Below are 144,179 nucleotides of genomic sequence, written 5' to 3'. Positions count from 1 at the left end.
ATTTTTGGGAATTTTCCAGAAAACGTCATACATCTTTATGTATTAACGTCATACATCTTTATGTATTAACATTATACATGCAGACTCAAAAACAAGACACTCAGTGTTTAGGTCTGAAATGCAAATCAACATTATGGTCATGAAGATAAAGCAACTAAAGATAATTCGTCAAGTTTCAGATTCGTCTGCTCAGGCAAGGGGTCTGAAACACAACCAGCATTACAAAATGTTCTTATGTACATTGCATGCAATTCCACCAGAGAGGTCACCAAATCCCTGAATCTTGAATAGTGTAGCGTTAAACACGGCTTTCTACCAGTGTTCAATATAAGGATGAGTGATTAGGGTTAGTGGTTAGGGGAACATTTAGAGCTCACAGACTGTCACAGAGAAATCCAAATATGTAGGTTTACAATTAAAGCCTATTTCCTCTGCGCTATGCCTGTATCTAGTTTTCCCAGCCATTAGCATGAGCTTGGTAGGGCAGAGGGCCAGTTGATGAGATTGGAAGTGATGGTGAATTATGGCACTGACAGACAGGCTGACGCTGTGTGAAAGCTCAGTTCCCACCACACAGCTGGTTGCAGTCAGACAGAGAAAACGGGCAGATGGCTCCCAACTGCCAGCGCAGCCATCCGCACAGAGTGGCCCGCAATATGCCAAACAGATCACATTTGAGACCAATTCAGTTTTGTGCCGTTTTCTCAACTTTGACATGGGCTTTGGTTCTGTCTGACAGAAATACAGCAGTGGCCAGTCGGCTGCGATATATGTCAACACAGCTTGAAGATCTAAGATTGTTTTAAAGAAGCCATATCCTACATTTTTTGTATTTTAGTTTTTTCTTGATAGTTCGTTTATGATGTTTGTGTGGGTTTATGTTCCAAAATAATTTTACATGACCATTTTCCAACCTCTCTTAATCCATTAGAACTATACGGGCTGCGTTTGGTGCTCTGCCTATAAGACTCATACATGGGAATGAGTTATGTTCTGAGTAGCTACTCTGTATTGTGACACATTAAGAAAGCCTGGGCTGAAACACTTCTTGTAGCTTCAACCTGAAGGGTGGCATAACTGCTGTGGGCTGAGAAGGGATACATGTAAATGTTATGTGGTGGAATGGACAGTAGAGAAAATGGTACGTTTTGTAACTTTAACAGTATTTACATATTAAATCTAGTTGTTCAGTCTGATGTCGGAATATGTTGTTTGAATAGTAAACTATTTATTTTATTTATTTAAGCAGGGTTCACATAAAAACCAAGCAAGTCTGATGATGTGAGAAGCAAGGTGGCAGATTTTGTTTAGACCCTCGCGTCCATCTGTTTCAGTTTCTCAGAAAAGGATGCCACAATCAGTGCTGTTTGGAAACCTTCACCCTGTTTCTCAGAAACATCTTGTGAAAGTGAAGACTGAATGTGTTTTAATGTTCTTTTAAAAAAATACACACCAACATTAAGATTTTGTACTTATTTTGTTTGTTTCATTTGCAGAATTAATGACCTATAAACTGTTCCACTCCAAACTATTTATTTTCCCATAATCACTTCTAAGCTGTATTTACTGCTTTTGGTCTTGTGAAACACGGAGAGACTACATAAGATTTAAATGATAATACAAAGTGCTCCAGCATGGGCCTGCACTGTAAAACGCCACATTTAGATGATGTTGAAACAGATCAAAATAAGCGAGGGAAGAAGGCAAAAGCACAGCAAGTTCTGAAGTGGATGTGGATGTCCGGCTCTGGATGTGTGCAACCTCGGCAGGGGAGTTCAGCACATGGCGCGTCTCTGGGAGATGTGTGACAGAGGCATTTTGGTAATCGTTTGGAGCAGCAGGGTTAGTATCTCTGCTGCTGCTCTGTCTTTTTGACAGCTGTGCACTTTGCAGTTGGGTAATCTCTTCCAGCACAGACATGAAGCTTGTCACATACAGGGTCACCATCCTCTTCTCTGTGCAAGTCAGAGGTGGGCAGTAATACATCACATGCATTTTAAGCTGGATGTACCCTACACAACCTTTTACCTCTTTCCACAGGCCCCCTAGTGGCCATTCTGCTGGTAGAATGAAAAATCGACTCCATCCATCCATCTTCTAAGCCGCTTCTCCGTCAGGGTTGCGGGGGGGCGGTGGGGGTAAAAATCGACTCGATATTTGTAATTTAAATCAGATAACATATTTTAATTTCTAAACTTCCGTTGGCTCACTGTGTGTGAAATGTGGCTCTGTGTTGAGCTGCTAGCGAGCATTGAGGGGTCAAAGGGGACGGGTGAGAACCCCCTGCTGTGAAAGCAGTTCATACCTCTTCACAAAGACAACAGTGTTGAGAGAAAACGGACCACTGCAGGTTTCTATATATTGAACGGTTATGTAAAACTGCCACAATAAAAATTATATCCAAACACATTAAAAACTAAAACATTTGAAGTGTAGTGTAAAAGTGTAAAAAAGTAAGTGGAAGTGAAATGTAAAAATAAAATAGCTTTGTATTAAGGGTGTGCACACTACACAATAAGGCAACTATAAAAGTTAAACTGGCTAAGCTAAACCAGACCTGTTTCTGCTTTTATGCACACAAGAGTCATAGCACATATACAAACTTTGAGTGACTATCAGATGAGATGCGCAGAAATCACAGTGAGAGCTGGAAAAATATTCTGCTACAAACTGGCAAATTGTGAAATTGCGTACGTGTCTCTTTGCCTCTTTTTCTTTTTCCTAGCTCTCTCATTAGCTGTTGCATAGATCGCTTGTTCAACTACATCACGGACCAGCTCATTTTTGTTCCTAATTGCTTCTAGATCCTAATTGCATTTTTGGGTTTAATTTTGTTCTGTTTTGCTGGTTGAGCACCTGGACTTCATCAATGTTTCTAAAACGTCTCACTTTGGTGCTTTAACATCATATTTTACACCAAAAAGTAAAGTATAGCGCTTATTCAGTTGCTATACTGATAGATGCTGAGACTGAGATGTTTCACTGCAGTTCTAAAAGACCATAATTTTACTCAAATTGTTCTTGAAGATAGTTAGGCTCCTCTTTCTTACATTGCACACCTGTGCTCCAGATGTTCTCATGTTGGACTGAAGATCCTTGTTAAGCAGATTTTGGGTGTTAAATTTGGCTTTGGTTTCTTAGAAATAAGGCTCAACAACGAACAGACCTTTCAATAGAGCACAATGCTGTTTAATTGCAGGTCAAAATCAAAGCTTCTATAAACCCAATTCCAAAATAGCTGTGACAGTGGGTGAAATGCAAATAAAAACAGAAATCCATCATTTGTAAACTTTACATCAATTTTAATTGAAAACAGCACAAAACAGAGACATATTTCACTTCATATTTCAAGTTCATTATTTTTTGTAAATGAAGTTTCCTAATTCCAAATATAATGCCTACAACATGTTGACTCGGAAGTTCATGGAATAATCTGAAACGCCCTATAAATGCACCTCTGTTATGACTCAGCATCATAATAGCCATTCTTTGCCTGTCTGTCTGCCATTATTCCAACTTTGTAGTTGAGCTAAGAAAATAAACCTGCACTTTTCTGGTTTAAATAGGGTCGAGTGTTTGGTCTGGCAGCAGATATGGGGAGCAAGCCCAATCTCATTGTCTGTTACAGCGTGACCCTAGAACAGGTCACGACACAAATTCACCTTCCATTCCCGTGATAAAGTTTTTACAATCAGTTGTGAAACCCCCCACTTTCGTTCCACATCCTACCCCTGCCACTTTCATCATGCATCCTCTCTGCATCTGCAATCCCGCAGCCTTTCTGGTCTCTTTCATCCTGCATTCTCCCCCTCCCCTGTCCTTCCTCATCCTCAATCCTCCATCTTGTCTTTGCTCGATCCCATCTGAGCTCCATCTCAAACCAGCTCCATTTCAACCTGCTCCATCTCAGATCAGCTCCTGCAACTAAGCTCTGCAACTCATTTCTGACTCTGCTAGACTCCATTTAAACTCAGCTCCATCTCAAGTTCAACTATATCTTTGGTCAGCTCTAATGTGTCTCAGCTCTGCAATTCATTTCTAAGTCCACTTGGCTCTATCTTGGGTCAACTCTATCTCCAATGCAACTTAGCTCTGCAACTCATGTCAACTCTGCTCCATCTAAGATCAGCCCCAGTACAAAGAGCTCTGCAACTCATGTCTGACTTAATTCTGATCCATCTCAGATCACCTCCATTTCACCCAGTCCTAGACCTCAAAAGTGTCTGATTTCATCCTGGAGTTCTTTTGGTGGTCTGGCCTTTTAGCTACAGGCAGAAGCTGCCCAAAACTCCAACCCTAGTTCTCAGAGATCTCCCCCTTCCCTCAATCAGTCTGAACTCGAAAGACATGGACGAAATGGTCGTTTTGTTCTCCAGGCCAAGGATGAAAAGGACCATCCAGATTATACAGTTGTAAGCTTGCCCATGTCCAAGTTTTTTTTTGTCCAACATTTTTCAGGCATCAAATTTAAAATAAGTGTCTATATACACAAAAAAATAAAAGTCTTCCATCTGAGCCATTGATATATAAAGCTCTTTTTTTCTGGGCAGTTAACATTTATTTGTTTGAAACAAACGCTAACATTAGAATAAATTAAAAAAAACAAATTTATTTGTCAAATATATGATTTTATGTCCCGCAACCCTGACGGAGAAGTGGCTTAGAAAATGGATGGATGGATGGATGGATGATTTTATGTGGGTGAATCACATAACCATTTCCAATGCTCTCCTGGAGAAAATGCAGTATTTACCATCTAATATCTAGTTTGGCTTATTAATACATAATTCAATGAATTCAGGCCATCTGTATCTACTGTTCTTGTAAATTTGTGTTTATTTATACATATTTTAGTGTTATATAGTGTTTTACAGGCACGCTTACTGCAGAGAAAAATAGGTCATTTACATAACTGCACAGCACTTTGTATAAAAATGTTTGTTTCTCTATTTGCACATTCTCTCAGAAGTGACTTTAAAAGACCATAATTGCAAATAAACATTATGAGTTATGCAGACTGGAAATGAACAGTAGTCAAAATGTTTACTGCAATAAGAACTAAATAAATAAAGGAACATGAGACAGAATGAAGGATTAGTCATTTATTTTAGATGGCAGGAAATACTGTTTGAGGCAGTGAAAGATGTTTTATTCCTGTTTTTAGGTACTAAATCTTCTGCCTACATAAAATATGCATTCAGATCACTGTGGTGTTGAAGACGTGGCCTCCCTTCACATCTCTAAAAAATCATGACAAATATGTTGCCAACAGTTGATACATCTGTCAGCTTTAGCTTTCTCCTGATTGGAGGAAACTCAAGTTAGCTCTTTTGCAGGAGTGACCCCACTGCCTAAATGGCAATGCTTGCATCGTCTTGAAGTCAAGCTGAAAGTTTGAAATTGCAAAAGCCCAACGTGGCAGAGCAGCCTCAGCAAGGGTTGTGCTCACCTGCCTGCGCATGGATCAGTGCGAAGGAAGCTAATCACACCTCCACTAGCCACCATCTGCTCAAATCCCGCTCCTCATCCACTCAGAACCAGCCAATCTCACAGTCTAGCACACAACGCTAGGGCATCGCCACACCACATATGCCTCATTAATCCTGAAGACCCTGGCCTGAAAAATGTAATGTCCTTGGCTGTAAACACAGTTGCAGAAAAGTACTTTTTTGTGGCAGTTGGATTGTTCTGGACTGGGGCTCTGTTTCTGGGGGTAATTCATCATTCATTCACAACTCCCACTCATGAGTTGGTGTTCAAAGGCAGAGAGAGGTCAGAGGGGGGAATGCTTTGTTTCGGAAGGAAATCCCACAGTGATATAATAGACAATATGAACACGAAGGCCCACAGAGAGTCTTTTGATGTCATTGTAGAAAAGCCAGTCCTGTCAACCTGAAATGAACCACAGAAGAAAGCTCTTCACAAGCAGAGATGGAGCACTTTGGGTACAATCACTTTTGTAGAACAGCTGGTTGGTTTCAGGTTTCTCATAGAGCAAGGCCTGTTAAAACACAAATGCTTTTGTGCATACAAGTGCATTGTCTGAAGCTGCTCTGTTATTATGAGGAAAATGTTTTTTCCATCAGACATAGTAAGCGTAATTAACTTGACCTTGTAATTACCCTATTTATGTTGATGGAGGACTTGATGCTGGAAGAACAAGGTCATTATTGATGGATCCTAGAAACATCTATTATATTGTGCGTGTTGTGTGGGTGTGTTTATGTGTGTATTGCATGACCTAGATACTCAACCGTGCTAAATTACGGTCACGTACCATAAACCACACCTACATTAAAGGGTGGAGCCCAATGGGAGCAATTGAACTTGATAAGCATCTTAGCAACCTGGTTAGTAAACCTCATCAATCTTTCACTATAGAGGCCAGGCATTAGGTATTTACGCCCTGTCATGGCACAGCATCTCTCACAACACCTGCCTGTACCTGCCTGCGCTTTTCACTACATCCTGACAGAGTTGATGACTGACATTCTTGTGCATTTGTCACTACTGTTCTTACTTGTGTTATGATTAAGAGGCATGAAGAAGAGCTTACTCATTGAAGGTCAAAGGCGTGAACGATGGGGTAAGGCAGTGGCTGTCCTGCATGTTAAAGGGCAATAGTCACACTATCAAATAGTCTTAATTCACTGTCTAGCACTCCAAACAAAAATAATATTTTGGCAAGTAGTTCCAGAGATATTGAACAGCTTTATTCCAGAAACCTAAAGCTTGATTTCTACTATTTCAGCCTAGTTTGGGGGCTTGGCTATATCAACACTGATCTGCATGGCTACACCTGATCTTCTACTGTCAGTTTCACTATAGCATTGTTAATTTCAAGATTCAAGAGTCTTTATTGTCATTTGGGTAGCAATCATACTGGTGCATAAACAAAAACAAAAAAAGATTAGACTAGGCATGAAGTAGAAATAATATAGGCTAAAGTAAAGTATAAAATGCAAGATATTAAAAAAAAAACACTATATAATTAAAAATTATTTTAAAAAGTGGATATAAAAGAATGTAACACCTTTGGTATCACATATGAGGGTGTTGTACATATGTGAATGGGAGTTTGCCTATTTATACAGTGCAGTTTAATAATAAATATAAAATGCAGATGATTGTAAACATATTTTATCTTTGAGTATGATTTGGTGCTGGTAGACACTCTGTTCCTGAGTGGTTGGTGCCTGGATGGCAGTGTGCAATGTTAACGTTGTACAGTGTTCAATTCTCTTATTGCACTGGGGTGGAAGTTGTTCTCAAGCCAGTTTGTCCATGATCTGATGGACCTGTTTCAACTACCTGATGATAACAGGTCAAACAGATGATGACCAGGATGAGGTGGGCCTTTCAGGAAGTTAGCTGCCCTGCTGAGGCAGCAGGATCTGAAGACCTCCTCTAGGGAATTCAACAAGTACCCTATGATCTGAATGGCTCTCCTGGCCACTGCTGAGCTGCTGGTGTAAAATGTGGAGATACCATATATAAGCCCCTTCAATGGAACAGTGGTTGTAAGACACCAGAAGCTTCAGTAAATAGATGCATTTCTGTAAAATTAATCAGCAGATTTTCTAACTCCAACGAAAACACCATTAGATGTAAGGAGTGTGTTAAAAACAATTTGAGAAGAATTATAATTTTGCACTTTTCTGACCATCAGATCCAAACTGGAGCTTATTCTTAATCTGTAAACATTATTGAGAGATTGCCAAAACGAGAAACCAGAGCTCAGTGTAGGCTATCTGTGACTATTGCTAAAATCTGAGTTAGCATTGCTGCTTTAGCAGCTAAAAACAGTGATAACATTCCAATGTTTTTTTCAGCGCAGCGAAATATATTTCCTCTGAGTCAGTTAATACACCTGAGGTACACTGATTTTTTTTTTTCATTCATAAGATGATCTTCAACACTCTCCATCACCTCCTCAGGTAACTTTGGTTAAATATTATATAGGTTCATGGCTTGTTCTGAATCATATGTTTCATATATCGCTGCCACCAACTCTTACAGTGTAAACATGTTTCTAGACTCATATCAAAAATATATAGTTTCAAAAATCTTTGTGAAATCCCAGCAAAAGTGGGTTTTAAGAAAGGTTGGTGAATGAAGCCCAGTGTTTTGATCCAAATTATATACCCAGGAAATTGTGCCCCAAAACAGTGGTGGTGTGGTAGCTTTATTGTTATTCCACTACTATATAAACCAGTCAATGTCACATTTTGGTATTCAGTTTTTAAATAATCAAAATAATTCTGAATTGTACCAAAATTGTCCAGATGTTGTTTTTGTGGTGAAATTCAATATTTCTTGTATTGAGTTGCTTCCCAAAAATTGAAGTTGAATTGAGTCATAATGAGGCCAAAGATTTAGACTACTAGTTAGTGTCCAACATCTCCTGGAATCCTTAACAAAGGCAGCCATCTCTGTAATTCATAGCATCTGATCATCTGCCTTAATGACTGCAGCAGTGGGAAGCATCCACATCATTAACCCTGTTATCTCCTCAATACAGAGTGTGCAGACATCAGCTGGCCGTCATGGAGCGTTTTATGATTTTTACAGTAATTAAATGGCCAGTGTTGCTCCCCTAATTGCTCTCCATCACGCCTTGTCCACGTTACTTCTCCTTCGTGCTAGTTATATCACCCTGCTTATTCTCAATTTCTCTTTAGTTCAGATCAGTGTCGATCAGCTACTCTTCTTGTAAACTACAGTCTAACCTATGATTAACAGGCTAATACAAAATCAAAGGAGTGGTTTGTCATTATATGGCGACTGGGCCATAAATAATGGGGAGTCTAAGTGAAGTGATTTATTCCAAAATGAAACTCATCTCAAATGGCAAATTGTAACATTGTGAAGAAAGCGAATGCTTCATAGAAAGCACAAAGAGAGTAAAATGTGGCACAACTTAATACCCAAAGTTCTTTAAATGTAGTAAAATATAGTATATATTGCATTTTGGAATGGAGCTGTTCAAGTTTGCTTGACAGCATTTGATGATATTTTGCTCAAAAGTTAAAAGCTAGCTTTACATTTCTTTAATAAACTAGAGTGACAGATATTCTCTGAAATGATTTTAGTTTTCTATATGTGATGTGCCCTGCGATCGACTGGCGACCTGTCCAGGGTGTATCCTGCCTTCCGCCTGATGAGTGCTGGGATAGGCTCCAGCACCACCCCCCACCCCACCCCGCATGACCCTGAGGGAGAAGCGGCCTAGAAAATGTGTGTGTGTGTGTATATATGTGATGTCGTGATGCCTAATTCTTCAGTGGTATGAAGCTGAAGTTAGCTATTCACCAAGTTCTCATTCGTGTTTTCCAGTTCCACCTTAAATGGTGGAAGGGGAAAATGTAGCAAGCTACCAAGACATCAACGTACTACTAACAATTTTTATGCTTGTTATAAAGAAAAGGACCATAATACATTGAAATGATAATAACTAAGATAATAATGATAATAACTAATGATAATAACTAAGATAATAAAATGGTTAATAATAAAATGTGTTTCTTTGTTCGTTTGCACAGCATGTTGTTGGTTTTTCTTTATTCCTCATATCACTGCGTTTGGAGTGTGCCTCTGAAAAACCTCCATTTGGAGGGCCATGTAGCCATAACAATTTGCCCATAGTCTTCTATCTTAACAAATAATCGGGACACCCTACCCCTAGGCATGAACACATGAAATGGAGGGGTAAGAGCTAAGTGGTAGGGAAAGGGTGAAATTGGGTTGGGCCTTAGTCGCACTCTAGAGAGTGATGTGTGAATATTGTATCTTCTCACAGCAGAAGTCTTTTACAGGAGGAGTCTGAACAGAGCTTTTTCATATTTATTTAATATTTTAAACAGCGCCACACTTCTGAAGTCTTAAATGCAGCATTTAAAATGCAAGGAGTGTGAATTCTGTACTTTCTTTTCACCTTTCCTTGGATATTTCTGATTAATTAACGATCCATCTCGGATTAGCTACACAGTACAGCATGTCCTCACTGGGAGTGGATTTGCTGAACTGTGGATGTGACAAGTAACACGTGCAGCCCTCAGTCAAGGATGGAGTGCCCTCTGTAAGTGCGACCCCTCGACACGCCTCTTGATAGATCGTCGGTTCCTCCTCAGTGTGTCTCTGATTTATCCCCTAATCTCCCAGAACAGACACCTGCCTTCCAGCCAGCTGCTCCCAGTGATCACACTGAAGGAGCGGTGACTACCATCAATGGTGAGACAGTACTGGAATTTTAGTGGCATGAGAGCTGAAATTTGAAATAAAAAAAATGCCACAATAAATGTCACATTTACCACAGCACTCATATCTTAGATGTAAGGGTGTTCAAATTCAGACTGCTGGTCCTGGATTTTGCAGTCATGCAGTGGCCAGTCAGTTACATTAGCAGGTCAGGTAACTATCAGTGATTACAAAATACAGGACCAAAAGTCTGTTTTATTCATGAAAAAAGGGAGAGAAAACTATGGTTTAGAGATTATGTAGGTAATAATTACACCAGTAATGGAGCATATTCTAATAGAACGGTTTACATCCTCAAATTCAACTTAAACAGATTTTTTTAATGGAATGAAAAAGAGATGTCAAAAATGTTCTGAGGGTCATATAATTAAAACAGTTTTATTACCATGCGCTATAAGTGCATATAATATAACAGGTGGGGGGAAATTATACTTGATTGATCCACTTACATGAGATTACAAAATAATAATTATGTCCAGTTTGAGAGCAGCAGAGTACCACCACCAGAGCAATGTTTTGCTCAGAGGCAGAACCAGGGGTGTTTCTCACTATGCAGTCTTAAGTGATTATTTCTGCTACTAATTCTATTTTACTGTCTCTTGTTTATTGTTTGTAATTTTGTCTTCTTAGCCCCTTACTTACAATATAAACCTTAACACTAAGATTAAAATGGAAAGAATTAAATGGCTATGTTTATGATTATCAATTAAAGTTACATTTTTTAGGAAGCATTAGCTTGTATCTATCATAACCTCTTTTGCCTCAGCCCAGCTCTCCTCTGCTGGATCAGTGCCTCAGCTCAGCTGCTCTTTGCTTTCTGGGTAAAACAGTCCTACAGTGATAGCTGCAGGCATATTTGCATGTTTTCCATACACACATGTTTTCCTGCTCGATTTACATTTACATTCACTCAGTCCTCTATTGCAGCTATAAAAACTGACTCGCAGAACAGGCCCAGGTTTTCCTCTCTGCTGGCTAGGGAGCATTCAAACACAGTCATAGCTGCCTGATGGCTGTATCAGTGAAATAACAAACTTGGATATAATCTGCCTTTATGATAGAAATAAAGCCAATAGCAAGTAGATATTAACACTTATAGGAGCAGTCTTAGCACTAGGCCACTAGCAGTTGCGTTCTTGTTTTCATTATTATGTGAGTTTTTGTAATAATTTCATTGCACAGGCCTGTAATAAGAGAAACATCGGCATGACAAAACTATATCAAAGAGAATGTAATGTTGGGGCTGGTGCCTAACACTGGAGCAGTCGCGTGCCAACCAGAACAGAGAATCAAACACTGGTCCTCCCCTCAGGACCTGACTTGTAACTCACTCACTCATGTTCAACAGGCTGAAGATTCTCCACAAGGAGCACGATTAGCACTAAAATAGATTTTGGTGCTTTATGTCAGTGACTTTGTGTATCCTTGTCTGTCAAGGAAAATATATTATCTACTGTTATCTACAAACAAAAATTATTTTACTTTAATTGTACAGCAAAAACAACATAAAAAGGCATTATCACATGTTTGATACTATTTCTCACCTTTTTCCCTTAGTGTTTGTTTCACAGAGCACTCTGGTAAGTGATCTGTCTGATACTAGTCAGGATGTTTAATATCAATTTGTGGCTGTGTGTACAGTCACATGCTTCCAGCTACCTTAATTCATCTCAGTCATCTGATGATGAGTGAAGAGAGCGATGTGCTAAAATGCAGTGATAGCAGGGTGTGAGAGCAGAAGAACAGAGCATAGCTCAGATTAGTGCAGTCAGATAAGCTTTTTAAAGGGCTGTCAATCAGCACATCAGCTACTGTGACTAATTTCTATCAAGAACCAAGCTGTTTGATACGGCGCATTACCACTGAACATCTTGGCACTTACAATCTTTCAGTCCTGTCAGCACGTAAGTGCTGTGCTGCATTTGGCTTGAGGGCCTGGAGCCGAGGGAGAGAGAGCAAGAGAGAGAGCAAGAGAGAGAGAGAGAGAGAGTGAGAGCGAGTGAGAGAGAAAGAAAGCAGTCCTGTCTAATCAAGTCTGGAATTACAAAACACTGCGGCTCCCACCTGAAGAAAGAAAAGCATATTTACTGGCATTTGAGGAAGACATTGGAGTTTTATCCTAATCCCTTCAAATAACACACATAGTACTAAATTGTTTTTAATAAATATCATCTCTGACAGGTGACACAGGGATCTACATATGTAGTTCATAGCCCAACTGCATCATAAACTACAAATAGCCACTAATCTTTTTATTTCTGAACTTTTGTGGGCCCTTAGCAGAACCCTACCCTGGAGCCCTTACCAGACGCCCTCTGTCTTGTCTAGTGACATACTAATGCATTTAGCAAGAGCAAATAGCAGAAACATCTGCTACTAGAGACAGAGGAATAGTTAGCATCTTCTTTACATATTACTATGTGTAATGAGTATTAATCCTTGCATCATTTAATATTAAAAAAATATATGAATACCATCATTTATCCTCAGTTTATCTGTGGAGTCCTGCTGATGACATGTCATATGAATAAAAACAATGCATGGCCATGACTTAGTAAGGCATGGGAATGAGATAATTAAGTCATGGCAACAACTTAGTAAGGCATGGGAATGAAATCATTAAGCCTTGATCACAGCTTAATAAGGCATGATCTTGTTCCTATGACTTACTCATGGCCACAACTTAATTATCTCATTCTCACACCTTACTTAGTCGAAGTCATGCATTATTTTTATTTATACAGGATTTCACCAGCAGAGCTCTGTATTTATCACTTAATTAAATAGCTAAATAATTATAGGATCAGAAACAGGTATCCTGTAGCAGTAGTTTTCTGTGCCTGGGTAAGTCTACTGGACAGCCTTAAAAATATATATAATATTATGTATAATATATTATAATATAATATAATAATGATGATAATAAAAAAATCCAGCAACATGAAAGAGTCTGGATCAGATCAAACTCATAACCATAATGGGAGGAGCTGTTTTTTTTTTTTAGACTTTTCGTTCTGTAGAGACAGGGAGTTGGTTGATTGCCAACAGCAGAATTGTACAGTGAATAATGTGTTTGCACGAGAAGGTATAATTCAACTCGCTGATCAGAGGAAATTCAGCAGGATGGGAAAAGTTGGGCACCAGAGCACAGGATTCAGGTAGCGAATTAGTATGCAAGGTCCAATTAGCCAACCTAACTGCAGGATTCAGATAGCCAATAGTCACCTGATTCTGACAGTCATATTGCAGGATCCAACCAGCCAATAGGAGCGCAGGATACTGTTACCTACCAGATTGCAGAATTCAATTAACCGATCAGATTACAGTATTCAGATAGCTAACCCAGTCCATGTACTGATCAGATTACAGTATTCAGATAGCTAACCCAGTCCACGTACCTTTGGTCATTTCATTTTCATTCCAAAGGGCACTACTGAAAAACAGGAAAATTGCTTGGTTTGCTTCTCCTCTAATTTGGCCTTTAGTGAAGCAGACAGGCTTCAAAGACCCAACAAAGCTCCCCATTAGCTATTTCAGCTGCCACCTGTGCTAGTGAAAAACCTGCCCTCAAAAACATCCCACTCCTGACTTCTCTAAACACCTGTAAACTTTTACACAGCTGCTTTTTTTATCACTTAAAGATTTCAGGATTCAACAAGCCAATGAGATTGCAGGAGTCAATTTGCCAGTCAGAGTGCAAGATCCAACTAGCCAAGCAGAGTTCATGATTCAAGTGGCCAATCAAAGGACAGAATTCAAGCAATTGCTTGGTTTGCTTCCCCTCTAATTTGGCCTCTAGTGAAGCAGACAGGCTTCAAAGACCCAACAAAGCTTCCCATTAGCTATTTCAGCTGCCACCTGTGCTAGTGACAATCCTGCCCTCAAAAACATCCCACTCCTGACTTCTCTAAACACTTGCAAGTAAACTTTTACACAGCTGCTTTTTTACCACTTGAAGCTTTCACAATTTCAACCACCAGCAGAATGTTTCTTTGCTTGCCCTCTTTGTGCACCATTCTCACATAAACAGTCATTCACACGAGTTTCACAACAACATGTTTCTGTGCTGCTTTCAGTATTCGATCGTATTACTCATGTATATTTGACACCTGAATATACTGTTTAACAACAACTCAGTTACTGAAATGTGCTAGTTTTTTTTCAAGTATATATTTTTGTCCTGGTTCATTATTACATGAATGTTGTTTAGAAAGCAGTAACTGCTTTGGAAACACAGTGCCACTGTTATAGTTACAGTCTTTGGAAACTTTAATGTTAGGATGTCAGAAACCTTGTGTACTTGCCATAAACAAAACACAGACATAACCACTGACTTCCAAGTAATTTTCCAAGGAAGCTGTTTTACTGGAAATTTCCAGCCCTTCAAGTTCCTTGCTGCCAGATTTATCTACCTTTTACAAGGCTGTCACTGAGAAGCGCATTGTTCTCCAGTTGCTGCTATCTTCCTCTGTGATCATTACAGTGATAACAGTACTGCATGCCCATTGTGTGATGCCTGTGATACGCTGCACCTGTCTAATTGCACAGTGCGGCTCATGCCACCATGCCAACCCGTTCTCTACTCTAGTAACCCTGAAGTTAGTGATATTCTGTCAAGCCTTTAGACAGAATTTGGAGGTGAGCAGTGATATGTTAAATATATATAGTTTAATATAAATAAGTGTTTATACTGAAGTATCCATAAGTAGCTACTATATACTGGAGTATGAGTAAGTCTCTTTACTAGAGCACAAATACGTATCCGTACTGGAGTTTACATTAGTATTTATTCAGGAGTATAGATTAGTATCTGTATTGGAGTACAAGTAAATCTATGTTCTGAAGTATAAAAAAGACTCTAGACTGAAGTATAAATGAGTATCTATTCTGGAGTATAAAGTAGTATCTGTATTGGAGTATAAATGAGTATTTGTACTGGGGCATAAATACGTGTCTAGACTGGAGTATGAATGAGTATCTATACTAGATTTTAAATAAGTATCTTAAATGAAGTATCAATAAGTATTTAGATTGTAGTATCCATACTGTAAGTATCTATATTGGATTATCCCCCTTGCTATGTTCAACTATAAGTAACAGCAATAATGTTCCTGGGTCATACGTGTTTAACCATGCAAAAGTTGTTTAAAATGCATTTTTCTTCATAAACATCTTTAGCTCAATTTATATTAATTTTATCAATAGTTTGTGAAATCAAGGTTTTCACCCATCACAGATCATGATTTACATATAATAATTCACGTTCACTATTTTTTATTTACTTATTTTTATTACTATTATATTTATTTTTTCAAATAGTTTATTACCTTGACAAAAGCTTAACATTTTATTTATTCATATTTAGACTTTTTCTCAATATTTTCTATCATGGGGACATTTGTTGATTAATACAAACAAAACATCTCCTCTGTCCCGGGTCAGTTTGACCCTTTCAGTTCAAATCACACTAAGGTTTTAGGCTTTATTCAACCGGCTGAATAGAAAGCTTAACTAACCAAAATATTAATCCACCCAGAGCAAACGTAAGGCTTGAAAAAGAAGCTCCACTTTTGTGTGAGCTATTTTGGGAATTTTAAGTTTGTTTTTTTTTGGGGTTTTTTTTTTTGGAGCAGTTAGCCTGCTGGCTAGTCATCACTTGCACCCCCATAATGACACCTGGCTACATCCTTGTGCTCCTCTCTACTCCAAGAAGTGTTTAGCTACTGGGCTAATGGCTCTTCACAACATTGGATCCTGCTGAAAAAACAGCACACACCAGCAATCATTTCATGCTCGACTATAGTGGTGTAAGCTGATCCATACTGGTCTGTTCTGTGCTGGTCTAGTGGTGGTCTGGTTCTGGTTTAGCTGGTCAACCCAGCATGATGATGCAGGGTGACCAGCATGCCACCATCTAAAACATATCCTGGTTTTGCTGGTGACCAGCCATGCTGGTCTATGCTGGTTTTTCTAGGATGGAACTGGTTAGATTTCTGACCTTAACATGCAGAGTTAGTAAAGACCAGTTTGCACGCTATAATTTACATGTGCAATATTAGCATTTTGGGTGTACTGTTTCATTTCAAAAGCTTGCAGCGCTTTAATGTTATTTATACTCTTGGATCCTTTAGCTGTTTATCTTTTATTCATTATTCACTTTCCCAGCACGTGCCGTTGCTCCACTTGAGGAATGTGCTGATGGGTCTTGTGCTCTTAATGAGAAACATTTCCAGACAGGTTCAGCACATCGCACTGAAAGCTGGCATGTCCAGGTAAAACCACAGCATTGTTTCCAGCAGTCACTCACTAAGGTTAATTTGAAATGAGACATGACAGCGTTTTGCAGGTGTTGAAAGGAGTAGCATGTGTGTGAGTGCATACGTGCATGCATGCACGTGTCTGAGTGTGTGTATGTGTCTGTGCGGCTGTGGCTGCTTGTTTGAAGCAGGGCTGAAGTGTGAGGCGCCACGCTCTCCCACGTCGCCTTCCAAGCTCAGCCATCTGGCCCAGCAACATCCAGTGCATTTATCTATGAAACAACACTAAGCACCTCATAAACTCTACCAGCAGATAATTAGTGAAGCAAGAGCTCTAAACGAGAGCAGAATGATGTCAGAGAAGTGCCATTAGCTTTACTTACACAACAGGAGCTGTCTAGTTGTTCGGACATTGTCAAGTGGATGGAGGGGGGGTCTGTCCATTGTCCTTCCAGGTCAGGCCTTTGAGGGGATTTGTAACATCGTCATGTCAGATGCTTTAAGCTTGGGTGTATGGCTATATCTTAACCCGCTCATTTTATCTTATCCTCCCCCCATCAAGGTTTGCTTTGGCCTTCTGTCCGGATGGTTTCTGCCATCTATGCCATCTGTCTCATCATTTGGTTAACCAGTCAATCCAACAAGGCACATGAGGATCCATTGTAGCTAATGGAGGGCAAAATGACAAAAACATCAGATTCTTGCTAGGAAAATTCTTTTAAAAATAGTACAGAAAAGTGAGATTAAGAGACCCTTTTTAGTCCCACAATAGGGAAATTTCACCTCCGCAATCTACCCAACGTGAAACACCACATACACACTGGTGAACACACATCCTAGGGTGCAGTGAGCACACTTGCCCGGAGCAGTGGGTAGCCCTATCCACAGCGCCCAGGGAGCAGTTGGGAGTTAGGAGCCTTGCTCAAGGGCACCTCAGTCATGTACCGTCAGCTCAGGGGATCGAATTGATGACTTTTCACAAGGCTAGTTCCCTAACCTCCAGCCCGTGACTGCCCCCTAGTGATTTATTATATAAACTGATGGTTTGTTATTCAGCAACAATGAACTATTTAAAAAAAAGATATGAATGAAAGACAACAGCATAATGGACTGAGATCCAGTTACCTATATTTTGCTATGAATTTTTCTTTTCTTTTTTTTTTTAGTTGCTGCTGTCTTTTTAGCTGAGAAGTACTTCATGGATATGGTTTGTAATTCACTCATGTAACTCACTCACTCATGTTCTGCAAGCTGAGAAGTCTCCACAAGGGGCACCATCATAAGAGTATTCATAATAGTAGTTCGCATCAGTGACACCATGTCCTTGTTTACGATGCATGCAAGTTTTACTGTATTCCAATGTAAACCAACTGAAATGGCAATGTTTGTTTACTTCAATATTTGAACCATTAAAGTTTAAAGCCATTAAACTCAGCAAATAAATAGTACTTTTATATTAAATCAGCAGATAAAAGCCATGATTAAGTTTGTTCTCTATAGAAGATTACTTTCTGTAGATATACTTATTTTCACTTAGAAAATCAACAAAACATGTAATTTTACAGAGGGTGTTGAGTCTTTTGCATACAATTGCCCCCCTGTGTGTGGGATGGTGTTATCCATTATACTGTTAAGGACTCTAAGTCGATTATTACTGGGAACTACATAATAATCACAAATACTTTGCTGTTTTTTGATTCTACAGAAACTTCCACTTTTATATCTCTCCATAGGTGTCACTGGTGTTACCAATCCTCATTGGTGTTACACATAAGAAAGGTAAGACCAGAGACATTTTTTAAAATGGCTGCTGCAGAGCATCAAACCACATGTTGACAATCATGGACTATCCACTAAAATATGTAAATCCATTTGTATTCTATTGTTTCACAATTACCTAAGAATAAAGTAGGTCATACCAATGACTTCAACTAAAAGCTCTGTGAGCTAAATGAGAAAATTTCTGACAACTGAAAAAAGACCATGGACAATGTTCAGAAAATACCTAAAAGGAAGTCAAGTGATGGGATTTTTTGTTACGCAGTAGCACCAGTGACACGACTCCTGGGGACAACAACTTCCATTATATATTATATTTATATTTAGATATTACATATATATATATATTTAATTGGCATTTGTTTTCTTTACATCACATATTTCATAGTCATGTATAGATTATTGCAGTTAAAAATACAAAAAAAATATATATATTTTTTACCTCAAAATATGGCCTCACCCTTTACACCTGACTGTGAGGACAAGCGCATCTGTGGTGCTTGGAATTCTAGATAAGTGACTTAAAAAAATATTACTAAATTGATGGCTCAAAAAGGTGTAATTGGTAAATAACGTATTGTTTTATTTTAAAATATAACTAAATTGTATAACATATTTTTAAATGTTTTTCAAGTGTAATATAGCTGTAGACACTAGGGACACGAAAATGGACGTTTCTGTAGAACGCCCCAATTATTCACTATTGACTCCCCATTGAAATGCAGTAATAATGGCAATATAGTTATTAATATGGCCGCCTCAAGAAAAAAGACATGTGACTGAAGCAGACGAACACTCAGAAAAGCATATCATGGTGCAGTTTATTACAAAAACCATAATATTGCCCACTCCTACTTGCAGCCACTAAAGAAAAAAAGCTCAAGCTATGAACAGCAATACCAACCAATTTTATTCTCTTGTCCCTTTTTGTTTTTTTCCTGAAACAGATGGCATGTAGTCAGGGGATGTTTAGCAGGGTGTAAATGCATTATGAGTTTTCCACCTCCTCTGCTTCCAGACCATGGAGAACTGCCACATCCTACTCAAAAGAGGCTCCACAGTCTGTCAGACGTTTTACCATGCAGCTTTATGAATCATCAATTATCTAATCTGGGCTGAACTGAAAATAGATAATTTCTTTTTTTAGATGTTGTGGATTGTGCAACTCTGCTGCTTTCTGGCTTTGTGAATGTGAAGAGTTGTGTTGTGTAGCATGCTGTGCATAAGGCCAGGGGTTGTGTACATACAGAAAGCGAGCTGCTGTGCGTGTATGTCTGTAACAGCTGGGTTGGATCTTTTCCATGCTTTTATTATTATACAGAGTGATTGCATAACTCTCTGATCTCCTGCCTTGGCTTGCTGCTTGCTCTACATATCTCCTGTCCAGAGACTGCACTTTAAGATGCTATTGTGTCTTCCTCAAACACACAAACAAATGATTTTCTTTTTATAGTCACTGCACATTATCATGTCCTTCTGCATCTGGTTCAGCATCATATCAAGTACTTATTTGATAAACTAAAGGATCAGTTCAGTAAAGTTGATCAGCCAAGACATGTTTGGTGTCCAAGTTTTGTTTCTGTACAACAGGAGGCGAATGGCTCTAACAAACACTGGAAGTAAATAGTCACCAAAACTGCTTCCAGAAGCACATGCTTAAAATGTCATATATGTGCTTCAAACTATGTGGATGAGAAACTTAAACTAATTTTAAAAAATACTAAAATGACATGGCAATGACATATAAGCTAAAATTGGAACTATGTTATCATCTGCATAATGTCCCTCTTTTATAGTACAATTTCACCTTTAAATTCTGGGAGGCTGAGGCACAGAAGCACATGCAGCTACATAGCATTAGCACCTGTAATTCCCAAGGCTCCCTTACTGTAAAAGAATTAGAAGCTGCATATTAAATATATATAAACTACAAAAATTATTATGTCGAATTTTGCAAAAGCAGAACAAAGAAATCTTCAGGTATGGTACATTACACAGGTGCAGGCACCTGAAAACTGTGGCTTTTAGAGAGACATTCAGTACAGCAAAATCTTTGAGTATGTGGTGATTTTTTTCATGATTTCCAGCAGGACATTCTAAAATCAAGTCAGATGTACAGAGATCACCTAAAAATGTACACCCAAGCTAAGCACTAATTAACTAAGAGATGGTCCAGGGAATCACTGGTGGGTCAAATAGATAAATCGCTGTTGTCAGGACAAAACCTTTCCATTTTTGACATAATTTGAAATATTGTCGCCCTTTACATTATGTGTAAATTCTCATGATGTCTGGTTGTCTGGTTGACTTGCATTGAATGTAAAGTATGTTTTTTCCTTCTCTTGTAAAGTTACCATTTCAAAGATACAAGGTTTTTTTCTGACAACAGCAATATGTCTTTGAATGTATGTTCAGGTTCAAACATTTACCAGTGAGGTTCATTTGTGTAGAAAAAGTGGTCCTCAAATTTGTAATTGGATCAAATTTATATTTAAATGGCCTGGGTCCATCAGCTGGTCCAATGTTAATTACACACTTCTATAACTTAAGAATAGTTCAGGCATTTTGCAAAGTCCAATCAAAGTTCCTGTAGTTACTGAACAATAAACCTGGGATTTTAAGGGGTTAATTTTCTTAGCACACTTAGCAACTCCACCTGTGATTCCTTGTGGTTTTTCCCAAACTGTGCTAAGGAAAGAAGTGATTCTGGTTGTCCTAGGTGTGTACCCCTTCTTGTAGCTACACATTTATTTTCATTTTTATAGTTACAGTAAATTGTGATGTGTTATAGTTCATCACTGTATTCTAAACCACACTGACTTTACGCGATCTGAATTAAGGCCAGTTTTAAGAGTTTAAGGTTTTTGTCATGTACTGTGTTTATGGAAATGGTTGGGGTGACTGTTGACTTCCAGTGTTTGTTAGCTGCATTCTCTGGAGTGATGGAGATCGCAGTGCTTTTTGAGACGAGTTGGAGTAAATGGAGCATTTGTGATCCAGCATTAGTACCTGATCTCACTAATGCTCTTGTGGCTGAATGCAATCAAATCCTCACAACAATGTTCCAACTTCTTTTTTGTGAACAATGTTTTTTATTTTTTAATACTGAACAGAAAACAGATGCACAATGATAACATGGATACAAATAAATGCTCTCCTGCTAACCTCCCTCCCACCCATCCACCCTCAGTTGGTATGTCAACACAAGCTTACATGGAAACAAAAGATAAACACCATAAATCAAAGCTATTATAGACATGCACATACATACATTTCATTAATTCATTCAGTCATAACTCTACAAACAGATAAATCAATACACAAATAAACACACTTCTTCATATCTATATAGAAATATCCCAATACATACATGTATATACACTCATAGGCCCATATATACACATACATATATATGTATTTATACATTTAATAAAAAATTGTAATATAAATTTTTACTAGAATAAAGAGAGCAATGACACAGCAAGGTTAACCTGTTATGCTATCCTAACATGCATTATGGTGTTCTATATCTTTTATTTTTAGTGTTCAAACACTACTCATGTTTTAAGCAGTACACTGATGTTACAGGCCATGTTTTCCCATATTTTGATTATTGAACCCACTGTGTAACAATGTTCCAACTTCCAGAGTACATCCTTTCCAGAACAGTAGGACTACAGCAAGTCCCGACTACAGCAAAGGGGAAGAAACTCCTCATTAAAATCCTTCATTTCAGCAGAAACACTGGATAAGGAGGTGTCTTCAAACTTTTGGACATGTAGTGTATGTGATGAGTTTGCAGCAAAGTGCCATAAAAGGAATATGCTGACTGTCTTAGCAACCCTTTGAATTTGCAGCTACAGCGATATGCTGTGTGAATTGACTATGAATTTGAAAGAGATGAGACTTCAGAAGATTTAAAAATAACTTCTCTAAAGTATCCTTTAACCCTTAAAGACCCTAAAGTCACATCTCTTTATACAGCACTTAAATGAGCGCTGAATTAAGTATTGACTGTAATGTATTGTACTGTGCTTATGTATTATATTTTATTGCATTGCACTGTTCTGTGTTCAACTCTGTTCCTTTCTCTCTGGGTATCAACAGTGACTTTTTGTTCTTAGCAGTATCTGAGCTCAGGACTGGCTTTCCCTCCAACCTATTGATACTTTCTCCAAATAGACAAAGCACTTCTTGTAAGGTGCGCTGGATAAGAGCATCTGCTAAATCCTGTAAATGTAAATGTAAATGTAAACCCTTAAACTTCCAGGCCTATTACATCCTAAAGCTTTATTATTCAGTAGCTACAGATTTCAGTGAACAATGGCTAAGATATTGTTTTTGTAATAATGGTTTGGACTTCTGGTGAGTTCTGTAAAGTTCAGTGATGGGAACTTTCTGACTGTTCCCTCTTTTACCCCTTTCTTTGCCACTCTACACCCTTTAACTGCTTCTGCAGGCAGCACTTTAACTTAAGGCACATACTTTGCACAATGTAACGGTTACAGGTATGACTGTGTGTGTCATACCTGTGTGTGTATGTGTGTGTGTGTGTATGAGTGAGTGATGGTAGAAATGCATGTTTTATTTAATTTCATTTTATTTTATTCACTACATGTAAATGTCTGTCTGATACTATGCACTGTGATCTCCTGTGACCAAAACCAAATTCCTTGTATGTGTAAGCATACCTGGTCAATAAAGCTTGATTCTGTTTACTGGACCAGTTTTTAAACTGCGCATTTAAATGAATCAATTCAGCAGTTCACTGTAAATTCAACTTTATTCTCATCTCCTCTATATACAATGACTTTAAGTACGGAGAGTATGATAGACCCCATTTTCACTCACAGATGGAGTCCGGTTTGACTCTCAATGAGGTAGTTTATAAAATTACATTGTGAAAGGCTATAATTGTGATTTTGTAAGGTCGTCAGGCTATAATATTGACTAAATGCCACATAAAAGTTTTGTTGATTTGGGCTAAATTAGATCAATCAAATTATGGAAAATAGTCTGATCATACACTATATTGCCAAAATTATTCACTCACTCATCCAAATCATTGAATTCAGGTGTTCCAATCACTTCCATGGCCACAGATGTATAAAACCAAGCACCTAGGCCTGCAGACTGCTTCTACAAACATTAGTGAAAGAATGAGTCGCTCTCAGGAGCTCAGTGAATTCCAGCATGGTACTGTGATAGGATGCTACCTGTGCAACAAGTCCAGTTGTGAAATTTCCTCGCTACAAAATATTCCACAGTCAACTGTCAGTGGTATTATAAGAAAGTGGACAGAGCGGGGTCATCGTATTAAACCCTATGGATTAAGAATGGGTTGTCACTCAAGTTCATATGTGTGTGAAGGCAAACGAGCGAATACTTTTGGCAACATAGTGTACACAAAAAAATTGGTCACAGGTTGAACATTGCTAGTACAGTACCAAAGAAATATAATTATAGAAGCTAATGTTGCTTTTCTTTCGAAGTCAAAGACACAAGTACTCACAGTACTTGACTGTTCCTGTTTCTACGAAATTTTTTGGAACAGGTTTTCACCGCAACCCCTTCAAATTCCACATTCCACTGTGTGTGGTTCGTGTTTCTGAAACTCAGTGAGTAGGCATTGGTTAATTATGGCTTTGAGTTGCAGAGAGAGATATCATGTTTTCTTACTTGAGACAGCATCAAAGTTTGTTGTTCCGCAGCTAAACTAACCACATTGAGGCTTCAGGCCAAACAGCCTTGTTCTGCTTATCTAAGCTCTGTTATAACAGTTATGACAAAGTCATGGAACCTGGTTCTAGATCAGTGCAAAAAGCCTTGCCCATGAAGCGGTGCTGGGAAGAATGTGCCAGTTGTGGTTAGCTTGTGGTGCATCTTACTAAATGTCAGTTTTACCTGTGGGAAGCTCAGTTCTGCCAGTAATGAGCTGGAACTGTTTTCAGTTTAGGAGGAGACCCGAAAATAAAGACCCCCACACCCCCCAGCCCCCCACTCTTAAACTCACTGACGTGTATGTCAAAGCAAAGGGTGTTCCATGAACTTTAGATTAGTTATGAGCAATTATCCAGTAACACTACAGTCTACACACTCTTTCACCCCTAAATCTATATTTGTTCTGCACTCCAGTAGATAGGACCACTCTTCCTAAAAGCACTATGCCCAAACCAGTATGTGCCGACCGAATAAAGAGCACGTTGCAATATTAATGGTTTCCCATGTTCTTTTTCCTAGTGCACAAGAAATTCAGTCATTCCTTATACTGGAGGAAGGAGGGGAAACAGGTTGCATGCTCTTCTTGGCTCCAGATGGTACGGGGATGGCCTCAGGCTTTAGAGGAACAAAACTTCAACCTTTCTCTTGCTACACTTAGTTCAGCATTTACTCAAAATTGATCTGCACTCTCCCAAACACTCATTAATTTCACTGCTGACTCACACACTGAATTCTTCAGGAGAGTCTTCTGACTCAGCACCTCAGCACACAGCACAGATTGCGTAACATTATCTCTTGCTACATAACAACACTTCTGGAGCCTTCCAGTTAAGCCTTACTTTGTATAGTTAAGTCGTAATGATGTGCTTGGAAGTATTTGTTTTTGGATGGATCTGGCTAGCATTTTCCCCATCTCGCATTATTGCAACCTCCTACTTCTCTGCTTTTATAGAGTTTTAGGTGTTAGTATATTGGCTTATTGTAGTTATAGATGGTAGAAATGTTTCAGTAAAGTAGGTGGTTTGAAAGAGTTTTAACCATAAGACATCAAATCTCAATTTTAACACAAACGTAAGTCAAGCGTAAGTTTTTAAATTTTTGAACCACAATACAATGTGCTGTGTCTTCAACAGAGATGAAGTCTATATTAGAGATCCCTCTCCTGATAGGATATACAAATAAACATTCCTAAATAGTTCCTAGCTTGAAGAGCATATGGCATATTAAAGGAGTGGTGTGGAAATCTGAATGAACACAACTTACTCCAAATGAGTTTAAAACTCAGGTCATAAATGTTAAAACAAAACAAAATGCTTGTACGATAATGGTTCCTTAAGGGTTCTTTAGTATAGCAATCCCCAAAAAGATTTTGGTATTGTTACAATGGCAAGTTTGCAACAATAGAAGAACCCTTTTTGGTGCTATATAGTACAGTTTTGAAAAAGGTTCTATATAGAACCATATACAACACATTGTCCATCAATCTGACTAACCTTTTCACCATGCAAAGAACCATTTAAGCATAAAATGGTCCTAAATAGTACTCATGGTCCTAAATAGAGCCATTCCTCTTACTCAAGAACCATCTTTTTAAGAGTGTACATACCACAGAAAAAACGATTAGACCATTTTCTGTTTATTTTCACAATATTATGTCTTTTGTTTCCAACCAAAACTCATGAAATAAGTGTAGTATCTCAGTACTATAGAGTTCAAAAACAACGAGAAAGACCTAGAAGGCCCTGAGGGCTCTCTATTGGTCAAAATGCGGTTAGACAAGACATGTTTGGTGTCTGGCATTTTCTTTTTTAGGTTTGTCTTATTAAGTTGTTAAGTAAGCTCAAATAGACTTTCTTATGTTGTTTCTGACACTGTATGTTATCTATAAGTGGACAAAAGTACAGACATAGTTCAAGCTTCATGATGTCTGCTGCACATCTTGGTTGACAGATGATTCATGCTTGAGGGTAAACTTCTGCAAAATTGACTTGTTTGCTGGGAAAAGGATAAAAGCTAAAGTAGATGGAAGATGCATGGTCTTCAGAGGGACCACCTCAAGACCTGAGAGAGTGTGATGAGCATTTGCACGTGAACCATGCTCCTATGCTAACATGAAGAGCCGCTCTGTTGCTGCTGCTCTACTTTTCCACCATATCTTCAGAGTGGAGGATGGGGCTCATGCACATCCTTGCCATCCGTGGAAACAGTAATTAGTTTCCTACTGTGGACGGTGGCTTTGAGGGAGCCTTCCCTGCTGCGTGCAGAAGGGTATGAATGTCCTGCCTCCACCATCACCTCTCCACATTGAGATGGAACCGTGTCTCTACTGCTTCAGTCTCCTGCTGTTTGGCCCACATTATATTGTCATTTTTATTGCTAAAAAAATTGACTCTTTGCTGGTTAATAAAACATGTTTGTGTGTAGAAGGGCAGTGCTCTGGCTTCATTTACATTTATCTTTATATGTTTGAATTTTTTAAATCTAAGGCTAATGGATAGTGTTCATTCAACAGCAAAGATGATTCTTTACTACGCTTAAACTCCTTTTGATGTTCCAGAATGAAGAGAGCTTTCAGGCAAACAGTGCTGCGTCTGCTATATGGTGTGTTTTTCTTGTCAAAGTGGACAAGGAACATGTCCCCTCTTGCGGTGAGTTAAACTGCCCACACCTTTGCCTGTGTCTCTTCCACCTGTGACTTTCTGTTTGCCAATGGAAAATTGCTTGCTCTTTGCCAGAGTAACTGGGAACACTATCCCTTCTGATGCAGCAGCTTGACCTGATGAAAGAGCTGTCCTCCAACTGCTGTACCAGGAGTGGCCATAACATGTCATGAGAAAAGCAATTTGTTCCTACAGGCCACACCTATTACGTAGAAAATAACCTACACAGACTGAATCAGCTGAATTCTAATGAAGTGAATCTTGAGATTGTCGTGATGCCTAAGCTAAACTATGCCTTGTTTTTTCACCCAATTACCTGTGACCTGACATGTCAGTGATTCAATGATGGAATGGACATAAACATGCTTTCCATGATCCCTGGCCTATAAGTATTTGTAGTCTTCTTGAATTCCTCCATTGAGTTTGACCAGCATTCATTTGGTTCGCCTTTGAAGTTTTCTGTTGTCGAGCTTTAGGCAAGCAGTGACGCACACAAAGTCTCTAGCAGTGACTCATGGCATGCAGCATCTCAGCTCTGTATTGTTCTCAAAGCAGTAACGTGGATTATGCGGCTCTTCAAACCGGAATAAATCTCCATTGTCTTTGTATTGTGTCTTTTCACAGGCTATGAGCTGTGGATCTCTACCTTAGAGTTATCTAATCACACTGGGGCTTTTTTTTTTGCTTCAATGCTTCCTTGATCCAAAGCATAAAAAACCCTGCAGATTTCACATAATCTCAGGGAAATTAATCCTGAGTCATTCAGTAAGAGGATTACAGCTTGTAAAGGTAATTACTCACTAAACCCCTGTGACTATCCCACAGTACATTGATTTAGTCAAGATGATTTCCTTCTTTTGATTTTCAAAGCAATGGTATGAAAGAAAATGTATTTTTCCTCGTACTCTGAATGTTGTCGATCAGCAGAGACATGATTGGTGTCCAAAGTTTTACTGTTACACTGGAGCTATGAGCCTAATATAGCTAACAAGTAGTGGAAGTTTATAGCCACCCATTAGCATTGTGTAAGCTATGTTTCAATTATCACACACTTGCCCTGAATTAATGCCAGATTGGATAATCGGGAGAGCTGGGGAAGTGGGGTCTTGATGTTTCAATCCAGTTACTGGGGGCTAGCATATATAAAACCCACACTTATAAACACAAACATTCATAGACAAGCTATACATTTTACAACCCAGTCTATATTTGTAATAATTTAGGGGTTAAATCAGCGCTCTCCACAAGCAGTATAACCTCAGTTATCTGTAACTTGTGAGTCTTGTAGAGTGGATAGAGATTAGGCTGTTCAAACTCAGCATGGTTCTATGAATCTTGAGATGGTTGGCCCAACAGGCAGTGTTTTACACAGTGCATTACTTTTTGTATTGCTGGCTAGATTTCCATACGTCATATGAAGGTGGCATGGGTAAAAAATGGAAAAACAATGAAGGACATAGTGAAATGCAGACAGAAACTTAGGTTCCATTAGCATGTAGCATTAACTGTCATGACACATCCATAGCAAAATTTGACATCAACATCTGAGGCTTCCGGATAGCCGTACTAAGTGTATTCCTGCATTTACTGTGATGAAGCTATCAGAATGCGTGTTCAAATGTCTTTTTCATTCTTGTTCTGTAATTGAAATGTGTCATGCAGCACTGTACATAATGAGGGGAATATTTTGTGACTTAAAAGACGTCAGAACCTCCCTCTCAGTTGTGATAAAAGGGGCCTTTGTCTTGTAGTTTTGTTTCCTATCGTTTGCCTTTCATAAAATAACTGTGATTACACAGTGGAAGGCGTTGCATCTCAGGATGATTGGACTGATGCTTCATGACTGAGTCACAATCAGGGAGGTTGAAGGAGGGTCATTTTTTAAATGTCCTTTTTACATGGGGAGAAATCAAAACAAGTAATACTTCACGAGTTGACATTTCATTAGCATAAACTATTTCAGTATCTGCAAGATATTAGAATGAGCCTGCAAAAATATGTCAAAAATCATATGTATGCACCTTATGCAGTAGTTGTGGCTAACTCTATGAGAGCGGCATGCTGCTGTTGGTGCAATTACACCACTGGGCATCTGCTTTCTTCCCCGTGCCACCCATTCCAAGTAGGCTTCCCCATGCCTAGAGATAATGAGTGCACAAAGCTGCCATTATGGCCCACGAAGAAATGGCCCTCCACCCTGGGCGCAAACTTGTCTTTGGACTTGTGTCTCATTCACAAATAGTTTCCGCAGCAGGTCAATGGCAGTTGCTAAGATCCTGCTCTGGCTGCCCATTAGCACCACTACGTCTCAGCCAAGGTCGGGCAGCGAGCTGAAAAGAAAAGGTGCATTCTTTTTATTGCCGCTGCAGAAATCGGCACTCTTGGTGGAAGTTTTTACCTGCGCTCCAGATAATTGCATTGTGAGCAGTTATTGTAGAAGAGTTCATCTGTTGACAGTTCAAGCAGGAAACAGGAGATGCACATGGACCAAGCACTTCAGAGATGCGTGGCATCGTGTCAAACTGGTAATGGTATAGCAGAGTCAAGTGACGAAAGACCATGAAAAGGGCTGTCTTTCAGAGTGCAGTGTTGTCAAAAATAGCTCTGGGCGAGAGAGGTTGGACAAGGAGAAAGACTTTAAAAATTCACTGCTCTCATGAATAGCCAATGAACAGTGAGCTGAATGCGCAGCCAAGAGCAATTTATTTGGATGGCAGCACTTTTTCTTTGGGTTGTATACCTTACACAGGCAATCCCCATGCTGCCCCAGACCTTTTAGGGATATCCTTTTACATGTCATGTTAACTATTTAAGACTTCAGTCACGTTACTCTTGTGTTGTCTCCTGCTGGCTGGAAAAGAAAATATCTTGTTGACCCATATCCTATTCATAGTTAACAGTGCTTTCGTTTCAGTCATATTTGGTACTGAGTTTCAGGAGTAAACACACTTTTTAAGACTAGCAAAGTTTAATAAAAAAAAAACTTAACTGCTTTTGGACAAGAAACCTAGCAAAACAGAGATTTAGAAAAGTACATTGATTGAAACTGTTAAAGCTTATTGACGCAGCTGGTTTGACCAAATAACACGTGGAATTCAGTGACCATATGGGACTTTGCACATTCCACATAAAAATTTTGTACCACTAATTGGACATTCTGTCACAAATGAAGCTCTCACCAAATGAAATAGGTCTTTTGAGCTGGTCTCCAAACAACACAGTTATGTCTATGTGAGACAGAGACCTTGTATAGAAGGCTGAGCCTAGTGGGATTAATCAGGTTTTTTAACTACTGTTTATTTACACTGTAGTGTGATGGCGTTCTGGCCTGCCTCTCTGACAGTTAAAACCTGCAGGGCTTTCTTTTCCCATGAGCCTCTCTAAGCTCATGACACATGCAGGCTGGATTATTGTGGGCCCCTCTCCAATAAAGCACAGGCCTGCAAGATGCACCGTGCCTTCAGACCTCGCTCTCGCCAAGGCGCACTAGAACGGCACTACAGAGCTTTTGACGAGAGCAGAGTGCGAAGTTTGGACCACAGGTTTCGAACACAGATGGCTTTATCACATCACACCAATGGATTAAATCATCCCTAGTTTGCTCAAATAAGCCTCTTTTGGCTCAAACATGTTACAACTGCAAAAAAACACAATGTTCTTCTTCACATGAGTTTTTGTCTTACTATGTGGGCCAAATTTCTTCAAAGCATGCAAAGTTTCCCTTTGGCTCATACCTGCCTCCTCTTATAAAACCTTCACTGTGTAGCGAGGTTACATTAGTGTTGTAATGACGTGAACCTAACATTCCTCTATAGCTGTAGCAGAGTTATCTGCAGTCCCAGAGCACTATGGCCTCCTGTGACTTATTATGGCTCTCTGGGTGACTGTTGACAGAATAGCAGGGATATGATATCACAAGTGAAGATTAGGGGGTAGAATTATCATGGGAAAAATTACCCACTCCAGGTTTCGCATGAAAGCTTCCATTGTTGCCCTCCTACTTCTCTATTACATGATTAATGAAACCTGGTTGTCTTCAGTGATATTGCAAAGTCTGTCGTCAAAGGTACTTTTTTCTGGTATCTTTTCCTTCCCGTTGCAAACATCAACTAATATAAAAGGATCAAATACCTGATTTATCTTCTCATCCCAGATGAGCCTTAAAATTCCCCTACTCTCTGAGTCCATTTTTAGATGAGCTAACTTACGTAACAACAACAGTGAACCTGTGCTGAAAAACATGGAAATACTTTCTGAAAATATCAGATCCTGAGCTGAGGCATGATGATTAGATCCATGGTGGCTAAAGCTGCAGTTGCATAACATTATCAGTGATTAGTACATTCTTCATCACACATTAACCCACTCAACAGCAAAAAAACTCTCAGTGATATGAGAAATACAGAGATAGACAAGACATATGGAAACTTGGCCAGTACTCTGCAGCACAAAGCAGATCAATTCTGCTGCTTTCTGGTATGTGCTAATGCTCCTTCTGTTTATGTGTCAAATGAGTTGTAGGAAGAGTGTGGTTAAGAGCAAAATCAAAATTGTGATCCCTGAAATAAACTGTTATGAAGTCAGAAATATATTGCCAATTGTAATAAAAGCCTGGCAAGTGAAGGTTAGGGTCCCTCTGAGTCTTTGACAAAAGCCAGTCTCCACCTGGCCAGGACACATACACGTACAAAAGGAAAAGGAGCCAAAGGGAGCAGAAACTGGTGTCATGGATTAAGTCTTGCATGTCATGTTGAATGTTATTTCCAGGGTGTTCAGATGCAAAATTCTTCGTTGGCATGTGTTGGCAAACACAAACACGAAAACAGAAAGAATCTCACACCCCATGGGCTACTCCCTCAGCACAGCTAAAACCATTATGTGCAATTAACTCAGATCACCTGCTTGCCACAGGTGCTCTGTACAGACATGTTTAATGGAAATGAACTTCTGTACCACTATGTTGTTTAGACAGAGCTATGCAGTTTGACTGAGAGCAGCGTATTTGTTTTAGCAGGGTGTTGTATTGTGCAATCCCATTTCCAAAATAGTTGGTACACTGCAAAATGTAAGTGAAAACAGAATGCAACAATGTGCAAATCACACACACACACACACACACACACACACACACACACACACACACATACACACACACACATCTCCCTCAGGGTTACGGCGTATGGCGGGTGCTGGAGCCTATCCCAGCGGTCATCAGGCGGAAAGCAGGATACACCCTGGACAGGTATGTGCAAATCATTTAAACCTAATGTTGACTGAAAATAATACAGACAACATATCAAATGTTGAAATTGTTCCTTTTTTAAAAAAAATATGTGCTCATTTTGAATTTGATGCTGGCAACATGTTAAAAATAAAAAAAGACTGTAAATGCTGTTTCAAAGAATCTGAAGAAATCTCTTTATGCAAGGGACAAGGCCAAAAACGAATATTAGCTGGCAGTGATCTTTAGGCCCTCAGGCAGCACCGCATTAAAAACAGGCACGATTCTGTAGTGGGAATCATTGCATGAGCTCAGGAACACTTCTGAAAACCACTGTCTGTAAACTCAGTTTGTCACTGCATCCGCAAGTTAAAACTCTACCTTGTAAAGAAATGTAAAAAGGATCCAAAAACGTCATCGCCTTCTCTGGGCCTAAGCTCATTTAAGATGGACTGTAAGTGTCCTGTAGTCTGATGAATCAAAATATTGCCAGCAGCCATGATGATATACTTCACAGTATATCTGTGAAGGCATCATTAATGCTGAATGATACATACAGGTTTTGGAGAAACATGCTGCAATTCAGACGTCTTTTTCAGGGAAGGCCTTGCTTATTTCAGCAATACAAAGTCAAACCACATTCTGTACGTATTTCAACAATATGGCTACGTAGTAAAAGAGTCTAGGTGCTAAACTGGCCTGCCTGCAGTCCAGACCTGTCATCCACTGAAAACTTACAACCAAGAAATTACAACCAAGGAGAACTCTTGAGTTGCTGAAATCCTATATCCAGCAAGAAAGGGAAAGCATTTCACTTCAAAACAACAGCAACTGATCTCCTCTGTTCCCAAATGTTTCCAGAGTGTTGTTAAAAGAAGAGGTGATGCAACAAAGTGGTAAACATGCCTCTGCGCTGTCTTTTTGAAATGTGTTGCTGGCATCAAATTTGAAAAGGGCATTGTTTTTCAAAAAACAATTATACTTTTCTCTTCGAACACTGGACGTATTGTCTTTGTACTATTGGGGTTGTAGTAGTTTAATGTCTAGACAGGGGTAAACACAGGATTTTTCCATTAGATTAAGCACCAACCTGGACCGGTGTGCCATTATATAAACCCATACAATCAGCCAATGTCAATGTACTAGTCAACTTAAAAGCAGCTGTAAATATAGACCTACATTGTTGCCCTGGTCTGACTAGCCTCGTGATGAATCAGGTGTGTTGGAGCAACAATAACACCACATTGTGCAGGGCTCAGGCTGTTTAACAATTGTGAGAACAGTAAGAATTCTTGTTGACGATCATAATGTCCTTGGCTGTCCAACTGGATCGTATCGTTTATCAGATCAGTAGGTTGTATTAGACATTATAGCAGCTTCCCAACATGGCTGATGAGAACACCACTGTTCCACACGGAGAAAGGCCTAATTAACAGACAGGATGATCTAGCGCTCCCCCTGCCCAGAACAATTAGGAGGCCAAGGGAATGGTTTAACTTTCCTGCCAGTATCAACACTGGTGTGGCTCATGGCCGATTTCACTGATATCTCTGAATACTGGCTTGCAGGACATGCATGCCAAAGCACACTTCAGTATTGTTCAGACAAAGCCCGATTAAAACCGCCTCACTTTGATTACTCAGAGCTTATGGGTAGTTTTACTCTTACCAGCTGAGCTGAAATGATTTGCATCTTGTGGGACAGAGTAGGAGTCTGCGGCATTTCCTCAGTCATTCGCTAGCACAGACAAGGGGTCATACAAAGGCCTCTCAACCAGAGTGAACAGTGGCAGTGATCAATAGTCAGCAAGCGGCTCTGTGGACAGCAGTAGACTGCGCTGGACAGAAACTGAGGATTTGATTCATTAATGCCTACCCTGGACCTGGAAATGTCTCTCTGATATCACCCCTCTTCAGTATCATTTAGCCCAATTCTCCTAGACCAGAGATGTGCACTGTGTATGGATGTAGTAATATGTATGTAGATAATCCAACTTCTGAAGTACTGCATCTGCCAATGCCAAGTCCTCACAGTGACAGTGACCTGACAGTGAGAGCTGTCTTCGAGGTCCTGGTGTATAGTAGCATTGATAAGAACATGCACATTCAAATTACATATTCACAAATGACCACAGAACATCATTTGTCATAAGAGTAGTTTCTTCATCCATGTGAACCAGAGATGGGGACTCCTGCCGTTTATTGACTCGCAACTCAACTCTGACTTGAGACTAAAGGGTTGAAGTTTTGGCCTAAGAAAAATACAAACAAAATTGATTAAATTCGGACCATCAACTTGACACAGTCGTTACTGTAGAATGGATCTCCTGCAGCTCACAATGGCCATATGACTTCAAAAAAGTGCCTTTCAAACATAGAAAAACCTTCAGTCCGATGGACAGAACAAAGCACTACACACAGTAAACATGGCATTTAAAATTCCAGTATTGACTTGGAGTCACACCCCTGTGACACAAGACTAGACTCAAACTTTGAAGAAGCGACTTGTTAGTATCTCTGGTGTGGACTAAAGCCTTGCTAATTGAGGAAGAACTCATCTTAACCAAAGAAGTTTTCAACTGATGATCCATTAAAGTTGGATAAGCTAAAACTTAAGAAACGAAAACCTCACATTCCTGCCTATCAATGCAAACCACACCAGTTGCCCAGTTCATTTATTGTGTTTGTGCATTACCAAGCATTGTCATGACTTCACTTTCTGTTTATTATGGGTACTGTCTTTCTGTTATTTGGGATCATTTTATGGCTGAAACAAAAATTTTACAAGATGTTAATAATTGAATACCACAGCCATTGGCTAATTTATTTCAAGATGGTCATGCTTGCAAAGATACAAGCCTGTAAATACTCGACACAAACACTTGTTTCTTGCTGATTTTCTGCTTGTGAATAGCTAAGACTGTCTCTTCTGTCCGTTTTTTTCTTTGTATTGAGCTGTAATGAGTAATGAGGCAAATATTGCCTCTACAGTAGCATTTATGGTGGAACAGGAAGTCCAAATAAGAAGCCAATACTTCAGTCTTGTAGCTTTATTACCTGCATGGGAGTTTGATCCAGTTGAACAGCATTACATAAAACTCCATGAAAGTGATTCATAGATTTAGAGTGAAAAGATTTAACTACTTGATTTGTTAAGTAAAGTCAGACATTCAAACAGTTCAACTCTTCATATCGTGCTATCTGTTATGAATGAACGTTAATCGAATTAATTGTTAATCCTGCATCCAACTTTGTCCCCGTTGCATGTAATATTTCCATCTTTCTACTTGCATAGTTGATTCTTTTTTTTAGAATGATTCTTGTTGTTACATTTTTTGGCAGCCCAGTCTGTTTTTCTCCCAACAGCACTAAACTGTGTCTGAAACTGGGCTCTACATAGTGGACTACTTTGGGGTTTCACTATTTTGCAGTGGTGCCTGAAAACATTGTACAGAAGATCCAGTGCACTAAAACAATCCCACAGAGGATTCCCATAATGCAGTGCAATTTTTGGTTTGAAGATTCACACTCAACTTTCTAAAGAAGGGTTACCTATTACAGGGGTAAGTAAGCTCTTCTGATGTATGGAGTCAAATTCAGCAGTTATATTGGACTGGTGGCATGACTTTGCAGTGTTTATGTGAAGGAATCTGCTGTGTCACAGTAATGAGCAAATCCATATGATGCAGTGCCTGAAAATGTACCAGCTTCACCAGTTCTGTCCCCTATAGTGTTCTATACTGAGATCTAGATATTTGAATGCAGATTATGGTAGTCTGGGGACCATTTCAAATTCAAGTTGCACAATGATTCTGCTATGTTATCTAAAGGCAATGGAGGTGGAGTAATATGATGAAGGGGAGGGTCTTCTAAAATGACTGACAGGAGGTCTGCGTAAATACAGACAAACCCTCTGCTCTCCCCTGCAGTTTTCCAAATGTGGTTTCTTAGGCATATAATGCACTAAAACACGGTTTCATCATATTCTTCATATTTTACAGGTCACTTACCAGTTATTTACTTATTACCAGTACCAGTAATAAATAAATAAATTGAACAATGAACTTTTTTGTCAATGAGTTGTGTAAGCGTGGAGAAGCCTGTTTAAAAAGCCTGCACACATCATTACCAATTAAATGTTTTTACTAGAAGTGTATATTCAAACAACAAGCTATTTATTTTTAGACTGTATTCCATGTTCAGAATCTAAATATGAATATGAATGTTCTGAATATGAATCCATGTAACCTTGCTCCATTTCCAAAATCTGAAGATGACCTCACCCCTGAGAAACACACAGTAAACTGCCTTGTGCTTTGAACGAACATATAAAACTGACGACTACTGACAGTTCTAGTTGATTGGGTTTTGCAGGAGTAGTGTTGCTGTCTGTTACCATTACATCTCCATAATCCTCCTGCCCAAAAAGGGCACCCGTCTTGAGGGTCAGATGGTGAGTGACAGGGAGCTTCACATTGAATTGTCATGCTTCTGATTTCTCCCTGGGCGAGTGATTGGCCACAGACAGGTGTCTGATGGGCTGTGGCATGGCTGTGGACAGCTGGGCTGAGGGCTTGGCTGCAGACCCAGGCAGGAGAACAGTGTGTCCGTATGATTCACTCTGGTGCCTCCAATCAGAGACAGGAGTGAGGCACTGTTCTTCCCAGGGCTATCTTTTAACAGGGCGAAACTCTGTTAAAGACACACAAGAGGAAAAACACATAATGGCTCCATTTAGGATTAGCATTAGTTGTTTACTTGCTTCAAGAAAGGAAAGTGCCATGAGTGAAAAGAAAGGAATATTACAGGTTCGTGCACCAACTTTTTGTCGCTGTAAAAATAGATTGCTGCGTCATATGGTTCAGTGCTTCAAGAAAATAACCCACCATCTAAGTTTATATCAACAGAGCTTAGAGCTGGCCAGCTCCTCTCATCCAGATTAATGTAAACAGATTAACACACAAATAATAGCGCCAGATCACTTTGCTAATCTGCACTACGTACACTTGGATCAATTTTCCCCCATAATCTTCCCATTCAAATATTTACCCATTCTGATGAACAAACACAGTAATCTCATCTAAAACCTTTAGCCTTTCTCTGGTGCCTGTTTACAGCAGGCCAGTTTTCTTAATCCATTAATTGGTATGAACTCAACTGAAATGACCTGATTTGAACCTATGATAAGTTTATTTATTTATTTATTTATTATATATTTTTTATTTCTGCTTTATTTTCACCACATACTCACACTATTGAAACAAAGGCTAGTTATGAAAGTCCTGCACTGGCTACTGCACCTTCCTCATCATTATAGCAATTCAAACATTCTGTATGACAAATGCCAGTGATGACTCAGTGGAAGGGTGGAAAGAGTACTGTCAACTCTGCACAATAGTCACTAATGTGTAGTCTGACAGTTTTATATTTACAGCAGTCACATGTACAGCACAACAGACGGGGGCCAATCAACTGTGACTACAGGTGCATTTTTTGCAGCTAAAATTGTTGTAGAAACTACACGTCTGTTGGTTACATAAGAGATATTCCAAATGTAATTGCAGTTATGCAAGTATGCTGCTATCATAAGTATCATAATGACGTTTTTTTTCTGTGGAGTATAGCACATAATCCTATACGTTTAGGACTAGAGAAGGTGCCAAGGTACTGATATGCCTAATCCTGATGTTTTTTTTTGGGAATTTATCCTTGCTTTAAACAGTCAGATTTCTTTAACCAGTGTTATGTGTGTGTGTGTGTGTGTGTGTGTGTGTGTGTGTGTGTGTGTGTGTATATGTGTATATATGTATGTATGTGTGTATATATATGTATGTATGTGTGTATATATATATGTGTGTGTGTGTATGTATGTATGTATGTATATGTGTATATATGTATGTGTGTGTGTATATATGTATATATATATCCTATATTATATTTTATATAGAAGTCTTTATATTAGTATTTATGTTATATTACAAGAGACATCTGTTTCAAAGACACTTTGTCCAGACATGTATTGAGTTAAAAATATGAAGCTTTACGCTGTCCATCCCTTGTGTCCAACCGTCAGTAGCCTACATGAACGCCTTCTGTGCCAAACCACCAGCGTAGGTAATCTTATCTGAATTGAGTTGAGTAAAATAAGTCCAGAGCAACAAAAGGCGTAAAATCCTATCTAATTATCTCCCCTAACAACGAACTAACTCTTTCAATGAACTTTTTTAATTCAATTTCACTGCTTTTCTTCCTCCTCTTAGCCTGGACGCTTCTGTGAGAAATATAAGCGCTGAACTCGTCGGCCGGCTCTGCATATTAATGAGGCGCGAGGGAGCTTTTTTAAAAGCCAACCGCTCAGCGGCGTTTCCTCACACTGCACTCACAGCTCAACGGTCCCTCCGACTCGCTGCTAGCACAGCGTCTCCAACCTGCCTGCCGAACTAGCGGGCTTGTGGGAGCACAAAGAGCCCTGAGTGAAGAGAGAAAGTCGACATTTCTTTACTCGGTGAAAGGATATCGACGTTATTAAAGCGTTTTGAACTCCGTTGAAACCAGGCGGCTAACGTTAACGTTAGTTTTGAGGAGGTCCTCCCTCAACATCTACTGGGATGAATCGCTGCACAGCCGCGGTACTTTTGTTGGTCATTGCTATATATTCGCTGAACACAGAAGGTAAATGTGTTCTTTTTTTCTCGTTTCAACCTTTATTTTTGTCCATTTTAACGAAATATGTTTAAGGTTAGGAGTTAAGAGTTTACCAAGTGCACAACAGTTTATTTACTTTATGGGAACGGTTAACGCCTGGAGGAGAAATGGCATCATCTTTTTTCTGTTGTTTGCCTCCTCGTAGTGAAGCTAGGTTAGTTAGCCTGAGAAGTGAGATGTCTAACCGACTCCGTTGCAGCTGTGAACAAAATACAGTTGTGTTGTACAAAAGTTAACGGTGTTTTAGTAACTCTTTGTTTTGGATGACTTGGTTTTGGCCCCTGTCCTGAGGCTGGAAAGGGATGATGCTGAGCAGAACAGGGGGAATATTGATGAAGTAGAAGATGTGGGTCACACGTTAACTCCTTTCAGTGGGAGCAACACAAACAGCCGCTCACCTTTCACTTGGCCTCATGGTGGGATGGTGGAAGGTGCTGGGAAGCGTTAAATGGACATTTCATGGACTCTCTGTGTTGTTGATGCATGTAGCTGGAGGTTCCACGTAGCCTGTGAACACGAAGATTTGGCTTAATTGTGTATTTTTGTCTGTTCTTCCATTGTTGGTAGTTAGATGTTGACCAGCCCTGCGTTTCTGAAGGAATTGTTGAAATGAGACATTTGGTAAAGGTAATTGAGAGTTTCTTTAAATTATATATGATTATGTATTTCTAACAGTCTGTATTTTCTTTTTTTTTCTTTTGTTTTGCAGCGTACAAATGCAGATGCACAAGGAAAGGCCCAAAGATACGGTACAAGGATGTGCAGAAACTTGAAATTAAGCCTAAACATCCATTCTGCCAGGAGAAAATGATATTGTAAGTCTCCCTCTGACTCCCTCTCTCTCCCTCTCCCTATTTCTGGTTCTGGTTCCTTCATCATTTTCCCATACAAAGACTACACTATACACTACGAAATCAGCAAATGCATTTGCTGTAGATTGTAACACAACTGTCCATCCCGGAAACTTCACTGTGTGCTGGAAAGCTCATTTATTATTGATATGACTGTACAATGAAGTTGAGACTGAGACAGGTGTTTGAGATTTATGGTCTTGCTGTAAGAATTAGTTATTGATTCCCATTGTCTTTTTTTTTTTTATTATATGTGGTAATGAAATCATGTTGTGCACTTAAGTGCTTAAAGCTTAGATCATAGTAAAATATTACTGAATTGTTGAAAAACATAACAAATCACCCATTTTTTCCACTGTTGCACAATTTGCCAGTATCTAATTTTTTAGCATTAGATTCACCCTAGTAGTTTGATTTGATGCATACGAATAGTTCAGTGTTCATTTACAGAGCGATATGTGGTTTTGCTTTGTTTACATTTGATTCAAGTTGGATGTAAACAGACGGATCTCCTTTATCCTTATTAAGGATGTGCACACTGCTGCCATCTGCTGTTCTTGGACAGAATCGTGATGAAACAAAAACGTCATATAAAGCAACAATAGGTCTGGCTTATGGTATAATTGTGAATACTTTCAATCTTTGTGTCAGAGTCTGTATCCATAATGGTTGGTGCACTTGAATTAAGTAATGAGTGAAAAACTGATCCATCATGAATTTCCAGCATTTCAAACTGAGTCCAAGATTTCACTGTAACATTCTGTAGTGATATGGATTTTTACATGCTATACAGGATCGTTTCAATACAAACATTTAAGCAAAAAAGACATTGAGGATGTTATAAAGGGTTATAACATGGTGTAGATTTCTCTGCAAGTTTGTAATTATGATGAATGGTAATACAAATAAGGCTAATGTGAATTAAAACAGATATAGCCCAAACAAAATGAGGCCTGTGGTAACAATTATGCTTTACACATTTAATTTAGTCTCTCTTTTATGGTTTGTGCAGCATAGGATATTTGGATTTGGTTTTGTCTGAAATGATAGGCCCAGGTCCGAATGGAAAACAACCCTGCAGACTGCAAAAACAGTGTCTTTCTCTCTCTAGGTCTGGCAGCAGGCGCTGTCCCAAAGTTTAGCATTCTAGAAGCCTCCTCAGCCCCATATTAGTTCTCTTTCTGTTCTCAAAATCTAGGAATGGCTTTGGAGTCAACAGAATGTTCTGTTGGTTTCACAGGTGAATAGTTTAAGAAGAAGATGCAATAAATGGAGAAGAGTTTAAGCCCCTCGTCCTCTGGAAAAGGACCGCATTTCACAGACTTGCATAGATCTTAATGAGTTTGCTGTTTGGATTATTTTGACTGTTGAATAAGTGAAAAATGGAAGATTGTGGTCTTGGCTGCTGTCTTGGATAATAACTGTTAAGCAGCAACTGTTTACTGTACCAATCTGAGGACAGAATTGAGTACCTTTGCACTACTTGGAAAAAAGCCAGCTTTAACTACATTCTCTGCAGCCCCCCTTCGGCCTGTTTAGGACGTGTAAGGATGTAAGCATGTGCTACATCATGTGGCAAACAAAATCCCCTAGCTAGATACTTCATAAATAGACTGGGAACTGAGTGTATCTTGGCTCTCTCCCAACAGAAACATTCTTAGGTGTTTGTTAATGTAACAAAATTTCATTTAAAATCATTTACAACTATTTATTTTGGTTCATTTACAATGAAACATTCACGTAATGTATAGTGCATCTTCCATTTTTGAATGGCACAGAAAAGGAGTTACATATATTTATATGACAGCCACGATATATGAGACTAACAACAAAACTGATCAGTATTGATCACTGCAGTGTTATGTAGCTACATATATTTTTTAATTATATTTTTGAGTTGTGACTCAAATCCCGAGTGACCTTCACTCTCCTTCTCTTCTATCCTTTCTTTTTTTCTCTGCTATTTAGCGTGACCATGGAGAATGTGTCCCGTTTCAAAGGTCAGGAATATTGCCTGCATCCCAGACTGCAGAGCACTAAAAACCTTGTCAAGTGGTTCAGAATTTGGAAGGACAAGCACAGGTAAGCTACACCAAGCAACAGGAGAATGTCAGAGGTACAATGCATTTGGCTAGACTGCATTGCCCAATGTTGCGAGAGAACAAAATCGTGTGTGTGTGTGTGTGTGTGTGTGTATGCTACCATTAAGACTGCTTTGCTTTTTGTACCTTCGTCTTTTGTACGATTACGTTGTCATTTTTGATAGTAACACAGAGTATTATAGCTGTATTCCGAGATTCATCCGTATATCTTCATTTTTATATGTAGCACTGAGTAAACACTAATATACATTATAATAGGAGAGACTTGTCAAAAAACAAAGTTGTTGTATAACAATGATGGTCAGATACACAACGTTAACATACAGTACAGGAGGCAGTTGAACAAATTGGTTTTTTTTGCTAAAAATTTTCTGAGTAGTGTAATGAGGGAAAGACGTGGTCAATATTGATAAACTCTAGCTTTTTGGTTATTTATTTTCTTATTTAGTTTTTTGTAGTTGTTTAGTAATTTATGTTGTAAATTCTGTTGATTTACAAGAAAAAAAATCATCTCTCACTCCAAGAATTGAGAGGTAGCTGTGCTCTAAAAACATAAAACAGAAATAAAACACAGATAAACTAAAGCATCTAAAACATTCTAGAATATACTGTACATTTTATAATAAAAATAGCTTTGTAGTCTCTCATTAGATCTGTTATTTCTTTTGTTTTACAGGGTGTATGAGGCCTAAAATGACAATATGAGGAGCTAGAGGCTGAAACTCTGTGGAATGTACAACACCACCAGTGGAACTGTGGATCAGCAGAGGACCTGTTTTCAGAGAATTACGAGGCAATTGCTCAGATAAGCTTAAGAAGCACAAGAGACCTTTTCTTCAGGAACAATGTCTTTAAAGACATCTGTACAAAATATCATTACTTATATTTCAAACATAATCATGGTCCAAACAAAGCTCTATGTAATTATACCAAGTGTTAGACTTGCAAACAAGACAGCATAAGAAAGTCTGTCAGTCAGATTTAGATGCGAGAGAGATCGCTGAATTTTCAGATGGGGAATGTTATCCTCTGATGTCTCTGTTTGTTCTTGGTCTGACTCATTGTCTTGTGGTATGTAAAAGGATTTTACCACACATTATTTTACTACCAGACAGATGCTGTTGTATAGTAGTGTGCTGTCCACATGGTTCAGACAACATAGAGAAACCAATCATAAGGGATTTTTTTCCCACTTATTTTTCCATACATCAATACGGATCACACCTTTTGACATCTAAGTGAAGCTACTTTTGCTGTGTGGTAATAGAAAACACAAAAGTAATTGAAAGATTCTGAGGTAACTTGTGTAAATAATTCTTCTAAGGGTTTATCATGTGCCAACATACTGCTGGTAAAAGGAGCGAAAAGCTGATTTCTGGTACTTTAATTTTGTTTTGTTAAGAGCATATCCATCAAGACAAATATATTAACCCTCTCAGTTATCCACATTATTTTATTGCATTGATCTGTGATCTTTGATCTTCTCTTGATGAACATAAGTATCAATGTTATTCCATGCAGTTATGCACACTTGAGTGTCACTTAACATCCCAGATGGTTAAATTACACCATCCTGATGCAACATGTGTTGATGCCACTGAAGTTATTCTTAGAAACACTACAGTTTACTCCTGTGTGCACAGGTTCTGAAATAAGAGCACATAAACTTTGAGGCCTACAGTAAGTCAGTTTGTTTACCTTGAAACTTTGTTTTAAATAATAGCCCTTCCATCACCACATCATCATTACTCTTCTGTGGAGTAATGTTTTTTTTTGTTGTTATTTTGTCATATTTGGAATATAAAGGAGTGTAATTTTTTCCATTTTTTTCCATCAGGTAAACTGTATGCACAAGACTCTGGTTCCAAACTCTGGTCCTAGAGGTCCTAATGTTTTTCCTTCTCCCAATGTGATCCAACTAATCAGCTCATTTACATCCCTCCCTGAGCTGAACCGGGGGAGTTAGAACAGGAAAGTGCTCAACTGCAGGGCAGGGGTTCTCCAGGACCAGAGTTGGGAAACTGGCGTGAGCATACAATTAAGCATCTTGTAAATACAGAACATTTTTGCCTTGATGAGTTCATTTAGAATTTCATAGTGGAGCTATGTATTGTATTACAGAGTTGTTGTTTCACTATTTAAATACCCAATAACAGTAATATTTAAATCTTTGTGTTTGGGTTTATCCACCAAGCACTGCTTCAGTTGCATTTCAAGGAGTGTTATCTACAGCAATAAAACTATTTAAATGACTCTGGATATGTGTTCACTTCTTACTGTAGTCATCTCTTTTGTTTAATTTACATACGGCGGTGAATTTAAGCTCTACAGTGGCGTTAAGGTACCCAAGAGTGTTACATAATTGGAGAGCCAGCAGGTGGCAGTACTGCAGCGCTTAGTATGCTGGCTGAGCTCATGTTCTACACTGCCAATGTTCTCCATGCTGTGTAAAAAAACTGCACACCACCGCACTAAACAGTATGTCAAACCATCATTAGTAGTGCATTCAGTGTAGCATAGTATGGCAGAATAGCGTAGGATTGTATAGTATATGTCTTTGGATGCAGCCCCATATTCTAGGCATGACAGCTCTCGCTCCATACACAAATAAAGATGTCTTTTACAACATGAAATGGATTTGTTAGTGCAGCAAACATGCAAAAATATTTAGTGCATCTGTCCTCAGGGCTTCGCGAAAGAGGAAGAGACGGTTTGTTTGCAATATTGAGAAATCGACGCTGGGTGGCGCCCTCGTTCAACACAGGCGGTGGTCAGAGCTGTCGCTTGATTTAGATTGCAGGGTCCCGTTTTTCCTTCCCAGCTCTCGCTCTGCTCCATCTGCGCTGAACACACACAAAACCCCAAGAAGCCACATATCAGGTGCAGCGCAGGGGATAGGAATACCTAGGAATACCTCCAATCTCAAAAATGAAGATAAAAAGTATAACAGACTAAGTAAAGTAAACCGTAAAGTATTTGGGGAGATTTTAACCCCAAATACATTAGAAACTCAATAGATGTAGTTACTGCATTAGGTCGAATTATAATGGAGGATAAGGACAACTTCCAAAAATGATTTATTTCATTTCCGTCTTTAAGTGTCAGCTCAGCTGGAGGGTCTGGAGTCTTCATTTCCTTCTTTAATATCACTTTTGCGAGATAAACAGATTTTTGCGTCCAGGCTGAGTTACTGCAACCGAAAATTCTAGAAACACCAGCGAGCCTATGAAGTTGGGAGAGAGATGCTGTTGCTGGAGGAGGAGCGAGAGAGCGAGAGAGCGAGAGAGAGAGAGCGAGAGAGAGAGAGAGAGAGAGAGAGGCGGGGTCTGAGTTTTTTGGCATCTCTCTGGCCGTTGTGGGTGTGTTGGCTCTACTGTACACGATTCCGCGACGAGCTCTGAAGCTTTATCTCCATTTTTGAGCAAACAAGGAACCAGCTAGAGAAGCTCGGCATGCCATCCGAATATATCAGCTAGTGCTTTTTCCGTTTCGGTTGTCTACAGGAGTCTACTGGGGACGCAAAATTGCAGAAACAATCTATTGTTGTCGATTGTCGTCGGATTTGACCTGGTAAGTGCACGGCTAGCTTATTCGATGCTCCGGCAGACTGACTAACGTTAGCTAGCTGCCTGCCTAAGCTAGCTAATATTAGCTGGCTTGTGCTGTAGCTATGTAGCTAGCATGCTAGCTTGCGACTTGACAGACCAGTTAAAGTAGGACGCCTAGTTTTTACTTGCCTCATTTTTGATAATCTGCCAGTTTTGTACGTGCTCTTCGGTTTTTCTCTAAAGGTGTGGTTATTAAAACCCTTTCCTGCTAATTCCGGATTCTAATGCCTGATATCTGCCAGCCAGGAGGAACTGACTGGCACAGTTGAAGCGATATCACAGACATCTAATCCTGCGGTCGCTCTGCCAGCGTCCGGAATGTAGCTAGCTAGCCAGCTAGGTAAATAATATAAATAAATGAGGAATGACAGAATATCAGAAAGTTAAGTGTTTAATGAGCAAAGTTACTTAGCTGCTTGTTTGCAAACCATTATGTAACTAACTGGTCTGGTGGAAAGTGTCTGTGGACGTGTTTGAACTGGAATTTTATCTTGACTTCACAAACTAGCAAACAGCTTAGCTGAGTAGTCTTGCATTAGTTCGTTGGTCATTAATTAGCTGACGCTGGGTGCTCTGTACTGAAACGTTGGAAGTGTTTTTATATGACGCTGTATTATATCTGTAGTTGTGTAATAACCTGTGTAACTCATTAAACTGTCACATTTGGCTAACGTAGCAATTAGTAGCAAAGGTCGGAAATACCGTTAGTAGTCTCTGTATACAAGTGCCATTGTACTTTGGATGAAGTAAGCCATCATTATTTGAATGAATACCAAACTAGGCTTACTTCTGCTTTGGTCAGGATGCGTGAAGTAAGCGATACTCCGCTTCAGTCCAAACTGGCCGCGTCATTAATATTTTCTAAAGGCACAATATGTTGTTCTGTGTTTCACTGTCGTAACAGGGAAACTTGGCGTTTTCTTCAAATTTTCTGCTTAATTAAATTGCATTTAACTATGTTATTTAGAGTGATTTGGTGTAAAATCCTTGGTCTACAGAAACTTACTGAGTTGTTCTCATTGGTGATAGAAACCAGACTGGTGTGAATAATGCCACTAAAAGCTCCCACACAGACAGTTATTACGTAAAATGCTTATGAATACTCAGCCTGGTGTCTGAGACATTGTTTTATAGTAGTTTTGTTATAACATTTTGCCCTAAACGTATTTTAATCAGTTTATTTTATTCATGGTGAAGAGATGAAGGGTGTTCTGAGGCAAAATAGTCTCTAAAGCAAACTTTTTTCCAGGTTATCCAGTATTTTACCATCATCAACATCACATATAAAAACTCAGACAACACGTGTAGGTTCACTGGTGGTTTTGGATAGTTAATAAAAGGTCTGTATTTGTGTTTTAGACCTTGAGACCACTGGATTCTGTCACCACCACTGTAAAGAAATCGTCAAGTTTCTCTACAAATGAAGCATTTCACATCAGACCGCTCTGAATGGCTTTGTTTATGTCTCAACCACTTAATTATGCAGACATTTTGAAAAAAATGGTGGAATTCCCCTTTAAGTGTTTTTGTAAGTTGCCAGTTGTACTGTCTTAAGAAGGCAGACTAGTCAAGAGGTCGCGCTTGTTTCCAGCCAAAATCCCACACCTTCACCCTAAAATGTGCTTGTGTAAACAATTTTGCCATATATTGTCAGACATGTCAAAGGTCATATTTAAGTTTCAACCAAGCTTAAAGAAGTGGTTCACTAAAAACCCTTACCCCGAACGTAGTCTGTCAACCAGGACTTTGGGTGTCAGTGATTTGCTTCTTCTGCTATAGTTCTGCACTGGAGGCATAATACTGATATAATAGAAGTCTGTGTCACCCTGTAAAAATTTGGCTGCACAATGATATCAGAATCTTATTGGTATCCGTAAATATTTGAAAATATATTGAAATCGAATAGTTGCTCTGCTTTGACCCGTGTTTCAAACCAATATTTGATGATGTTGTTTTGTGCTCTGGAAGAGCAGAAGGTTTAGGCGATGCTGGGCTACAACACTAATAGATCTGTGTTTGATTAGTTTTGCTGCCTTTGGACTTCCCTTCAAATAAAATATTTCTCTGTGATACTAATCTGGGCAGTCAGCATTGTATAAATGTTTAAGTATCAGCATCAGCAGAAATGTACTTGGGAAAAATATTGTATATCTTTATTGGCCACAAATTCGTGCATCTGTATTAAGGAGGCCACTGGTGAGTGTGTCAAGGTTGATCACTAGTTTTAACGTTACGTATAGCTATAACTCAGTACCTTTTGGCCAACACATGTTAGTCAATGAGACATATGCCTTTTAGTAATAGATGACTGACACAACACAATACTTGATCATTTTTTCACTGTTTGACTTTAAAGCCCTTCAGCATTTTAGGCATAGTGGTTTAGTGAAGGACAAACAACCATACAATTTTGGTATTTTTAATAAAGCCCCAACCCTTTCCAGTTCTCTTTTCTTCTGAAAGATGGTTGTTTTCCAATGCAGCGAAGCCAAGCAAGCTAAAATCCCCCGTTGAGCCAAGGACAGAATGTCTGAAAGACTAGACAAACCCATGCGTTCATATCAGCATGAAATCAGCCTGCTTCCCAAAACAGAGGAAAGGATGCTGGAATAACTTTTTTGTGGAGTGCCTGGGTGTGGGGAAAGGGATACTGTCCTGCCTGATGCCTGTAGCAGATGCTTGACAAAGGTGTTCTGTCCTTTAGAACATGCTGAATGTGTCTCCGACAGATTATAGATAAAGCCAGCTGTCCTTGAGAAGATTTCTCTGCTGCTACTTGGCTCAGATTCTGGCCTCCTCACCAACTGACAGATTCTCCTCAGACTCATCCCGGTGTCTGCCATGGAAACAGTTGGAACACCATATGGGTGTGTGCAAGATAAGGGTTAGCACTTATCTGTGGTAACGCTATTCAAATGGAGCCTACATGCGTTAATTAGTGCCATTCGAATGTAGTTATGAAACCTGTTTTAATGGCTGCGGACTGCATTGGGTGTTAACAGTCACGTGAATCTTGGCATATTTTTTCCGATAACGAAAGTGAAATATGACCACACTTCCTGTTGTCTTTGGGAGAGAGTGGTTTGTTGTCTCAAGACATTAAGCAGAGACCCACTGCCAAGAGAACAGATCAGAACATAGGAGTGTGTGACTCAGTTTGCTGGCAAACCAGCACAAACAAAAGCCAAAATAATTAAATCTGTTCAGTTCAAGAAATAAAACAAAAGGACTGTTATTGATCTAATGCATTAGCTGGTCTTGTATGTGCACCAGTTTCGTCTGCTAGAGAACAGGCTTTCATGTTGCCTGTAATGTGGTTAACACTGCACATACAGGATGGCACAGATGAGGTTGTGTGATCTGTCTGTATAGCACATCATCTTTGTTAGCATGATTCAGCCTTTCCTAATAGAAGCTATTCAAATGGGACTTCCTAAATAACCCCGCTCTCGACCACAGGATCTCTGCTTTGCAAGGGAATCAAACACCTCCTAATAAAGCTGTTTGATATTTTATTCTTAACATATTAATTGACACGTTTCTTCCAAGTACACTACTGTCACTTGTTGCTTACTCGCAGCCTCAGATGTGTGTATCTGTTGCACCTTAAGCTGGCAGGGTTTTGTCATTTGTGTTCAGATTGGCTTGCCACACCTGTGTGTACGCACTTTCTTGCACTTTTTTAAACTGTGCAATGGGCGACACAGTTTTGCAAATTGCCTGTGACGTGATGACGAGTCTTTTGGAGTGAGCTATAGTAGGTTTGTTTAATAACATGAAGTTCATAGAATCACATCTTTATAAGTTGTTCAACAGTTTCTTTAAAACACTTGAAAGCTAATAAGCGAGATATCCTGGTGTATTCACTGACACATGCAGCTTTGTTTCCTGTGGGTTTGTTTTTTTTCAGAGACTTGGCCTGCCTCTACATTTCAGACAAGACAACACTCTGTAGTTGGTTATTTAGCAAATGTATTCCAACTAGAGAATGAATGTATTCATTTCCTGCTTGATTCACATGTGATTTAATGGATATAAGCTAGTGATAGTTAATGGCAGTAACTGATGTCATTATAATCTTTAAATCGTGCTGTGTTGTAGTGCTAGTGGCACAAGATTGTGCAGCTTAAAAAAGACATGAAGAAACAACAGCCCTGTTCTGGGGAGATTCAACTACAATCGCATGGCAATAGGAATTGTGCAGGGAAGCAAGTGCTCTTTTACTCTTATATTTGTCACCATGAAAATAGAATAACATGCATCACAATCATACTAATAGTAATAAATCATACTTGATATCTTCTTGTTTATGATTGGTTTGTTGGTTGTAGTGTAAGCAGCCAGGTTGCTGATGCTTGGCCAAAAATAAGCTCTGCAATCCATGTAGGAAAATCAAACGCATATCTTCGCTGTTGTTCGATTACTCATCTCATATTATTAACCGCAACTCTAGCTGCAGTGATGATATGAGCATCTGCAAAGAATAAATTGTTAAAGCAGGAGGATTGTGCAGACAACACAGCGCTGATGTGCACTGAGCAGAACATGCTCTGGCATTGAATCCCCTTGTGAATTAGTTATTCAGTTAGAATACAGTTAGAAAAGGTTCACACTAAAACGCAACAAACCAAAGAAGTTCAATAGGCCCATAGCAACCACTGCAGATCTGAAAGCGATCTTAGTATTGCAATGTAGCAGTAAGAAAATTTCAAACTGACAATTAGATTGGGTAATGAAGGCTGAAGTAGAGATTCTGATTAGTTCTGTCAAAGAGTTTGGGTCTATCTGTTTGTGTCTATGGGTCAGCGCTCCATGTACTTTAATCTCTTTATGATATAAGCTGTTTCTGAACTCAGGCAGACAGTGGTGTGGTTTCGCCACAGTACTTTGAAAAGTGGCGAGTCAAATGTCCACTCGCTTCGTGTTTTTGGCGGCCGTGTTCACGACATGGATGAATGAAACAAAAATGTGAAATCATTGAAATAATTTTTTCACATCAAACATATACGCAGCAGATGCAGTAGGATTATTTGTGATTTGCCATGTTGTTCAAGCCACAAAAACACACCATGAACACATCTCAGAAAACAGGTAAACTGTTGTTGGGCAGGATAATTTGCATTTTTGAAAGGTGGAGGAAGCGTGGAGAGCTTCATTGCTTCATTCAGAAGCTGAAACTTAGCTCTTCCACATATAACTTAAATGTCCATAGCCCAGTTTGAGGCCAGTTGGAGTTGCTTTTGGAGTTGCTAGCACGATCAGTGACAAAGCAGTATCCTTTTACTGCCCCTCAAAAAGTTCCAGTTGCTGAGTCACAGTCAGTCGATTGTTGCCAAGACAGCACCAGAGACAGCAGTGATTGGTTGAGTGAGTTCATGGCATCTGTTAGTTTTTTTTGTTTTTTTTTGAACAGAGAAAAAAATATATTGCGTTTTCACGGTCATCTGAATAAACTGCACAAATAAATCTCGTTAGGTGTGTGAAGTTATTAAGTCCTATCTAGACACAAATAAATTAGATTTTAGTTTGCATAGGAGATTGGATGATTGAGTTGAATTACAAATGCAAAACATAGCTTTTTTTACAGGGACTATTGCTTCCCCTTGCTGTTCTCGTTGCAGTCCCTCCTGAATTCTCAGTAACTGATCAGCAAAATTTCCCTGTTACTACCGCTTGCATACTAATGATTAGTGCTTAGATCTGTGTTGCCAGGGACCACCACAGTGCCAGTTTGGAATCTTGGCCACATAGTCTAAGCGTCCTGGGGGTTAGTGCAATGGTGTGGAAATTTCCATTTACAGCAAAGCAGAGGAGGAAGTTTGCCAAACACTCATACCTGTGTCACTGTAAAGGCAAGCACAGTTGATGCTGTTGAGTTGTCAGAATTCACCTGAAGTGTGATGGGTTTGTTGTTGTTCTTTATTCATTCATAAATGTGCTGAGATCCATGTAACAGAGTCTGATGTGTAGTTTCGCTTTTGCCATAGGTTTTGCATGTGGTGGGTGAAAGACCCTTATCTTAAATCAAGTTCAGAATACTCTCCAGTTCAGCTTCTCCATGACCTGCTCCAGTGTGAGTAACATGGCCCTTTTATAGCTGTCTCCTAAAGAGATCCATCATTACTAATTAATTACTGGCATGGGAGATGTGGCCTCTATAACTGGCATGGTCAAGTCCAACTGTCAGAGGGTTCAGTTGATAGAAGTTAATCTGTGGGTTATCTCCAGGATTTTGGAGCTTGGATTGAAGTTGTCAAAGTTTGAACTAGTTTGTTTGCATAAACTGCATTGTAGAACAATGGAAAAATTATGTATAAAGGGGAAAATAGTTCTGGAAATAGTCTGTAAGAAGCAGTGCACCTCACTTCACTGGCAGTCTGTCTGCCTCCTGAACTTCTCCAACAATGGCCAACATTGTGAACTAAAAGGTCACTACATTCATTGTGTGGGATTAGTACCAGAGCTACTCTCTATTGCCTGAAAGCCAAGATGTTCACTCTTATGGGTCAGTTCACATATCTTTCTGGGAACATTTTGTCCCCGTTTTACATGGCTGATATCAGACTAGTAAAGAATTATAATGGAAAAAAGAGGATCTACTGAAACCTAACAGGGGCATGTAATTAGGCAGTTTATATGCATGTGGAGTGGGATTGTTTGACCACAAAAGAGCCTTAAATGAAAATGGAGGTAATCCAGTAAACATAATGGACTGATATTACTTGTAAAAGGGGGTTTGAGATGGATGTTCTAGACCAGATAAGATAAATAAGATTTTTTTTTTCAGCTTGTTCCACTGATTTTTTTTTTTTTTTTTTTTTTTTTGGATCATTTTAAAATAATATAAAAAGGGCATTAAATAAAATATATATTTATTTATTTATTTATTTGACTATTTCATTTAGTAGCTTTCTGCAGAGTAGCTTTTAATCTCTAAGATGTCTGGTCTGGTCTGGTCAGGTCAGGTCACCGCCACTGTAAACAATTCTGACTCAGTAAGTTTCTCTCGAGTTGTGCATTTCACATCAAATCACTCTGAATGGCCATTTACAATTTTGCATAATATTTGAAAAATATTTGCGTTGCAGCTGTAACTTTGTTTTACTCAGAAGAAAAACTGGAAGCTAAATGACAGGTAGTTTAATGTGCTCGTAGGACAGCCAGCCTATCAGATTAAATGTTAAATGCAGAGGAGTGGAATTATTGTATAGATAGCATGCATGTAATGCCACATGGACTTGTTACAATGCTGCGATTTCATCTGAGCTAATTCATATACACAGATGTTTTTTGGAATTTACAGGATTGGATTAGTGGATTGCAAAGGTAACACAGTTGATAATGGTTTAGTGAGTCATTGTCTTACAACACATTTAAAGAATCTGTTTTCTTACCTCTCTACAGCTTAACCACTGACGTCCTGAACAGGATTTGCGGTCTGTCAATGAGGAACTACAGGCTCATCTTTTGCCATAACCTAAAGCAGCCATAGATCTTTCAATTCACTGCTAGTGAGTGGAGCAGGAGATACGTTGAACTTCTGGGCGTTTGAAGTAAAACAAGGTCAGTAATATTCAGTTTCACATATTTATAAAAGATAAAGGCTCTTTTTATTAATTTACATTGATAGTCAAGGTCATCTGATAGATGTCATCAAGCAGACATCCTGACATCCTAATGGAGCAGGATTCGTTTCACATGCCCTCTTATGTGCATGTTGCTAAGTGCTATTACATCTTTACGCAGATTTATCTTTATATAATTTCTCATTTGATCCTGCTCTATAGCAGCTCTCACTTATGTAACCCCTCTATGTCCTGGACTCTGGGCAAGATAAGAACTCCGGCTCCAAGGATGGGAGTGGCCCCACTCCAGTTCTAGCTTGTTTGATTCTTTTCTTTGTGTTTGTAGTGTTTGCCTGTGCCCTGCCTGCCGTGGTGAATACATGTTGGTGGACTTGTCGGTCTGACTCTGCTCTTTGTGTTTTCGGCCATGCAGAGCGACTGAAGCAGCCTGGCTGTGGAAGCGATGAGGAAGAGCCTCTCTCCTTCTCTCAGTGACTCCCTCAACACAGCCAGGGTGTTCGGCATCCCCCTGGAGGAGGTGCAGCAGAGCGGCCAGCCAGGGCACGAGGTCCCCCTACTGGTCAGGACCATTGTAGAGTACATTGAGGAGCACGGTGAGTGCTTATGTGCCTTCTGATACTCAGCCACTATAATTTTCTTAAAGCTGTAACTTTTTTTTAAACATGCCTTGTATCAATTTTATTGTTTAAAATGCGGAACATTGACTCATGTTCAGCAGTGCTGGTCCTGGACAGATGCTTTACAGTGGATTCTGTTTGGTTTGTTTAGTTTATGAAGAAATTTACTTTTCTTAATTTTCACCTATGCTGATTTGAGTTGATTGATGGACTTGTATATTTCATATTATTTATATTTCATATTCAATATTTCAAATAATTATTTTATGGTTAATTGTTTGCTAATTGAACCTTTACTGATTAGTTATCTTTATGTAAGATGTAAAGGTTCCATGAGAATGCTTTGTACTTTTGATAAAACCACAAATGTTGTTTGCTGTGACTATCAGATAAGTGAGAGTTCGCACAATGTCCGTTCTTTTGCAATGTTACACCAGTCTTAGATCCTTCTTATCATGAAAGCATGACTTGGCTAAGAACGGACCAGATTTATCATACGGTGCAATAGTGCCCGATGTACTTTACTTTTGCAGTTCACAAAGATTCTGGCAACATGTAAATGATACTTTATATGACGGCATGCTAGTGGGGCTTACTCTCCAGGATTGACCCTATGATTAATCTGGGTTTTTGGCATTCTGCCTCAGATTAAAAAATCATAATAGAGGCATTTGAGTGGCTTTGTTCTCTTGAAAGATGATCTTTAATCCCTTCTAGAATGTGGTTGATGTGGCTTTAAATTAATGGATGTTGGCATAACTGAGAACTAGAGGGCATTGACACCGGTGTAGTTAAGGCTGATTTACACTTTTACCGAGATTAATTTCATTTTATCTGTGTCACGGTGCAGAAAAGGGGTTCATAGTTAAGTGTAGCTCCCAGAGGCTTGCAGAGACGCAGCGTGCACACCAAAATCTCAATTATTAGTTGTTCAAGTCCACAGTGCTGTACATCAAGCAGCCGACTGGCTATCCAATAGCACTAGGGGCAGGGCAAGACCCAAAGATTGCTTGGCCCAAACCGGGCAGAATTGAGCAGTTCTAGGATTGACTGATCGATTCTTCACAATTTTACAAAAACAAATTTACATTTTTTAACAAATGTAAATTTTTTCTCTTTGTTAATTGTACATTGTAGTTTAGGCACATTCACATTATATGCGAGTATACTGACAGACTAAGCTGGGCTCGATATTAAGCTTTTTCGATAACTTGTGCTGTGTACAAGTAAATCCCATTTTACTTGTCCAGTTAAACAGCTGGAGCGCTAATGTTCAGTAAAAGTCATTGAACTATGGATTCAGTGTTAACTAGTTTGTGTTCTTGTTTCTTAAGACTATTTAAAAGTGATGTTACCAGACAGAGCATGTGTACTGCACATCCTATAGAAAAGCTGTGTGGTTTGCTGGCTACTTTGGCAGTTAACGTAGTTAATTACTTCTCAGCCAAATAGTTGCTCACAGCAGGTAACACAAAACATTCCTTGCTTTTTGTTATAGCTCAGAGATTTAAATTCATCCCTCCGAGTGGGACTAAATTTTAGATCCCTCATAAACGCGTACATGTCAGCATTAGCCCTTGGATTGACTAGATTCTGAGCTTCATATTTCACTTTACTAGTTTGTAGAGGTTTCAAAGACATTATGACTGTTGAGCTTAACTCCTGCTGCTGAAACAAAGCCCTCAGATTTGGTGAAGTTATAAATTTACCACTACACACGTGTCTTGGTAGGATACTCTGCCAGGAAATTTATTTTTGTTTATGAAATAGTTTGCTAGCGTCTTTGTTATTTTTACCTTGTCCAATTTACATATCCAGTAATATATTCTGCATCCACTTGTCCAGTAAAAACTTTCACCTGTCTCTGACAAGTAGACACCAGATACAGAAGTATAAGTCACCCTTTACAGGTTCACCTCTGTGCTTTTAAACTAGTGGCATCTCCCCTCAGATGTTTAGCCTATGGTGTAGGAGAAGTACCATCGGATATAACAGGTGCTGTAGGTTCCTGTAACGGAGAAGTCTGATTATTTGTGTGAACTTCATGCATGAGAAGTTATTCGGACACCCAGGCGAGTGAGTGGTTATCTCTGTGTGGCATCTGGAATATGAGGAAGCAACTACTGCACAGGCAAAATGTTTTCTGCAAGCTGATTATATTTCTGTTGATATTATAGAAAAAAAAACTACAGTTCAGACTCAACAGGAATCCAGCAGTGAAAACTAGCCCATTTGAATAAAACTTCACGAATATAAATGTACATTTTTTTCAACAGTTGCATCCAAGATATAGTAAGCACTTATGACAGCCAAGTGTGCATGCCAAAGGCTGTCTTTGAAAATGTTGGCTGCTTTATTGTTAGTATAAGGACAGATGGAACAAGATTAGCACATTATATGTGCCTTCAGATTATTAGGCGTAGCATATGCTTGGTAGTTTAAGTCCTCCAATGTGAACATCAACGCTGTATTTCCCGTAGTGCACTTGAGTGTGAGCTAACTGTGGTCTTTACTCACTAAAACATAATGATTCAGAAAATTGTTTTCCTTACCACTTTTTTGAGAGCCTGTTTGTCAAAATGTCATGAAAACGTTGGTGTTTATTTGTTTAGTAAGTACTGTTAGTACACAGAGCTGCAAAATGTGAAACAATATTGCAGTTAGGCTGAATTACTGCTTCTTAAATTCCACATACAGTTTTGAAAATTATGCAACTTGAGCTACGTTTCTGATTCTAATCTGACACGTAACTGCATCACATTTTGCTTGTCCAATTAAATAAGCAGCTGGAGTCCTAGTGTTCAATAAAAGTCATAAAATTAAATATTCTATGCTAAGTAGCTTATTGCTGTTGTCGGAAGAAAACCTTGTGTCTGCAAAATGATAACTTTACAGGAAAAAGAAAAAACCTACTTTACTTTTAATGGAAGTCAATGGAACCAGACTTTTTTCCAAGTTATTTTGGGCCATTTCTTTTGGTCCATTCATCATGAACTTTCCACACAACAGTAATTTTCAAATTATGTGAAAAACTGAAAAATGACAAAAATGGAGATACAGTGTTTTCCTCCAAAAGCAGCGATATGTTGACATTAACTAAGTATTGCTTTTTAACACTATTTAAAGTTAGTCTTAGCAAATAAGCACTGCTATTGCACATCCTACAGCAAAGCTGTGTGGTTTGTTGGATACTTTGGCAGCTAACGTGGTTACTTACTTCTCAGCCAAATCGTTTCTCATGGCAGGTAACACAAAGTCCCTCCAAGTGGGACTAAATTTCAGATCCCTTTTAAACTCCTACATGTCAGGAGTAGCTGTTGACTCATTCCTGAGCTTCATCTGGCACTTTACTGGTTTGTAGAGGTTTCAAAAACATTATGACTGATTATCTTAACATCTGCTGCTGAAGCGAAGCCCTCAGATTTAGTAAGGTATAAACTAACCACTGCGCAAGTCCCTTTCTGGTGTACTCTGCCTTTCAAGTTTGACAGTCATGATTACACTAATGCAGAGAAGCTTTGAATAAGCTTTGTCCAAACTTTGTTTTCCACTGGCAGAAATCATATATCAGAAAAGTACTCAAGATGAAGATTAAATGCTAATACCAACTTTTTTAATGTCTGCGTCTTGCTCAGAACTTTGCATAGTGTGCCATGTAAACGAATGTGATACCTGTAGAAATACTCCATAGCTTCTTGGCAGCGTAGACCATGGGCTAGTTTTGTTTGTGGTATGGGATTGTGACGTGTGTATACGTGTGTGTCTGTGTGTGCTGTAGGGGGACTGGACCTGGAAGGTCTGTTCCTGGTGAACGGAAACGCGGAGCGCGTGGAGTGGCTGCGGCAGCGTTATGACAGTGGTGAGAAGGTGAATTTGGAGAAGGAGGCAGACCTGGCCTCAGCCGTCAGCCTGCTGCGTCTCTTCCTACAAGAACTCCCAGAGCCTGTAATACCCACAGGCCTGCAGACGCGCATATTGCATCTTTACCAAGGTGAAGCTTCCTTCTCACACAGTAATTTTTCTATATTCTTATTTTCTATTATTCTTATTTTTCTCTCACAGCCTCATCCCCCATAATTTATATTAAAGTGAAACATTCATGAAGCTTTAGTTGCTTGAAACTTTCATGAAGCTAAATTGCACTTGAGTTGCATAAAGTAGAGCATCCTGCAATACATTGGAAACCCAGCAGCAACAGTTGCACTCATCTTGTGGAACAAGTTTCTTGAAACAGCTAATTAAACACTGATAACACATCACATGATCATATTGAATATATTGAATTTTAAACAGTTAATTCTGCTGGATAAATGGGAAAGAAAGTAAAACAAAGTATATTAGATGGTTGAAAAGGACATCCTCCTAATTTTGTCAGTTACTTGAGTTATGAGCCCAACAAACAAATAAACATTGATTTCTTACAAAGCATTTTTGTAACCAGCTGGCTTAACTTGCCAGCTATAATAGTAACAACTGCTTAAACCATTGTTTGTGCCAGCATTTTCTTTCCTACCCCTTTTTGTAATGAACTACATTGCTAGAATATACATTTTCTTCTCTTTTGACAACACACAATTTCACATGGAGTGCAGATTCCTTTGGGATCCAAAGGGTGAAGATTACAGAAGGGGAGACAGATGTGGTCCTGTATGAACTTGCAGTGCTTTTAAGATGAGCTAATCAAGAACCACAGATACATAGATCATATAAAGAAACAAAGTTTACAAAATTGTTTATTAAAAATACTCCAAAAATTCAAATAACATGTTACAGTTGAGTTTATATAGTCCGAACAATACAAGGCATCAAAACATGAGCTGCTTATTTGGTTAAGAATTGGAGTAATTGAACGTGTTGCATGCAACTTTGTTTTTACATTGTTTCTGTTGCTGTCATGTGGCATGGAATTTATGTTGCATAGTTTAAAGCCTGCCTCTTACTTATTTTTTGTTACTACTATATATGTTAGTATATTAAAAATAATAATTATAATATTAACTATCTTGGTTAACAGTTTTGTATTTGTAAAAGGAAGGAATTGAAATGTGGGCCCACGTGCAAGCCTTCAGGGTTTAACACCTACTAGGTTTACACCTACTCCTGAAGTTTTTTTAATCAGTTAAATTTTCCACCTGCTTTCTACATCATCCTTTGGTTTTCGCTTTAGATATGAATCATCATCTAAGATGGGCTACAGTGTTTAATACTCTCCATTCCATGTCTGTGGGTGATTATGTAGATTTGTTGCTGTTTCGCGTGCCGATCTTACATCATGCCACAGTTACACCCTTTCATATCCTTGCATCAGCAGTCTTGTTTAGCTCACACCCATTTGAAATCATCTCAAATCTCTCTGATGAATTTGTCTGTGTGCGTGTTTCGTCCTCACTCAGATACCTATGTTTTGTCCCTGTTCAGAATATAGCAGCGAAGAGGAGTTGGCTAGAAACATGAAATACTTCCTGCAGCAGCTGCCCCAGGTCAACTACAGCCTGCTCCGCTTCCTGTGCCGCTTCCTGTCCAACGTGGCCTCTCTTCAAGAGGAGAGCTGGAGCATTGGTGCCCTCGCTGCCGTCTTTGGCCCTGACATTTTTCAGTATGTCTGTAAACAAATCCTAAATGTTCTCAGTGCTTTACCAATTTATGGTCATTCTCTCTGATGCTAAGTTTGCACCAGAAAACATTGAGATGCTTTATGTTTGCTTTAGGATAGGATAGGATAGGATAGGATAGACTTTTATTATCCCACTGGGGGAAATTTACATTGTTACAGCAGAATACACAGTAAGCAGATAAAGAGCAGTAAGTAGACAAAGATGTGCATCATGCAAAATACTAAATATAAGATATACTATAGAAATAAATAAATAAACAAGGTGCCTGTTAATAGAAAAATATAAAAAATAAAAATAGAATTAAGAAACTATACAAATTTACAGTTTACACATATATATTGTATAGATATTGCACATTTCTGAGCAGGTAATGACTGGATATTGCACAGACATTGTAGATACTGCACAGTAATAATTACAGATATTTCACAGAACGTATGTATGCTTTACCATTATTTATCATCATTTAACATGATGATTTTTTTTCTCTTAGTAGGCTCAGGCTTCAGTGTACATGTTATACAAGGTATGGTTTTCTGTTGTGGAATGCTGTAGCACAGCTTTGTCTCTTAAGCAGGACCACTATAAAAAAATGATAATAATAATTTTTAAAAAAAGAAGAAGAAGAAAAGGCAAAGAGAACAAAGTGCCTCCTTGAGTTGCTGTAGGATATTCTGAAGCCTGACCATGTATGAGGACCAATATAAGACATGGACCATACATGAAAAGAACAGAAACAGAAACATATACCTTCCTTTTTGTCCACTTTAAAGATGTGGCTGGCACATTTTCTGGCATCACGATGTCCAAATTTATAGCCGTCACAATAGATGCAATCTATCAGCATTTCCCAAAACTATCATCAATCGGCTGCTCTTCAGTTCAGTTGCCTGAAATGATTCAATGAAAAACCTGTGGTGAGCTCTGATAACCTTTGTTCTTGTGCCCTACAGCTTGGATACGGATGTAGAGGACCTCAAGGAACAGGAGTCAGTGAGCCGTATCCTGGCTGAGCTGCTGGAGAACCAGGAGGACTTCTTTGACACTGAAGAGGATGATATTTCTACCACTAATGACTACAGTTCCATTAACGAACAGGTACACATGGTCACTGTCAACACAGTCACCTGAATTCACTACACCCTACTGATAACATTAGTATCAGTAGAGCATTCTTATCTGTAATCGCACTAGGACTGTGTGCAGGAGTCATGTGCTGTCGGTCACAATGACTTGATATTTTGTTGCTGATTTCATTCGAGATCCTTAACTTGAGTTTATAAAATTGGCTTTGGAACATTTTGTAATGGTTATTGTAACAGGTTGAGTTTTTGTTTGTGAAATTTTCTTAAAGAAACAGTAGTTTGGTGCACCCATTGTAGTGATTTCTTAAACTTGAAAAGCAGCTTACTGGTTGATATTTGCTTAAATGGTTTAGAAGTCTGTTGCGTTTGTCATGAGACCAGGCTGAAGCAGGATTAAACCCAGGCGGATGTGGAGCAGCAAGAGGAAAGAAAGGCAGCGTTAGGAGGTTATTATGTCTGTAGGCTTATGTAACGCTCCTCCCATGCCTTTGAGTGACATCCAAAGGCGTGTCTCTCTAATGTCTGTTTTGCAAAGCATTGCAGACTGCAGCTTGGACATTATCTAACACTTGTGGAATTAGACATGTTTGACTCACCTTCTGTTACCATGCCCGCTTCTTTGTGGCCATAGCACACAGCCCACATCTTGTGGAATGTGGGTCTTAAAATATGCAGGCCAGCCGCAGGCCTATAGACAGAGGAAATATTTAAGGAAAAGCCAGAAACACTCCTCATGCCATTTTTCTTATAGCAGTCCTGACATGGATATTAGGCTGGTCAGTAAAAAGGAATTGGAAAGAAATAAAAGAAAGAAAACGGTGGATAACCACAGACTTACATAATGTACTGATTTAATGTTTAAACTGACATCTGTAATAATCTCTAAAGATGCTTTGTTTGCTTAAGAAACCATAATGTAATGAATATGGCCACCCTGGGCTATACTAGTAAACACAAGCCTGTGCCACTCTGAGAACCTGGCCTAGATTAACAGTAACTCAAGTCTGCAGTTTCATACTCTGAACAGTCAAAAGCCTGAATGGGATATGAACTTTGAGGATTCAACCTAATGCATGCCTCAAGGTTACAGATTTCACACAGGCCTTCTTTACATCTTTGTGTAGTGCGTACTGCAGTAAAGTCAGAGAGAGAGGGATCATGTTGGCACAGATCAACCCATGTGGGCACAGATCAACCCATCTGGGTCCAGGCCAGAGACGTGAGCTTGCATCAGCTTTCAAATGATCTGCTGTAAATAATATGGGTATAAATCAGGAGGTCCTGTCTCTTCCTGTTTGGGGACTTTCCCAGCCTGTCTATCCTCACTTGGACTCAGTTTTGACCCTTCTCACCTCCCTAACTGCCAGCTTTATGTTAAAATGAACAGGTTCCACATATATTTGTGAATTTCTACTGAATTTAATCAGTGTGGTATAAACAGTCAATTCATGTCAAGTGGAGTTTTTTACAGAAATGACTTTGTTTTCTTTACAGTGGTGAAGACTGGAACCAGGGGTCACAGATGTAGCCATTTTATGTACTATACAAAATGACCAGTGAACTTGCATGTTCCTCACTATGTTTACAGTAGTAAAAGAGTGAAGGGGGGAAAAAAACATATTTGGGTATTGTTTTGTCTTACAACACGCCTGACAGGTATTTCCTTGCAATGAATTTATTTTAAAAAGGGGGATACACCCTGATACAATATGGCCGTTCTGGACTGATATTCAGTATTCTTGCTGGGGCATTTGAGAGCATCTCTATATAAGCTTTATTGCAAGTACTGTCTAAACGGTGCTTTGGTTGATCAAATGTGAGATTGTAACCACAACATGCATTAGTATATGCTGCGCCATTTGAAAATATCAGTTTGGCACACTTACACCGTGTGTGTAACTCCATGAAAATAAGGTGATGGTGCGCAGAGTACAGGCAGAATTGACTTCAGTGTTTAAATACGTGTCTTACCAGTGAGGACCCAGTCTTGTTATAACGGAACAGTTCACTTTTTTTTTTTTTTTTTTTTTTTTAATTCATGACCTAGCATGTCCAGTGGAGCGTCACTGCTAGACATGTTTTAGACCTGTGCGGCAGAAGATGGTTGTGAATGGAGTTTGTTGTGTAAATAAGCCAGGGCAGGTGATTGCCTCTATTACTGCTTTGGTCGATGCTCCAAACCATGTATTTGTTGGTTTAGAGGTATATGGCTAATTGTAAATTCGGACATCCTTCTATTGGAAAGCGCCTTTCAAGTTCTACAAGCTCTTGCCATCGTGATGGCACCATGTCTCAGCTGTCTTCTTTAAGGCAATAATCTTATGTTCAGACATGACGGATGCAGCATGCCCTTCTAAGGAATGGTGCACACATTGCTGAGTACTGCCCTGGCTCCAGTCTCCCCAGCAACTCCTTGCAGGTTCTTTTCCAAACTCGAGCAACTACAGAAGGCCATGCCCTTTTGTTCCTCACATTCTTAGCACTTCCCACTTGTTTGTTTGCCATTGCTAAACTCACATGTACACAGAGTGTTCTTTCTTTATTAAAAAAATTGGGAAGTGGGTGACCCACCAGTGCCACAGGAACTTTCCACACATGTGTGCAGACAGCAGAGCCCTCTCTTCTATTCCTCAGAGAGAAAGCGTACTGCGGCCTCTGTTTGTGTGGGTTGATTCCTGTTTGCTTGACAGCATTTTCCACATGCGCTGTTAAGAGCCCTTAATTAATCACTGCAACTGCTAATTAGAGAACCAAGCTCAAGGTTTTTTTTTCTTTTAATGCAGATGTTGCATAATCAAAATTTTTACCAAACACTAACAATGCCTACAAAGGTGCAGTCTCTGCATTCTGAAGCTACTTGCGTGAACCTACTTATAGCGACCTCTGTTGAAGGTTTAGTAAAGATTAAACCAGATGTAAACCTTAGAGGTCATTCTTTGCTGTCTGCTGTATTTTCCCTGTACATGCTGCGTAGAGAGAACTGCCCAGTGATTTAGGACTGTGTATTAGGATTTATTTCTTACTGGCATCCAGATGTGTTATGGGGTAATCATGGATAATCACATTTGAATAATCATATTGACCTAATTACATTAATGCAGCAGCTTGATAACATTGCAGTACGGGCAAATGCAAAACAGTCCACCTAAATTCATAAGGAAGAAAAGGGAGGCTCAGGGACACTCTGGGAATCTGCAAGGCTTCCAGCATTTTGTAACATAGTATTCAGGACTAGGGTGAGTGGGAAATGGCTATAAGCCTATAGAACCTTGTGAAGAACCGAGGTTATCCTCTCCCCTCTTCAGCAGTTCACCCATTACACTCGCCACATATGACTCATATCTGCATACAAGATGAGCAGCAACCCCGCTTGGCCAATCAAAAGCTGCCAGAGTGGTCACCATGGCAACGGGCTAGTGACACCGCAGCAGATGTAGAGGACGATGGAGAATGCAGTCATCCAGGCTGTGGGGCTTTAGGTTACACACACAAAAAAGCTTTATACTCACCTTTTTCTTTCAGTGTCGTACAAGAGCTGACCTTTGGTGTATTTATCACCAGTCTTGTGTATTTTTAGACATTATTGCAGGTGTTATATAACCCACACCAGCTTATGCGGTCATGATTCATCTAAAAATCCATGGTTTGTGATAGAAATAGGCTTTATTGCAGAAAAGAAAATGACAAAATCAGTAATAAATTTGACTGAAGTTGTAATAATTTTATATTGTCTAGATTTAGCAGATATTGCATATTGATTTAACCTTCATCATGTAGAAATAGCATTGTGTTGGAATAGCATAGTGTTATCGTGTCAGATACTTTATCATCTGAATGAAATAGTAATTCATATCAGAAAGTTATGACGAAAATGACAGTGTAGCACATCAGCATGATAAAGCACAGACATGCTCTCATTAGTCAGGGGGAATATGTAAAGTGCCAAGTCTTACATAATGTTTTGTGAAGACTTTCAGTTTTTATATTTGATGTCTGTAAACCCTGACCATGTGACTTGAAGTCACTCCACAGATGGTGGTAGCTAACTTGGTGCTAAAATGTCTCCCACTGTATCGTAGATCACTGAGCTGCTGGAAGATGAGAAGTTAGAAGCCTGTGAGGAGCTCCCGCAGGATGGCGAGGATGGCCCTTCTTCAATATCCACCAAACATCCCCATGTCACACCCTCTTCTAGGTAAGAGCACCAAATTAAAACCTTTCAGCTGGAGTTCGGTGATATATGATGTGTTATAATGAATGACATTTCAGTAAGTTTTTCTGTGCATATTGATGGTACGTGAAGAACATCAACCAACTACATGTTTCATAAAAGATGATGAGATGGCATAGATGTCTAGACTTGCCTGTTTTTAGGAGATCATAAGTTTGCCAAATAATGCCAAGAGGAAAAGGCCCTGTTTACACTTGACGTTACCATCTGATCAGAACTATGTATTGTTCTTCACAAGTGGCAGAGTTCCAATTTTTGCATTCGTACGCCTGTTTTTGACTTTGTAGATGCCCAAAACTAACATGTTTAAGGTAGTTTGTCTGCCTATTTGTCCATTCATTCGTTTGTTTAACTGTCCACACCAGAATTCTGTATATGTACATGCAGCAGTAAAGTGAATAAAAGCTTACCTTCTTTAAGGCGATGCAATCTCAAAGCTGGGTGACGTTTAGTGAGACAGTGGGGAAGTTTACAACACGACCTGCAGATGTAGAGGCCTTTTTATTAATTTCTTCCTGCTGTTGCTATTTATTTTAAGTTGAGCATGAGCAGCATAACAGGGGGGGGGGTCTTGGTTTGAGAGATGTCTTGATGAGAGATGCACTCCCAGATAGTTATCAGATCTGAAGGTTTTAAGGTTTTATCATATTTCTATCCTTTTTTTCTTTGAAGCTTTACTGGATATTTACTATAATACGAGTTTTGGTATCATACAGATGTTTTTTAGATTTTATACTGTGTTACAATCCCTCAGATTGTAACAGACAACATCCAGGTATGATTTACACAAGAACAAAATGAAGCCTGATTAATTGGATGTGATGATATGCAGTTCATAAAGCATTTTCAACCCTTTTTCCAAAAAAGTTGTGATGTTGTGCATAATGTAAATAAAAATAGAGTGCAATGATATGCAAATCATGTACACTCTATATTTAATTGAACATTGTGAAGAGTACATATCAAATGTTGACACTGAAACGTTGTGTTTTTTGAGAAATATATGGACATTTTGAATTTAAGGCCAGAAGCACATTCCAACTGTTTTTTTGTACTGTACTGTTTTTAATTAATTACAGGGTTTAAATGATTTGCACATCATTGTATTCAGTTTTTATTTATATTTTGCACAACATCATAACTTTTTTTGGAAATGAGGTTATAATTAAGTGATTTATTTAAAATGTATGGTATTTTAATTCATTTTTCAAAGTTCTGATTTTTGTTGGTACAAACTTATTAAACCTTAGATAAACAAAATATACATATTAATGTATTATAAAAAATGTAATTAGCTATATACAATACAATGATACAATGTTTTTGCCTTGTTCTCAAACCTTTTCCTCAACCCAATTTGATATATGCTCTCTCTATTAACCCCTGTGTAACCCAATATGGCCACGTAAATGTTTTATTTGTGGAATTCACTGACACAGATGTTGCCTTGAGAGACATCTCCTTCATATCTATGTCACATTCCTCCCCTGTTGATCTGGCCTCCTGTTGATCACTGTCTGAGCCTTTTCAGTGTTGGCTAATTAATCAGTTCAGTCAAATAATGTATATCTCTGTTTTATCATTTGTTATTATAATTATGTCTTAACATTGTGCTGCAGGGGTTTCGAGGGCATCTTTTTATCCTTTTTTTATCTGTAGAGGCAGCTTTGCTGCTTGGGTCATTGCTGTTTCTGGGCCAGCTTCTTTTCCCCTGTCAAAGCTCTTGTGAGCCCTGCTGGGCTAAAAGGATGTGATCTCGTTTGAAGAAGAAGTGGATTGAGCCTAGGGGTCTAGACCAGAACAAATCTATTGGCTGTCTGAGCCCTGATCTCCTTTACCTTTTGTTCCTCTGCAGCTGTTCCTGCTTTGATGCAAGGTGGTGTGGGCTTTTTGAGAGATGCCCCAGACTGCCTAAATGTCAGGCTGTCATGGTGTGGCACTGCTGTTAAATCATTCAAGGCGGGTATGTGACAGACCGGTTTGAATAGGAAAAATGCAAGTAATTCACATCTATAGCTTTTTTAATGCACGGCTGTTATTATAGACATGCTTCACATTTTGAACATGCTGTTTACGATGAACACCAGAGAAGGATTTATGAGTATCAGTGTCCTGTAACACTTTTCCAGGAAAGTCTGCTGGGTAATCACAAAAAACACACATGGCGGAAACAGGCTAAGGCTGGTTTATTTTTATTACTGCCTGGCACAGGAGTTAAACTGATGATGTATTAATTGCATTTTAGATTCTTGTGTGAAGCCTTGCATCCATGACTGTTTCTCTACATAGTACTTTCACTGAATTTCAGAGCAGTGTTCTTATTGTTGCTTATATTATTATTCCTATTATTATTATTATTATTATTATTATTATTATTATTATTATTATGCATAATTACAGAAATATGTGTTTATTTCATTTGCTTATTTGCTTTTTAATAACGTAATACTACAAGGTAATGAAAACAGAAACAATACTGATAAATACTTAATTGCTTACGTAGCAAGTTGAGTTATAATGCTGAACCAGGGATCCTGCCCAACCCCATTTGAAAAGCAGTGAGCAGTACAGGAAAGAAGACGAAACTGTGCCTTTTTAATCGTCTTTAAAATGAGAGCACATTTTTGTCATGTCAGTGATTTGGGGTGGAGTGATCAAGGTTTTTAAGCCACACAAAACCTCTTTATACCAAATCAGCCATGTCTGCTTCATTGCCTGGGGCAGCCTGATTAACTTCGATAGTGCTCTGGACAGCTAGCTAGCCAGCATGCTTTCATTTATTCTTAGACATAAATAAATCTAAGCACATGCCTGGCTAGCTATCAATCTGGAGCAGTAGGACACTTCGTTGGTCTGCACTGTCGCCTTAAATCAGAGTCTCGCACGTGTGCCTTCACAGTCGGAGTCTGTTGTGCAAAGCTGGCAAATTCATACGACTTAGTAACCAGCTAACTTATTAGGCTTGATAAACAAACAATTTCTTCCCCATGAAAATGCATAAATGAGCCCATAAGAGTTGGTTTTTGTAATGGCTTTTCAGATATTGAATATAATAATTTGTCATATATTGCTGAGAATTTGTTTCAGCCCTGAAAGAAATCTACAGAACTACAGTAGCTTCTGCACAGCTGCATCATAAGCACTTGGCTCAGTCGCTTACTTTTAGAGGTGATTAAGTGCATTAATCCCTAATCTGCATAAGCACTGGCCTGGGGAAAAGTAACCTTTAGACATTGTTTTGCTACAGAAAACAATGTGACATTTTGAGTTTATGTTGCTGCCCCCATATTGTTAATCTTGCAAAGTCTGTTTTAGCTTCATACACATTGTGAACGGTCTGTATTAGTCCTGCTCCATATTTGCACCAGACCCTTTGATTTTTGTGTTGAGGAGTCTGAGAAAAGTCAAGTGAGATTGCTCTTATGTAGGCATGGAGGGATTTGGGTGGCAGCTGCTGTAGAATTAAAGCCCAGACAGGCTCATGCAGCTAGTATTATGTACCTTAATCAGTGGTGGGGCACTGTGAAAGGACCCAGCCTAGCTCTTAATGAGGGATTTAAACCATAATGCCATTTCTGCTTTTAATATCTCTTTATTAGTATAGTGCCAGTGCAGATTAGCTGTTAGCTTTTACTTTTCAGTACCAAAGCTGGTCTTTATTGAAGAGTGTTTACCGATATTACCAGTATGTGAAGTATGAAAATTCTTGAGAGGTAGGCTACGTTTTTAATGACTCATGCTAACATTTTCAAATCCTTCTTAATGTTGTAACTGGCAGCGTTAATCTCAGTTGAAGCAGTCTTGAGTCAACAATATCTAGAAATTTCACTGTGGAACTCTGAAAGTCAGACTATTTAAGAAAGAATGGCTTATATTGTTCTTCCTTGCTTAAAGAAACTGGACCGATCCCATTTCAGTAGTGCAACATAATTAGGGGTGCACAAAGATATCAGAATCATATTAGTATTGACATAATTGCTAAGAAATTATCAATATTGAATGGGTGACTGTATTTGGCTGATATTTTAAGCCAAAATGCTGGGATAAAATATATGGATTTGTTTGTATTTGATTTATTTTACTGCTTTTGTAACCCTACAGTGGTACATATTATATTACTATGTATTGCTGTATATTTATGCATATATTTATCAATGTTTGTGTCCTGGGCAGATACTATGCATACGTAAAATATATATCTGACATCGCTTTCTGCCCAGAATTCCCATGTTAATTGATCCGCCAAAAATAATTGGTGCATGATGAAATTCTTCTGGACAACATCCTGTCTATTACATGTATTGCCATTTATATTTTTCCTTTTAAACATGCTTAAAATTCCTGTTTCACTGTTTCAGTTTTTATAGCAAATGTAATGAAACTCATCCCAAAAAAAGCTTTATAGGCATTGTGATGTATGGTGGTAAATATGTGAATTTGTCAAGTAGATTTTCCTTCAGAGGCCCCAAGAAACATGTAAGAATATGTCAAAATCTGATTTCCTCTGCCAGGAGCCAGTGTCTGAGTTGTGGTTAGAGCTTTACAATATCACACAAAAAATCTCAAAAATTTCCAATAAGTCTCCAAAATCACCCAAAAAGGGCTTATTGACCACAGAATCAAGCTAGTGAGAATCTCGGTATGCTGACATTAACCCTACTAAAAATCTGTCTGGCTGAGCATGAGCACTATGCAAAAATGGTGCTTCACATCTGTGACACTGTGTGCCATTAATTTATTTTACTGATATTGTTCCCTCCACACTGTTACACCACAGGTTACACCCTGGTAGTCATCTCATTTTGAAAAGTATACCCAGTGCTTTTAAGCTGTAACATGTTTATACTTCTCTTTGCCCTTTACCTAAAGACATCTAAGATGGCCTCTGAGACAGTAAATAAAATGCCTGCTGATGCAGTAAATAAAGTTTCAGTTTACATTGTTTTAAGGAAAGTGAGGCTGGGCAGTACAAGCTTGTTTTCGTCCAGATGCAGCAGCTCTCCTCCTTTGTACCCCATCAGATTCTGACAGGCCAACACGCTTCAAAGCTAATTTTAAGCCCCGCCATATATCCATTTCGACTGCTATGGAAAGTATTTTTCGTCCGTCCCCAAAATAAATGGAGGGATATAGACTGGTGTTCTTGAGACACTGTGTTGGCTGTACCCGCGCTGTTGAAATTTGTGAACAGCTGTTTTTCGAGGAGGTAATGGTACATGGGAGGTGGAGTTGTCACTGATTCACCCTTACTCCACCAACACAACTCATCTGGTTTACTTCTAAATTGTATAGCTGACTTGCGCAAACAGAGAGGATCTGCTATTATAGTTTATCACCTTTGTGCTGTTTCAGTTCTCTTTTAGTCCAGGCTAAATAAGTCTGACTTTTTATGAAGGGGCTTGTAAAGTGCATGCCGAATTAACTTCCCATTTTTCTCTGTGCCAATACAACATCAGTCTCTCAAAACAAATGACACCCAACCTCCAACCTGCTTGCCCATTCCCAGGCTTAAGTGTTTCTAACAGCTTGCAGTTTGGCCACCAGATCATGTGTTGGGTCATCAAAACATGTTCTCTGTTGACTCAACATTTGGACAACTGGCCTGTCCATATATGGAGTGGCTGATAATTAATGTCCACTCATCATTTGTCATGTCATGTACATGCAACCCTCACAATTTTCGTGTAACTTTAAACCCACGTGGCCGTCTATACCACAACATATGTTCCATGTGGCCTATATAACCTGACTTCTACAATCAGAGTGTTATTGGTGGCCCTTCAACAGTGTTATCTTCTCAAATTACATCCTTATCTCTTTTCCTTAAGGTAACAAAGATTTTACTCTTTTAGTATCATTTGCTTTATCTCAAGGAAGCTACTGTTGCTATGATAAGTGGGTCATGGCAAGTGCATTTCTCTGTTGTTTTTGGATACCGTAGTCCATTTTCAGGACTCTTGTGAGAGGAGATGAGGAACTGTGTGATCTTTCTGGAGTAGTGTGTGACCTGTTTAATGACAAATGAATCCAATGCCAAAGTAATGGGCTACCTCATCTGCATATGTGTTTGTGTCTGTCTGCATGTGCATGAAATACAGTTGTGTTTTTCTGCACGGGAAGAAGCAGTTTAGTGTCAGAACCATATGCATGCTCCAGTAAGGTGTTATGGTTGAGTGGTATCCAGGTACAAGGCACATGCTTTAGTGATGAGCAGGTTATATAAAAGAGGCAGCCTGACAGGTGCTGTGCTGTGTGAGCTCTGCAGTGTCTGAGGTTCTTTGTGAGTGGAGGAGGCAGTGAGAGGGCCCTCCCCAAGGGCGTGGCCATTGGCCTGGAAGGCTGCTTGCAGTGCTGCGTCACACAGCCCTGTATTTGAGTGAGGGTCCAGCTTGTTTACTGCAGCACTTTTCCAGCAGAAGTGCAGAGCCTTGCAAGCAGGCAGCCAGCACAGACGTGAATCTGCAGGATGAGCACCGGCAGCCTGTGTTTACTGTTTGACCTGCTCATACAGACTCTAGCTCCGCAGAGCGCCCAGTCCGGATAACCAGACGCCTGGCTGAAAAAGGCTACAAACACGGCTCAGACACGTAAAGCAAACCACCGAAAATGGCTTGTGAAGTCCTTCTGCACAGGTATTGTATCTGAGGAGCTCGTGGAGTGAGGAGCGAGGGGTTCTCCAGGGAGGAAGGCTTACATAATTGCGCTGAATTACTTGTGAGAGGCTATAGATATCAAAGTAGAGCTGCTCATTCAGAGCACTACTCTCTGGGGCATGTTGATTTATAGCTCCTCATATCTTTGGATCTCTAGGCCAGGGCTCATTGATATTTCTGTTCTGGTTCAGGGTTTCAGTTGAGATTTGTGTCAGATTATGTGAGGTTACACACTTAGTTTCTTAATTTAGCTTCTCAGCAAGCCAAAGCCAAATGTCTATACATGCATCATCCGAATAAAACTTTATTTGCCAGAAAAGCTTACTTATACAAGAAATTAATGGTAGCATGATATAATCTCAGAGAGATTATAGTTTGCGGTAAAAGGTTGCTCATTAACAGCTTTGTTTGTTCAGCTATTGAAAAGGAGACACTGGTAGGAATTGTAAAAGTGCTGAATCATTCCCAGCTTCTGGATCTGACTGCTTTATGCTTTATAACATAATTTGTTTGGAACTATATGTGTATGAGTAGATGTGCTGTTGATAAGATAAAGTGCTGAGTCAGAGGAACCCACCTCAGATAGGTTTTAAAGTCAGTTTGCTGAGTGGATTTGTCCTTGCCAGGAAGGTGTTTTTCCACAGAGAACAGGGCCATATGAATGAAAGCTGCTAAGTGATACTGGCCTCATGTTTATTTGGTCATGTTCTTTTGAAAGACAAAAACCTGATCCTAAGTAAGTACTCCTAATCTGAGACTTCCCACAGAAGTCTAGATCTTGCTGAGTAATCCATGGCCCAAAGGGAGCAACAATACAGGAACCCATTTCACTGTGTTCCAGCTCAATGAGAATCACCACTAGATACATTAAAACTGGGCTTTCTTTGTTGTATGCTAGAGCTTACCAAGAAATTGCCTGGCAAAGATTAACAATACGCCTCACCTCTTTCATTGATATTCATTTTCTTTGTTGGTGTCATTTCTGAAGAAGTGCTGAATCAAATTTCTTCATGCTTGCTATAAGGATAAATTAGTTTTGAACATTTCTTAAATCTATATATATATTGCATGTTATTAGTCACCTTTGCTGACATTAAAGTCTCTTCAGCAGTCTAAAGATAAACATGTCTGAGTCAGATGCTGTCTCTAACATGATGATGTTTATGCTGTCTCTATGTGATGTCAAACCATCCTGTGCCACCCACCTCTGGACTCCGAGTACCTTTGTGTGGGTTCTTTTAGTTTTTTCCCTTCATTGAAAATAGTCATGCAGTACAGTTTGGAAGCTCGAGGCAGAGCAGTTTTCTCTGATCTCTTGTTGGGAAAAAATTTCACATTTTTAATACCTAAGAACTGATTAGATTTTTTTTTTTTTTCCTGAAACACTTAGAAATCTCCTAAAATCTTGCCATACCTATAAAACATCAGTTTACATTAGTTGTTGTTATTCCTGTACTTAAACATAAAACATCATGGCAAAAACATATCCAATTCCACCCGCTAATTAGGACTCCCCCAATCACACAATAATGCCAAAGGAAGGTGAAGGCTAACACAGGCGTGCTCCAAGAGCTGTGAAGCGCCACTGTATTGTTTTGAACTGCTGCTCGCGCAATGTCATTGGGCAACTGAATGCGCTCGGAGGAAAGCGTCAACCACCAGATCTGTCATGCCAGCTAACAGAAGCCCATGCTGACTACCATTGCATTGAGTAATGGAGGGGACAGGGCTCTATTGGACTCCCGGCTACAGATGGCTGTAGCATCAACAGGGATCGAACTCGCAATCTCCTGATGATAGGGCCGAGGCTTAGATGGTTGCGCCACTCGGGAGCCCCATTTCTGCTGTTTATTTGAAGCAATTTACCAAATATTTATCCATTTGCAGTTGTCAAATTAGCAGTCTGTCTATGCGGCACTGCTTAATTAAAACTAACTAGTTCTGTTTTTGATTATATAAAATCATTCATATTATTGGCAGGTAGAATTTATAGATCCTATAAAAATGTTCCCAGCAAAATGTTCACATAGGTCAGACCCTAACAGCACAGCCCTCCCAAACACAGCAAAGCGCATAAATCACTTTTTTAACTAACCTGTAGTATACAGAGCAGTAATCTCTGTACACAAGTATTTATTAATGTGGAAATTGCTATGGTCCACTGTGTCATTTTAGAGCTGATATCGTGCTTGCAAAGGCCATGTTTTTCCCACTGAGACCCCTGAACCAGATCCAAGCGCTAAACAGCAATGGCAGGCGCTCAGCTGTCCATTTATGTAAGCAGCATTCTTCACATGCCAGACTGTGTTTATAGGATGGGGTGGATTGCTGAATCACCCGCAACCCCCAACACTTCCTGTCAGACACCCTGTTCCTGATATGTCCACTGTAATATTTGCATGCACATGAAACAGAGAAGGACAAAATATCCTGCACTCTGAACCGCCTGCCTCAGGTGCCATTAGTGTGTATAACAGACTTACATACAGAAGTACATGAGTGGAGTCTTTAAGGGGCACTGTCCTTCAAGAGTACCCACCTACACTCTCCACCCTGCCAGGGTGTTATATAATAAGGCTGGGTTAAGAGTTGGAGCTACATAAGGTCAAGGTTCTCTTTCACACGCACACACACAGATATGGAGACGCAATGTAGTGTGACATCCTAACATTCCCTTCCTTTTCTTCTTTTTCAGCTCACACATCTCCTCCATCAGCATTCTTCCAGGATCTGCAGAGTAAGTGCTCTTTTATCTTATTTCTTCTAGACTGCAGCTTTCCCAATCCTATCAATAGAAAAAGATTTTTTGACAAGTCATTATAGAAAGATTTACACAAGTTATTAGTTTATATTAAACCTAATATGACCCTAAAAGGATCCCACATAATTGGTTTCTTTTTGAGCACAATCTTCAAGCAACTAAGCTTAATTATGCACATCAGTAATGACCTTGAACTTAATCTTGGTCTTGAGAATGGGTCATTGGGAACAGCTTGTTCTAACAGAGTTTCAGTAGTTATAGAAAACACAACTTAAATTATGTGTAAATTTGAATCAGTTTCTATTCTGAGGTCAATATTTGATTACATTACCAATATTTTGTAAGTTTAAAGTGTTTTGATTCTACAGAGCTCTAATTATATATAAATACTAAAATAGTTTAAAAACAAAAGATTACAAAGTAGCATGTCTTTGAAAACTGAGCTGTAACGTTTATCTTAGAATTTCATTATGTTACACACACATAACAAATGTGGCATTAGTCCTGCCCAAAGACTGTGTTAGTATAGCGAGGTGTAGTTGCCTGTGCAGGAAATCAAACTGCAGACTGTCATGTGGAGGTCAACTGTGCTATATTAAGTGCTATAAATGATGTTTCTGAAATGCCTCATACAAGACCTTACATAGTATGTCTCCATTTTCTCACACACACATCTTGTAAACTGATTATCCTTCTGGGTCAAGAGGGGTGCTGGAGCCTATCCCAGCTGTCATTGCTCGAAAGGCGGGCTGTCTCTATTTTCAGTCCCCTAGAATTAAAAACATCGTCAGGTCTCAAAAGCACAATTAAAATAGGTGCACAGTTATTGGCCCTTTTTTTCCTGTGTTGCAACAATTTTCGGACACAATGGTGACACATTTGACAGCTCCAACATGGTGACACATTTGTTATAGAAATAATTATAGAAGTCAAAAGTCGTTATAGAAACCTTCATAATATAAAATTAAAATAATGTAATGCTAACATTGGGCAAACAGCACCTGATGCGGCTTGCATCTTTTCTGCCACTATTACTTGCAGCTATGCTTAATTATAGCCTTATTGAGTTATGATGTTGACCTTGACCAAATGCACAGAATTAAATCGTAAACATTCCTGAAATGGAAGACAAGATGAAGCTGAATAAATGAGATTATAGACCTTAACCCAGATAAGCTTGGGCTACAGGCAGGCGACGAGAAAGCGTCAGCACTCTAAAAACAAATAGGGTATGGTGAGGGAGGGGTTAGTAATGAGATAGGAATTGAAAATCATGCACTTTTAAATCACTTGTAATGGCTTATGTTTTAGGGTCTCAGAATAGTTTGACCTCATCTGAAATGTAATGCTGTTCAAGGTCACAGTAAAACAGCTTAGTCACAGAGCAAAAGGAGGGCTGCATAAATTGGAGTGTTGCTGTAGTATAAAGTATGACAGTTAGGTAATGGTTAACAATGAATAGTACAGTGGTTTTTTTAAGGAGTGGTTGCTACTGTATGTGTTACATGAGGTTTTAGTGGTTAGATATCTTTGGTGTCGGTCCATAGCAACAGAAAATAAAAATGTATGGCACAGTGCATGTGCTGATGGATTGTTTTCCAAAAGGGAGATTACAGTTATTGCACCATCACAGCAGGAAGTGCATTGCTATTTCAGCTGGGCTGTGCCACCAGTGAAAGCAGTACATTAGTCTCCTAGCTGGTGCATAGCTGCAGCACACAGTATAGCTTAAAGCAAAGCCCATGGATCTCACCCTTAGATGGGACAGTGCTGCACGAATGCACATGAGGCCTTGGGCTTTGTTGGCCTGGGTCCTGGTCTTTAGTGATTGCTACAGCAATACAGGCAGTAAACAAAACCTCTTCTGAGAGATAAGTAATGATTTGTGCTGTGGGCCTTTTGGCACACAAAGTGACGGCATGACCCAGTTGGACACGTGTGTGTGTTTGTGAGGCCAGCGGGCTGGTCTTGGGTTTGCATGTTCTGGACGAAGTGCAGGAGACCAGTACGACTCATGATCTTTCCACAGCCAGGTCCATGCCTCATTCTGCAGCTGTGCAAGCTTCTGCCCTAAATGGGCAGATCAAGCTCCGAATACTTGGCTGTGAACTTTGAGAAAGTGTAGCAAGCCCAAAATACCCTCATTGCCTGGTACAAGAGTGTGAGTTGCTTAAGGTAGCGGATTGTTGGTGACAGGGCATTCAGTTTTGCTGGCCCCAAGCTGTGGAACAGTCTCCACTCTGAATTGCGTGCTAGTTTGACCCTGGCTATGTTCAGAGCTGGTCATAAAACCCACCTTTGCCAGCTGGCTTTTGGCGAACCAGTACTGTTTTTTGTTTTTTTGTGTTTTTTTTTTGTGTAAATTATGTGTATTGCTTTTACATATCTACATGCTGTTTTTTATTTCTATTTCTTTATTTATTTATTTATATTATTCTTTTTATCTTTTTATTGTACAGTTTCCTTGGGTGTCTTGAAAGGCACTTATCAAAGAAAATTGTATTATTTTTATTATTATTATTATTGTCATTAAGAACTCAAGGCTGAGCTCACATGGCTGCTTCCTCACATTGAGAACTTGTCAAGGTTCACTGAATTTGACTGTGAAGTTTTAAAGGGGTTGCATGATGACAAACCTAGGAACTATATGTGAAAGTGTGGTCTGCGATGCCATATCATTTCTAATGTGGATATCAATGCTGAAACCTTGGCCCTGTTAACATCTCTTGAGATTTTGTGTCTGGGGGAAAGGGACCGCCCATAATGTCTCAGAGTTTTTGTTGTTAGACAAAAAATTTAGTTCCTATAAATGTAAGGTTTCAGTTTGCAAGGGTTGGTAAACAAACAGGAGAAGAGGCAAAAAATAAACTACAAAGCAGTTGCTATCGTTTCTGCCTAAGGCCGTCCTTAATCTGTGCTTGAAGACACATGGAGATGCTTCAGCATTCATATTACAAAGGTTAAGTGCCTTTGCCCACCTGTGAAGGAGAGATTGAATCACAATGTCTTCAAAACGCAGTGTACTCTGTTCATACTTGAACTTCAACAAGTATTATCCAGTCATGTAGGATTCATGTTAATACCGGGTACATACGGGACCCTTGAGTGTCAGTTCATACCAATACTGATCCCCTTTTTTTCTTTTCAAATTTATTTTAAACATTTTTAAATAGACTGTTTTCAACTGCTGAAACACTCCTTTACCTCACAGGATAAAACACAAATGATCTAAATTTCTTGCAGCATTTACTGTCTTAATGTAATGTTAGAAATCTTATTGTTTTTTCTTTTTTTCTTTTTTTTTTTTTTTTTTTGCGGTTATTGTACTGTTCACTGTGATCAGTTGCAGTGAGTTTGAATAGAACGGAAATGCCTACCACTAGTGAGTACTCGTGTACATTCTCTTATGATGGCTGTTTGTCTGTTTATACAGTATCCTCCAGAGGACCATCCGTGCTGCGGTGGAGCAGCACTTGCTGGATCTGCAGAGCTCCATAGACCAGGGTCTCAGTAGCTATGAGAGCCAGAGCTCATCCTGCCAACCTGACCAGGGGTGAGTGTGTACACACAAACATGATAAAAACACTCCAGCAGAACCTGACATGTTTACAAATTGCTGTTGGCACAAGCACTTGATATGTGAGGGAAATATGTGAGGGAGGCTGTTTTTCTTGGCAGGTGCTTATCTCAGGTCATGGTAGATATGAGTATATAACATATTTTCCTTCTTTTGTGCCTACACAGAGATGGGGCCGGTGAGAAGATGACAAGGTCCGAAGAGCTTGAGATAGATCAGGCTGAAGCTGGCTCTCCATCTGCTTCAGAGGCAGACCATCTTGTAGAAATCAATGAGGTTTGTAGACGGATGGCGATCATTATGATTTCTGTGAAATTAAAACATACATGTCTAACTTTTTGTTAATTTTTATTCAACAGAATCATTATCCTTGTATTTGAATTCTGCAAATGTGGTAGAAATACCGTTTAAATTGAATGGTTAAAATCTTGAAATTTTTTTTTTCTTCTGTGGTATCTAGATGTAACCAAGCTAGCTCCCCCATTGGATATGCTTTCAAGAACTAAAATGAAGGCCTTACATTTCAGTTGAACCACTAATTTAATTAGCAACTGACACTGGAATCAACCGATCATGTTTTGATTTCCAATAGTTGGCAGGGGATATAACATCTCTCCAAGCCTTCAGGAAGTCCTAGATAAATCTTACTTTCGATATGAGCGGTAGCCAGTTCGCTTCAATCAGATGTCAACAGTGGCAGCTCATTGCTAGGACTTTTTACTGCAGAGTAAATATTTTAATGTCTGTTACAAGCTTCAGATAAAACATGGAATGTTTTACAAGCTTTAAGTTTCTGTGTTTAATTTACAACAGCCAAAAATATTATTGTGAATTGTCATTAGTTTATTTCTAAAATACTGCTAGAAACCCCATAGTGGCGCTATCAGAAGTTAGCATTTCTGAGTTTTAACATTTTGTGGCCAGATCCGAAGGCCTAGCTCTAAAAATAATTCAACACTAGTGCTAAGGCTTAGGGCTTTTTCAGAGCAGCACAAAAGTCATGACATTTACGCCTCCAGTAGCGAGAACTGTTGCACACTAGCCACAATGTCTCTCCAATACAAATTCTCTATCAGCAAGGCTTTGCCTTGTCTCAGGACGCAACAAAGCTGTTGTTGTTCTTCATGCTAGCCTCCAAAGGAGAGTGAGACAAGGGCCATTTTGTCAGATTAACAGGCCATGCACTGTTTTTCAGCAAGCAAATATAAGCTTGGCTCCATCACTAGTACTGCTTCCCTTCTCTCTACACCACCATCAAACCTGTGGCCTGCCTCCAGGTCTACACATCCCTGAAATGGGTCACCCTCTTATAATAGACCACCCCAAGGAATTGACAGCAGCATCTGCACAGCAACACCATGCACACACACACACACACACACACACTTACCATCAGAACCTTCTAATCGCTACTAGACCTTGAAAATTTGCATGACCTTTGCTCAGTTACGTCTTTCCTGCTTTATTTAAGGTACTCTTGGAACAGTTTGCCTTGAGCTCCGTCTTCTGTGTATTCATTGTTTATATGTACCCGCATAAAGTCACCCAAGCATTTTATTCCTGTTGCTGCTTAAGCTTTCAGAAATAGACACATTTACAGTTTTTCTTTCTACATAAAACAGAATTTTTTTTTCTCTTTCTCCAGGCATTTCAAGGTTCCCAGCCCCGCAGCCTTGTAGCTGAGGAAAGTTCCAGAATGGACCTTGACACAGAGGCTCTTGTAGATGCTGAGAACAATATCAAAACAACTGCAAGGTTAGCTTTGAAGTATTAGTGACGTGAAGTACTGGCACAGTGTTAGTCTTTAGAAGCTTAAATTTTGATTTTTAATTTCTTCAGCTGAGGCAGTTTAGAGGCAGCTAAGCTCCAAAATCTTAGTGTGTGGCTTTTATTAGGTCTTTATAGAGAATAATTAATACTGTTTTGTTTTTTTATGTTGAAATATTCAGTATTTTTATAGCACTAAGAATAAAATACTTTGCTCATCATGAGGCATCTCTACAAGTTTTTTTTTCAAGTTTAGTTTTTGTCATTTTAATGAATAAATGTCCACTGTCAGTTTCTGTCATTTTGTGAAAAAAATCTCTATTTCTATTCATGTTTCAGGTGATAACCCCAGTAGTATATCTTGATATGAGCTCCACTGTGACCACAGTACAGAATGTTAACCAATAAAGATAGCACACTTTTACGAGTGCCGTTTACTGTTTACAAGTCTATGTTCTTTTAACTTAACACAGGCTAGAAACCTACCAAGAGTCTGAGTGCATGGACCAGACTGATGTTACCACCTCTGTGAGTATACTGTCAGACATTAGGCAAACCCTCCACCTGTTCTAGGTGGCTTGGCCACATGACTAAATCCACTCTCCCCTATAACAGGAGTCTGCTCCAGATATATGTGATCTGAATGCTAACACGAACACCGCAGAGCAACCTGGCCAGGAGGCCAGCGCCAGCCACCTCCAGCTCAGCTCTGTCTTCACTGATGGAGAGTGGGAAGGTAACTCAGCATGTCCAGTTAGTGATGCTTGTTATGATCAGTCCTACTTCGGATCAGCTAATGATTTGGCCTTAAGGAAATTCCCCTTTGGATGTTTCCATAAGACTAAATGAACTCTGAACGGGGTCCAATGCAAACTAAGCATTTCTGTAAATTCATACCCACCAGAGCAAAACATAAGGCACATTTCGGCATACACATGATCATATAGTGAGATTGACTATTTTTTGTGTGTGTTGGACCCATAGATTAGGTGACCCTTTGCCATTGACACCAGAACTGTGAACAGGCAGATAGGTTTAATATATCAATTTTTAATGAAAGGTTAATGGAGCAAATCCATTTTAATGGATGAGCTATCAGTGACCTTTATATAAAGTATCCTTGCTTAATTTCTCATTAGCATTTTCCAGAGTCAGTACATGCCTATAGGAAGCCCTGACAGAAAGAACTTGTCATAATAATTTTCACTTCAGCCATAATCCATATCATTACATACATTTATGTGTGTCTTTACTTGTTTGTGTGGCCTGGTTGTGGTAGATGGCGACACATAAAGCTCACTTCGGTCTTCTCTGCTATCTCCCTCTCTCTGTTCTCTCTCTGTTCTCTCTCTGTTCTCTCTGTTTTCTCTCTGTTTTCTCTCTGTTCTTTCTCTGTTCTCTCTCTCTGTCTCTCTCTTCTCTCTGTTCTCTCTCTCCTTCTCCTTTCTTATTTCTCTCTCTGTCCCCTCACCCATGCCTGGTCAGCATCATGCCCCAACACTTTCCCCCTCATAGACTTCACATGTATGCACCTGCAGAGGGAAGGGCATGGTAAGTAGCTCCACAGCCACTCTCCTCTTCCTTTCAATCTCTGTCCTCCTCCTAATGGGCATTAATTACCCCTCTGAGATCACAACTAACCTGTGTCCCCCTCCACTCTTCTCGCACCCAATTAGTACTGCTGTTTCCCACTGGTTTCAGTCTGCCCTTCTCAGTCCCATTAGCTCTCCCCTAATGAATTGCCCCGCTTCGGACATGGAAACTGTTAAGTGGACCAGCTAAGTTTCCATAGTGGTGGGCCGCAGGCCAGTACATTCTCTCTATTCATGGAAGCTCTGGGGGCCTCTCTGTCTCTGGCAAAGAATCTAGCTCTAGATCTCCCTGCAGGCCAACGTGACAGCGTTAGCATGCTTCATTGCGCCTGGTGCTACACAGCAGAAGTGGACTTTTCACTCCATTACTGTGGCTGTTGAAGCCCTCTGCTGACTCCAGTTTAGTAGCACTGAACTTTTTCTCCATTCCTCCTTTACTGATTTGTGTTTGTGCTGTAATTATTTTTCCTGTTTTGCCCACTTGCTAGAGTGAAAAAGTTTAGTAGAATGAGAAAAAATCTCATTCAACCTAATGATAAATTGTATTAAATTCAAAGTTTTAAAAGTTCAGTTTTTCTCAAACTGGTGGTCACACTATTAGGGTGAAGTGCGGTAATCTTTTTGAGTATAATCAAGATTTTTAGGGATTAACATCTGATAAGCTAGACAGAAAATATTACCAGCTTCAGTTTTTTTTTTTTTTTTTTTTTTTTTTTTTATATAACAATTAAAAGCCTCTAGAAGTTAGATGATGATTCCATCATGGATGCTTAGCTATTGCACTAAGACAGGACAATTAGACAACCAGAAACCATCCAGTCTGTACTAATAATGTGGCCTTTGACACCTATACAAAATAGATGTAATTTGAAACTAATAGTGCATTTCAAATTTTTTTTTTTTTTTTTTTTTTTTTTTATGTAAGCTGAGTTGTGCACTGCACTTTCTCGTTAGGTTGAGATTTTGACAATAATTTCAAATTTTTTCTAAACTTACAAACAGTTCTTACGAAAGGGCTGAGCATTGCTAGATCCAAATAATGTGTCCTTCAACTCCCAATCCACATTGTGACTCTTTACCCCTGTGTAGCCTGTTTGGTTTGTTTTTCCAGTCATTGCTCTCAGTGGATCCCTTTTCTTCCACCTCATACCCCTGGTCCTCATTGTGTTGTCCTGGCCCTTAGTGCCCCTCACTCCTGCTCTCTAAACACCCTATGTAGGCTCTGAAGCAGTGGTTCCCCTCACCTTCCTTTGACCCCCTTACCTGGGGCTTTGTGTGCAAGCTGTACCTTAGTGCTTTAGTTGTATCCCTGGAACCAGGGAATTTTGGAGTTACAGAATTCTTTTAAATGAGATTTAGAGTCTGAGTATTTTTTTAGTGACCCTGTGTCTATGTTTCTGTCTGTGTGTGCTGTAGACCCCGTGCCAGTGTTCATGTCATGGCAGGAGGAAAGCGAGTCAGGCGAGGCACAACTGTCTCCGCTGGCAGGCCGCATGCTGCCACTGCCTCTGGAGGAGGACGCTCAGCCACTGCTGGCCAGACGCTTCCTGGACTTTGGCTACAGCCAGCGCTTCCTACAGCAGGACTCTGATGCCACCTCCCCCACCAAAGCACTGTCCTGTGGGAGGTAAAGAGACCATTATGATACATATAATTCATGGATAACCTTCAGTATTCAGATATACATGTAGACAGCCTTCAGTACTCAGATATACACAGTTCATAGACAGCCTACAGTGTTCAGATTTCAGCAATTCATAGACAACCTTCAGTGTGTAGAGGTTCATTCTTACTATAATATAAACAAGCCTCAGAATTCAGATAAAATTTTACATTATGTGATTTTTCTCATTTATCTTTTTCTACATTCTTATCCAGGCCTCGCAGGGCCTCCTTTGGTTCCAAAGAGAGTGTGAAGGGAGACTCTGTCTCTCAGCAGCTCACCAAGAAACTCCAGAACCTCAAGAAAAAAATCAAGCAGTTTGAGGAGCAGTTTGAGAAAGACAAGAACTATATGGTTGGCACTGTTATGTCATAGTCCTGCATTCTCTTACAATGGTACATGAACTGTAAGGCCCAAGAATGATAATGTCATTTTTTACACCTCTCATTTTAGCCATCTCATGCTGACAAGGCAGCTAATCCCAAGGTCCTGAAGTGGATGACTGACCTCACCAAAATTCGCAAACAGCTTAAAGGTAAGCCTTCAGGGAGTAAGCGAGTGAGTGTATTCATTGTGAGCAGGGGGTGCTGGGTCTCGGGTTGGTGCTCGGGTTGGTGATTAGCAGTAGTGTGCTGTCAGTGGGCGGAGTGGCCCTCAGACAGAGCGGAGTCGTCTCCCCATCACTGCTTCATCTCACACGGGACCCACCCGCTCGCACATGTGTTGGTCCATTGTGATTGGCCTCCCCCACCCTTTCCATTATCCATTTCCATTTGACGCCCCGTCAGAGGTGCACTGCCGAATAAGTTTCTCTTTCTCTTTAACTAAACCCCCAACCCCGGACGATCCACATCGGCAGGACGACAGCACCTCTTACCAAAAGGGTCCTTGAGGCACCAGGCAGTGCTTCAGTCACACAGACGTCACTCCTCTGCCCCGAACACACCCCATTTTACACTGTCACGCCCCCTCACTGCCTCTAGACAGGCACCCCACTTCTGTAAGTACACTCAAGCAGCAGTAAGTAGACATGAGACCTTGTTGAGCTTTTTTTGTGGCCTTCTCTCCTGTGCTCTTTCCTTGGTTGTGCTTCTGCGGCCTTGTAGACGAATTCCCTGCCTGGGAACAATCTTAGCCACGTGTCATGGTTTCTTTTGTCTAATGTAAAGAACGCTTCTTTTTTGTTTTGTTTTTGTTTTGTGTTTTTTTGTTTTGTTTTTTTTTTGGCCCTGTTTTTAAGGGGGTGAGATTTAGGGGCACTCTACCCCCAGTGATGTGCTTTTTTGACTTTTTTCTTCTTTTTACTCACAGTTTTTCTAAGACAGTTTTCATATCTTTACACATATGTACGTGCCCTCAAATGTTGTTAATAAGTAAACAATGGCACTGCTGATTGAGACACTAAAGTGGCTTTTAATAAGTGAACATTGTACTTTTCTTGGTGTAGCCATTTTATAGTGCTACACTACTACATTACTGTATCCTGGCAGCCTACACTGTTTCTCTTGACATCTAACATTCCTCACGTCTCTCTCTCTTTCTGTCTGTGTATGTGTGTGTGTTCTGGCACAGATGCCAAACACAAGGCTGACAGTGAGCTGACTCCTCAGACACGACCACGCAGCAACACGCTACCCAAAAGCTTCGGCTCCACACTGGAGCATTCGGCTGCTGAGGGCTCTGTAGAGAAGGAGGGCGAGGCAAGGGGCCAGCGACCTACCCATGAAGAGACGCTCGAACTCATCCAGCGACGTATCAAAAGCAAAAGAGAGGAAGATGGCTGGCCAGAGGACATAAGAGTGAGTACCAGCACACTGTTCCACCTTCTTACACTACATTCACCATGAATGCGCTTGTATTTATTTGTTCAGTCAAGCTTTCAGTTATTAGTTAGTTTGTTAGAGTTATACTTCATCCAGAATGCTATCAGTGCTATCAGTGAACAGAAGCCAATGGAGACCATTTAGCAGTGGGATCCAATTTGCATAATGCAGACAATCATCTGACAGCTGCTGTTAGCAACACTTTACATTATAGTCTTAAGTGTACTCCTTGTCCTAAACATCAACAATGTCTTTTTTTAAGGTGTTTGTGTCCATTATTGTCCTGTTAAATAGTTTCATAAATACATGACCTATATCTACAATCACTGATCTACAATACTGCCTTTACTTGAACACATTTTTAGTGCATCAAAATATAATGCATTATTTGTTAGCCCCCTTTCACCTTGTTCTTCAACAGTCAGGACCACCACAGAGCAGGTAATATTTGTATAAACTTGAATTTAAGGATCACAGTTTATTTGGGTGTCTAAATACAAAGACTAGCTTACACAAGTTTGTACACACACACATGTTCAGAGTAGCAATAAATAGAGGACTTTTTTAAATGTGTGGTTGCACCACCTGACATTTTATGGCTGGTAAAACTTTTATCATCATTTTATCATCATGATTATCATTTCAATTAAAAGCATAATTTGTCATTGACCATCTGAAATCTTTTGAAGTCAGTTTGAAACAGAAATCACAATGCATTTTACAGTCATGCTCTGTATTATTCCCAAGCTAGCTGAGCATTTTCACTCGAAGGTAGGTGGAGATGGTAGGAGTTGGTGGTGAAGTATGGTATTATTGATTAATTTTATTTTTCTCTGCCTACCGGGGCATAGTAGTATTAAAAAAAACAGAGGAATGGGAAAAAAAGGCAATTTAGATTTCCAGTTGAGATAAGTATGAATAAATCCAACATTTAACAAAGCCATGTTAGAAGAAAAAAGATTTATTGATGAGATTTAATGTGGAGTATGTGTTCATGGAAATTTGTTTTCTGGACAGAAAATGACCAAGGAACAGCTTGCCTGTGAGAAGACAGTGCTGCAGAAGAACTTGCTGTATTATGAGGGACTGCATGGCCGTCCTGTAAGTGTCTCTTTCTCTCCCTTTCACACGTTCATAAACCCAGAGAGGAAGGAACTATACCCAGAGCAGGAAATGGCTTCATTGATCGCACATGACTATATTCAAACACACAGAGGTTATAGTGTAATCCCACAGTATAAGTGTAATATTCTCTTGTAGACCAGTGCTGATTTTCTGTGTGATTTCTGCAGGTGACGCGTGAGGAGCGTCTCATTGTCAAGCCTTTATATGACCGATACCGTTTGGTGAAGCAGATGCTCACTCGGGTCAGCATCACACCCATCATCGTAAGGCTTTTTCCGCTCTTTCATGTGCATATATGCATATTTGCATGTCAGTTCTAGATTCTTTCTAACCTAATGTGGCTCAGATCTCACATGAGCTGCCTTTGGGCCTTTAAAACCACAATAACCTTAACCCTCCTTCCCTCCCTCCCCTCATAGGCCTCCCCCTCCAGCAAGAGACGCAACCAGACCCTGCAGCCCATAATTGAGGGCGAGACAGCCCACTTCTGTGATGAGATCAAGGAGGAAGATGAGGAAGAGGATGGCGGCGGAGATCTAGAAATCGGAGGAATGCAGAGTGAGGGGTCAGACGTCATTATAGCCCTGGACCCAGCAGCTCACCCCAGCTCTCCGCAGCCTCAGCCGGAGAGCATCCTGAGGCCCAAGATGGATGAGAGCTCAGGCAAACTGACCCTAGACCTGCGTCTGTCCAGCTCAAATGCTTCATCCATGTAAGTTCAAAGAACTGCGCTGCTCTTTAATACCAACAAATAAACAGTGCACTCATTAATCAGCCAAACTGTATTCTGACCTTTAACAATATTGTTAATGATCAATGCAAGACGCCAGTTTTTAAAGCTGCTTAGCTTCAGCTTTACATGCCTGCGTACCTCAAGCGCATACTGGTGTACGCACGTAGCCACTCTAAGGGCTAGCAGTTTAGGAGGCGGGAACCGCAATCCTCTCACGCACAAATCATATGACTGCCTATTTAAAGCACCTGCTGCAGGCCTGGTCGTCTGTAAGAGTCACTGACCTCAAAGGCTCAAGCTGGATAAGGCCATAATCCCTTTAGAAGGAAATGGACTACACGGACAGCTCGGCCTAAGTCCAGCAGACTGGTTTAAGTGCCACACAGCTTTGTCACCTGCTTGTCCTCACAAAGCACTACACTTTGATCTCACCTGACACCTAAGATTGCTGTGTGGGCAGGAGGTCATGCTACTTCCTACTCAGCAAAGCCAGACAACTTCCTCTAGCTTTGGTGTAAGGCTCCTGAACAATTAAGCTCCATAAACACTACCTGTCAAAAGGACACCTAGCTGTTCAAAATCTTATGTAATATTCTGCAGAGCAGAATTGCATCCCTCCACCTCAGTGCTTTGGCATAATTGTCCTTTTGTGTTTTTTGTTCATCAGTGTTCTCACATTACAGCATCCAGCATACTCTTACGCATACATATTGTACAACCATAAGGTATCAAGCAGGAATGTTTACAACAGATGCAATAATGTTTCCATTTTTCATTTTGACTGGAATGTCCCTTACAACGTACTAAACCTAAAGAGGTTTATAAATTGCATTTTTTCCTGTGAAAAAGAGTGACGGATGAAAGTACTACCTTAATAACGATGATAACAATAATAGTCATTATGTTAGCAGCCATTAGCATTTTAAACAAATGTTTTGCAAATCAGCTCATCATTTGGGAAACTTACTCTTTGTAAAGATACATTGATGGACTTGAAGCTCTGTGTTTTAAAATAGATAGACACCAAACATTAAGTAAGCTAACATCTTCTGTGTCCTGCAGGCCTGAGCTCCTGGAGCAGCTGTGGAAAGCCAGAGCAGAGAAGAAGAAACTGAGGAGGACCATTCGTGAGTTTGAGGACGAGTTTTACCAACGGAACGGAAGGTAGGTCACATATCATGTACAGAGAGGGTACGACAGCAGGTTCATTGAGTACAAACAGAATTGTCTCAGGAAGTTGAGGGCTTCTTTTCATGCAAACAAAACTACATAGACACACATCAGCTCTGAGCTCCAGTGAAGACAGCGTCAGCAGTAGATTAGTGCGGTATTGGCTTATCCCTGTTCCAGCTCATGGACAGTGCACCACTGTAGTGTTCGTTCAAGAAGAATGATACTCATATAGTGAAGTAAACAGTAGGTCAGCTGAAGCGATGAAGCCACTCAACGTGGACCCTAATTTCTCCACAGAAATGTACAGAAGGAGGACCGCATGCCCATGATGGACGAGTACAAGGAGTATAAACGCATCAAAGCCAAGCTGCGTCTGCTTGAGGTCCTCATCAGCAAACAAGACTCCTCCAAGTCCATCTAGAACGCAGGGAGCCAATTATGCTGCATCAGCTGGGCCCTGCGCCACCTCTGTTACCGCTGCCCCACCATCTCAAAGAAACCCCATCAGTGCTCTTGAAGAAGAGGAACATTTTACATCCTCAACCTACCATCCAACAATCTTAACAATCATTCTAACTCTTAACCTTTCTGTCTTCCCTTTTACTCTCTGCCTCTGTCTACATTTGGTATTCAGACTTCAGTTCCTTTTTCTTTTTCTCGTCATGTTGACCTTGTTTTGTCGTAGTGAGAAATGCTCAGAATGAAGAAGGACACGCTTGATGTTGGAACCAGCTCATCAGAATGTGACTGGAGCAGAACTCATGACCGCATAAACAGTCAGCATCTTTTACAGACTCATGCCATGGATTCAAGCTACCTCCCCGAACAGCGGGGAGCTTTAACGCTATCAGCGTGCATTCTTTCAGACAGAACTATACGTATCTCTATGCTCATGTTGTAAATTCATACTGTATGTATGCATATGTTTCTGTGTTACAGTACGTCCTTCTTTTTTTTTTTTAATAAGTTACTGACAGACACGGTACTGTAAATGAATGTCTGTGTTTTTTCTTTCTCTAACAAGATAAACAGAAGGATATGTTGGTGCTCTTTTACTTTTGTTTTCTAATGATGGATTGTCAGCTTTGTATCAGACTGACGAAAAAAAAACGAAGCAGCCAGATAGACTATCATATAGTATTTGTTATTGTCTGGCTGCATGGTTGAGTAGTATATTAATGATATGTATCTAGATGTGTGTTTAATTTATATCCTTTCTTCTATGTTCTTGCTCAATATTCAGATTTCTGATATATCTGTATATGACTTTTAATGAAAGTGACAGATTGGAAACATGAATATGCCAAAAGTACAGGTGCAGATGGCATGAGATTGATAAGAGGAGAGTACGTGTTCACACAGTCAGTCAGAGAGTTATTTGGGAGTGAATATTCACTCATATCTCACTCCTGAGTTGTCATTAAACGCACTGCTGGTTAATCAGCCTTGACGGTACAAGACCACACTGCTGCACTCAAAGTGTAGAACAGTGTTGTGTCCTTTGGGACAGAGCAGCTTTACTGACCCCCTTCCTGAGGCGCTCAATAAACCCTTCCTAGCCCACTTAATGTCAGCAAGCGACTTTGATCTGGGAAAGCCTGCAGTCATGCTTAAGAATTCAGAAATGTAGCTAAAAACGAGCGCGTGCTGTCAGATCACAGCTGACTCTACTAATGACTGGCTCACCTTAAACCTACATTCCATCAACATTACTTAAGCTAAGCAAGAACTTAAGCTAAGCAAGAACCATGACTGCATGCCAGGCCCTGTGGTTAATTTCACTTGCTCATTGCAGTTAAACTGATGATTTGTTGAGGTTTCCCTCTCTTGGAGAACTCTTTTTGAGTAAGTCCGAGTTGACGTTTTCTGCAATTCCACTGTAACTCCAGCTAAGGGGAAGGAAGACCCCCCGCTTTTCACTCTGTCTTCTTACTGTACGCTGCTGCTTGGAGACCGTTTATGGCCTTAAGGTGGTAATCACAAATCCGCAGCCTTGCCAGGGCAGCAGTCATGTATTTATCACGTCATCAGTTAAATCATCAACCATTAACATAGATGTGTTCATGTGTAAGCTTTCCTTGCTTGAGTAAAAGTAACTCTGAAGTGAAAGGTACTGTTGAAATACTCACATTAGGTTATCTGGGCATTAAAGGAGAAACAGTATACACTTGCAGTGGTTATGAATCTTGGGAAATGTTAGTGCTTTGGTCTGTGACCTGTGTTCGTTCCTTGGGGTAAAAAGGCAAACGTTAGGGAGTAGCCTCACTCCAAAGAATGCACTAGATGGGTTAGCAGCTGATTACTGCCGGAGTTAACTTCAGCATATTGCTTTGAAGTGAGTCAAAACAGGATGGGTTTAGAGCGGCTTAGGGAGCTAATGAACGTTATTTGCACAGCATTCTGAGAATGCAGCCCGTTTATTATTGTTTTTGTTAAACTTGTTTCTTGTATATTGAAGCACTACATGTATCTGAAGGACGTGTTGGTAATTTCATGCATGTTAAGCCCCTGTGTATCACTTTGTGATGGTCATATGAGGATGTTCTTTTTTTTGTAATGAGCATTATTTTGTACTTTTTTTAACCTTCACTTTCAGTGATACATCTATACAGTGTAGTACCTGTATTTGCTACGCATCTGCTTATTGTTTTGTAAGAGCTTGTCAGTAGTGTGTTTTGCATGGCAAAAACTTGTGTTTATTTTTTGTGCCATGGAAAATAAGCAATAACCTAGCATTGAGGTCTTTATCAACAGAATGAGGCCTTCTGTATCCAGTATGTGTATTTTCAATAAATGGCTTGTGACGCGGTCCTTTTAATTATTTTATTTCCACTTCGGTGATTGTCCCCAAAATTACTGAAAATAAGCAAAGGAAACAACTGTTTTAATTCTAAGTTACATGCCCGCATGGCCTTTTGTAGATTTGTGAAACAAATGAGGAAGAGCTGAAGTAAGAAGAGTCTTAGAGTTCAGAATAATTTATTTATATATGGACTGGCGACCTGTCCAGGGTGTATCCTGCCTTCCGCCCAATGACAGCTGGGATAGGCGCTCTCAGATATACACACACACACACACACACACACACCTCAAAAAAATAAAGGGAACACTCATAACATCCTAGATCTGAATGAATGAAATATTCTCATTGAATACTTTGTTCTGTACAAAGTTGCTGTTTGTGCAGACACATGCACATTTGTTGCCTGCTGGAGGTCATTTTGCAGGGCTCTGGCAGCGTTCCTCCTTGCACAAAGGCGGAGGTAGCGGTCCTGCTGCTGGGTTGTTGCCCTCCTACAGCCTCCTCCACGTCTCCTGGTGTACTGGCCTGTCTCCTGGTAGCGCCTCCAGCCTCTGGACACTACGCTGACAGACACAGCAAACCTTCTTGCCACAGCTCGCATTGATGTGCCATCCTGGATGAGCTGCACTACCTGAGCCACTTGTGTGGGTTGTAGAGTCCGTCTCATGCTACCACGAGTGTGAAAGCACCACCAACATTCAAAAGTGACCAAAACATCAGCCAGAAAGCAGAAAGGTACTGAGAAGTGGTCTGTGGTCCCCACCTGCAGAACCACTCCTTTATTGAGTGTGTCTTGCTAATTGCCAATTGCCACCTGTTGTCTATTCCATTTGCACAACAGCTGTGAAATTGATTGTCAATCAGTGTTGCTTCCTGTATGATTAAGAGTGCTGAACTTCACAGACAGGGCAGAGACTGGAAAACAGTTTCATCACAGTGATGAAAAACCAGCACAGCTGGTCCTCAGCAAAACCAGCCAGGTTGTTTTCTTGACATTAGTATCTGGTTAACCAGCATAACCAGCTATAGAAATATATGACAATGTATAGATTTCAAATATATATTAGCATATATGATGGCGGCACGGTGGCGTGGTGGGTAGCGCTGTCGCCCCTGTCGACCCTGACGGAGAAGCAGCTTAGAAAATGGATGGCTGGATATTAGCATATATAGATTTTCCTTATATTGAAATTAAACAGATGAGCTACTGTCTCTGACTGTACACCTAACAAGGTGGACCAACAAGGTAGGAGTGTCTAATAGAGCGGACAGTAAAAACTCCAGCAGCACTGCTCTGCCTGACTTGTGCCAGCGCAACACACACTAACACATTACCACCACATCAGTTTCACTGCAGTGCTGAGAATGATCCACAACCCAAATAGCACCTGCTCTGTGGTGGTCTTTTGAGGGTCCTGACCATTAAGAACTGGGTGAAAGAGAGGTGTAGAAAAACAGATGGACTACAGTCTGTCACTGTAGAACTACAAAGTGCACCTGTATGATGGGTGGAGCTGATAAAACAGAGTACTGAAACAGGTGTATTTAATGTAAACAAGAGGTGTATTTAATGAAGTGGCTGGTCAGGGTGTGAGTTCACCCATCTAACAGGCATGTATGTATAATTATGCATATACAGCTGTTATTTCCTACAAATTAGATTTCTGTATAACCAGCACAGAATTCATGTTAAGAACAGCATTGGTGACCGAAAGCTTCATGATTAACAGAGCTAAATGCTGCCCTCCAGAGGCCAACAGATGAGATGACAGAGACATTGCTGTGAGGACTATAATTCAGTGTTCAACAAAATGAATATGCATTACATTAATAAGGGAATAAATGAATTGATTGATTAAGAAATGTCTCCAGGCAAAGCACAGTGTTTAATCATTCTTTTAATGATACACTGGTTTAGAAATACATTAAAATCTATTGTGCACACCACTTTAGAGTAATCCAAAAACCATAGATTATACAGCGGAACGCCATTTACAGAGCTGGGAAGCCTCTGATAATTGCATTTAAGACATCTATGTCACACTGCATCAGTTCTGACAGACCCAGCGGCTTTCAGTCTAGAGTGATATTAACTGCATAGTCTTGCTGTGCTGAAAATAGAAGGACAGAGTTAATACTGTTTTTCAAAAAATGGCTGAGGCTGCAGTGAACCAACCTGCATGATTTAGGGTTAGTAAGAGTGGAAGAAGTGATGAAAATTTATATTAAAATAAATATTTTAACAACCAAAGATCAGTTTGCTCCAGTTATGTAATCACTTAAAGATCAATTTCTTCAGTGCACTTAAATAAAGGTAGAGTCAAAATCTATATTTCAAGAAACTCTGTAAGACTATTATGCAAGTTTGATAGTGTTATTGTCTAAAAATAGCAAAACTGTCTAGATTTCCAGAACTCATTAGTGAACTGTGGCTTATTGTTACCGCAACAGAACCTCCTGTTTTTATGCAAAGTAACTTTGTTAGAAGAACATTAAAATGTGAACCAATACCTGACGAGATACAGGCCATAAAATGCTTAAAATCAATTGTGCTTACAATAATGTTGCATTATCCTGCTTACCTACCCTGACATTTCACTGCCATTAAAACATGTACTGGCTCTTTCAAATTCAAATCAAATTACAGTGCAAAATCATCAGACAAGTCACTGCTGTTCGGTATGTAATTTAAGAGATTACGTGAACCATCAACATGAAAACAAATATCTGGACCCAGTAATGAATCTAAGCATCATACATCTGATGTCTCGACTCGGGTTTTATGATTACTGACAGCCTCGTTAATAAAAGTGCTTATATGCAGTTGAGTTGACATATCCATGTTATATTTGGCACATTTCCCACAATTATGAGGTTTCTGAGTCCCAGTTAAGATATGCTATGCATTAAATATATAATGGCACAAAAAGCAGCTGGCTTAAATCGCTCTCCAGTAAGTGTTCGCTTCTTTGCAGTGTTGTTTCTACAGTACTTTTTAGTCCGTGTTAAAACCCTGTTATCACTGCATCAAAAACAGTCACACAGTTAGAAAGGAAAAGTAAAATCCCTTTACAAGAGTAGAAACAGAGTGATGGTAGCGTTTTTCAGTCCAGATCCAGCTTGGTCATGTTATGGGAATGATATGCAGTGATGCATGCTTCTCCTGATGGCTGAGCAGGTGGCAAAGCTGTGGCTGTGGGTAAATACTGTATTTATGCTTCAGACCATGAGGACCCGTTTTTAGGTTCTGCCCTCGAACGCCCTCATCACTTTTAGAACAGGATGAGAGGCAGTGGTTTCCTCAGTGTGTTGCAAATCAGTAGTAGAGCAGAGACGGAGTTGGCATGCTCTGTAGCTGTAGTCCAGTTTCCCACACCAATCCTGCCCCAGCTGTCTCACTTCATTTAGACCATCCTTTAGCACCTGCTGGCTCCAGTCAGGCAGGCTGCTTTATCTGAGAACTCATTCAGTCTGACTGTGAACTCATGAAAACGGGCAGGGGGGCATGTGGCCTCTCAGATAATCAGTGGTGGTAAATGGCACCGTTTGAAGAGAGAGAGGCCACAGGGCTCAGCATGTGCATGCCTGGTCTTACATTTTGGCGGTCAGTCTGCGTGATGGTGTGCTTTAAGCTGTTTTCATGGTGAGCACAGGGTCAGCGTGACCAGAACAGGAAGAGTCTGTCCACAGCACGCCTGCTCCCACAGACTAGCTTCAAATGACCGTATGTCTACTACAGCCATTCTCTACACATGTCAGTGGGGTCCTGCTCACCAGAGCCCTTAGTCATAATGGTTTGTCAATAACTGACACCCCTGAAACGGAAATGAAATAAGTAAGAACTTACAAACTTTGTTTAGTGTGAGAGTGCAGCTACAGAACAGTACTGTAACTGTACATAAACAAGTCTTAAGCAGGTCCAGTTGAAAACCAGTTATCTGGACAGTGAGTGTGTTTTGCTTGCAAGAATTCCACATAATATTACACAAAAAAAACACAAACTAATGCAGTTCCAGTAACAAGTAACAAGAATTTCTCATTTCCAGAAACAGTACTTGATATCTTGTGAATTAGTTAGAAGAACTAAAATTGGTTCACAACTTTTACCCGGTGCTCCCAGTTATTGCATACATTTGTCCAAATCTGCCACCAGCACTCCTGATGTAACTTAATGAAAGGCTGTGTAGTCCTATCAAGTATAGGATGATTTGTAGAATTAATAGTAGGCTGCCACCAAGAGAAAGTTTGAATACTTGCATATAATCACTACCTATAGTATTGATATTGTCTCTATGTATTCTAATAGTAGCATTTTTTTCTGAGAAAAGAAATGATAACTGCCCAATTAAAAAGCTTCTTAAATATAATTTTCTCAGGTGACCAAAACATTTTTACAGAACATGTACCTCTCCCCTCCATCTTCAAGGCTTTCCCATGCTGTACTCTCTTCCTTTTCCTATCTTACAGCACTTAAGAATACCACAATTATCACAAACGGCTATATTTTGCACTTGATTACCGTCACATTGTTTTGTGCTGCTTCTTCTGTTAATGTGTTGCTTATTCTGTTAAGCGTAGTTGATACCTTCATTTAAAAAAGGACTTTTTCAGAACCAGAGGTCTATGGACTGTGAGCAAAGCTAACCTGCATAGCTGCGTCCGTTACTCATGTTGGTAGGAATGAGGCTCCATTTATCCATAGCAGGGTTGTAGTACTCCACAGAGGACAAGTTACATGAGCCATCATCTCCACCGATCACATATAGCAGGCCGTTTATGGCACACACTCCTGCATACAAACAAAGTAGTCAAATTAGAAGAAACATTTACTAGTTATAGTACAACTAACAAACTTTTAGTTCTGAATTATCTCAATTATTTGAAGGCATTCCTGCTTCTGTGATTTTAGCTGATTACATGGTGGTGGAGCTGCTTACCTGCGTTCCTCCGGCACATGTTCATATCACACACCTGCCTCCAGGTATTAGTAGCTGGGTCATATACCTCTACACTCTTCCTCACCAGGGGACCATCATGACCCCCTGCAGCATACAACTGTCCATCAAGCACTCCAACCCCTGCGCACACACACACACACAAATACACATACACACACAGAACAAATTTTATACAGTACACATCCAATTAACAACATGTCAGTCATCAAGAGTCAAATCCTTATTCCAAAATGAAAGATATCTACACTACGTTCTGAATATAGAATCTAGTTGTTATTCGTTTAAGTCCAGTTTGGTGCTGATATTTCAAATCAGCCAGTTGTACCTGCTCCACTCCGCCTGGTGCTCATATCAGCAACGTAGCCCCATTTATTACTAACAGGATTGTACTCTTCCACAGTGCTCAGACACTGCCGGGATGCCCCATCGTAACCTCCCACTGCATACAGCTTTCCTGAAAACACACACATCATCTGTTGCATGACCTATTTTCACAGCATGGCATATTAAAATAAATTCAATGTTGATGAGCGTCAAAATAACTTTAAGGTATAAGTCCTGTTAAAAATGACCACGTAAAAATAAATGTCTTTGTGATATCATAGAGGCCTTGACTATGACTACAGTTGATCGTTCAGCGAAAGACTATTAAAATGAGCACTTACCGTCCACCACTCCTACTCCCACACTGCTACGCCTGGTGTTCATGGGAGCCACAAACACCCACTCGTTAGTTTTGGGGTTGTATGCCTCCACTGAGGACAAGCCTGGAGAGAGGCCAGAGTGAGTGAGTTTGTGTATGTGTAAGCAAAGCCTACACGTCACATAAAAAAACATCATACACAAAAACAACAACGCTGCACATTTCTGAGAGCAAAGCCGTGCCTTGAACCAGGCTCAATGTAATCCACTGTCACTAATACAGCTCATATTACTGGAGCATGGTTCCAGTAGGTAAAACAATAAACACCTTTCATGCAACTATAAATGCCCCCAGTATCCGATTCTGAATGGGAACTGATTATAAATTTGGAAAACATTGGCTACGATAAAGTCAGTGTACATGGTTATGCTGTTAGAGTACTTTTATAAATAATAAAATAAAACAAGAACTGATAAGAGCTAGCTTAGACAAGCTTAGATAAACAGATAAGCGGTACTGATAAGAAGAGTAGTATCAAAAAAGTCTTAATGACATCCATGCCTACATTTATTCAAATGCTTTTGCATTGCTGGCATTTGTAGTATTCTGTTTAAAGTTTGCATTGTGCAGCAACAGCTTTGGAAAACACAGTATCACCACTCATGTTTTAATGTGGAACATCGTTTTTGCTGCTCTGTGTTATTATAGTAATAATCAAGATGGAAAAGACTGCATGATGACAATGTGTAAAGGCTAGCTGTACCTGTACTGCCATCAAACCCTCCAACAGCATAGAGCAGGTCCCCCAGCACGGCTGCCCCAAGAGTACTGCGGCGCTCCTGCATGCTAGGAACCGCACTCCAATGGTCCCTCACACCGTCATACACATCCACCGTCCTCACACGCAAAGAACCGTTGAAGCCCCCCACTGCATACACCTTACCAGCCATGAATACCACACCTGTACAGCATATACACACGCACACAAAGGATCAGAAGGACAATAAGCCACATGGAGAATGTTTAGCAAAGACAGGAGCACAAAAGGGAGACTCACCTGCTCGGCAGCGTCTAGAAGGCAGATCGGCCACCTGGTACCAACGATCCTCCTGAAAGTCATAACACTCAACGCTGCGGATAGCTTTAGGGGCCTGGCCACCCACCACTATCATCACCTGGTGGAGGAAATGGGGAAATGATTTTACTTTCTCACAACTCAGTGTCTCAGTAGCAGGGGTAGACAAGATATAAAAAAAATTGCACCAAGTCCATTATAATTAATCATTTGTGGCCAGAACAACAAACATGTTTACTGTATATTCTTTGTATTTACAATGAACAAGCATCCTTCAGTACCAAAAACCTGTGAGGACGATTTGGCCTATACTGACATCATCCAATCTAGATTATGTCATTAGTTACTGTTTAGCTACCACAGTTATAACCTCTCAGTGTAATGGCAGCTAATTTGACTAAAAGACATTATTTTAAAGAGTGACAGCTGCAAACTAACAAACTGAACAGCATCTATGATGCCACTGCACTAGCTCAGCAGAAGGGACTACCACAGTAACCACACCACCACAATACATATGGTCATGGTTTAAAAACTGCAACATAATCTAGTTGGTCTGTTAAGTTCCATGTCCCACCAAACAGGTATATTAAAAGGGGAAAAAATGAAAAAAAAAATCTTTAAGCCTCTGTGTTAATTTTATTTTTAACGTGAAACATCACAGACTGGAGCACGGGGTAGGTTATCCCTACACCTAATAAAAAGAGTTTATTACCTAAACTGTGAGTGAAAGAATTTATCTTCACAGAGGAGGTAGAAGTGAACATCTAGACACAACGTAACTTTATGTGGCTGAGCATGCTAGAGTGTATATCCTCAAATAACAGTTCATACCTTAGGCAAGCTGACTGGTGTCCGTGGTCGTGTCCTATCAGTCTTTATCAGGTGCCGCTGGTCTGCAGGCAACAGGTGGTACTTCATAGCTTCAATGAGAAAATCCTTACATGTGTTGTTGTTCTTGATCAAAGCCTCTTCCTCTACGATCTGTTCAGACACACATATCCCAATTATACAGCAGGGAGCTTCAAAGAAATATTTTTATAATTATATTTCTCTAATTCTAAAGTAAATTTAAAAAAAAAACATGTCATGTGTCAAAGTTCTAACAAAGAACATAGTATAAGCGAACTTCAGGAGCTACCTGAACTAAGTAATCTCTCGATAATAACGGCAGCCGAACATGCTCCATGAGTTTTGGCATGTACTCCAATCGTGCCTCCTTATCGTGCTTTATCCATGCAATCATGGCTTCAAAAACCTGCAAGAGAAAACAAAAAGATATAAGCTCTGATTTCCAACATCCCCTGCTCCATGTCACCAGAGTCACTGAGCTGGCACCAATAGCAGATGACAGCTGGCAGCAGCTGAGTGCATGAACTTGGGAGGCGATACGCAGGGCAGCTAATGTTGTGTGAGGGCTCTGACTGATGCACAGTTCATCTTCCTCTGCACGACACAGCAATGTTAGCCCTGCGAGTCAGACTGTTTATGACAGAGCCTTCAGTCAGCAGTCTACTCAACAAACTTTATACCAACACTGAACAGTTGGCTGGGATCATGACCAACAATGAAGCTCTACACAATGATGGTGCTGTCTCTATAGATTATGCTAGCAATCCAGTAAGCTACAGGAGCAAATATCAAGCTGCAGGCTATTATGACTATTAATCAAGTTGAGATTTTAAATAAGACATAATTTAAAAAGTATGTATAAAAGACATGGTGGGAGAAATGTGTATAAATGAGTGTGTCCATCAGGCTCTGTTTTTATTTATTTAAGACTGACTGGTAAGAACATTTTGAATATACATCATCACTATGCAAGTGACCATTGAGAAGGTACATTTTAACGGATTATTTTTTATTTTACACTGAATAATTGAGTTTAACATATTGATGCAACTGATAACAGGTGGATGATTATTTGTGTCAATTGATAACTGATGTATAATCATTGGGTTATCTACCCTCTATTTGATTAACATTGATTGTATTTAGGGCGTTTTCACACAGCTTTTTATTGGGCCTTTACCCAGAGTTTCTGATATGTTTGGCTGAGTGTAAAAGCTGTTTTAGAGCCTTGGAGTGATCCAAAAAGCACTAGGACTTGCCAGTCAAGCACTGACTGCTGTTCATCACTGATTTTTGGCAGCCTACCAAAGAAACAACAATATGTAAACAATATAACAACAATAAAGGTATGGTCCTATTTTAATTGCAAACCATTTACTACCCAAAAACTGTGTGCACAATAGTGACATGAAATTGTACAATTGCTTCCTAGTTCCAAGAAATTGTCCTATGAGAAAAATCTCTTATGAGTCCCTCCCCCCAAAAGAACCTATAATTGGTCCTGGGTGTGTATTAAAATGTTCAGCACAAATGTGAAGATGCCCTAAAACACACAAAAAAAGCTACCTTCTCCTCAGTGGACACAGTAAGTTTGTCACTAGAGATGAGACTGCACACTTGCTGCAAGGAAAGACTCATGAACTCCTCTCCCTGCATGACCTCTGAGAAATGCTGCTCTGTTTAGCACAAGAACAAACACATAAAAACACATGTGTTATTCAGCTGCCCTATTTTCCAGCTCCATTCCCACACACTCCAAACTGAACAGCTATACAAAAGCTCACCAGCGTAGGCGTGGGCATGGTTTAGCAAGTCTGTGCAGGCGTGCAGGTCGGCAAAGGCGCGAATGCCAAGGCAGTTGGTGGGGTGGAGCTGAGCCTGCAGGAACTCACAGCACACTTGCCTCACGTCCATCAGCTGCAGCAAACTGGCTGCGGGCAGCAGCACCTGAACAGAGGGATTATACAATATGTGGCTCTGTCCTAATCTCGTACATAAATCTATAATGAAGAATAAGCAACAAGGTGAAAGGTAAGTATAAAGTGCAAAACAGGGCATGTTTAAAGTAATGACATTACAGATGCTGATACAGATACTACTCCTGTCCGAGTTGTACAAATATTGCAGAGAAATGACTGTGTCATGTGTCAACATTACAATAGTGATTATGAGTTGAGTGCTCTGACAGCCCAGAGGAAAAATCTGTTTCTGAAGTGACACATTTTTACCATCTGTACTGTGGATAAAACTCTGTCAGAGGTGATTATTGAAGCCTCTTGAAGTTATATGGTGAACACAAAGATTGTATGAATAACAGATCACACCTGATTTTTTTAGATGGCTTATTCTGGAGGTACAGAGGATGAGATCATTATTTGTGCATAATGTTACAGCACATACAAACAATGTAGGAGGATTCATTTTGTCCTGAAGTCAGTCCAGAAATAGTGCCATCATCAGCATATTTGAAAAACTTGACAGCACTGTTTTGAACTGCTGTATCCCTTCTGAAATAACTAAAGAATGGGCATGTGAACACAACCCAACACATCCCTCGGGTGTTCCCACAAAGAGTGACAGTATAGGAGACCTTGTACTATTCACCCTAAAAACCTGTGTGATTTTGCTTAGAAATTCAACATCCAATAACAGAATAAGGAGTCTAAAGATGTTGCATGTGGTGAATTGTATTAAATGTAGACCTATCAACGGCATCAAAGCATACAAGTTCTGAGACTCCAGATGTTGAACATACATATAGTGAATATATGATGAGGACCAAGCACATACTCAAGAGATACATTCATTTTAAAAAGCTTTCCCCATAGTGTGCACTCAGAGTAACTCTTTAAAGTCTCTACAAAATGAAAATGGAATGTACATGTACTGCATGCACATGCCAATTAGCAACAACTTCCTGATCATTCTGAAAGGGAACTGTAGGTTATCCTAGAGCTGAACAATTTGGGGAAAGTATCCATATTCTTCTGTGATTGTTCTGACCAGTATAGTGATTTCAATGTGATTTTTCTGCTCAAGAACAGCAGCACATGCATATTTATGGGCTTGAGGTCTAAATGCTAAATGTAGAGTGCCATGCAGCCAGTTCACAAGCTCTGTATGTAGAATGTAATTAAAACAGCAGCTCTTGCTATCTTTCAAAATGTGCTTCATAATTCATTATTTATCCCTATACTACGGTGGTCACAATCACCCTCTTTATAGGGTTATACACAATTTAAGAGGCATACAGCCACAGAAAGACGCTCTATGCTCATCACTGTTCAAAAGCACACAAACAGACGCAGCTTTGCCCAATAAAAGCCACATTTCCCACTGCTGCATTTCTACATACTGCCAGACAAAAAACTAGGTTGTTTACCTTGGCTTCGCAAAGCCTATTCCATGATACACTTCAATCTCAGGAGAGAACTCCATGTGGCTTTTCAGAGCATCTGTTCTCTACAGCTGTAGTGCATGTAGCAAAGCAGTTCCCTGCTCTCAGAGATAATCAAATTAAAGCAAGAATGCATTATACAGATTTATACTACAGTTGCACTCATGAACAATCAGTGCACAACAGCAACTGTGGCAAACACAGGCAGGACTTTCCTCTGCTCTTTACACATTTCCCCTGTTAATAATGACAGGAAATGCCATGCCTCAAACAGCTCAAAGCCTGAGCAGTCAGGAAAGAGGGTGCAAAGGAACATGGGTAAATAAGTCACACTTTACAAGCACTGTGTACAGAATTAGTGTGCATGTGTTTAACTGTGTTTAACCTACCTGAACGTTGTCTTCTGATACTTCAATCTGTGCCGTATATATATAATCCACCAGTTTCGTGAGTGTCTGCCCATCCATATCTCTTATTTCAACACGTGGAGCCTTACTTTCACTCATTTCACCTGGGCACAGCAAGCACACCACAGAATCAACACACTACCATTGAAAAATAGCCTTGGTATAAAATATTAATGAAACACTTTTTCCAGGTCATAGCGGCAAACTTCATTAATGCAGATTTCTCAAAAAATTCACAAAAAACTTGTCGTGGGCTCAGTGCGCGAGAATTTAGATTAATGTTGTTCACTGCTGGTACACAAGCAGACAAAGACACATCCTGTGCTTAAGATTCAGTAGCAGGTAGCTTAGCCTAGTTCTTAAGGTTATGGCTCATCAAATTTTGACAAACAAAATTTTAATTTATTGAACTAACATTGGTATGCTTTTCATGATGTGCCTGACAGCTCCTAAGCAGAGTACCTGTGAACATAGCGCAGAAGTACGGACTACAGGAAGCTAGAACCACTTTGTGTGCAGGAATCTCCACTTCTCCAGCTACTAGCAGCACATCGCAAAGCATCCTCCTGCTGTGATCGTAAGTGGAAAGAAATAAAATGTATTTTGAAAGTTATTCAACAAAAAATTAATAAACTGAATTTTAGTACATAACTGATCACAGTCATCAATTTACATTAGGGTACTCTAGAGTAAAAGACACTGGTGATACCCATTAAGCACATGTTTTAAGTATGTTTAAATGCCACGCTCTAACCTTCTCAAGTCGTTCATTAACCTGAAGGCTTTCCTCATATGCGTATGCGTGAAGGTGTGCATCCCTGGGTCTCTACCATCCTCCTCTGAATCAAACCCTGGCAGGGCTGTAACTCGCCTCCTGGTAATGACATGAACACTGCTGTACATACATACTCTACATTGTCAGCATATATGAATTGAATCTCTGGCTGAGTTAGAGCAGCTGCAACTTAAAGTTTCTTCAAGAACACAAAGTCTGGCACTAATGAGATATCTAGCAACCTGGAAAAACTTAAATATGAGTTACGTACATTCCTCATGCTATGTTTGCCATGCAAGATTGTCAGTGTGTGGCAATCATTGGCCACTAATTTCCCCAACATGTCTGTTAGTTAGCTTTTTTTATACATGTGAAGTAACGTTACTACTGCTCATTGTTTTGCAGGTAGCTAACAATCTTAATGTTAAGGCTGAACATGCTGGTAACATAAAGGCAGTTTTATATTTAAAAAGGAATTAACTGAGCAAAAATAGTTCATTCTTTCTAATTATTTCTCTACAGTACAGTAGCCATCTCTCGTCTCCATAAACAGAATTGGCACCGAGCTAGCTGGCTAAAGTTAGCTAATGTTAACGTTAGCTAAACTCGGTCACAAAAAGCGTTCCCATTAAGTTGTTCAAAGAGAAATTTATGTTCCGTTATTTTCATCACTGACCTCTTTAAAGTTTGACAGTATCCCTACCCTCAGGACAAGCACTTAACTTACCCGACAATGTCCATGTTTCCGGAGCACTGTACAGCTAGCCAGATGGCTAACGACGTTAAAATTGCTAGCTGGCTAGCTACATGGCTCATCCCGCTGCGGCTCCGAGGCCCATAACTACTCGATTTCTTTCCGACCTACTCCCCTTATAGTGACCGCTTAGTGGTCAGCAAGTACTACCACCTATCGCTGCACTTTCGGTGGTCTTTTCTTGTGTTCGAGGCAGCCCTTCTAGACGGTCTATGGGTTAAATGTTTACATGCTGTGTGGCAGACTCTGAGGCAGTTTCCAGTCTTCTCTGCCCTCTCACTCAGCTCCGTCCAATCCGCGCGTATCCACGTTGCCGGGTAACGCACCAAGAATCACCCGGGAAACTGAGCGTAGGAGGCTGAGGTGCAAATATGGGCGAGGTTTTAAAGAATCCCCCTCAAACTTTCTCCCCGAAAGCCGTAACGTAGAGTAACCATACACTCGAATTATGGCCCTGAACTAGAATGAAATAACTGATTAACTACAACAATGAACTGAATGTTCATGCGCCATTTTTGAGTCAATGCTTTGAAACTGCATTGTATTCTTGCAGCCAACACCAAGTTCATACCATCGTCTTAATCTGGGGCTGCTAATTTCAAGCAAACAGGCCTAATTGCAAACTATACCCCTCCCCTGTACCGATTTCAGAATTACAGATAAATCAAGGTCAGTGCAATGCGAGACAAATCACCGTTCTTGGAGCAGGACTGTGCAATAACTTAAATGTAAATGCAGAATAGTGCATAGGAGAAATGGCATTAAGTAATCAACCGCTACTGTCAATGTTCCTGATGTACCCTCCCACCCATATAGAAAAAAAGCAGACAGACAAGCAATCTTAGTTGTACATTTTATTTAATCAAACATGTAAAAGTACAGTTCATTTTCTCCATTCGCTCTGGTATTTGTCAGTTTCAAATTTCAACTGGGGGATCCGTCAGAGTGATATCATTTGCTGTTCACTTCCATGGCATGTTGCACAGAATGATGGTTTATGAGCCTCGGCAGCCTGTCAAACAAGAATTGGGTTGCATTAATATTCTTATGCAAATATTGTAATCTGAAACCCAACCATTACAGCTCTTTAGAATAAGCGATTCCACAGTAATTTCCCACAGCACCGATAAAAGCCAATACCATTAGTACTTTAAATGCAAAATGGATTTACCCATGTGTTGTCCAAGGACTCGCCAAGAACTCCTGGGCAAGAGTAACTGCTTTCTGAAGATTGCCTTTGGCAAACTTCTATTAAAAAAAAGAAAAAAAAAAGAAAAAAAAAGCCTTTAATACCTTTCAGAGAAGTTAAAAATAATACCCATTTTGATTTACACACACAGCCCTCTTGGGTGACATGCTTACCTTACTTACTGGCAGAGATCAACATCCATCAGGTCAAACTTCATCCACCAGCTGGATTTAAAACCAAGAAATTACTTAATCCCAGCAGTTTTGCCATTTCTGCAGGGAAAAAGATAGAGAGATGTTACTATGTTACCAAATAATTAGATAGTTTACTAAATAGGCCTATCAGCCAAACCCATTCACAGTCATTCCCTTAGGGCAATTTGTATTGCTTAATTCATGGAAGGGAGGTAAAATGCAAGTTTTTTTTTTGACAATTGTACACATTCACACAATTCAACAGGCCAGACCAGTGCTGATTTAAAAAACTACTTAAAAGCCATGAAAGGTTTACTACTACAGTTTAACGCACAGAACATCAACAATATCCAAAAGTCCGTTCAGTGTGCCATTAATGTATAGGGACAAAACACAAGCAAAACACCGAGATGATGAGGGAGGGGGGTATTGATAAGATGTAAGGTAAATAACTGAAGCCACAAACCTTGCATAAAAATGCTGATCTCCTTGCATTTGGTGTCAATAATATCTGGAACTAATGCATCAAGTAAACAGGAACTAAGCCCCACACTCCGGTAAGACCTTAAACTGAAAATTGTCTAAAATATTGGATTAAGACATAACTAAAGCGTAGTACCACAACTTCACACACATTCAACCAAACAATATTCTAATTACCACTTTAGTCATTTACATAATCCTCAAACAAACTTTTATAATAAAAATGTTGCATGCACGCTTTATTGGATCATCTAGCAAATACCTGATGTAAGTAGTTCAGTTGTTCCAGGTGAATCCATATGGTGTTTAAGACACACTCAATGTAATGTCTTGTGTATAAAGTATTTCTACAAACCTGAAACCTGGTGCGAATATCCTATGGACTTTCAGCTGGGTTTCTACAGCTCTGGAGTACCCCTGGAGAATCCAATGACGTAGTAGTGGACACAGCTAAGGTATAGATCCGTCTTATCTGATCACTAAAAGTATTGGAACAGAGCTCTAGACATATTTTAAAGTAAAGACAACATCCTTATTTAATGGCTGGGGAAATATTAAACCCCCACTCATTTGATTAAGCAATGATCAAAAGTACAAAGACAATGAGCCTGTGATCAGGCTCGTCTACAAGTTGGAGACTAAGCTAATGTGTTTAGTCTATTCAAAATCAACCAATGAGGCTCATCGTGTCAATAAAACAATGGCTAATGGAACTTTTATTAATAGAAATACATACAGTTTAAGTGTAACTGAAAAAACAATATTTAATATGTCAATACCTTTCAGTAATACAGTGAGACAAAGCATTTAAAGGAACTCAAGTCCTCTTCTGAATTAAACTTAAGTAGAAATGCCGAGATCAATCCTATCAGGCTGTTCAACGAACACAGGTTCACTTTAACATGACAATATTTTCCATAATAACCAAATCAACTATTTGACATTTATTGGGAATCACATGTCAGTCACTATAACGGATGAATGGAGTATCTGATGAACGTGACACGAGAACGAACCATGACCTGGTCCTTCTACATGCTGCGCTCTGAGCCAGGTTCTGAGCTTGAGGGAGAGTTCATCCGTTTTAGGGCGAAAAGATGCACCAAGCCCGCTCACCTCTAGTGACCAACAAGCCTAGTTAAAGCAGAACTAAGGGCTAAAAATTAAATTAACTGCACGGAAATTGACAAGGCTAACTGCGCAAAAACAAAAGTCCCAGATTTAACACTTCATAAACTCAGGTAAAAAAAAAATGAAAAAATAAAAGACACAGATACAATACAATATGCTAAAAGAGGAAACACATGCCTATACTAACAAGCAAGTGGACTAATCTTAACTTAATTCAGACATAAGCTTTGTAAAAACAGTTCTCCGACAGGTAACCTGCCCCTGCCACCCAAGGGAAGTCAGATAAAAGTAAAGATCCAGAGTAGTAGTCCTATTAACTTGCTGTAAATCCGCCTAGTATGTTAGGGAAGAGATCGATGGACTGTTGTAGTTATAGCTGCTGTAAGAACTTGATCGCTGGATTTAATAGTATAGGCCGCACAGGTACGATCTACCTATATTGTAGCTAGGCTGGATTAGTTGAAGATTCCTGTATGAATGGAGTTTGAGTCCTGGGGAAGGAGCAGCTCTTAAATCTCGGACCTAAAACGCGCTCTTAATACGAGCCTCCGTAACCCCCCCTGCCGTACCCACCACCACCACCACCACCACCACCGCGGGAGTAAGGAGCGCTGCTTCTGCCCGAGTAATTAACGTTACCTTTCATTGGCCCATAGCCAGAGGACTGCTGGCCATAGCCGCTTCCAAAGTCATTGTAGCCGTTACCGCCGCCGTAGCCGCCCATTTGGTCCCCGTAGCCTCCCCCATACCCGCCACCGTAGCCACCACCGTAGCCTCCGCCATAGCCACCGTCGTTGCCTCCACCATAGCCACCTCCATAGCCACCGCCGTAGCCCCCGCCTCTTCCACCGCCATAGCCGTTCTGGGGCCTTCCCATGCCGCGTCCGCCTCGTCCTCCCCGGCCGCCACCACGACCTCCAGCCGTCTGCATCTCTTGCTTGGTCAGGGCTTTCTTCACCTCCACTTTGTGCCCGTTGATGGTGTGAAATTTGAGCACGACCGCTTTGTCCGCCGAGTCGTTGTCGTCGAAGTAGACGAAGCCGAAGCCACGCTTCTTGCCGGTCTCTTTGTCCGTGATCACCTCGGCTTTCTCGACGGGGCCGAACCGCGAGAAGCATTCGATAAGGTGACTGTCTTCGATGTCGTCTTTGAGACCACCGACGAAGATTTTCTTGACCTTAGCAAGGGCTTCTGGCTTTCCAGCGTCTTCTCGAGCCACCGCTCGCTTGATCTCCACGGTGTTGCCGTCCAGGACGTGCGGCCTAGCTGCCATGGCTGAGTCGGCCTCCTCCGGCGAAGTGTAGGTCACGAAGCCGAAGCAGCGGGAGCGTTTCAGCTGCTGGTTTTGTACAACCACGCAGTCGGTCAGCTGCCCGAACTGCTCGAAATGCTTGCGCAGTCCTTCGTCGGTGGTTTGGACATTAAGTCCGCCGACAAAAAGCTTGCAGAGTTGGTTTTCCATTTCCACACAGGTTCGGTTACCGCCAACAAGCGCTGTGATCCGTGTATCTAAAATGGCGGTTGCACACTTTAATAAATGGCGGCGGAGTGAAAGGCGGTGACGTCACCGGAGGTCGTACCCTGCCCTGATTTTCAAAAAATCACAAGCACCACCCCAACACAGCTAGAGTGGGCGTTTTGTGGTACAAACTACAGGTTAGATAGTTACAGCTGATTAATTTAACACACAGTGAAATTTATTCGAAATATGGTGCCTTTTCTTGTGATGATGGGTAAGCTCAACTTTACACTGAGGTTCAAACAATAAACGAATGAATCCAGTTATATTAACAATAAAAAAAAGCTTGTCCCTTGTCTTTACGTCTCATGCAGATGGTCGTCGAAAGATGTGGCTTTGTCAGGAATTGTTTCAGGGTTCTGTTTTTAACGCCTTCTCCCCTTATACTGCATAGTGCTTGGGGTAAATTACCGTCGCGTGTCACTAAAACCGTTGGTGAAAATCGCCCACGAAGCTGAAGTCAGCTTTTAACTCACCAGCTGCCTGTTTTCATTTTTCCCTCCACCTTAAAATAGTGCAGCGGTCACATTCTGGCGCATGTAACCGCTGCACCATTTAAGGTGGACCGGGAAAACACGACGTAGGCTAATAAGAAGCTGATTTCAGCCTCGTGGACTATTTTCACTCACGTTGACATCAGCCTCGTGGATCGCTTACGGTTTGGGGCGATATGTGTGGTGCAGGTGTATGAGAACCATTCAACAAAACCAGATTCCTCGTCCAAGAGGGTTTCTGTGTAAAATGGACGTTTTAAAGAACAAAGAGCTCGACGGAGCCCAGGCTGCGTTTGAATAAAGAGCTGGAGGTGACGCGGTTAGCGCCTTTAACCGCAGTGCGCAGGCGCGGTGTACACATAACACACCATTACAGCAAAAAAATGGCGGCCGCCGTTGAGAATGTTGTTAAAGTGTGAGTTGAATTACCTTTTTTGAACTCTTAGATGAAAATGTAGAGGTTGTTATCATCCTAGAATTGGGTAGGTTTATAGTGCAGTAATCAAAGTTCAACGTAAACGAGAAAGAATTGGGTTAGATAAAGTTACCGGTTTGTAGAGCAAACCAGCTGCAGCTTCTCCATTCATTGTTTTCCAAGAGAAGCAAACCCTTGTCTTTAACCTTTCTGTTGTCTAGCTTGTGTGAGTATTATTGAACTGGAAGCAGTTATTCATATATATATGTGTACTCTTTACTGAACGTGTAGACTTTATGCAGTTTGTTGTTGGTAAGAACGTTTTATGTTTGCGTGTAGGAGACTCGCTCGTCTAGCTATTGTTTGGTTGTACAGCGTTTCTTTGTTTAACGTCGCTGGTAACGGGATATTAAAGGGGAATTCCACCTATTTTTTAAAAACGTCTGCAGAGTTCAGTGGTCGAGATACAAAGTCGTTCAAAATGGTTTGATCTGGAATTATTTATTTGTAAAGAAACGTACCGATTCAAATTTTCTTTACAGTGGTGGAGATAGGAATCAGAGGTCCAGGGTCTACAGTACAAATATATCCATTTACTTTACTATCCAAAATCACTAAGCAACCTAGACGTGTCGTCCGAGTTTTGTATTTAACGTTGATGATTCTAAAATAGTGGTGAATCAAAAAAAGTTTCCTTTGGGGACTGTTTTGTCTGATAGCACCTTTTGTGTACGCCCTCACCTAAAACTCTATCACACGTCTGTTGTAGAACAATGTTTCAGACATGAGACTGAGTATTCATAAGCTTTTTATGTAATAACTTTATGTGAGGCAGTAACCACTTAAGACATCTGGCTCCTGTGACCATCACTTTGAACAATTCTGACTTTGTTAGTTTCTCTAGAACAAAGCATTTTACAATCTGACTGACTTTTTATTACATCATAACCATTTCATTTTGCAGCAGTTTTGAAACATTGGTGGAGTTCCCTTTAAAAGAATAGTTCAGCAAAATCTACTGTACACAGTTTTCCCCTTATGCTAGACATGTCCGATGTCCAAGGTTTGCTTCTGTAGTTTTGCAGTGGAGTTATGAGGCTAATATTATAGAAGACGTTGTTGGCTAACTTAACCTATATTAGCTTGAAGCTCCCCTGCAAAACAAGAGAAGCAAACCAAACATGTCTTTGGCTGATTGACAAATTTTCGTGTACATTTGAGTTGTTGGTCACCTATTCCTTTAAAAAATGACCAAGTTAACTTTTTATTTATAAAAGGATTTGCGTTCATAATGTTTTAGTTTTACTCTTGCTTTTGTTTATGAATTGAGTTGAGAACCATTTGTCACTGTGTTTTAGTGACCAGTTTAGTAAATTGTGCTTTAGGTTGGGCGAACAGTACTACAAAGATGCTATGGAACAGTGCCACAGTTATAATGCCCGGCTGTGTGCGGAGCGAAGCATCCTCATGCCTTTTCTGGACTCCCAGACCGGAGTGGCTCAAAGTAACTGCTACATCTGGATGGAGAAAAGACACAGGAGTGCAGGTTTTATCTGCTTTGTTTTATCCAGTAGCCTCTTATACCCTCTTGTATCCTCTACCGCTGTTGTTTCACTGAGTCCCAGTAGTTTCTCACTGTAATCTTTGTCCCTAACTAGGCATCGCGCCAGGCCAGTTGTACACATATCCTGCCCGTCGCTGGCGAAAGAAGAGGCGAGCACATCCTCCAGAAGATCCTGCTTTAGTATTTCCCCCGCTCAAAGCAGGTATTTGATTTAAGCTTATATTAAACTATAATAATAAATATAATGAAAGTGCATCATGCACATAATTGTCTCTGTCCAAAGAAAAACTTTTTTTTTTTTTCCCCCCAATTTTTATTTTTCTACATCAGCTTGGCAGGCGTCGCTCTGTGAAAACTTAATTAAAATTGGACCAATAGAAATGCTGCAAAACTACCTAGAATAAAGTCTCTTCACATTAACCTCCATTGAAAGTAAAGAACATATTTTTTCTCTCCTGTAAAGTTAGTATTTTGGAGACTTGTTTTTCTTTAGACAGTGACAATATCTAAAAATGTATAGGTATAAAAGTTGGTATAAAAATCTTATAGCTTATGTGTTCTATATGTCTCTCTCGCTTCATAAAGCAGAGTTGGAATTGGGGCTAAAGAAAGATGTATTAGGGTCGTTGGATGGTAGCAGCCTGGAGGCCTTACTAAAAGGAGAACCAATGGATAAGAGAGCGCCTACAGAAATCCGGGGCCCTGAGGAAGACTCTAGTCAGGCAGAAATCACTGGCACCACTGGGGCTAGTAGCCACAGTACCTCCACCCGAGTTCGAAAGGTATGAAGTTAGAAAGACAGTTAATTTTTAAAGATCATTTAATGAATAAATTTATTAGGCGAATGTTTTTGGTTGTCTAATTTGTAGACGACTCTATTATTAATGACGGTTCTTCACACTTGTTTGTAGAGAATACTGGAGCCAGAAGATTATCTGGATGACCTGGACGATGAAGATTTTGAGGAGGAGACTCCAAAAAGACGAAAAGGAAAATCTAAGGTAGCTTATGTTGTGACATGCTACAATTTTTTTGGACGATTGATTGAGTTTGTCAAAAGCAGTATCCCTACTGCTGTGCTTTATGTGTTAGGGTCGTGGAGTGGGAAATGGGAAGAAAAAATTGGAAGCTGCAGCAGCAGCGCTGGAAGACCGTGATAAACCTTATGCCTGTGATAGTAAGTTGCTATCTTCTTGGATAAAAGGTTTGTGTTTGCTTGCACATTCATTTAAATGAATTTAATCTGCCTAGTTTGTGGAAAGCGTTATAAGAATAGGCCGGGCCTGAGTTACCACTACACCCACTCTCACTTGGCTGATGAAGAGGGCGAGGACAAAGAGGAAGCTGAGATCCACCCTCCTGCACCACAGGAGGAGACCAAGAGTAAGTGTTTTCAGGCATATGCAGATTTTTTTTATTCAGTGCCAAGTGCTCAGTAGTTAATTAACAATGGCCACTATAGCTGATAGCCTTTCCATCCATTTTAATGCAAATTTTGCTTTCAAACGTGTTTGACACTAGTTTTCAGTAGCGGTTTCAAAATCATTTATAGAGAATGTGCATCAACTCTTTCATCATCAGCTCCTAAGAAAGGACCCAATGGTTTAGCACCACCGAATGATTACTGTGATTTCTGCCTGGGTGACTCAAACATGAACCAGAAAACAGGCCAGTCTGAGGAGCTTGTGTCCTGCTCTGATTGTGGACGTTCAGGTAGGTTTTGTCTAAAAACTTATATTTACTAATAGAGTTTATAGGTTAGCTATTATACCGTACATTTTCTATGTTGTGTGGCTTGTAATATTTTGTATTATTTACTGCATCACTGAGTGATGTCTCTAATTTCTCTCTTTCCCAGGTCATCCTTCTTGCCTGCAGTTTACAGCAGTAATGATGGCAGCAGTGAAAACATATCGGTGGCAGTGCATTGAATGCAAGTGCTGTAATGTTTGTGGCACATCTGAGAATGACGTGAGTTCACTCATCCATGCATGCATGTATAAACATACTCTTTCTCCCTCACGTCGCATCCCTCATGTCATGCATGCAAACTAGGGATGCACTGGTCAATGATTTTAATGGCAGAATCTGATTTCTTTACAGCCAAACTGGCCAGTGGCCAACACATTGTTTGCTCTTTAATGGGCTGAATTGGCATTTTAATTTTAAATCAGTTGCCCATTCAAATAACATTGATCAAATCTCATAATTCAAAAGTACATCAATGTTGGTGGCAACTAGATATGACCAAAAGAAAATAATACATTTGCGATTTGAGCAAAAATTTGCCAATCCCCGTCTTGGCCAATTCCGATTATGCATCCCTAATAACCTTGTATAATAGCAAAACCAATACAGGTTAATGTAACTTCTTGGACTTATCCTCTTCTATTTGTGACTACTTAGGACCAGCTCCTGTTTTGTGATGATTGTGACAGAGGATACCATATGTACTGCCTCACTCCCCCCATGTCAGATCCTCCAGAAGGTAAATAATTCACACACTCCTACATGACCAGATTTATTAGTTGTATTATATTATAGCTATATTATACATAATATACTTCCTTAAGTCTTCATATTGCGGTAAACATCAGTCTTCCAGGGTTGATAGGGATATGTTGATATTTTGATATTTGCTCATACGGCAGGGGTCACTGTATACATGCACTGCCTTGCTTGGTGGAAAATTACATTGAATGTTTGTGATTATCCAACTGAAAGTAAGTCAGGATGTTTCATTGTTTAACCCACCCCCCAGTCCTCCCACCCCGACCACATGATTACTGAAACTAATTCTAGTTCGAAACTAAAGCTGATTTGATTGAAGACAAAATGTTTAAAAAAAAAAATGTGTTAAGAAATTACCAATTTAGTCACCTTTATATTATGTATAAAATGACATTCTATTTATATATATATATATATATATATATTACAATATATATATATATATATATATATATATATATATAATAGTAATAATAATATATAATATATATATAATACATATATATATATATATATATATATATATATATATATATATGTGTGTGTGTGTGTGTGTGTGTGTGTGTGTGTGTGTGTGTGTGTGTGTGTGTGTGTGTGTGTTTATTTATTTATTTGCCATGACAACCCAAAGTTTTGTTTGGAATTTATGATGGCATGCTAACATAAGGTCGCACATAAGACATATGCAGCACTACCAGAAGTCGGCTAACTACCAGAACTCTGCAGCTGCAACTTCCTGTATTTGATTGTCCATGCACTGTTTTGCACGAAATTGAAGAATAACGCAGTGAAGATAAACTACAGTTAAATATGCTGATGACTGTTAAAATTCATTAGCACCAATTTGTGATACTGTTGTGCTTTACAAAATAAGAGCACTTTGCCTTAGCCATATTTTGTTATTTGTCATGTTTTAGCAAGACATAAATGCTAAAGTGTTTAGTTGGAGCGTTTTTGCATCAGTTTCATCTCCGTTGTCAGAAATGAATGTTGAAATTAACTGCGCTGTGTGTAGTCTCATTAACAGAATTTAATACTAAGGTATCATTGAGGACACAATCCGCTGATTGCTGAATCCATAAGTTTCTGTAAAAATCTCAGAATGGATGTAGGACCTGGGTCATACACTCACTGGCCACTTTATTAGGTATACCTTGCTAGTAAAAGGTTGGACCCGCTTTTGCCTTCAGAACTGCCTTAATTCTTCATGGCATATTTTCAACAAGATGTTGGGAACATTCCCCAGAGATTTTGGTCCATATTGGAATGATGGCATCACGCAGTTGCTGCAGATTTGTCCGCTGCACATCTATGATTCCACCACATCGCAAAGGTGCTCTATTGGACTGAGATCTGGTGACTGTGGAGGCCATTGGAGTACAGTGAACTCATTGTCATGTTCAAGAAACCAGTTTGAGATGATATGAGCTTTGTGACATGGTGCATTATCCTGCTGGAAGTAGCCATCCGTTCAAAATCACTTAAATCACCTTTCTTCTCCTTTCTGATGCTCGGTTTGCACTTCAGCAAGTTGTCTTGACCACCTCTACATGTCTAAATGCATTGAGTTGCGGCCATGTGGTTGGCTGATTAGCTATTTGTGTTAACAAGCAATTGAACAGGTACCTAATAAAGTGGCTGGTGGGTGTATATAATACATTCATTCAGTGATCTGTAGAGATGCATAAAAAATAATCATGTTTTCTACAAACAACTTGAGATATAAAAAAAAAACATACAAAAGATAAACCGCATGCCAAGGCTTGCACTCCAAAACAGTATTTTTAAAAAAACAATTACAGACAATGTTGATTACTCACAAATGTAACACTCCTGCGGTGATTGTCCCTCAAACCTGTTGAATCTGTCCAGTGTTCTGGGACATTGTTGTAGTTGGTATCTGCGTCATAATTACTATTTGAGCTTACATGGTAATTTTGTGTTTTTGCACATATAGGAAGCTGGAGTTGTCGCTTGTGTCTGGATCTTCTGAAGGACAAGGCTTCCATATACCAAAGCCAGAATACCACAATGGAGTAATCACAAAAGGACTTTTTGTGAAACCACACAAGAACACATTCCCTTCTTCCTCCTCACTTACAATAAAAGTCTTTTTTTACACTACGTGTTCTACAAATCATTCTCCTCACAACACCTTCATCAGCCACTGGCCACAGGCATGGCTGAAGTGATTGTACAGCAGCTGAAGGAGTTTGGCGAAAGGATGGAGGGGAAAGGAGGCTTCCATTTGGAAACGAAAGCTCCGTGACCTTCACTTCACCACTGTCTTGGTGTATTTTTGTGACTGTTGCACATTTTTACAAGTCTCAAATCTGGTTTGAACAGACTGAGCACACTAAGAATTTAGGGAATTAAATGGATCATTTTCATAAATTTCCCCTCATTGATGGATACCGGAGCTGATTATATGACTGAGCATCTGTTTTATCTGTTGCCAAATTTTATTTTGATCGTTTACAATGCATGTCATTAATCGAACTACATGGCCTTATTCCACTATATGATGGATTTTATTATCTATATGTATCTGAAGTTTACCTCTGTTGTAACTTTTCCTTGCAGGAATTCACGGTGCCAAGGTCCAAAATTCACAAAGCAGCTTTGTTTTTGTTCCTTGTTTCCTTTAGGTATTTGAAAGAGTAAATGTCACATATTGTTTCTGCTCTAGATGTGTATGATGGGCAGTATGCAGTGATTATCTAGAAACAAAAAACAAAAGCAGTCATATGGTAAAGAGCATATGATGTACTCTCATGCACAGACACCCTGATGGAATTTTCTGAAGGCTTATCTTTTTTAGTACAATTTTGTACATTATATACATTATATAGCTGGTATACTAACCATATTTAATGTTTGTTTACTGTAACCTTTTTGTATTTGGTTATGTGTGTTTTTTTTTTTTATATATATATATATATATATATATATATATATATAAAAAAGGTGGAACTTTGTTAGTGTTTGGTAATGAATGTAATGCTGTTGTCTTGTTGTGTTTTTTGTTTTTTTGTATTGCTCTTTCCTCAATAAATATACATGTAACATAAGCAAATGTTGACAGTTTCACATTTTCAAACACAGCACAGAAATTCTTAGCGTTGCTATAAATACAGTAAACCAAGACTCCAGCCTGGGACACTATTTTAAAACGCAAAAAACATCTGCTTAATATCACCTGATATAGCTTTCAGTATAGATATAGTATACTGATACGAATCCAATATTTTTTACCTAAAGAACTAACAAAGCTAAAAACAGCATTCACACATAGTGGATATAACAGCAACTCCCACATATGGATAGGTACCTACTTGTTATTATTAAAGGGACATTTTAACCTTAAAAAGCATCTAAATGTAGCATGTATTTATGTCATGTAATGTTCTGTAGCACAGTACTGTATTCCTTAGCCTCATCCAGTTGACAGAATTCACAATTTTGTTTCATTTTTGCTTTCATCAATTAGTTGTACTGTATACAATACCCAGCATGCATTGTGCACATACAACAATTGGAAATCCCCCAACATAGCCATAAAAATGCACCTATACAAAATACAGATAGAATATTCAGATTCCTAGCAGTAATACTTGGCTACATTGCCTCCTTCTGCATTAGCTAGCTATTCCTCTCACCTGCTAGAAACATCATCTTAAAGGGGTTTTCTTAGCTTTAAACTGGAAAGTCTCTTGGGTCTATTGTGGCGTCACCACAGGAGGCAGGTAGACACGTTTACAGCAGATGTAAGTTAGTAATAATTTAGTTTCTTCATTTCAGCCAGCACCCCTTTAATGTTAGGCTACATATGGCTATTATAGTTACCATGTGACCTACTTTATATAGCTTTACAACATGTTGCAGTATAAGTAACACAGTCATATTTCATGCTAGATTTGTTACAAAACTTGATTTGAAAACTTTTTGTTCTCTAATACCCAGTCTAGCATTTTCTGCTGATATTCACCCCATACTAATAATGGGTATTGCATCGGTGCCATCTCTATTATGATAGCAATAAGAAACTCCTCGGCTTTATAGATGTGGACTCCAGTGAGGTGACTAGCTGCCCCGGGAAAATGCCCATCTAAATGTTCCCTTCTTTTGCTTCTTCCCCTTGCAGAGCAGCAGGGCCTTGAAGGTTACCCGGAATTGCTTATTGCAGAGCGCGTAACAGACAGGGTTCACTGTGCTGTTGACGTAGCAGAGCCAGTAGCCCAGCTGCCACAGTCCCTCAGGGACACAGTCCTCACAGAAGGTGGACACAAGCACCATGATGTTGTATGGTGTCCAGGTCACTATGAAGGCCAGGAGGATGGCGCACAGTGTCCGAGCTGCTTTCTTTTCTCTGATCAGAGACCAGCTACGGGGTTTGCGGCTTCTTTGTGCTGCTGACTGGGTAAGAGAAGAAGTTCTTGTGTCTGTGTCTGGACAGGAGCTGCTAGACTGACCGACTGACTGTTGGCTGTCTGACTGATAGTCTGCTACATGGGTATCAGATTCAATGTCAGAATCATTCATTGAATCCAACCTCTTACTTATCCGAACTAGAGGAATGTATATTTTGTTGTTCTCCTCGTCTTTATTGCAGAGGCTGCCGTTGGTGCCAGTCTGTGGGTGCCTGTTTGTGTGGGCAGTGTGTGAGGGAGGTCTGATGTAGCGCTTCCTCTTCTTCTTCCACCATGCAGCTGTGCAGTGGGTGATGGAGGGGCAGAGGCTCCTCGGCCTGTGCTCTGAATTCTGCTCGGTGGTTGCCTGAAGCCTGGACTGAGACTGGTGCTGAGAGGATCTCTGTGAGGAGCACATCCAAAAAGAAAATATTGTAACACTATGCCTTAATGATGACAAGCTGACCTGTTTTTTGTTTGTTCTTTTAGTGGTCAAGCTTAATACTTCTCTCTGTGTCCAGTTTACTCAGTTGCCTATATGGATCATTCTACTAAAATTGGTTTAAGCCAAAGGTAAAAACTCTGTTTCATACTTGGATTTAGGTTCAAATTCTCTTGCTTTGAATGACCAAATACCTTAATTAAGTTTATTTCATTAAAACAAATGCTTTCCATTTTGTCACTACCAAAACTATAATAATATTTCCAAAACTTACAAATATTTTGGTAATGACTGTTTGTAGTAGTTACGATACGAAGATAACTAAAAAATATATAATATTTTTCATTCAAACATGAAAAAGTTTGCATTTGTGTTTCAGTAGTGACAATTCTAAATACTACATGCTAATTTTCAGATTTGGGAACACATTTTCTTCAAAACAATGGGCTCTAACTGCTCTCTATGTGGCCATGAGGGAGTCTCAGTCTCACTTCCTGCTCTAAACAACAGGGGTGTTACTAAAATACGGCTCTGCCAATGGACTAAACATCTATGTTTAGTCAGTGACCTGAAAACACTGAAAACATGAAAAGCATTTTTGAATAAAGCTTTTTAAATAAAAATGAAAAATGTAAGAAAGTAAGTATTTGGGACAATAAGCCATTTTTTTCAACATAAATTAAAATATTGAGAAAATAAGTAATTATTCTGACGTATGTCATGTCAAGATACAAGATAAAGTCAATATTTGGAGAGGCTACATCACTTTTTCAAGATATGTCAAAATTACAAGAAAATAAGACATTATTTGGGGTACTATGTCAAATGTTAGAGAAAATAAGTCCTTATTTGGAGATTCTTAGTGATATTTTTTGAGTCTTCTAAGAGACAGCTGCATTCTGACTAGAGCACAAGTGAGTTATAGCAGGTTTTCAGCTGAACTGTATCATAGGAAAAAGGAGGCAGCAATCAGGACTGGGCACAAAATTCCTCCACAAAGAGGACAAATACAGTCTGAAAAAGACATGCAATAAACATACTCAGACAAGCTGAAAAGCTATTTTGTTGCTACTGATTTAACGTCTACCTGGAAAGGTCTCCAGGAGACCACGAACCAAACAGTGAGAAGAACTCCCTTTCTTCTGAACGACTGACACTTCAGCAACGGCTCTACTGCAAATTTGAAAATGCAAATGACCGTCTCTGTCATCTCACCATCAATGGGTGGCACATTTACAGGCTCATCAGGAGGGAAGAGGTGAGAATGGCTGGAGGCCCAGACCCAGTTTCATCATTCACCCTAAAGCACTTCTGGGATCAATCAGTACCTAGTTTCACAAACATTTACAGCAAACTGTAAGAAATGGAACTTCAGAGTTTCAGAAGCGATCTTTTTTTCAATTTTATTTATTAAAGAGGAACTGCACTGATTTTTCAAGATGTCTGCATAATCATTTAGCAGCAATGTAATCAAAGTCAAACTACATTTATGGCATTTTGCTGACACTCTTATCCAGAGCGACTTACAACTTGATCATTTTACACAGGGGGGGCCAAGGTGGTGTTAGGATTCTTGCCCAAGGACCCTTAGTGGTATAGCATAGGGTGTTTACCCAGGTGGGGATTGAACCCGAGTCTACAGTGTAGAAGGAAAAGGTGTTAACCACTACATTAACCAACCACCAACTAAGAGTTATTGTGTGAAATATTCTAGTCTAGAGAAACCTACCAACTCCTTCTGACTAATTTCTTTACAGTAGTAGTGAGAAGAAGCAGCAGTCGCAATATCTGCAACACAAATAGAGCCATTTTATTTACTGTCCAAACCCACCAGTGAACCTACTGAGTTTCTATACAATGCTAATGATGGTGAAATAGTGGTAAATGCATATACATGCATATACATCTCCACCATGGATGGATTTTAAACATATTAGACCAAATCCTTATCATCCTATCATGAAACAATCTCAGACATCATGCAGTATATTCATAATCATTTCATGTAAGAACGTTTTGCTTTTAGAGGCATTAAACTCTTGAAATGTCTGGTTACTATCACCACCACTGTGAACAGTTCTAACTGAAAGTTCTAAAGAATGTTTAAATACACTGTTGTAAGGGCTTCCTAGAACGTCTACATCATGTGGTGCTTCATTAAACTTCAAAAAGTTTCCTTACACATCTCATTTATAAATGTCTTTTAAAGAACCATCTCTAGAAACATTCTTTAGATATCCAGAAGTGGTTATTTTATGGGATCACACAAAGAACCCTTATTGGCACCTTTGGAGTTTGGAGTTCGGCTCAGCTTTATGTTCCTGTGTATATATTCAGAAAGCTAAAGTAAGAGGAGAAGAGTCTCCAAAACACTTCAGAATATGTACAACAGAAGGGGACATGAGTTGTGCTGGCAAGATTATAGCCAACCCCTTTCAACCTGGACATCAACCATCCACCTCCCTCTGGCAAAAGATTCACAGCCATCAAGAACAAAAAGGCATGCTAATAAGTTTTTTCCCAGAGCTGTAGCCACTGAACCCTTCAATCCCTCTTACTGTGGCTCATATGCAGTGTACGAAATACCTCCTGGTATCCAGTTGGTCCCATGTTGGCTGGCTACTCCAGCATTAGTTGGCTGTCAACTTACCATAGCAGTGCTGATGCCAGCTTTAATGGCAGCAAAATGCTTGATTTAACACATTTTTTCCTTAGAAATCACTCTCTATCTAGTTTTGTAACATGGTCTTTTACATTTAATGAGATCTTACACATCTTCTCTTTTGTATTTGGTTTGGGAAATTAATTGCAATTCACTCTTTCCACCAGTCTCTTGGGAAATTGCCAATTATGGCATATTACGTTTTTCAGAGGCATAGTTACAGTTATAGGCTATGAAGAATCAACTGGGTGAACAAATTTGCTACAGCGTCACCCTGAGGCAGACTAGTGCAACAGATAATGAGAAGTCCCAGAATTTGTATTTGAGCATCTAAATTCCCAAATGAACAGCATAACATCAGCAAAAGCTCATTTTCAGCACCTCCCAGAATTTAGATTTTGAGACATTCAGGGGGTCTAAGAGGTTGATTTAGGGTTCCTGGATCCATCCTGTATTTCGCACCATGCATATATGTCTATCCATGCATAAAGTCGACCTTCTATATCATATTGCTTACTCATATCACTCATAGCAGCATGTGATTAGTGTAAAAAAAAAACTGGCTCATATGACCTCACACCCAGTGCATGTACAAAGGTAGCAGTAGTCTAAGTGTACAAGTGGTGCGCCAGTAACCAGAATATCACAGGTTCAAATCCCAATTATTCCTGGCTATGCTCTGCAAAGCATTTAAACCCTTGCTGCTCTGCTGATGACGCTGTACTGTTCTTAGGCTGGACATTTTTAGGCAGCGAAAAGCTTTTTTTTTTGTAAGATCAAAAGTATAGCATATAGAAACTCTTTGTGGCTCTTTCATTTTATTTTTTCCTTCAGTTAATATGTCGTTCTGTGTCATGAATGTGATATATTTCTTTTTGCACTCCTCTATACACTGAACCGTCTATTAAAATATGGTTCTCCTGAGGAATCATTCCAAAAAATTCTTGTTGACACTACGCGTAGTTTCAGGTGACTGGTCTGTTCAGTATGTTAAACATTTCTGCACTCCACAAAACAAATTCCTTAAATATGTAACATACTGGATGAAACAAAGCTCATTATGAAGAAGACGTTATAATAAATGAAAGCCCAGAATGCCTCATAGACAAAAGTGATGATCAAATCCTGAGGATGCAGAAACGGTGCATAAATAGACCAATAAAAAGTTTGGAGTTGCTGTTCAAAAGTTAGAAATCATTATTTTTACAAATAGAAAGTATATATAGTTATGGTTGCATGTATAACATGATTATATTAAAATTCAAACTGTATATTCAAATTGTGGCTTTTAACTAATTTGTTAGGAAACTGTAGACAATTCTTTAATAACTGAGAAAGAAATGAGAATATTCAGAATACCTCATATTTGAAAAGTGGATCTCAGGCAGATCACTTCTCACAAAATATCTAAACATTAAAGAAATACAATGGTAACACTTTTTATTAAGCTTGCATTCATAAGGCATTGTAATGCACCTATAACTCATTGTAACTTGCATTGTAAACATATTTGTAAACTTTTATAATGCATCATAAACATGTTGTAACACAAGTGTCAATAAAAGCATTATAATACCTTTCAAATGAATAATGAACTCTGCACCTCTGAAGCACCTCTAATGTATATTAACAATTATAAAAATACTATGAATATTAAATATGGCAATTGCAAGTAATGCGAGACACATTATATATTATTATATACTACATTAAATGGTACCATAAACTTTACTTTTGTAAACTTTATTTGTGGAAACATTTCATGTCAAACAAAACACAATGATATGATTACTTAAAATGTTTTTAATGTATTTGTAATTTATTAAAGTTCTAAAAACAAGACTACAATAAGTTCAGTTATTTTGTACTTTTGTTTGTTCCACAACATCAAAATATGACCCACATACATAAGTGGCATCAAATGGACCTTAGGAAGCTTTTTTTTCAGGTGATCCTGGAAAATAAAATATATGAAGCATATTACAGTATACAGTATACAACAGGCTGCGCACTGATAGACACACAGTCACATTTAACATTCAAGTGTGAATAACCTGAAACATCAGTCACTTTACTGGAAGCACTCTGTGATGTTCATAATGCTCATAATGTTTTTAATCGTTAACAACTACTATAAGTATTTTATATTTATGTACAGGTCATTATCCATTTAAAAGGCATTATAGCAGATAGTGACACTTGTGTTACATGTTTATAAGTCAACAAAGAATTCATTATAGCACATTATTACAGACGTTTGATGCATTATTAGGGTTTATAAGTATGTTTAAACAACATTGTTGCCAAGTTAGAAAGAGTTATGAGCACATGTTTAACAATTTATGAATACAGACTTCAAAATAATATGGTATATTATATTTTATAATAAAGTTAATATCTCCATTTTAGTCATTTATCAAAATTTTTACACATATTGAAAAGTTCAATGTTTACATTTTGAATTTTGGAAACTTCAGTGCTTAAATTGTATGGAAATTTCATGATGAATGAATAAATAGAAACGATCCAAGATGACATGTATGTAAATATAATAATAAAATACATAATAAAATATAATAAAGTAATAACACTTGAATGAAATCTCCTTACATTAATTGACAATAAATCTCGATATTTCTTTTTGGCTTGTCTTGTAAAGTTGCTATTTTGGAGATTCAATGTTTTGTCCAAACAGTGACTATATAAATAAATAAATAAATCCACATAAATAAAAGAAAATTAATCCATGAAATGATTCCAAACTGTTTGATCTCTATTCAAAAATATATTGCACAGTCTGTTTCTTATCTCACCTGTGATGACTTCTGGGTATCCCTGCCCTGAGATGCCATTAACCCAGCCAGCTGCTTTGAGCGTCTCTCTGTCTCTCGGTACACCTTCCAGTACAGAGCCACCATCACACTGACAGGCAGGTAAAAGGCTGCAATGGCTGTCCCGAACGTGATCACAGGCTGAGACAGGAACTGGACCGAACACTGGTCTTCCGAAACCATCCTCTGGCCGACTATGTGCTGCCAGAACAAGATGGCTGGTGCCCAAAGTATAAAGGACACGCCCCAGGCCAGGGCAATCAACAGTGCTGCTCTTCTGGTGGTCCGACTGGCCCGATAGGTCAGAGGTCGGGTGACGGATAAGTAGCGGTCAAAGCTAATGGCCAACAGGTTCATGACAGAGGCATTGCTGGCCACATAATCCACAGCCAACCAGATGTCACAGGCCAAATTCCCTAATGTCCAGCGGCCAATCAGGATGTAAGTCGTGTAGAGGTTCATTGAAATGGTACCCAGGATAAGGTCAGCCACAGCCAGGCTCAAGAGGAAATAATTACTGACTGTCCTGAGGAGTGGGTTGACCCTGAAGGAGATGATGACCAGGATGTTGCCTATGATGGTAATGACTGATAGAGGGATGGTAATTAGCATAATCATGCCCCCCTTCCAGGTGATGGATGCCCCAGCTGGCTCTCCAGTGCCATTGAAAGACCTGGACAGAGTAAACGTGACTGTCGTAGTGTTCATTATGGCAGAAGACCACCAAATTATCTTGATTCACTGGACTCCAGACACGTGGTCTTCATAACCATCACTGCAACTTGGATTGCTTTGCATTTTTATGCTGTGCTTTTCTTGCAGCCTGTGTGGAGCAACAGTTCTTATCAATATCAGAAGCACACAAAGACTGTTAGACACCAGAGAAAGGATTAGGCACAGATGTAGCCAAACAAAACGATGTACTCCAACAGCAGCAAGGTGAAATGGACATTGAAAGTACTGCTTGTCTTTCATGCACTACTGTAAACTCTTATCTAATCAGGTGTACTTTGAGATTAAATGTTTCTAAAGGCTCACTGTGACGTGCTATTCAAGGAAGGTGGAAGGTTTCAGCGTTATACACATAAATGCTGCATATCTAAGCATTATTGAACTGACTTGTTTTTGTATGCCTTTCACTTTAAGCTCTACAGTGATTAAATTGTAAAGATTTGAAAGTGAAAGTATTTCACTCTGAGATTTATACTCCATAAATGTGTTTCCAGTATGTTTTGATACTGTGCAAAAGTTAGAGACCACACTTCATTTATTATGGTTGCACATTGCAAAGCAACTGTACTGTTTTTCATTTTATATTATTTTTCTTCTCTTTTATTCTTCTTTTTCTGCCATGTAACTTGTCCCTCAGTTTTTGAGATATTAACACCGTTCCAACTCCAAGATTGCCCGGTCTGATTGAATGTTTCGGGCTTGTATACGGTTTTTTGATCAGATGCACAGTTCTCATGCAATCTTTGTTAAATTCCAATTTTTCCCCATAGGAATGAATGGGGTGGCCATCTACTGTACTTCTGCTTGAAGACACCGTTTCGCATATACTATCTCAGGACAGGTCCCCGAGCACAAATTCGATGTTATTCGGACCCTCATCTGTTTGTCATTTTTTTCTATCCCTCGCTTCTCCCATAGAGTCTCATTTATTCTCACCACCACACAAACACTATTACTTCATTGCCCAACAGCCACCAAACTACATGTACTCACTAAGGGTAGGACCTCAAACTCAAGCCTGACTAGCACTTAATGTATGTGTCATTTTTTCACCCCTTGTTCCTCCCATAGAGTGTCATTTATTTTTGTCCAAATCTAATCCTGTTGTTTCCTTTGCCTGGTAGCCACCAAACTGCATGTACTATCTCAGGGCAGGTCCCCAAGCTCTAATCCATAGCCATACTGACCCTCATTCCTCACATAGACTCCCATTCATTTTCATCAACATGTAGCTAGCACTTGGCAACTCTCTGTGAACAACTACATAAACACCCCATTCAACATGGCAACTGCCTAGCAGCAATTGAGCAACCACATGGGATACCATAGCAAGTGCTTGGCAACACCTTAGCAACCACCTGGAATAATATAGTAACAACCTAGCAGGAAGTGGGAACCATTTAAACTGCGCAACTATTCTTTGTTTCTTTTGTAATCAAAACAGCACATTTTTCAGATTTTCAGGAGATGTTTTTGAGAAGATTAGATGGAAGATAATTCAATTGTGCAAGAAAAGGAAAAGTCAAAGTAGTGAAAACAATGTCTATATCAGATAACCTTCCCTTAAAACATTTGAGAGAGAGAGCAGAAAATCATCAGCTGTGAAGATCATGGAATCTGAAAAAATCCATGTGTTTCTGTCCATCTTTCCTCAGAGTCTGAAATGATGTAAATGATGAAAATCGTACTTGAACACTGAGACGTGGAGTAAGAGTCCAGACCTCAGCATCCCTGAATATGTTTGGGATTATGAGGATTGTGAGAAGTAGAGCATATAACCATCTTCTAAGACTGAACTTAGGCGATATGGAAAAATATCCATGCAGATTTCTTTGAAAAACTCAAAAAACATCTCATGAAACGAATGGAATTTGTAATAAAGGCAAAGGCTGGGCACACTAAATGCTAAAAATGTTAAAATCATGTTTAGTTGTTTAGGTTTCTGTGTAATTTTCTGTGAAATACATGTTTTCTCCTTTTTTTCGTGATGCTGAAAAACTTAATATTAAAATAAAAATAAACTAAAATAATTTGCACTTAAGGACTGGAAATTAACTCAATGAAGGGTGGTCTCTGCCTTATTGTCTACACACTGCATGACAACTTCTGTACAAAAGTCAATATAATGACCCTTAAATCAACTGTTTGGGTGGATTTATTTTGGCTTTGTTGTTGCAACAGTAGATGTGTGACTGCGTCCTAAACTAGGAACTAGAAGTATTATATAAATCTATTCTTATATAACCTGGGTTTAGTTGTAATCCTGTGCTGTAGTAGCTCACCTCCAAACTGCATATAAATGTGAGATGAACTTCACAATGTAAGTGAAAGTAAGAATCATCAGAAAAATAATCTTAAGGTTTGAATCACAGGTCTGAAAGGTGCTGTAAATAAACAATTCTGTTTCCCTGCTTATTGGTGTACATCGAGGTCTTAATAACTTAAGTATTTAACAAACAGTACTTGCCTCTTGGTCCACGGATGCAGATCCTTCTCCAGAACTCAACAGCTAATCTCCTAATGCCAGTACCTCATCATGAACAGTCATCACTCAGAAACTCACAAAGCTTACTCCACCCTCGATGGCAAACTACAGACAGTTCAAATAAAGCAGTCGGAGAGGGAAGAATGTGGGTCAGTGTAGGTGAAGCCACTTCTACTGTGTTCCTCCATCCATCAGTCCATCTTGCAGGATTGTATGGACTAAGGTTTGCAAAACATTTGCAGTTCTCATTCAATTCAAGTCCTAGAGAATTTTTTCATCACAAAACTGACAAAGAGATGCTTTCAGTGAGGCTTTAGACATTTTGGCAGCACAAAGGAAAGACACCAAAGCAAAATGGTCACAGTTTGGTCAATCTTTATACTAGATCAAATGAAATGTTTCAACAATTAAGAGTGTATATGTACAGTATGCAGTTGTATAAGAAGGTTTTCAGCATCCGTGGTCAAATTCCAAGTTGTGTGATGAAAAGTTAACATCGCCGACAGCATCCTGTGGCAGTGTCCTGTGATCACTGATGAAGGACCAGAGCATGACCATCGTCTCTGACTTTACATCTACATGGTGGACTGACGAGGTGGAAGTGTCTAATAGAGTGGACAGTGAGTGGACACAGTGTTTACTCCAGCAGAACTGCTGTGTCTGATCCACTTATACCAGTACAATACGCACTAACACACCACCACCACGTCAGTGTTGCTGCAGTGCTGAGAATCATCCACCACCCAAATAGCCTCCTCTGTAAGTGTCCATAGAGGCCCTGACCACTGAAGAATAGAGTAAAAGAGGGCTAACAAAGTATGCAGAGAAACAGATGGACTACATTCTGTAACTGTAGAACTACAAAGTGCACCTATATAGTAAGTGGAGCTGATTAAATGTAGAATGGGCGTAGAAACAAGAACGTGGTCATTATGTTATGCCTGTTCGTTGTACATAAGCAGTATATGTATTCAGAGTCTATGTAGAGATCTGATGTATGAGAGGTTTTTTCATGATTATAGATACAAATCCATATTAATCATATTAATCAAAGTTCATATGAAACTTGTCTTCATCTACTATCACATCTAGCTCCACATGCTTTTCTTCTACTTTCAGCCATATTACAGTGACAAAAATGTGCAATGAATGAAGGCACTACAAGGAAATGAAAAGGTGTCTAAGGTAAACATTTAGCTTTTAAACTGTGTGGAATGTTTTGGCTGTCCTGGGCTGTGCGCCAGTGTTATAATATCCAAGGCAGCGGGAGTATTTCACTGGTAGTATGACTGACTGTGCGTGTGAATTGTGGATGTTCAAATGACTGTATCTCACCTGACATCCAAGCAAAAATCCTAGCCTTGCATAAACAAAACAATTCTATTCTATTATTTCCTTTAACCTGAATCGTTAGAGCTGTTAGAGCAAACCAACATGAGTAAGAAAGCATTCACATTCCTTCTGAGATGCAGATCAACACGGTGCCTTCGAACAAGCACAATACTGGAACTAGACACTATATGTGGATGTATACAATAACTCCATGTACAGAGAAAGGCCTCTAAATAGGAGCTCAGGTAGTTTCTTCTATGTTTTCAGCCACAATTAGTCTCCTGACATCATCATTGAGCTTACAGGTAACAAGCAATCTATTCTGGATAGCCGGAACTGCTGAATAACTTACATCTCAAAGGTCACAGAGAAACACTACAAATCTTTACTAATGAGTAAACCTCTGGAAATAAGTAAAACAAACCTACCTTAGCTGTTTTACAGCAGACTTTCATAGCAGACCGGGCTCCAAATCCAGCCTGTGATGTGTCTCGGTGCTGCAGAGTGAAACACTCAGACGATACTGCCCCACCTGCGGTGCTTCTGAAGCTTATCAAACTCTCAAATACAGGGAGTGAGACAGTGTGCAGCCTGTGCTGCTATGAGTAGCCCAGAAATGGAAGACAGCATAATTTCAAAGGCATCAATGGTTACCATACCAAAAAAAAAAGAATATTTAATGCAAGACTGAGTATATTTCTTTAAAATGTTCCCTTTAAACTAGCTTCAAAGGGCCCATATCTTGGAAAATTTAAACATTGTTAACGTGCCAAAATGCCTCGTTCACTCCCAAGTCCATAAAGTCCATGTGTGGAAACTGAGCAACATAACAGTCCGTTTGTTTGTCCATTTGCTCACCGATTGTTTCTGTGATGTAACAAAAACCAACTCACTTACATATACCCACCTATTCAGTTGTAAGGAGTGCTGCAGCCCAGACTGCTTTTTGAATGAGGTGAAATACAAGATTGTCAACCAAGTAAGCAAGTAATTTACATATCAGTCTTAAAGGTAACAAAGCTTTTGTTACAAAAACAACCAGTTTAGCTCTAAGGAATGAAAAGAGGTTAAAGGTATATAATTGTGATTATTCTTGGCACATAAAACCAAGATTTGAAATGCAGGGGGTCCTAATTAACCTCTTAGACATGAATGTCTCAAAATCAAAATTCTAAGGGGTTCCTGAAAATAAACATATCATGATGTTATGCTGCCTGTTATGGAAAAATAGACACTCAACTATAAATGCAGGCAAGGCCCCTCATTTAGCTGCTTCACTCACCAATCAATCGACCAGCTCCTGTCTTTGGTATTCTAGCTAACTAGCAGCACTGGCCTGCCCCAGGCAAACTGGCAAACTGCCTCTGCAGCAAACTGGTTCACCCAGTTGGTCTAGCAACTGTAACTGTGCCCAGCAGTCCTCTGAAAAATTTTATCATGTGACGCAGTATGTTTGTAAATCTGAAAACTTGCCCAATTTCATAGCTCACAACTTGTGAACTGGGCCAGATGGTAGACAGCTGTGTAAGATTTTAACTCTTATCTATGCCAATTCTAGCATGAATGTTGTGGCCCAACAATATAGATGAAGGAAGAGGGCCACGGTACAATTATTTCATGGCAGATTCATGCTCGTTTGATTTACACTTCAGTACTGTTGGCCCAAGTCTGCCATATCAGTAGTCTGCCATGTCACAATTTTGGCTTACATCTGTAAGTGTTGGTTGACTTCAGGACAGATAATAGGCATGTGGGCCAGAACTGGACCAGATGCTGGACAGCTGTGTATGGTTTCAGCTTAAGAGTCAACTCTGGCATGAAAGTTTTGGCCTAACAGTGTGGATGAAGGAATAGGGCCACATGTTGAGCAAGCTGGCTTTTCACAGTTCTGGCGCAACACCCTGCTATTTTCTGAGTTCAAGTAAAGTACAGTTTATGAAGTAAAACTGCGCGAAAAGAGCCAATCAGAATCTCTATTTCAGCTGAGTGGCACTTTCAGACCTGCCTTGGATGGACTTCTGACGTTTTTTTTTTTGTTGTTGTTTTTGTTTGGTTTTGACACGTGACTCCCCCCAAATTCAGGCAGCACCAAACAGCTGAACCCTGCTATAAGGGATAAGCGAATTCAACCCCAGAGCATGTTTTTTTCCATTGCACATTTTCTCTGTAATGTCTGCATCTCCAGCTTAAACATTTCACTCTTTACAAACACTCATATAGTTTTAATATTGTGAGCTGCAGTAAATAACGACACAAGCAATACAATAATGATAAGCGTTTGATTATGGTTGGTTATATTTAAATTGGTATACACATAAACAAAAATCATCTCTATTCCCTGTTTTTCAGTTTTCATGGTGGTAATTGTGAGAGTAACAAAGCACTGGCATCCCTATAAAAGCTTCTGATCAATAAACACCCACATATGTAATTTAGCCCACGTTACGCCTTGCAGTCCACAATCTGAACCAAAGCAAAGAGATATTTTTTAAAAAACGGAGGTGCGGTCTTTAGAGAATGAACCGGTTAAGAAAACAGCCTGATGTTCTCCAGAGATGTTATCTAACAAATGCTATCTGAGGCTGCAGCTACTGAAGCAGCATCACAACAAATGCTGACACTGTAAAAGTATTGATACTTTAAAATAAAATATACAGAATATATATACTAGAATAGAATATACTTGCACTGTCAGGAAGTAAAACTTTCTTGTTGCTTATGTACCTTGCGTAGTTCTTGCCTCATTATTCAGTTTCTAAAGTAAAATCCAACTTCCAGACAAGCTAAGTATAGTGGGTAAGATGAAAAGCTCTGCTCCAGATCGGCCCCATATACTGTAAAGTAAGTAGAACTAATACATGTGGTCAAAATCTGGCCTATATACTGTAAAGTGTGTAAGACCAACGCCTGTGGTCCAGACCTGGCCCTGTTACATTTGATTTATGTTGGCTGAACCTGCAGAGGAGAATTCGGAGAGAGGGAGCATTTGGGAGCATAGCTAGCTAAGCTAAATTAGCTAACAATTGAATGATGTGGTCATGTTAGCGGTTTATTGAAACTGAAATGACATTTTTGTTAGAGAAAATGTCTTAGGTACATGGTGTTTGGCCAGAGAAACATTACATCTTCTCTCTGCACAAAGAAACACACCTTAGCTAATTGGTGTCTGAAAGCATTTGCAGCACACTTGACATAAATAGAATATAGAACCATTTGTCTCCCACATACATGCACACTAGTGAACACACACACTAGGGGGCAGTGAGCACACTTGCCCAGAGCAGTGGGTAGCCCTATCTATGGCGCCCGGGGAGCAATTGGGGGTTAGGTGCTTTGCTCAAGAGTATTTCAGTCATGGACTGTCAGCCAAGGGGATTGAACTGGCAACCTTCCGGTCACAGGGCTGGGTCCTTAACCTCCAGGCCACGACAGGTAGACTTTTGACATAAATAGCTCTGAAAGGGCGAGATTAAGGAATATGTTCAGTGGTGATACTGGTACTGCAGCAAAGGATACATACAGGTGCACGGTGCATAACATAAATTGGCATGTTCTAGTCGTTTGCCACTGCAACTGATGTGGAGAGGATGGTCGCCCTACCAGCAACTCCTTGGCTACTATTGCTTGTATGCTGTTTATAAAGAACTTGCACAAGTCAACAACAATTTTGTGTTTTTCTTTTTGTGTTATATCTTTGCTGTCATTGTTTGACTCCCCATTTACTTTGTTTCAGGTGAGAATACAGCAAGCTATATTGAACACTGGATAGTCAGTCTTGAGGGACACGTCATCTCTGAGGGCATACAGCCAACTTTCTTGACCATGCTTGCTTCTCTATTTTCCACATTCTACAGCTTCAATCTGTAATATCAAAGGAAAGCCACACGTAATCAAATGAACAAGAACAAATAGACAAAATGACTCTAATACTGGGTCACCACTGAAGTGTGATGTCACATGTTTGCACTGGACACTGCCCTTGGTTCTTGTCTACTGAATGAGAAACAGCAAACTAAAAGTCTCTTACAAATGTCTTAGTATCCAGATGTTTAGCTTATCATTTCTCACTCAATAAAGAAAGCCAAGTGCAACCAAATGACACCCCTCTCCCAAAGTGCGCTCCAATGGCAATCTACTAGAAATAGGGTTTAGTCTACTTTTAATAATAAATAATAATCATACATTATAATAAAAATAAATAAATAAATAAATAATAAAAGTAGAAGAGGGACATTTGTGGTCAAAGCTTGTGGTCAAAGTCAGCTGAAGACAAAAATATTGTCAAGTTCATTTATGCTGTTTATGCTGACATGACATCAGCGAGACCAAGCTTTAATAACATATATTTTTATATGCGTACTGTCTAAATTAATTAAAAATTAAAAATTCTGATTTGACAAATGTGCAAATGCTTTACAAGTGGAACCAACAAGATGTTATTTACAATAAAGCAACACATTTTTCAAGGTGTACTTGTTTTCTTTCTCATTTCTTAAGTGAATGCCATGACAACTGTCTTCACTACAGTAGTTAATATACTGTTTGATAATTTTTTGGCAAGACTGACAAGCAGTAAAAACACAATGTTGCTTTTTACAATACAGAAAAAATCTGTAGCTGTTCCTGTCAGGACAGGTAGTGAACCACCATCAAAAAAGGCAATGAACTGCAAACCTCTAGCCCAGGAGTCGGCAACCCAAATGTTAAGAAAAGCCTTTTTTTACCATTCAAACAAAAATCTAACCACCTTCTTAACCACAACACTTCACGCCTATTTTTACCATGGCTGTAAATACAGCATGTGCTAATGTGGTAGTATAGGCTACACTTAAAATAAACATAAACACAGACTTACTTTGCTCTGCTTCAAGCTCAGCTATAGCCTCTTTTTTCGCATCTCTGGCAGGAAACTTTTCCTCATATGTGGGATAGCTTCTTCCTTTCTTTCCTTTTTAGTATCTTTTTTTTTTAGTTTCTTGTTGCAGATGTAAATGTATCAGGGAAACCTGAGTGCATATTTACATTTACATTTACAGCATTTAGCAGACGCTAAATCAAGAGCGACTTACAAGAAGTGCTTTGTCAATCTAGAGAAAGTATCTTTGCTAGTTACCAATAGCTTAGAGAAAAAGACAGTCCTGGGCTCAGATACTGCTAGAAACAAAATGTCACTGCAGACACCAAGAGAAAAAGAAAGAGTTGAACGCAGAACTCTGTGCCATGCCGTATAAACACAACGAAGTCCATTCATCTTCCAAATTATTGATGTTCATCTTAAATCTATCTCTTTGCCTTTTCATTAGCTACTAGCTAGGTGAGATTGTTGTTTGCGTTGCCATAGTGACCAGCAGTCTGCGCAACAATCTTCGGGGTTAAAGGGTGGATTAGCAGTTCTACATTAACTCCAGCATTTAGGACCATTTATAGTTAAAACTGTGATAGAACGATCAGCACAGCTTTATTTTACTGCAAAGGAGGATTATTTTTATTTTTACCAAAAAATCTAATTCTGCTCTGGAGCTGCAGAAGGGCAGTAATAGAGCTGACTGTGGGTTGCTGACCCCTGCAAGTGCTATACTGTAAACATACTAAATTACTGTTATATCCTATATTTACAAAAAATAGTATTAAACTGCACATTTGCACAACAGTAGGACACCATTGATTTAACAATTAAGTGACCCTTATTAGTCCCACAACAGGGAAATTTCACCTCCACAATCTAACCCATCCGTGCAGTGAAACACCACATACACACGAGTGAACTCACACACTAGGGGGCAGTCAGCACACAGAGCGATGGGTGCATATTCTAAACTACAAATGACTACAGCACCCAGGGAGCAGTTGGGGCTCAAGTGTCTTGCTCAAGGGCACCTCAGTCACGTCCTGTTGGTTCAGGGAATCGAACGCTGGTTCCCTTACCTCCAGCCCACGACTGCCCATATATGCATTATGCACCCATATATGAGCTGTATAAACCAGAAAGTGAACAGAACAAAGTGAACCTATAACAATGTTTATTATAATTCAGCAGGGGGCGCTATAAAACAAGACATTTTGCTGAAAAGCTCCCATTCACGCCATTAACTGCCTTTTCCAGTCTTTCATCTCTGCAACAAGTGCTTTCAGTCCATACACACAGACTGCACCAAAGCATAATGCAGGTGTACTAAAGTAACTGATCTCTTTGTTTTTCACACTTGTACTCTAAACTGTCGCCACACCAACAGCTTAATTCTGAGAACAACTACACATAAAGTAATACAATTATATATACATATGATACACTATAGGTCAATAGCATATCTATAATAATGCATACTACATACTACACAAGTTCTGTTCAACTATATTCTAGAAACTGAGAACTATGGAGTAGAACAGCAAACCAACATAAGTTAAAAAGCACTCAATCCATCTAGGAACTTCTGAGAGATCAGCCCAGTGCTGCCTAATAAGCACTCCACTGGGATAACTGTAGCGAGGCACAAAAAGACCTTGACCATTATTTTGTACCAATCTAGACTACAAACATCATCATAGGTAACAAGGAACTACATAATAATGCATACTTCATACTATTAATGCGTATGACATACTGCAGATCCGGATTACATCCTAAATATAAATGCATACTACACACCATGGAGGAACACAAGGTACATTCTATAGATGCAAACTGCATACTATATGAATCTGCATACTACACTGCTCAAAACAATAAAGGGAACACTTAAACAACACAATATAACTCCAAGTAAATCAAACGTCTGTGAAATCAAACTGTCCACTTAGGAAGCAACACTGATTGACAATCAATTTCACAGCTGTTGTGCAAATGGAATAGACAACAGGTGGAAATAATTGGCAATTAGCAAGACACACTCAATAAAGAAGTGGTTCTGCAGGTGGGGACCACAGACCACTTCTCATTATGATGATCTCAGGCTGATGTTTTGGTCACTTTTGAATGTTGGTGGTGCTTTCACACTCGTGGTAGCATGAGACGGACTCTACAACCCACACAAGTGGCTCAGGTAGTGCAGCTCATCCAGGATGGCCCATCAATGCGAGCTGTGGCAAGAAGGTTTGCTGTGTCTGTCAGCGTAGTGTCCAGAGGCTGGAGGCGTTACCAGGAGACAGGCCAGTATACCAGGAGACGTGGAGGAGGCCGTAGGAGGGCAACAACCCAGCAGCAGGACCGCTACCTCCGCCTTTGTGCGAGGAGGAACAGGAGGAGCACTGCCAGAGCCCTGCAAAATGACCTCCAGCAGGCCACAAATGTGCATGTGTCTGCACAAACGGTTAGAAACCGACTCCATGAGGATGGTATGAGGGCCCGACGTCCACAGATGGGGGTAGTGCTCACAGCCCAACACCGTGCAGGACGCTTGGCATTTGCCAGAGAACACCAGGATTGGCAAATTCGCCACTGGCGCCCTGTGCTCTTCACAGATGAAAGCAGGTTCACACTGAGCACATGTGACAGACGTGACAGAGTCTGGAGACGCCGTGGAGAGCGATCTGCTGCCTGCAACATCCTTCAGCATGACCGGTTTGGCAGTGGGTCAGTAATGGTGTGGGGTGGCATTTCTTTGGAGGGCCGCACAGCCCTCCATGTGCTTGCCAGAGGTAGCCTGACTGCCATTAGGTACCGAGATGAGATCCTGGGTTCCTCCTAATGCAGGACAATGCTAGACCTCATGTGGCTGGAGTGTGTCAGCAGTTCCTGCAAGATGAAGGCATGCCCAGGCGTTGTAGGGAGGTCGTACAGGCCACACACAATACTGAGCCTCATTTTGACTTGTTTTAAGGACATTACATCAAAGTTGGATCAGCCTGTAGTGTGTTTTTCCACTTTAATTTTGTGTGTGACTCCAAATCCAGGCCTCCATTGGTTAATAAATTTGATTTCCATTGATGATTTTTGTGTGATTTTGTTGTCAGCACATTCAACTTGTACAGAACAAAGTATTCAATGAGAATATTTCATTCATTCAGATCTAGGATGTGTTATTTGAGTGTTCCCTTTATTTTTTTGAGCGGTGTATATACTATAAATGCAAATTACATCCTGCCTAAGTTAGATATATATTACATACTGCATAATAATGCATATTATTTACTAAATAACATGCATGCAATACACTAATAATTGATAATACGTATTATATAATGGTGCATATTCTAAACTACAAATGACTACAGATACAAATTACATATGAACATATACTACTGATGCATACTGCCTACAACATAAAAACCTGCACTACATACTGTAGCTGCATGATACACTCTACATATAATGTGAACTACATACTAAATATAAATGCATGCATATTACCTATAGATCCCACATACTAAACAACATATCATATACACTATAAATGTACATGTACTACATGCTCAATATAATTACTACATACTACAAATTCATATAGCAAACTGCAAACAGAGGCATATTAGATACTAACTGTAGATTATACTACAGATGAATTTTACTTCTGATGTATAATGTATGCTGTTCCTATACAATGTGTGTAGCTTTCTCTAGCAGAGTTTTCTTTAGTTTTTAGCTAACGGCACATTGTTAGTGTTTTCTTGAAATCTGGTACATGGAAAAGAAATAATTGAGATAAATATTACATTTTTACAGCCTCTTCTTTGCACTTCAATATTAGGCTGTGAATAAACTGCAGCATGCATAGCACAAAGCTAAAGCTAGCCTAGCCCCTGCAGCAAGATAAAACTGTTAGCACAGGTGGCTAACCCAAACTTTTGTTAGATAGCTTCAGCCTTTGGTTAGATTTGACAGGTAACTTGCATCGCCACCTGTGAAAGAAATAGTTTTCCCTCACTCCCTGGATTTTAACACAGGCCCATTATACAGGATATATTTATCAGTTTCACTGATGCTCTCGGCGCTGAAACTAACCGCCGAGGTTAAAACGGTGCCGAGTAGACCGAGAAAAAGATGTGCAGCAGCGTTCAGGTCCAGCAGGTGGTGCTGTTGTGCAGGATGAATGTTGGACCTGCTCTGACTTGATCGCAGGTCACGGCTTCTGCTGCCCATTGTGTGCATTCCGGTTGAAATACACGAATTCAGTCAAGTGACATAACAATTTACTGAATGTTAAAATTGAACATACACCTTTCAGTGCTTCCTTCATGTGGTAAATGTCCATCTTAAATGAAGAATCCATCTGTGTTATGATGACAACTTGGCCTACAGTTGATATACACAAACAAAAACGCATGAAAAGGGAACAAGAACAGAAAGAAACCTTATTGCTTACTAGTCACTGCCACTTTTGTGCTTGCCAAATGACAATGAGAAACGCATTTTTACCACATTACCTATACAATAACAGTACAGCACAGCCCCACAGTATCTTATCACTTTGCCAGGAGGTGACATTGATTATTAACGATTCAGAATTTATAACTGACCTACGTGAAAATCATTGAGCGGGTCAGTTGCAAGATGAAGCAAACACAACAACCTTGAGCATATGAAGCCACAGCTTTAGACACCTTGCTCAGTGCACTTTCGAGCGTTCTGTGTGCAGTGTAGGCCTCACCTTTCCCAGATAGAGTTTGTTAAGCTTCTTCATTCAGGGCCTGTTTTTTGTCCATAGCTATGCGTGGACTCTTTCTCCTCTGAGCTTCCAGAGAGGAAAACACATTGCCCCCCTCCCCTCTTAATGCCAGGCAGGCAGCCAAAAACAGCCAAATCCCCTGTTTTCCTATTAGTTACCAAATTGCTGTGCCATTCATTCTAGTAATCTTTCTCAGTTTCCCCCAATTGTCAAGGAATATTTTACAAAACGAACCACACTTTCATCTTCTAGAAACATCTTTCACAAAACATAGGCCAGAATCCCTGAATCCCAGATGAAATACAAAGTGAAGAACACTGACAAGTATAAGATTAAAGCCCTACAGCACACCCATGCACGGGCATGTGATGTATAATCTGAGTATTATATGAGATACATACATATAATACATTGATGCTCATCAAACCAAACTTCAATTCCTAAAGAGCCTATGTCCTACATTGCTTGTGTTTTATCTTTTCCCTAAGGTTCACTTCTGATGTTTCTGGGTTTTTTTTTTTAACCAGAAACAGTTATAATTTATTTTTATATGACCACTTTCCATCCCTTAGAATTAAATTGTGTGTCTTGAAGACTAATAAACTATTACTGGGAAATCTAAGTAATGTACTGTAAGGCAATGTAATGAGAGTAATATTGGACCATTTCGACTGACCCGTTCTTCATGAAATTTTGCGATACAAAGGGACACTGCTGTGCTGAAATTATGCAGAAAAATATACATCGAAGAAAAAGGAGATGTGTTTTTTTTTTTTTTTGTAAATGATCTGAACTGATTGTCTGGCCTGTGTTGTACCTCATTTGAAAAGCAGTGCAGGCTGTGAAACACCCCTTATAACTTCAGTGTGAATGGGTGGGGCTGAACTGCTCTAGGCTGAATATGCAGATGTATGTAAAGGCACTGTTTCTATACGTGGGTCAGGTGAGACTTGCAAATGATACCTTTTTATACTATTTTAAATTCAGTTGACCAGGATATGGCCTTTTTTAATGTTTTCTGCTGCACATTAAATGTCTCATATCTTGGTTCCTTTATATGTTATCTGATTAATTCTTTGCATCCATATGCTGGTAACAATGCACTGCATCTGGTTGCAAGCAGGAGAACAACATATGACAGTCTTATGCACTGCATGTTCACCTCTGCTGGATTCACCCTGTCTCTTATAAATGGTGTCACAACTGTGCTACCTGAGAAATCTATAACTGCTATTCACTGAAACTGTTACAAATGAAACAGGAAAGGTGTACCTGCTAACCCACTTCTCAAACATGTGTTCCAGTATTCAATTCGCCCCACCCAACACGGAGCCTGTTCTTTATGTATTAGAGCTTGACTGAGTGTAAAGCCACAGCTCTAATATCCTCAATAGGTCTAGCTCTAAATGACTGTCTGAACCTTTGAAGACCATTTTAAAGTGTTTCCCTGCTCTTATAAAAGAACAGAAAACCCACTGATTCAAAACACAATTTTGATAGAAGCCAACAGGCAACGGGAGTTTTCACACGCACTTGCCTATATCATGTTTGCGTATCAGTAAGAAACACACCTCCAGTAAGAACAGTTATACTTTCCCAGTGACTTGACCGCTCAGCTGTGCTCGTGATGAGCGTGATTGAGCCGCAGTGCTGCTCTTCAGCCCAGGCAGCTGTACTGGCACAGTAATTTGTTTGGGTCGGATGTGATGGAGGTGGTGTTCAGGGGTCCTAACTGCTAAAAGTGAGGCCTCCACGCCACACCCCCTCCCCCACTGCGGTCACAGTGCCAACCTGACAGCCTGCGAACTCCAGAGGGGCTAGATCCAGAAACACACCAGTGTGTGTCTGTTTGTTTTTGTAGCTTCTTCACCCACCAGCTGGCAAGGTCAACATTCACCAGTTAATCTCTCCCTCTGTCTGTCTGTCTCTCTCCCTCTCTCTCTCCCTCTCTCTTTCTGTGAGTTAGTCTTTCTTTCTTGCCATCTCTTTTTCCCTCTATGTTCTCTGTCTTTCTCTTTTGCTACCCCTTTCTTTTTTCTGCATTCTCTCTCCTTTTCTCATTCTCTTTGTCTCTCTGCCTGGCTTCTCCCTCCCCCCACCTCATTCTATCCTTACCTTCTCTTTCCCTCTCTTCCTACATGCTTTCCTCTTTCTTTTTCTGTCTCTGTCAAATGCAAATTGCTTTATTGACATGAATAGTAATGAACAACTGAATACCTACTACAGTACTAATGTCAAGGAAGAAAAATGTATAAAAGAAGGAATAAAAAAAACTATATATATATATATGTCCATATACATGTCTTTTTTGCCATTATTTTTTCACTCTATGCTCTCTCTCTCCCTTTCTGTGTGTGCTCTTCATTTCACTAGTGCCTCTCCTCCTCTTCTTACTCTTCTATCCACCATGCTGCAATATGACATATTATAAATATTGTGACATATTGCCATATAATGATGCCATAATGCTTCATCACATTCATAATTCTATTCTTTCTCCATTCTTTTATAGAGGGTCTCAGTCAGCTACATCACCCTGTATATACCCACTGCTCTGAAGCTTTGCCACTTCTGTAGGATGTGACCCAGTGATCAGGTTGGTAATTACAGGGTGTTACTGTCCCCTGCTGAGTCCAGTGTTCCCTGAAATGTTAAAGAAGATATCTCAGCACGTCTACTGAGCTTCCTGTCCTGCTCCTATTGTCTCTGAGAGCAAAAGTAAACCGGCTTTAGTCAAATCCACCAGCCGACTTCACGAGTTCACACCGAGCTGACCAAAGGGTCTAAATAACATGTTGCTGCTAATCGGGATTGGGAGTTGGTACGGACACGAAGACATGTTTTTGCTGAAGGTAAGATGAAAAACTCCTTTTAGCTCCCAGTAAATCACTCTATGTATGTAATTCACCAATGTCATAACAAAATCTCCTAAATATATAGATGGTAAATATATGAATGTAGGGAAAGGAGTGTAATGTACAAAAGTCAGAAAACAATATTTAATTTCCAGTCAAAGTAGTTGCTAAGTACAAGTTATTAATTTTTCAGATGACATTTCTTAGGAGATTAGATATAAGAAAATCCACTTGCCTAAGTAAGGGGAAGCTCAAAGGAAAATAAATAAAAGAGGAGTTTCCAAAACTGGAGCTGAAATTTTTCAAAAGCTGTAGAGAAAACAAGACTCCTAACAACTGTGCCAGACCTAGTAGACCACTAAAACTGTCACCATCAGATAAACAGCACTTAAAGCTTTCATATTTAAGAGAGCGGAGGAAAATCAAGCTGCTTCAGATCTGAAAAATCCACAGGAGTTACTGCCCATCCTTCTGCTGTGAGAAGACAACTTAACACTATGAGTCTGAAAAGCTGTCAAGCCGTTACTGAGAAAAAGACATAGACACAAAAGAAGATCATTTGCACTAGAACACCAAAACTGGACATCTGAGATGTGGATTAGGAGAGTCCAGACCTCAACATCACTGAATGTTCTTGCAGCAAATGCAACCACCTTCTAGGACTGAACTTTTGAGGTGTGGATAAAGTTCCCTGCACATTTCTTTGAAAAAAATGAAAGCAAGTGAAAACTACTATTTCTCCAGTATTTAGCAGTGTCTCCAAACCTCCTGGACAGCTGCCCTCCTGCAGAGCCTAGTTCTAACACAATTTGTCACACCTGCTCCAGCTAATCAACCTCTTCCCAAGTCCCTAATTGTCTGGATCAGAATTAGAGCTGCAGTAAGGCAACTCTCCAGAACCAGGGTTGGAGACCATTTCAAAAATTCTGGGAAAAATAACAAGCTTTTCTGCTGAATATAGGTTTATCTGACAAAGAAAAATAAATTACTTGTACTTAATGATCATTTTGGCTGGACATTAAACTAATTAAGGGTGATCTCTGACTTTTGTACAGTACTGTGATGATATTTTTATACAAAGTAATATAGAACCATTTCTGTTGGTCCAAAATAAGTCATTCATCATGAAATGTTTAATGTAAAATGCAGCTGTTTTTTTCATATAATGTACAAGGAGAATGAAAGTAAGCACATTTTTATTTATAGAGGACGTTTAAAACAATTATTGACCAAAGTGCTGTACATAAACAGAAAAAAATCATAATAAACAATATAAATATATAAGTAATAGAAAAAACAAATAGTTAATCAGAAAAATGTATGCAAATGTCTTTTTCATCCTAATTTAACTTTTCATTTTCAAATTTAGACAATTTTTTATTCTCCTAGTTTAATTAATAAATAAATGTTTAATGTAATGATATTTCTATTCTCCTTTACTTTTTTAAACAACTATTTTTAAAGCACTTTGAATGACAGCAGTGTATGAATTGTGCTATGTATAAATAAACTTGCCTTGCTTTAAACTAAATTAAAGAATCCCATAAAACACAGCAATATTAATAAACTTTTAAAATGCAAAGTGCAAGTTTTAAGTCTTGATTTGACAGCCCTGAACTGCAGATGCTATTCTTTCATCTGTATCATAGCATGCCTGTATGACAGGGAATCCCATAGGCAGCTACTTTTAGCTGGGTGTGACTGGAGTGTTACCCCCACACTTACCTGCCTGTTCCAGTGTAATGACTCCTCTAGCTAAACAGTAAGTCAGCTGTGTGGATGGAGAGGCGGGGTGATAATAGGTGTGTTAATATCCGTAAAGACTCTCTCTCTCTCTCTCTCTCCCTCCCCCTCTCTGTGCTGGTGGTTTTAATTACATAGATGAGTCTACGTGTCAGAGATGCTTATTCTTGTGCTTGGTAATAACTATTGCTGACTGGTTAATTATTGGACATGCAAAGTGCCTGTGCTGTCTGCACAGGGGGGCTCGGTAGGTTTTGTTTTTCCCTCTTCGCCCAGCTCTATGTTTCTGTTTTTGTTTTCAATTTGAGCATGTCAGGCTGTGTGTGACATCTTTATCATTACATGCCCAATATTAGGTAAGAGGATGGCAGCTTACTCACTGCAGTCATGTGAAAATGTCACAGGCTGGAAGCAGAACACACTAGCAGGAGATTTCAGCTGTCTTGCTGTCTCTCTCTCTCTCGCTCTCAGCCTCTCTTTCACTGCAGTTGCTCTGTCTCGTTTCCAGCTGTGCACAAACCATTACTCAAAAATCTAACGTACGTACAGTTGTATACATACAAACGTCTGAAAGCCTGATTAAATTATGTCTTGTGAAAAATAGTGAAAATAAGAAAATCTGTTACAGTTAACAAACGTAAATATAGCAATTCTCTACCAATTTCACAACACAATGGCTACATATTTTGATTAATTTAATATGTTAAAACTTAACACATAACATAACCTTTGTACATGCCACATTTTCTGTTTATTTTTAGTGTGCAGAAGTGTGAGTGTAGAGAATGTGTTTTCACTTAGAAAATCAACAAGACATGTCATTTGACCAGGGCACTCAAACTTTTGCACATGACTTTTGCATATTTAGCTTGGACACTACCAGCCCACAGTACAATGGGAAGCAGAAAAGGAAGATGCTAAAAGATGTATGATAAAAAAAAAAGAAAAGTTGCAGGGAAATATCTCATTCAAAATTAAACTAGTCAATTTTAAACAAAGCCTTTGAACTGCGCTATTCTAGAGAAATTTGGTCAGAATTGTTCACAGTGGTGGTGATAGGAGCTGGATGTCTCAAACATTTGATGCTCTAAAAGCTCCCTCACAGAAAGCTATTACATGAAAAAGTTTATGCATATGAAACCTGATGTCCGGGACATTATTCTGATAGTTTTGAGATTAGGTTTTGCCCCAAAAAATGATGGTGAAGAGGTACATGCAGGGTGCTGTGAGGCAAAATAGCCCCCTAACACTACTTCTAGTTTGTTTTCAACTATTTTACCACTATCTACATTACAGATAAATACTCAAAAGATACGTGTACGTTCAGCGGTGGTTTTGGATAGTAAATAAAATGGCTAGATTTGAGTTCTATGCATCAGAACCCCTAGTTCCCATCACCACCACTGTAAAAAAAAAAGGAGACAATAAGTTTCTCTGCAATTAAACATTTCACATCAAACCACTCTGAACAGGTCTGTTTACATCTCACCAATAGAATTATTCAGAAATGTTTAAAAATGGTGCAATTCCTCTTTAATGAAAAAATATATGTAAACATATATATATATGTATATATATATATATATATATATATATGTGTGTGTGTGTGTAACAAACAAAAGCATGCAATGTCGAGGTTTACGAATAAATATACTCGTCTGCAGGTGTAAAGGCAAGAGGTGTTTAGCAGCTCAGTGGAGCGACCAGATCAATTCTGTAGAATTTCTTTTTCTTATTCCAGCAAAGTCAGCAGTCTGAATGATGCAAACATACACACATACATACACACACATACTGCACACAGTGAAGACCAATTCAGCAAATAAGCGTGCACGCTGACAGTGAGTACACACACACACACACGCACGCACGCACGCACGCACACACACACACCCACACACACACCCACACACACACACACACACACACACACACACACACACACACAGTAACAGATGCTGCACCTCACACACACACACACACACAGAGAAAACATACAAAAGCAGAGTGGTTAAACTCCATTGTATTTGCCTGCTTCTAATATGTGTGTAGCATTGCCTTTGCAAAAAAAAGGAGCTGCCGTCTTTGTTTGGTCTCCCTCCTCTATTACTGCTTAAGTTGTCTGACCTTTCGATGTGGCATTACTGTCACTGCTTATTATACGAATAATGTGGGCCTGAATGTGGAGATATTAAAACTACAAAGGGTTTTAATTTCCTTGTGTGTTATTAGATTCACACTGAATATCATGTCTTTTGTACCATGACATACAGAACTATGGATATGTTCTATGCCCATATATAGTCTTCAACCTGATGGGTCATTGTGTGGCCTGTATAACATGATAAGTCCCAGTTTGTATTGTTGCTGTCATAGCAAAACCCCACTCAAAAATCACTTCTTTTTACATTGTGTGAACATTTTATCAGGTAATCTATGACAGGTAAAATGAAGAAGTTAAACTAGCTACTTCACTGTGAGAACTGGAAATAAAAGAAAATAGACTAAGCTAGGCTAAGAGACTTACTAGTAAAAACAAGAAAACAAGGCAAAACACAAACTGTACTCTCCTCATTGAACTTTACATTCAATGCCAAGCAATCAACCAGGAATAAAGAACAAGGAAGACCTGAAACAATCACCAGGCAGAACTACAGACAAGACACAGGTGCAGGGCATAACAAAAGGTTAAGGCTAGATAGAAACAGAAATAGCAAAACACAAAAGCTTATGGCCAGAAACAGAGGTAGAGCAGGACATT

At 39.6% G+C, this 144,179-nt stretch overlaps 6 protein-coding genes across 11 annotated transcripts; 3 read left to right on the top strand and 3 right to left on the bottom strand.

Annotated features, from left to right (window-relative positions):
• Nucleotides 1–38,249: 38,249 nt before the first annotated feature.
• cxcl14 (chemokine (C-X-C motif) ligand 14) lies at nucleotides 38,250–43,809 on the top strand. Its single transcript, XM_017690103.2, has 4 exons — nucleotides 38,250–38,566; nucleotides 39,309–39,414; nucleotides 41,419–41,532; nucleotides 42,229–43,809. The coding sequence occupies exons 1-4, from the start codon at nucleotides 38,503–38,505 to the stop codon at nucleotides 42,242–42,244; spliced, it is 300 nt and encodes a 99-aa protein (XP_017545592.1). The 5' UTR covers nucleotides 38,250–38,502; the 3' UTR covers nucleotides 42,245–43,809.
• A 1,087-nt stretch (nucleotides 43,810–44,896) lies between these two features.
• Nucleotides 44,897–89,979, top strand: fam13b (family with sequence similarity 13 member B). Of its 3 annotated transcripts, XM_017690105.2 has the most exons (24): nucleotides 44,897–45,122; nucleotides 52,565–52,723; nucleotides 53,159–53,339; nucleotides 57,142–57,354; nucleotides 58,782–58,959; nucleotides 59,932–60,076; nucleotides 64,143–64,258; nucleotides 73,643–73,684; nucleotides 77,142–77,261; nucleotides 77,453–77,561; nucleotides 78,931–79,040; nucleotides 79,526–79,580; nucleotides 79,668–79,788; nucleotides 80,538–80,603; nucleotides 82,061–82,271; nucleotides 82,523–82,661; nucleotides 82,761–82,842; nucleotides 83,167–83,307; nucleotides 83,880–84,106; nucleotides 85,148–85,231; nucleotides 85,423–85,518; nucleotides 85,675–85,967; nucleotides 87,051–87,152; nucleotides 87,459–89,979. In XM_017690105.2, exons 3-24 carry the CDS (start codon nucleotides 53,189–53,191, stop codon nucleotides 87,580–87,582), a joined length of 2,925 nt encoding a protein of 974 aa, XP_017545594.1. In that variant the 5' UTR covers nucleotides 44,897–45,122; nucleotides 52,565–52,723; nucleotides 53,159–53,188; the 3' UTR covers nucleotides 87,583–89,979. The 3 variants fall into 3 exon arrangements, with proteins under 3 accessions (XP_017545594.1, XP_017545597.1, XP_017545598.1); XM_017690108.2 differs by lacking the exon at nucleotides 80,538–80,603; XM_017690109.2 differs by lacking the exon at nucleotides 83,167–83,307.
• Nucleotides 89,980–91,831: 1,852 nt separating this feature from the next.
• klhl3 (kelch-like family member 3) lies at nucleotides 91,832–103,152 on the bottom strand. The gene is made up of 15 exons (XM_017690110.2): nucleotides 102,799–103,152; nucleotides 102,051–102,170; nucleotides 101,759–101,865; nucleotides 101,279–101,400; nucleotides 99,277–99,439; nucleotides 99,059–99,168; nucleotides 97,782–97,898; nucleotides 97,475–97,624; nucleotides 96,623–96,740; nucleotides 96,329–96,526; nucleotides 95,588–95,689; nucleotides 95,248–95,376; nucleotides 94,902–95,042; nucleotides 94,610–94,753; nucleotides 91,832–93,779 (listed from the first exon to the last, which is right to left on the bottom strand). The coding sequence occupies exons 1-15, from the start codon at nucleotides 102,885–102,887 to the stop codon at nucleotides 93,751–93,753; spliced, it is 1,839 nt and encodes a 612-aa protein (XP_017545599.1). The 5' UTR covers nucleotides 102,888–103,152; the 3' UTR covers nucleotides 91,832–93,750.
• Nucleotides 103,153–103,664: 512 nt separating this feature from the next.
• On the bottom strand, nucleotides 103,665–107,368 carry hnrnpa0a (heterogeneous nuclear ribonucleoprotein A0a). Of its 2 annotated transcripts, XM_017690117.2 has the most exons (4): nucleotides 106,462–107,368; nucleotides 104,188–104,286; nucleotides 103,997–104,073; nucleotides 103,665–103,837 (listed from the first exon to the last, which is right to left on the bottom strand). In XM_017690117.2, the coding sequence occupies exons 1-2, from the start codon at nucleotides 107,282–107,284 to the stop codon at nucleotides 104,228–104,230; spliced, it is 882 nt and encodes a 293-aa protein (XP_017545606.1). In that variant the 5' UTR covers nucleotides 107,285–107,368; the 3' UTR covers nucleotides 103,665–103,837; nucleotides 103,997–104,073; nucleotides 104,188–104,227. The 2 variants fall into 2 exon arrangements, with proteins under 2 accessions (XP_017545606.1, XP_037396413.1); XM_037540516.1 differs by having other exon boundaries at nucleotides 104,188–107,368.
• Nucleotides 107,369–107,916: 548 nt separating this feature from the next.
• On the top strand, nucleotides 107,917–114,449 carry dpf2l (D4, zinc and double PHD fingers family 2, like). 3 transcript variants are annotated; one of them, XM_017690115.2, is made up of 11 exons: nucleotides 107,917–108,250; nucleotides 109,636–109,796; nucleotides 109,909–110,016; nucleotides 110,403–110,596; nucleotides 110,726–110,815; nucleotides 110,907–110,991; nucleotides 111,066–111,197; nucleotides 111,396–111,527; nucleotides 111,673–111,785; nucleotides 112,221–112,302; nucleotides 114,283–114,449. In XM_017690115.2, the coding sequence occupies exons 1-11, from the start codon at nucleotides 108,219–108,221 to the stop codon at nucleotides 114,363–114,365; spliced, it is 1,212 nt and encodes a 403-aa protein (XP_017545604.1). In that variant the 5' UTR covers nucleotides 107,917–108,218; the 3' UTR covers nucleotides 114,366–114,449. The 3 variants fall into 3 exon arrangements, with proteins under 3 accessions (XP_017545604.1, XP_017545603.1, XP_017545605.1); XM_017690114.2 differs by having other exon boundaries at nucleotides 107,918–108,250; nucleotides 110,400–110,596; XM_017690116.2 differs by lacking the exon at nucleotides 107,917–108,250 and adding an exon at nucleotides 108,389–108,476 and having other exon boundaries at nucleotides 110,400–110,596.
• A 1,315-nt stretch (nucleotides 114,450–115,764) lies between these two features.
• LOC108418154 (muscarinic acetylcholine receptor M1) lies at nucleotides 115,765–123,484 on the bottom strand. Its single transcript, XM_017690113.1, has 2 exons — nucleotides 122,652–123,484; nucleotides 115,765–117,137 (listed from the first exon to the last, which is right to left on the bottom strand). The coding sequence occupies exons 1-2, from the start codon at nucleotides 123,375–123,377 to the stop codon at nucleotides 116,409–116,411; spliced, it is 1,455 nt and encodes a 484-aa protein (XP_017545602.1). The 5' UTR covers nucleotides 123,378–123,484; the 3' UTR covers nucleotides 115,765–116,408.
• Nucleotides 123,485–144,179: the final 20,695 nt, after the last annotated feature.

This window comes from Pygocentrus nattereri, chromosome 8 (genome assembly GCF_015220715.1).
Source record: "Pygocentrus nattereri isolate fPygNat1 chromosome 8, fPygNat1.pri, whole genome shotgun sequence".
In the NCBI taxonomy this organism is placed as follows: Eukaryota; Metazoa; Chordata; class Actinopteri; order Characiformes; family Serrasalmidae; genus Pygocentrus; species Pygocentrus nattereri.
This window is presented reverse-complemented; position numbering and strand designations above follow the sequence as displayed.

Bases quoted from the DNA above. Each gene is read 5' to 3' on its own strand.
- cxcl14 (XM_017690103.2), top strand. From the start codon at position 38,503: ATGAATCGCTGCACAGCCGCGGTACTTTTGTTGGTCATTGCTATATAT. The intron at 38,567-39,308 runs GTAAATGTGTTC...TTTGTTTTGCAG, and splicing joins ATATTCGCTGAACACAGAAG to CGTACAAATGCAGATGCACA. The intron at 39,415-41,418 runs GTAAGTCTCCCT...TCTGCTATTTAG, and splicing joins TGCCAGGAGAAAATGATATT to CGTGACCATGGAGAATGTGT.
- dpf2l (XM_017690114.2), top strand. From the start codon at position 108,219: ATGGCGGCCGCCGTTGAGAATGTTGTTAAAGT. The intron at 110,816-110,906 runs GTAGCTTATGTT...TTTATGTGTTAG, and splicing joins GACGAAAAGGAAAATCTAAG to GGTCGTGGAGTGGGAAATGG. The intron at 110,992-111,065 runs GTAAGTTGCTAT...TAATCTGCCTAG, and splicing joins TAAACCTTATGCCTGTGATA to TTTGTGGAAAGCGTTATAAG.
- klhl3 (XM_017690110.2), bottom strand. From the start codon at position 102,887: ATGAGCCATGTAGCTAGCCAGCTAGCAATTTTAACGTCGTTAGCCATC. The intron at 97,625-97,781 runs GTAGCTCCTGAA...GTGTCTGAACAG, and splicing joins CGAGAGATTACTTAGTTCAG to ATCGTAGAGGAAGAGGCTTT. The intron at 95,377-95,587 runs GTAAGTGCTCAT...GTGTGTTTTCAG, and splicing joins GGGAGTAGGAGTGGTGGACG to GAAAGCTGTATGCAGTGGGA.
- hnrnpa0a (XM_037540516.1), bottom strand. From the start codon at position 107,284: ATGGAAAACCAACTCTGCAAGCTTTTTGTCGGCGGACTTAATGTCCAA.
- LOC108418154 (XM_017690113.1), bottom strand. From the start codon at position 123,377: ATGAACACTACGACAGTCACGTTTACTCTGTCCAGGTCTTTCAATGGC. The intron at 117,138-122,651 runs GTGAGATAAGAA...TGCTCCTCACAG, and splicing joins ATACCCAGAAGTCATCACAG to AGATCCTCTCAGCACCAGTC.
- fam13b (XM_017690105.2), top strand. From the start codon at position 53,189: ATGAGGAAGAGCCTCTCTCCTTCTCTCAGTGACTCCCTCAACACAGCC. The intron at 57,355-58,781 runs GTGAAGCTTCCT...GTCCCTGTTCAG, and splicing joins CATATTGCATCTTTACCAAG to AATATAGCAGCGAAGAGGAG. The intron at 87,153-87,458 runs GTAGGTCACATA...ATTTCTCCACAG, and splicing joins TTTTACCAACGGAACGGAAG to AAATGTACAGAAGGAGGACC.